This window comes from Elephas maximus, chromosome 18 (assembly GCF_024166365.1).
Source record: "Elephas maximus indicus isolate mEleMax1 chromosome 18, mEleMax1 primary haplotype, whole genome shotgun sequence".
NCBI classification, from domain to species: Eukaryota; Metazoa; Chordata; class Mammalia; order Proboscidea; family Elephantidae; genus Elephas; species Elephas maximus.
The window spans coordinates 71133783-71277961 of NC_064836.1; the positions used below are offsets into that span (position 1 = coordinate 71133783).

Sequence of the window (144179 nt, forward strand, 5' to 3'; positions counted from 1 at the left end):
CAGTAATCTTTAAAAAAAAAAAAAGTCTTTTATATTTACTAGTATATTTTCCATTTCCAGGGCTCTTCATTTTGTGTAGATCCATTTTCTTTGTGTTTGAAGAATTTCCTTTAGCGTTTCTATGCTCTGAAATATGTTTAGTAGTAGTGGTGTTAACTCTTCTCTGAAAGTTTGATAGAATTCTCCAGTGAAGCCGTCAGGGCCAGGGATTTTTCTTTATTGGGAGTTTTAATTTTTTCAATCTCTTCTTTTGTTATACATTTATTTGGCTGTTCTTTCTCTGTGTTAGTTTAGGTAGGTAATATGTTTCTAGAAATTTGTCCATTTCCTCCTCTAGGTTTTCAAATGTGTTAGAGTACAATTTTTCATAGTATTCTGTTATGACTCTTTTAATTTCAGTTGGGTCTGTTGTGATACCACCCATCTCATTTCTTATTTGGGTTATTTGCTTCGTCTCCTGTTTCTCTTTTGTCACTTTGGCCAGTGGTTTATTGATTTTGTTGATCTTTTCAAAGAACCAGCTTTTGGTCTTGTTAACTCTTTCAATTGTTTTGTTCTCCATTTCATTTAATTCTGCCCTAATTTTTATTATTTGCTTTCTTCTGGTGCCTGAGGGTTTCTTTTGTTGCTTTCTATTTGTTCAAGTTGTAGTGATAATTCTTTGATTTGGGCCCTTTCTTCTTTTTGAATGTGTGCGTTTATTGATATAAATTGACCTCTGGGCACTACTTTAGCTGTGTCCCAAAGGTTCTGATTGGAAGTGTTTTCATTCTCATTGTATTCTATGAATTTCTTTATCCCATCCATAATTTGTTCTGTAACCCAGTTGTTTTTGAGCAAACTGTTCATGCTTTTCTTTTCCCTGATTTTTCTGTTATTGACTTCTAGTTTTATGGCTTTATGGTCTGAGAAGATGCTTGGTAATATTTCAGTGTTTTGGATTCTGTTAAGGCTTGCTTTATGGCCTAATATGTGGTCTATTCTAGAGCCTGTTCCATGTGCCTTGGAAGAGAAAGTATACTTGGATGCTGTCAGGTGGAGTGTTCTGTATATGTCTATGAGGTCGAGTTGGTTGACTGTGGAATTTAGCTCTTCCATGTCTTTATGTCTTTATTGAACTTTCTGGATGTTCTGTTTTTCACCGAAAGTGGTGTGTTGAAGTCTCCTACTGTTACTGTGGAGCTGTCTATCTCACTTTTCAATGCTGTTAGAGTTTGTTTTACGTATCTTGAAGCACTGTCATTGGGTGCATAAATATTTAATATGGTAATATCCTCCTGGTATATTGTCCCTTTAATCATTTATATAGTGTCTTTCTTTATCCTTTGTGGTGGGTTTAAGTTTCAAGTCTGTTTTGTCAGAAATTAGTATAGCCATTCCTGCTGTTTTTTGATTGTTGTTTGCTTGATATATTTTTTTTCCATCCTGTGAGTTTGTCTGTGTCTTTAAGGCATGTCTCTTGTAGGCAGCATGTAGATGGACCATGTTTTTTTAATCCATTCTGCAACTCTGTCTCTTTATTGATGCATTTAGTCCATTTAAATTAAGTGTGATTATAGATAGGCATGTTCAGTGCTGTCATTTTGATGTCTTTTTTTGTGTGTTTTTGATGGTTTCATTTTTTCCACTTCTTTGTGCTGAGTAGTTTTTCTTTGTAAATTGTGTGTTTCCGCTTCTTCATTGTTGATTTTGTTGTTGCTGAATCTTTATATTTTTCTTGTATTTTATTTTGATGTGCAGGATTGTTAGTCTCCTTTATGGTTACCTTAATATTTACCCCTGTATTTCTAAATTTAAACCTAACTTGTATCTCTGTATATCGCCTGGATTTCCTCTCCATATGGAAGATCAATGACTACTTTATTTCGTCCCTCTTTATTGATTTAATGCCATCATCTTTTATATAATGACATCGCTAATTGCCTGTTTTGAGAGTTTTTATATCCTGATTTATTTTTGTGATTTCTGTATCTAGGTTGATATGTGGTTGCTCTGTCCTGAGTTCTAGTGTTGGGTTGATATCTGATACTACTGATTTTCTAACCAGGAAGTTCCCTTTAGTATTTCTTGTAGTTTTGTTTTGGTTTTTGCAAATTCCCTAAGCTTCTGTTTATCTGGAAATGTCCTAATTTCGCCTTCATATTTGAGAGACAGTTTTGCTGGATATGTGATTCTTGGCTAGCAATTTTTCTCCTTCAGTGCTTTATGTCTGTCATTCCATTGTCTTCTTGCCTGCATGGTTTCTGCTAAGTAGTCCAAGCTTATTCTTATTGATTCTTCTTTTTAGGTAACTTTTTGCTTATCCCTGGCCACTCCTAAAATTTTATCTTTATCTTTGGTTTTGGCACGTTTGATTATAATATGTCTTGGTGACTTTCTTTTGGGATCTACCTTGTATGGGGTTCAATAAGCATCTTGGATAGATATCCTTTCATTTTTCATGATGTCAGGGAGATTTTCTGCCAACAAATCTTCAACAATTCTCTCTGTATTTTCTGTTATCCCTCCCTGTTCTGGTACTCCAATCAATCATAGGTTATTCTTCTTGATAGAGTCCCACATGATTCATTTTTTTTTTAATTCTTTTATCTGATTTTTCTTCAAATATATTGTTGCCAAGTATTTTATCTTCCATCTCGCTAATTCTGACTTCCAGATCCTCAGTTCTGTTCCTCTGACTTTCTAGTGTGTTGTCTAATTCTGAAATTTTATTGTTAATCTTCTGAATTTTTGATTGCTGTCTCTCTTTGGATTCTTGCAACCTATTAAATTTTTCATTATGTTCTTGAATGATCGTCTTAATTTCCTCAACTGCTTTATCTGTGTGCTCCTTGGCTTGTTCTGCGTTTTGCCTGATCTCCTTCCTGATGTCTTGAAGAGTTCTGTATATTAATCTTTTGTATTCTGTATCTTGCAATTCCAGGAATACTTCTTCATCCAGAAGAGTCCTTGATTCATTGTTTTTAGAGTTTGTTGAAGCAATCATGGTCTGCTTTATGTGATTTGATATGGACTGTTGTCTCTGAGCCACCTATAAGTTATTGTATTAATTTATGTTTGCTCACTATGTTCTAGCTTCTTGCTTTGTTCTGATATATCCAAACAGGCTACTAGAGCGAGCTAACGATTGTTGGAGCTGTTGAAGCACTGATGTCCTCTTACCAGATGGCTAGGGAAGTTACCAGGTATATGAGCCTAGGCGTCCATTCACTATTCTTGTATAGATTCAGCTCAGGCATCCCAGTAGTCAGTAACCTAGTGTGTGGCATAGGCTCTCACCTGCAGTCCTAGAGGAGCAGTGGTGATTGGTGTATGCACAGGTTTCTTGTAGCAGCAGGGGGTCACACTCTGAGGAAGGTAGGAGGCTGATGACCTTCCCCAGAATGTCTGAGGAAGGCATGTCCCTGTTCTCTAGAGCGCTCTGGTGGGTGGGCTCTGCAGCCGTACCATAGGCATCCAATGCTTTTAACTATAAGGACTGGTAGGCACTACTTAGAGCCCTGTTGCAGGTGGCTAGGTGGTATGGGTGGAGCCTCCAGTCCTCAGGCCCCAGCTGTGGGTAGGTGAGGGCCCTGTTTAATAGGCAGAGCAGTATCAAATGTCAGAAACCTGCCTCTCCACCACACAGGTGAAACAGTTACAGTCAGACTTCAAACAGATTTGCCCTTGCAATATAACTGCCAGATCCTATCTGCTGTAACGGGGCTACCTGGATCTATGTAGGGGTGAAGACAAAGTCTGTGGACAGCTTGTGCCTGGACTGGAGCTGCTTCTGCTCTGAGTTTCCAGATTAGGGGAGTCAGCAGAGTATTTTTCCCCCGTTTGTTAATTTGTTCCTTCTCCAAGGCCAGGGGAATGGCTCAGGGAACGCAGTGGGACCTACCTGAGGCCCAGGGAAATCAACTGTGGGCAGAGGGAGGAGGGATCAGATAGGAAAGAGTTCTTTCAAAAGGATGAGCTATTACAGCCACATGGTAAATTAGACAAAATCACTTATCTTGTGCCGAGAGCGTTGTCTTATCTCAGATTCCGGAGGTGTGTGTTGCCTCTGCGGTTGCACCAGGGGGTGGGGCTGTGGCAACTCACTTGCCTTCTTTCGCTGAAGTAGGCGCATCCTAAATGCCACCGCCAGCCCCACAGCAGTCACACCAGGGAGTCGGGTTGCGCCACTTCGCTTTCCTTCTTTTGCTGAAGCAGTGGCATCCTGGAACACTACTGCCAGCCTCCCCGCAGGGGGATAGGGGTTGAGGTGCTGCTGCTGACTCAGCAGCTCCTTGCTGCTTCTGCACCGTCTCTCCCTCCCCGTCACTCAGTCCAATTTCTTAACTTTGCCTTTGATGCTCAGGGTTCACAGCTTGTCATATATAATTCTCTTGTTTTGGGGGGGTTTTTGTTGCACGAGGGACCACCGTCTTGGCCCCGCCCTCCTTACAGGGTTTTAAATAGCTAGATACTAATTAGATTATGACATCAAGTGGGTTTAGGGGGAAGGGCTTGTTGTTACCAAAAGTTTGGTCTGTGCATGGTACACCACCTGAAAAAATATTCAGACAAGAGTTTGTTTTTCAAGAGGAATGTTCCGCTCTATTGACACTAGTTTTAAGATTTTCTTTTACACTACTTTTTAAGCATTGCTGGGTAGGTTTTGGTAGTGAATGGGTACACTGAAGCCAGGCGATGGAAACAGATGTGTTCTGTGATGTCTACACTCACCAAACATATTGTCGGTGCAGCAGGGTTAATAAGGGCTTCTGCGTTATGTCTTGTAAGGGAGTTGCTATGTGTTGTAATTTTATATTTCTTATCAAATTAACATCTTCATTCATCTCTAGTTCTTCTTGAGTGAAGGTTGGAGGATAAGTAAAAATTGTCCAAATAGAATGCATTTCAGAATAAACGATCTTATTAAAATCAGGAATTAACAAGTTATGCCCTAAATCTGCAGTCAAATAACTAAAACACATACAAGGACACCACTTCTTATTCAATGATTACTTTGTAGTTGGTTTGCCAAGTGAACAAGAGTCTGCAAGAATACAGCATGGTGGGCAAAAAAACAAACCCATTGCCGTTGAGTCGACTGCAACTCCTAGTGACCCTATAGGACACAGCAGAACTGCCCCAACAAGTTTCCAAGGAGCAGCTGGTGGATTCAAACTGCTGACCTTTTGGTTAGCAGCAAAGCTCTTAACCACTGCACCACCAGAGTTCCATGGTGGGCAAAGTGCAGTAATATTCTAAGTGGTGTGGTCCTAGCCATTCTTGAAATATTTCAGTTCACCAAATGCATGTCTTTTTAACTTTGTGTTGATAGATTGATTCTCAAAGTTTCTCCCTAAAAAAAAAAGCACGTCATCTTGTAAACTACTTTAACTGCTTTCTCTCTTTTTATAAGCAAATTATTTAAAGAAGTCATTCTGCTCACTAGTTAATGCTTGTCTTTGGGTTACTTTTCAGGCCCTTGCAGCCAGATTCTACCCTCACCACTCCAGTGACCTTGCTCTGGCAGATTACTAATTATGTGTTTGCAAATATCTCCCTTTGACCTTTCTCAGTCATTAACACCCTGACCACTTTTTCATTGCCATCTTTATTGTTGTTGCCCAGAGTTTTATTTAGTTCCTTTTTATTTTACATTTTGAGTTTTCTAACCTAAATAACTTCTACACATTCTGGAATAATTTTCTTACCCATCTAAGATCTCAGGACATGGTGTGGCTTTAGAGCTGGATGGGCCCTTCATGTACCTAAGATCACACACCCAGTGGAAATCAGTGTGTAGTTAGAACTATGGTCACCTGATGCTCAGGCCAGTAATACTTTTCCCTGAACTACGGTGTTGTCCAAAAATAGTTGCTATAATCCTCTAAACTGGTGGAAGATTAAGCTCGAGGTGAATTTTTAAAAGGCAAGACCAGGTAGAGCATGGGGAGTCAATTCTCCAATGGTCTCCTGCATTTCTGCATGTCTCTGAGGAAATGATCTCTGTATAGTGAACAGCTTTCGAAGACAGAGCTAGTGTCTCCCACTGGGGCAAAAGACAGCTTTATCGTCCAGTATAATAAAAACGTCTCCCTCTGATGCAAATGTCAGGTAGGTTTGCTTGCTGCCTGTCATGGATTGAATTATGTCCCCCCAAAAATGTGCGTATCAACTTCATTAGGCCATGATTCCCTGTATTCTGTCGTTGTCCTCCATTTTGTGATTGTAATTTATGCTGAGGATGAGGGTGGGATTGTAACACCACCCATACTCAGGTCACCTCCCTGATCCAATGTAAAGGGAGTTCCCCTGGGGTGTGGCCTGCACCACCCTTTATCTCGTAAGAGATAAAATGGAAGCAAGCGGAAAGTTGGGGACCTCATACCACCAAGAAGGCAGCACCAGGAGCAGAGTGCATCCTTTGGACACAGGGTCTCTGCGCCTGAGAAGCTCCTCAGCCAGGGGAAGATTGAAGACAAGGACCTTCCTCCAGAGCTGACAGAGAGAAAGCCTTCCCCGGAGCTGACACCCTGAATTTGGACTTGTAACCTACTAAGCTGAGAGAAAATAAATTTCTCTTTGTTAAAGCCACCCATTTGTGGCATTTCTGTTACAGCAGCACTAGATAACTAAGACACTGCTCATTAAGATTTGTTTCCTAAGCTCCATGTCACCCCTGTGAGACCTGCGGGGGCAAGGGGAACTAAGGTGAACATGACTTCATGTGGCATGCTGTGCTCTAATTACGTCCACTGTCTCTGACCCAAGAGTCTCATGTCTTTACCAGCATGTTAAGTTGCAAGAAAGGTAAAATCTCAGACCTTTCACAGTTCTTGACACAGATCAGATATTCTGAGATATGAAATTGGGTAAAAGCAGCAATTCACAGATACTTAGGCCATGGGTCATCTCTGCTGAGAATCCCACCAGGCTCCACTCTAGTCCCCCTTGCTTTAAACTCCACCCTGCAAAATGATGACCAGAAGTCAGTTTTAGTCATGGTCTTCCTATCTTTGCTCTATAAGTTCTATCTAGCTGCTAAACCCTCCCATAGCCTCTAGTATACCTGCAGTTAGGTATCTTCAAATGCTAACAAATAAACTGGAGACAGTGGGCCATGTGTCCCAGAGCTCGGAAAGGCAGCAGTCATGTCAGCCCTTAGTCTATCCCCACCATCAACTCCCCTCCCTTCTTTAGTTGGGGCCAGGTATCACAGCTGCCACTATTCCAGTGATCAGCAGGGCGTTGAGTCCCCTTAGCATGAAGACTATCTAGAAGAGTCTAAGAGTACAAGTCATAAACCCCAATATGGGTTTTACTATCTTAAGTCAGGCTGTAGTTACTTTCATGCTGCCTAATTTTAAGTGTTTGAAAACATTTGAAAATAACTTGTTCTTTTGATGCCTCTTCTAGGGTACTGGCAGAAGGGATCTCAACTTGATCTCAAAGCTGAAGGGTAGCCTTTCAGTCTGGTGATTACACCATGATCACATGTATTTTATATCAGATACTGCAGAGCTATTGGTTAAATCTCCATTCACTATCTAAACTACCTTTCACCAAAATTTCAGTGAACATTTGAGACACTCAAAACAATTCCTTTAAACCGTAAGCCTGCTTGTACACAATAGCGAGTGGAGTATATATTACTTTGCTATGGCTGGTGTAACAAATTACAAGCTCAGTGGCTGTCTTGATTATCTAGTGCAGCTGTAAGAGAAATACCATTAAGTGCATGGCTTTAACAAAGAGAAATTTATTTTCTCACAGTCAAGTTGGCTGGAAGTACAAATTCAGGGTGTCAGCTCCAGGGGAAGACTTTCTCTTCTGTCGGCTCTGGTGGAAGGTCCTAGTCAGCAGTCTTTCCCCAGACTAGAACCTCTTCATGCAGGGACCCCAGGTCCAAAGGACAGGCTCTGCTCCCAGCACTGCTTTCTTGGTGGTATGAGGTCCATCTACTCTCTGTTGGCTTCCCTTTCATCTCTTGTAAGATAAAAGGTGGTGCAGGCCACACCCCAGGGAAGGTGCCTTTGTATTGGATCAGGAATGTGACCTGAGTGAGGGTGTTAAAATCCCACCCTAATCTCCTTTAACATAAAATTACAATCATCAAATGGAGAACCACCACATAATACTGGGAATTATGGCCTAACCGAGTCGACACATATTTTGGGAGACACAATTTAATCCTTGACAGTGGCTTAAAATAACAAATGTATTCTATCACAGTTGTGAAGCCAGAAGCCCAAAATCCATTTAACCAGGCCAAATTCAGGGTATCAGCAGGGACACGCTCCCTTCTTGAGGCTCAAGCACAGAATACACCCCTTGCCTCTTCCAGCTTCTGGAGACTCCTAGCATTTCTTAGCTTGCAGCTACATTACTCCAATTTCTGCCTTCAGTCACACTGTCTCTTCTGAAATGCTCCTCTGCCTCCCTTTTAAGGAAGGACACTTGTGATTGTATTTAGGGCCTACCCAGATAATCCAGGATGATCTCCCCATCTCAAGATATAATCACACCTGTACAGTCTGTTTATGCCATGTAAGGTTAACACTCAGATTCCAGAGATCAGGATGGGGATATATTTATTTTTATTGTGCTTTAAGTGAAAGTTTACAGTTCAAGTTAATTTCCCATACAAAAATTTATACACACAATTGTCGTTACCCTAGTTGCTCTCCCTATGTGACAGAACACTCCTCCTTTCCACTCTAGATTTCCCGTGTCCATTCAGCCAGCTCCTGTCCCTTTTTGCCTTCTCATCTCACTTCCGGACAGGAGCTGCCCATTTAGTCTCATATATCTACCTGAGCTAAGCATCACTCTCTTCACGAGTATCATTTTATGTCTTATAGTCCAGTCTTTGCCTGAAGAGTTGGCTTCGGGAATGGTTTCGATTTTGGGCTAACAGACCGGCAGCCATGTCTCCCAGGGTCCCTCCAGTCTCAGACCATTAAGTCTGGTCTTTTTACTAGAATTTGAGTTCTGCACCCTACTTTTTTCCTGCTCCATCAGGGACTCTCTGTTTTCCCTGTCAGGGCAGTCATTGGTGGTAGTCGGGTACCATCTAGTTCTGGTCTCAGGCTGATTGGAGTCTCTGGTTTATGTCGCCCTTTCTGTCGCCTGGGCTGATATTTTCCTTTTGTCTTTTGTGTTCTTCTCCTTTGCTTCAGGTGGATTGGGACCAATTGATGTATGTTAGATGGCTGTTACTAGCTTGTAAGACCCCAGACACCACTCACCAAAATGGAGAACATTTTCTTAACGAATTTTGTTATGCCAATTGACCACCAATTGACCTAGATGTCCCCTGAAACCATGGTCCCCAGACCAGGATGGGAGTATCTTGGCGGGGGGGGGGGGCATTATTTGTCCTATCACAGTGTTAAGGCCTGGCAAAAATAATTCAAGTTATCACTTTGTTCCCAAATCAATTTAACAGAGGACTGATGATAGGACTTAAATATATTATTACCCCTCCACCACCACCCTTAACCTATTTCCTTATGAATACAAAGGCCGTACAATGCAGTTTACCCAGCACTGCCTTGGGTAATTATGGTATTACTTTTACATGCAAAAGTTTTTTTTAAATTTTATATTCAAAAGTTAAAGTATATGGATCTCCTGTTTATAAAAACCCTTAAAAAATACAATACTTGGTTGAGTTCCACAGGGACAAAGTGCCTTTTAAGCAACAATTTGAGTCCCCAGAGGCCAGAAAGTTCCCTCTGAATTGTGTTTTAAAACCAAAACTTCTTACCATTGTTTTGGGACCTAACCCTATCATACCACAGTTACTCAAGGGTAAAGACCAAGCCCAGTTGTCCAGTTGATTCCAACTCATGTGTTTCAGCACAACTGTGCTCTGTAGGATTTTTAATGGCTGATCTTTAGAAGCAGATCACCAGCCCTTTCTTCTGAGGCCGCTCTGGGCAGACCTGAACCTCCTGTCTTTCAGCTAGCAGCCAAGCACGTTAACTGTGTGCGCCACCCAGGGACTCCCGCTCGAGCGCAGCAGTCCAGGCAACCCGGCCAGTCACGCCAGCACATTCTCTGCTTCATATGTGCCTGTTGCTGTGGAGTCGATACATAGAATATTTTCAGTGTTAGTTTGAGCCAAGAGAATAATTGTAAATTTATCCAATTCCACCTTTACCCAACACTACCTACCTCCATTAAAAAAAAAAATAGAAAACCTTGAATGTAATATTTATTTGATGAATTTACATATGATGTCATTTACAAAAGAAAAGATACAGACAGATGCGGCTTTCAGTGCAGTTTCAAAATTGTTCAGAATAAGCAGTAAAGTCCATGAGGATTTGGAATGATAGCATTGAATGGCACATGCTTCAGTTTCCTTTGGGTGTTTTTTTTCTACCCAACTCCAAGAAGTCAGAAGGGAGAAGAGTAGAAGAAAATGTCAGTGTTAATGTAAATACAGCCATGCAAATAAAAACTTTTTTTTTTTTTTAAGTCAGAGGTCATTTGGAGATGTAGAACATTTCTGTATTCAGGGCTTACCACAGTCGGTATGTAATTTACGAACTAAAATGCAAAGCTCTCCAACTTTCCATTACTCAGATCATCTTAAATTATGTTAACGTCCCCCACCAACTAGTCAGAGGCTCCCTTCCCAAAGACTCTGACTTTGGAAGGGAGTCATTTCTAATAGTTTCTAAAAAGATAGTCTATTTGTAGATAAAATCTTTTTGGTTTCGATAGGATAAAGCACTCTTTTAAAGAGAAGTAAAATGCTCCTTTACACCCAGCACTGTAACCTATAATTAGATTTCATTTCCAGAAAAATGTAACTGAAAGTTTGCTTTTTTAAAAAATTATACTCACACTCAAATACTCCCACCCTAATGTGGAATATCCTAAAACACCGGCCCCCCCCCCAGAACACAATTGCACCCGTCAAAAAAAAACCAGCATACAAGCAAAAGGATGGCCTATAAAAGTGACAACTGGAAATAAATCAGAAAGTGATTTCTAAGTAAGGGGGTGGGGTAAAGATAAAATGAAAGCAAAAAACAAACAAACAAAAAAACCCAAAAAACCTGCTGCCTGTATCCCTAGTGAAGACCTGGAGATGGCAATTAGGCCTTAGAGATCAAGCTTACCTCCAGACTGAAAAGCACTCCACACATCTTCAACAGCTTTGGAAGTACTGGCTCAAGTTCCTTAAGCACATGCAGCCACAGCTGAAGCACTAAGCTTGTAATTTCAGGAAATACTATGCTTTTGGCCCTAAGATTTACTTAGATCCTTTTTAGATGTGAACCTTTAACCAAATTTTCTTCATTAGAAATTTTAGGCTAATTAAATACTTCCATCTGTCACACACCATCTTTATTTAGGTTATACGCACAACCGACCTGCATTTTCTTTACAAAGTACACTATTACCACATGCAGTAGACACAGCGACAGACAGTTATAAACACACCCCCATTCACTCTCGCCTGGCCCACTCTCCCGTTGATCCTCAGGTTTCCGCCACACACGTCAATCGGAGTACTTTGCTTCTGCATAATTTACTGTATAAAAACTGGCTACTGTGGACTTTAAGAACAATGTACATTATCCATTAGGGCTGAAGGGGGATCAAAGGGTTAACAGTTGTCACTGAGTCTAAAGTCCTGCAGAGTCAGAGGAAGTGTGCATGCTGACAGTGTTTGAAAAGACCTCTCAATTTTGCTGTCTTTGAAACAAAATCCCCATTTAAACTTTGTTTCCTTCAAAAAACAAAATCTACTAAAAGGGATTAATTGAACATAAGAAATCTATTTTCCAGCACTTACTATGTTAATTTAAACACGAACATACTGTAAAATTCTCACATATTATTCACACATACATGTACACACAGACAAAATCATCTAGAACATAATCACCCCCCACCCCTTCCCTTGGGGGAGGGGAAAAAAAAACCCAGATCGACAAATCAAAGTTTTTATTTGCATGGCCAGTTGTCGCTGGTGCTCTGCAACTTTAATACCCTTTCCCAGGCTTTAAGCTTTAACTGCACAGGGACTCAAAGCTGCAGCACTGCAAACTCCCTTCGACAGCCACTCCCACAACACCTACACATGAAACGGATGTAACAAATGACAACACCACAATTGGAGTTACTAAGTTCCACCATTCAACACAGTTCAGGACAGTGTCTGTAGGGTTCAGTTGAAGAGGGGGTAAATGTCTTCTAAAAAGAGGGTCATTTTCCTCCCCACCGTTTTATAATGTTGGTGGCTTTAATCCATATTTCTTTGCAACTTCTGTCTGGGCGTGGGCGGCATCACAAAGGGAATACAGATGAGCCATCTCCATTTCCGATTTGGCCAGGTTGATAGCTTTGTTGAACATGTCAATGGCTTTCTCCATGTTTCCTCTAAAAGAACAACATTCCAGTCTCAGATTCAACAAACACTTCACAGTATCCAGTGATGTTGTCAGTGATGCTACATGGAGTCTGACCACTAAGTTTCCCCTATGATTCTAATGCTCCTTTATAATCAACAAAATAGGGCCTAGCACACACAAAGCACTCACTGAATGCTAGCTACTATTACTACTACTATGTGCGTACTAATACCTCCTTTTATATTCTTTGTTTATAGATACCAACAAGTTTAGAGAAATGATTTATTTAACATCATAATTCTATTTGGTTCCAAAGTTTTGCTTCTTTCTGCTGTATCAAGAGGCTTCTTAGAGAACAATGACGTAACATCAGAGAACCAAGGAGCACTCAAGGACCTTACCTGCACAGATCTGTGCCAGTTCACCTTCTTTTCAGTCTCATCTCTTACCACCATCTCCTCACCCCATGTCTGTCTATCTGTAGTTCCTTGACTGTGCTGTACGCCCACACCTGCACATACTTAGTACCCTTCTGCATGGCCTGGTCAAATCTTCACCATTCTAAAGCTCAGTTCAAATGTAATCTCATGAAATTATACTTTCCCCTTTGCTATACTGGGCAGAATTAGCTGCTCCCTGTCCAGTGTTCCCATAGTTCTACTGTCATTCTATGCATGGTCAGAGAGATACACATTTGTCTCCAGCACAGTCTTACTAGCTCCGTGGTGAACACCTCTCAATTCCCAGAACCTGGCGCAATGCCTGGTGATAAGCATCTGTTTTATTTTTCTATTTATTTATTTATATATATGTTTGGTCAGTAAGATACAATCTATCTCTTATGGTCTATATCTGGTTAGGCTTTATACATCTGCCAAGAACCAAAAGCTTTTTAAAGTAACCATATATGCATGTATTTATGTGACCATACAACAAATATTTAAGTGTCTACCTTATATTCCAGTTAGATTCTAAGACATAAGAGGTGCCTCAGGAGTGACTTTCTTTGATCTCCTACTGTAATGTATGGCTACATGCTAGACATTTAAAAAACTGTAACTTTTTAAAGAATATATGGGCAGACAGGTAGCAGATCTGCTAAATCCTAGGACAATCAGGAGTTCTGTCTTTCCATCCATTCATCCACCCACCCATTTGTAAAGTGAGATTTGGAATGGATTCCTTAAAGTACAATTAACACGTGAACAAACATCCATCTATTCATCCAACCATCTATCCAAACCACACCAACCCTCTGCCAGCGAGTCCATTCCCACTCTTAGCGAACCTATAGGACAGAGCAAAACTGCCCCATAGGTTTCAAGGCTGTAATCTTTATGCAAGCAGACTACCACGCCACATCTTTTATCTTTCTCCCATGAGGCAGCTGGTGGGTTCAAACTTAGGACATTTCAGTTGGCAGCCGAGCACTTAACCACTGCACCACCAGGGGTCCTTATCTATCTGGTATGGTTTAGAATGAATTCTTTAAAGTACAATTAACACATAAAATTCCATCCAATTCCCTAAATCTGGGTCCATAACCAAGGATATTTGAACACCTTGAATTAAATGTAGTGTTTTTATGTGCATTATTCTAAGAAAAGTCCACAGCTTTGCTTAAAAAAGATTAAGAACTACCCTATCTTAGTCTAGTATGAAAATATTTTTTTCAAATTAACAAATCAGCAACTAAGAAATAATTTACATGGAAATATCAGTAAAGAACCACAGTAATTTTCATAACCCTACATATATCCTGCCTACTCCATACCAGGGATAGGACACAGGAAAGACTGAAAGAGAGAATTAACTCATGCCAGTTCCTGAGAAGTGACAGTGGCAAGAACAGTTAATTTGACATCAGTGAGACAGGGGCTCAAATCCTATTTCCACTGCTGGCCTGCTGTGTAACCTTGTTAGCTTAGCCAATCTGGGTATCAGGGTCTGCACTCTTCGATTAAACTGGGAACCATATAACCTCTATCTTTATGAAGATGAGGGGTAAAGCCTAATTGAAATATTTGGAAAGCGCCTAAAAGGTTTAGTACCTGGCCTAGAGCAGGTACACAAATGAATGGCAACAATAATATTAAGTTGGTATATGATAATAAATTCCATGGTGTAAACAGTTTTCACCTGTTTAATGGTGATCTCAAGTGCAACTCTGAATCATATTTATACTAAACAAGAAATTATAGAACTCAGAGTTACAAAACAATCATCTTATTGAACCCCGATGTTAAGGAAAATGAACAGGTGTCAGAGAAGATGTTGCAACTTGCCCAAAGTAACCTGGCTGGATGCTTCTTTGGACCAGGAGACAGATCTTCCATCAGCCTGGCTAGCCTTCTACTCTAATTCATCTGCTTGGCTGAAACAATTTTTATGAGTGTGACTTCTCCACTGGAAAATAAAACTAGAAAAATCAATGTAATATAGCTTCTCGAAGCTTGCCTCAAAAGGCACACTGTATCAAGATCTTAAAATTTTAATGGCTATTGACACGAACATGTCTGTAATGAGAAGAAAGAAAAGTCTACGGAGCTGTCAAAAATTTCCCAGGGACAGACTCTAGAAGTTACCTTTGCACTTCAATAGTTCCCATGGTCTCATATGCAAAGTCACATTTGTTGTCAATTTCAATCGCCTTGCTGATAAGCTCCAAACCTTTATCCAGATCTTGCTTCCACTGAAGCTGAAGTAAACTGCAAATGCAAAAAGGCAGTTAGATGTGACTTTCCATGGCCCAGTATCAGTAGGAATACAAGTGTGTGATTCAATTTCTGCCCCTAATCAATTTATAATCTAACTTACAAGGGGGAAAAAAACAGCACACTCATTTGTTGCTGACTGTCCACACTACACTTTGTAAAACAGGACGTTCTATGATTTGGATGCTGCGTGAACACCATATCGTATACAAGCAGTCCCTAGGCTATGCAAATCCAACTGTTGTACAACTCTAGTTATGAATCAACACCAGTAAAGCCTATTATATGAAAAATTTGTAGTACATACAGTGGCTCATGGTAGCAAATGGGCGCTACTTTGCAATGCGCATCAAAACATTACTACTGTACTGTGATGTCCAAAATGTTTTAGTGTATCTGGAAGTGTTTTTCGTGCATAGAAAGGTACAATATATAACCTCATGGGGCCCTCGATGTGTTAAGTGGTCAGAAATCACCTGGATGGATGTCATGCAGCGCCTGAGTGTATATATAATTAGCATAAAATGGTGTTTTCTTCTCAATTTATAGTGGCTCTGCAGTATTAGATCCTTAATAGGAAAAAAAAAAAAAAAGTCCAGCAGTCTAGACATTATTACTAACTCACCTAGCAATCACTGAATACTTTACTTTGTATAAATTTCAGTGAATTTTCTCATAATTCCAGTCCATTGGACAGGGAAAAATTATACACGTTTCCTATTTTTGATACAAGTAACATCTGACAGGATGTTCAAAGTTGAAATTAAAACCCTTTACCTAAAGGGAAAATAGTACATTTACCAATATCTGTATAAGAATGAAACACAAGTAAAATTAAGAAAAAAAAAAAGAACAGTGAAACTTCCACAAGCATTAAGAAATCTATCAATTAATTTCAGTGATAGCTTCTCTGCCACAGTTCGCTTCCTCAATGGCCAAAGACAATCCATTTTATTACTATTTAATTTCTTATTGGATCAAACAGTCACAAAAATACATACCCTTTATGAACATATGTTGTGGCATTATCTGGCTCCAAATCAATACATTTATCATACATTTCATCAGCTTTACCAAACTGCTGTTGATCTGTTAATGCCTATGTGAGGAGATACTTCAGTTATATTAAGGTAATTGTCAACCTAAGCAGTTACAGTATACTGCTTATTAAAATTTACTTCGTTTATCCATTCATTACCAAATTACTATGTTTGGGAGATACAAACTGGTATAAAATGCTACATCTTAGTTATTTTATTGGGGTTTTAAGGTGGCATCGTTATAAATCTCTATATATGTGTATATATGTATAAAGTTACATTATATGTAACAATATATATACAATGTAGAAAAAATTAGAAGCGGGATCAAAGGAGAGAAATTGTAGTGCAAAGAGACTATACTAAGGCTAGTGCTGATTGGAAGACAGCTCAAGCGAGCCCAGACCAGGTTTAAGGAAGCACAGTGACAGGGACAGGTGCAATCAGGAAAGTTCCACAGAACAGCTGTTCCTGCTTGGCTTCTTCAAAAGCTATTAGGTGACGTTCACTCTTGGTTCCTCATAAAAATCTGCACCAAAAACGTCTTTCTGAATTCCATGACAATGATATGTGCCGTCACCTTCTGGTTTGTTACTAATTAGTGCAAGGCACAAAGCCAAGAGTATCCCCTATTTAATACAAATGTCATGACTATAATGTGCATGTGTCCTAACTTCCATACATTCTATAAAATTACTATACAGTACATGCTTTTAATAAATAATTCAATAGAGCATGTAGTCACCAACCAACACGTAGTTTTTTATTATCACCACCTTGTCTAGGAATTGTAAGAACAAAGACTGAATAGATAAGATTATTTCAAACTAAGGTTAAAGACCTTCTAGGTTATTTCATACCCCAGATTTCAAACCCTAATGCACTGATGTGTAAACCTAAAAATAACAGATTGAACACAAATCAGTCTTCTCATAGTAAACCTTCAAAGTCTTTGCAAAAGTTTTCTGATGTCTAAAGACAGCATAAAGGAAATTAAAATCCAAACAAACTTAACAGTGGTTTAGGGAGAGGTTTGTGAGGGGAAAAAAACCCATTTCTTTTGTAATAAAAAAATGAGATATAAGATATACTATAAAGTACTGACGTGGCTGATTTATGTAGACACCAAAAGCAACTTTCAACTTTAAAAGCTAAGGGAGAAAACAGAATCATTCAGACATAATTTATTTTAAGGGAAAAAAATGTAACTGTGGCTCTAAGAAGCTAATCAGTTTCATTTAAATGGATGATTTAAAATTAATAACTTTTCAAGGACTTCAGACTACAATTAAAAAGTTAAAATAATTCAAACTTAAATCCTATTTCCCACAGCTTCAATTCTAAACCAAGGAATACTTCCAGAATAATTTTAACTATTTTAAAAGACCAAAGAAAAAATAAAACAGGCTGTTACACAGCCTATTCACCACTTAAAAGAACAGTGATAAAGCAGGGGACAAAAACCCTTTCCATGGACATTTCCACTGCCAATTACATACAGGAAGTTTTCTTAAAGTAATGGTTTTTTTTTTTTTTTTTGCAAACCAATCCAAAAGCAGTCATGATGGAAATGCTTTGTTTAAGCTTTCTCAAATTATGAATTTAGGTCATAGTTTTCAAACTGTGTAACAGAAGACCCTCATGGGGTAATTCAGGACCACCCTAGAGCCAGGAGAATCAAAGCAGGAACAAAGCCATCTGCTTCCACTGTAGCTGCAAGTAGGGAAGCAGTGTTTTCACACCAGGATCTGGCATGTGAGTGCATTTCTTTAAAAAAGGACCTGCAACTGAAAAAATTTTGAAAAATCACAATTACCTGGGCATATAGTGCGTAGCCTTCAGCACACCTTGGAAATTTCTTTATGACTTCTTCAAAACCTTTCATAGCCGCTTGGATTTGTGAAGAATTGTTTCCTGTATATGCCTGGCGATACTATTTAAAAAATCAAAACAGGCCTTTCAAATCAAGAACTCAAAACTCGTGGAACGTTAACACGTTACGGGAATAATGATCAGAATTGCAGATCAATATACAATAAACCCACCATCTTTGCACTGCAATTCTGATCACTATGGGGCAGCTCTACTCCATCCTTAGGGTCGTTATGAGTTGGAATCAACTCAGTGGCAGTAGGTTTCATTTTATTTTAATCACACAATATTACATAAATATTTCCAGAAAATCAGGTGATTTGCTAATATAATTTGCTGCATCTCAAAGGGTTATGAAGAAATATCTCAAGAGGAGGGGGCAAAAGGTTATATACAATTAGGACTTCACTTCCACTGTACAGATTCAAGATGCTCTAGAGGGCATATTAACTTGTAAGAAGTTAAACCCTCAACTTTGAGTGAAAACAGCAAATAGGGGGATTTAAATCTGATATAATTTACTATCACTTTACGAATAGTGCTACAAACCACACTTATCTAACAACTTTTTTTCATTTCTAATATAATTCTTAACTGTTTGTGACCCAATTTCTTTCTTTAAAAGCAAAATTCTTACAGTACTCAAGGCTATGGGGCTAACTGGAAGTATCTCATTTCATTAGAAATGGACTTGTCTTTTCCTTTTCAGCTTTGTGTTTCTGAATATTGTTAAGAAGTGGCATTCTAAAGGAGAGATGGGAGGACAGGCATGTGGTGTCAGGACTGCAGAGTGTTTCCTCAACAAGCTTTTGTCTTTGTACTGGTTTATGGTGAGAAGCAGGAGAGCTGTGCTGGTGCTGGGTAGGGGGTGTAAAATCAGGGACAAACACCCATTCAGATTAACTCACAGAAAACATCCAGAGAACTAAAGGAGCTGTATCTCAATCAACATACACACTTTTCCCCTAAACTAACATGTACCTCCCGCTGTAGTCATCCTTTAGGGAAAAAAGGGAATGATTTCGTAGACAATGAATTCTCATTTTTGTTAACACGGAGACATAAAAATGATATTTAGAAAACAGAGAAGAAAGTATTACCTACCAATGCGAAACACTTCTGAGCTTGTGCCAGAGCAGACTCAGGTCTTAACCTGATACATTCATCAAAATCTGCCACTGCTTCTTCAACTTGATCAAGAAGTATTTTCAGCTAAGAATAAAAAAATATATATAAATTAATGTAATTCCAAATAATATGTGCACCAAGTAAGCACTCATTGTGCTCTTCTCTATTCCCATAGCTTAGCACAATGCTAGGCATGTAGTAATTATTCAGTATAGAGTTACTTTCTAGAAACAGTGAGCTTGAATATCCTGTAATTTGAAAGGAAAGATTCTAAAACTTAAAACTGGTATCCAATTTTTTAAAAAGTACAATAAACCCACCATCTTTTCACTGCAATTCTGATCACTATGGGGCAGCTCTACTCCATCCTTAGGGTCGTTATGAGTTGGAATCAACTCAGTGGCAGTAGGTTTCATTTTATTTTTTCTATAAGCAAGAAACTCCTTCTAGAAAACTAAACATTTCTGTACTTTTCTAGTTTCAAAGCCTATTAGACATGAGATAGTTATCTTACTTAAGACATTACCACTAAGGATCCAAATGTCAAGAATTTTAAGATATTATACCGATACTTCTTAATTATCCTTCAGACAAATATATTCAGTAAAATTTCCCATTAAAAAGAACCTCAGCTTTTCTGAGTAGACAGACCGCCCATGTATCCCACCATAATGCATTCCAAGAAGCCATGATAATCAGGCAGGTTATAAAGTCAGGCTTCCCCAGGTAAGGCTGTAATTGGGAACTGTTCTTCATGATATATTTTTACTAAAAAAAAAAACGAGTATGTTTGTTACAAAACTCCATTCCTAGGACTGAGAAGATTTTTTGGGAGTTCTGTTTGGACAGTCCAGGGTAATATTTCTTTAGCAAGACGCTCATACATATCCTGCTATTGATTCTAGCATTCACATAAAATGCTCAGTAGATGTTACTTATGTTTTACTCATTAAAAACCTGAGTTAAAAACACCTGAAAAAAAACTTGAATGGAAAGCCAACATTTTTAGCCTTCTTTTCTCTTTCTTTATAAGTAAATACCAAAATTGTAAGGTAAAATGTTCAAGATGGGACTAAATAAAGGCCAACCCAGACTGTAAACCACTGTGACACTTCATGTACAGATACCAGAAGTGATACAAGGCAACTGGAAGAAATTCTCAAAAATGGTATCAAATTCCTGGACCCAGAGGCCAGAGCTCCAGCTAAGAGAAGGGGTTCACCTGCCCTAAAATGGTATCAAATTCCCAGACCCAGAGCTCACAGCTCCAGCTAAGAGAAGGGGTTCACCTGTCCTAAAATGGTATCAAATTCCCGGACCCAGAGGCCAGAGCTCCAGCTAAGAGAACGGGTTCACCTGTCCTATAATGGTACCAAATTCCCAGACCCAGAGGCCAGAACTCCAGCTAAGAGAATGGGTTCACCTGTCCTATAATGGTACCAAATTCCCAAACCCAGAGGCCAGAGCTCCAGCTAAGAGAATGAGCTCACCTGTCCTAAAATGGTATCAAATTCCCGGACCCAGAGGCCAGAGCTCCAGCTAAGAGAATGGGTTCACCTGTCCTAAAATGGTATCAAATTCCTGTACCCAGAGGCCAGAGCTCTAGCTAAGAGAAGGGGTTCACCTGTCCTAAAATGGTATCAAATTCCTGGACCCAGAGGCCAGAGCTCCAGCTAAGAGAAGGGGTTCACCTGTCCTAAAGTGGTATCAAATTCCTGGACCCAGAGGCCAGAGCTGCAGCTAAGAGAAGGGGCTCACCTGCCCTAAAGTGGTATCAAATTCCTGGACCCAGAGGCCAGAGCTCCAGCTAAGAGAGCGGGCTCACCTGTCCTCGGTGATGGTAAACATCAGCGTTCTGAGGATCAATGTCGGCAGCCATGTTAAAATCCTGAGTGGACAGCAAAGGCTCCTGCTGCTGCATGTACATGCTGCCTCTTTTGATGAGAGCATTTGCTCGAAGCTACACACCCAGAATGAGAAAAGACCCCTCATTACTTCTTTTTTCCAATTTAGTTTTTTTAAATAACAGCTTTATTGAGATACATTTACATACCATAAAGCTCAAACTTTTAAAATAAACAAGTGGTTTTTAGTATACTCACAAAATTGTGCACTGATCACCACTAATTCCAGAACATTCTCCCCATTCCAAAAAGAAACCCCATAGACATTAGCAATTACCTTGCATGCCCTCTCTCGCCGACTCCTGGCCCTGGAAACCACATCCTACTTTCAGTCTATGAATTTGTCTATTTTGGACCTTTTATGCAAGCAGAATCGTATATGACCTTTTGTGTCTGCTTTCTTTAACTTAATATTTTCTACGTTCATTCATGATGTTACATATATCAGAGCTTCATTCTTTCTGGCCAAATAATATCCCACTGTATAGATATATCACATTTTATTTATCCATTTATCTATCATTTGATGTTGACATTTAGGATGCTTCCACTTTTTGGCTATTATGAGTAATGCTGCTGTGAACATTCATTATACATTTCTGTGCTGACACGTATATACTGAATTCTCTTGGGTATATACCTAGGTGCAATTCTTGGGTCATATGTTAACTCTATGTATAACTCTTCAAGGAGCTGCCAAATTGTTTTCCAAAAGGGCTTCACCATTTTACGTTCTCATCAGCAACGTATGAGCGTTCCAGTTTCCCCACATCCTCACCAACACCTAACGTTGAACATCTTTCCATGTTCTCGCCAACCATTTGTATACCTTCTTTGGAGAAATGTCTATTCAGGTTCTTTGTTCATTTTTTACTTGGGTCATTTGTCTTTTTATTATTGAGCCGTAAGAGCTCTTTATATATTCTGGGTGTATATGTGGTTTGCAAACAGTCTCTCCACTTCTGTGGGTTGTTTTTTCACTTTCTTGCTGGTGTCCTTTGAAGCACATTTTTAATTTTGAAGTCCAATTTATCTATTGTTTTTTGTTGTTGTTTCAACTTTTGGTGTCATACCTAAGGAACCCAACGCAAGCAAGGCCATAAAGATTTCCTCCTATGTTTTCTTCTCAGAGTTTTTAAGTTTCAGCTTTTACATTTAGGTCTCTGATACATTTTGAGTTAATTTTTGTACATGGTGTATGATAGGCACATTACTAACTTCCCGTTAAAAATAAAACTCCTTCTTGAGGCACATTTTTTTGTAGATGAATATTTATAAAAAGTGGTTAGGCTGGACCTAGTAATGATTGTGAAATATTTTAATACTGTTTCCCTCATTAATTTACTTTTTATGAACCACTTGGTAACGTGTAACCATTTGTATGGAATGATTTCATTAATGGGCGTGGTACATGCAACCATTTTTCATGTGTTTGAATGTCACTTGAGTAAAATGGTACCTCACATTATACTATATAATAAAGTACATTTCTTGAAACATGAAAAAAGTAAAATAAAACTCATGATCACACAACAAAAAATGTGCTTCGTCTCCAAAATTTTGTTCATAGCAATACTACATATAAATGTCTTCCTTAATAAAACAAACAAGAATGCTCCCCACAGTTAGAACAAAAACACACAAGAACAGAGTATGATGTTTGTAGTCATCTGGAAAATCAGCATAAAACATTAAATATATTACTAGAGTATCTTCAATCTGACAATATTATTTTGAAAGGAACTTTTAACAAATACCCAGTTCAAATTACATTTGTTTACAAGATGCTAAAATAATTTGTTAACAAATACTTAGGCTTTGAAGACAACCTTTACATTCACCAAAATATCTGAATGATTCATTTGGAGATGGAAGAGGCTACAGGGTTCACTTAATTCAATGAGGAAACAGGCCACAGAAATGCTAACAAACTAGTAAGGAATATAACTGAGTGGTTAAGCTCACATAATTCAACAGACTGCCTAAATCTTCATTACAAAAATAACTACATATACATTAAGAACACTTGGAAAACAGAAAGCTGTTCTAACCGCGACAACTGCAAAACCTTTTCGTATATACATTTCAGATATCTCTAGAACCTGGGCTTTTTTCCTTCGTGTAATATAAAATCTTTCAGAATATATTATAAACATTTCTATTCTTATTAAAGTTTTTATAAGCTGGTACTACATATTGCAGGCTACTTACAGCCTTACCTACGTTGTTGTTAGGTGCCATCCAGTTGGTTCCAACTTAGGGCGACCCTGTGCCCAAAGAACGAAACAGTGCCTGGTCCTGTGCCACCCTCACGATCGCTGTTATGCCTGAACCCACTGTTGCAGCCACTGTGTCAATCCATCTCCTTGAAGGTCTTCCTCTTTTTTGCTGACCCTCTACTTTACCACGCATGATGTCCTTCTCCAGGGACTGATCCCTCCTGATAACATGTCCGAAGTATGTGAGATGTGGTCTTGCCATCCTTGCTTCTATGGAGCATTTGGTTGTATTTCTTCCAAGACAGATTTGTTCGTTCCTTTGGCAGTCCGTGGTATATTCAATATTCTTCGCCGACACCACAATTCAAAGGCTTCAATTCTTCTTTAGTCTTCCTTATTCATGGTCCAGCTTTCGCATGCGTGTGACGTGATTGAAAATACCATGGCTTGGGTCAGGTGCACCTTAGTCTTCAAGATGACATCTTTGCTTTTTAACAACTGAAAGAGGTCTTTTGCAGCAGATTTGCCCGATGCAATGTGTCGTTTGATTTCTTGACTACTGCTTCCATGGGTGTTGTCCCAAATAAAATCAACGCCTTGACAACTTCCATCTCTTTGCATTACTTGTAGCACTGCTGTATCACATTTACCATTACCCAAATATAGCCCAATACCAAATACAGCAGGCAGTGGCTAGGAAAAGAAGCTGGTGCTATCAGGTGCCATAGAAAAAAAAATCTTTTTTCATTTCCTAGCGAAACACAAATATCAGTGATATTTATGTTTCAGTTTCACTGCACCCACAGCCTTTTGGAGAATGACAACTGAATGCTGAACATTTTTGCAAACCACATCCAAAAACGTTTTTATGTACTCATTTTCACAGCCACACTCACTCGTACACGTTCACGCACACACCCACACTCATACACGTTCACCCACACTCATACACGTTCACGCACACACCCACACTCACTCATACACGTTCACGCACACACCCACACTCACTCATACACGTTCACGCACACACCCACACTCACTCATACACGTTCACGCACACACCCACACTCACTCATACTCGTTGATGCCATCTTGAAAGGTACCTTGACGTCCGCCCCCTTCAGGCTGATGACCTGGTCCAGGTCCGGCTTGGCCGCGCTGGCGTTGCCGACGAGCAGGTAGAAGGTGGCCCGCAGCAGCAACGCTTCCGCCCTGTGTCTGCCGCCTTCGGCATCTATTTCTTTTGAACATTCACTTATGATTTTATCATAGTTTTCTTCCTCCATGTACTGTTTGGCCTTTAAATACCCAGAACTGGAAATAAAAACAAACACAGGGAGCTACTTCTAAGAGGACTGAACTCTAAATTCTCCAGTTTTAAACTCTAAAACCGGAGTGCGCCTGATATACGTAGCTGCCCACTCTCCCTCCCCGGTTACCGGCCTGGGTGGAGCAGAGTCTGGGGCAGGTGAAGACCTCTGCTGCAGACCGAGGTTTCCTCGATGCCTTGGGGAGAAAGTTTTAACAAGGGAACAGCAGAGTCAGTGATGGAAACTGGGGTTCACATCTAGGCTCAGGTGTTCAGCTGCATGAGAAGAGGAGCCCGTCAAACCAACAGACTGATCTGCTCCAGGAGTAAGAACCCTGCCTGATCCACCTTCGCGTCTGTGGCACACCAGCGGCCCTCGACAATTGTAGGATTGTTCAACGACTAACAGCAGAACAAAGAAGCAGGAAACAATCAGGCGGTAGGGTCACAGAAACAAGGGAGGAGGTGCGACCCAGCCGCGCCTTGTAAAGATCCCTCGGCTCTGTTGTGGAGCATGGCCTGTAAGGGACCACGAATGGAAGGGGGAAGTGTCTCCACGGCTCTTATAAGGAAGGTTTATCAGTTCTTGTTTCACCTAAAAGAACAGACCTAGGATGCACCAAACAAGCAAATTTAAAGGAAGACTCTTCCATCAAATAGGACTTTAAAAAACACTCTTCTCTATTTTTTACATAATTATGAGCACATTATCACATCTTATTCTTCCAGGATGATGACTTTTATTGGGATACTTGTAGAAGGGATATGTTTATGATGGATAGAAATTTAGACTAGATGACCTTTAAGTGGTCTTCTAAATATAAGGCATTATAATTTAAAGCACACTGTCTCACTTCAGTTGTTATACCATGAGTAGAAAAAACTGGCAAGTAACTTAAGGGAAAAGTTATGTTGGTCAAAATCTTATACCCTGCACCAGCCTTTCCTATAATTACATTCTGACGTTCCCTGCACCCTAGTTTTGTTCCTGAGGTCGCAGGATGAGAAAATAAAAGCAGTTATTAAATCAGACTGGAGGTAATCATAGTTCCTAGCTATCGAGAGCATAAAAAAGAAAAGCTAGTGCCGCTGAGTCGAATCGAGAGCATAAGTGCTGGGTATTTGCATACATATTCTCTAACCTCACAATACCCTGTAAGGTAAGTATTGTTACCCCTATTTTAAAGATGACGACACTAAGGCTCAGACAAAAATGGAATTAAAAAACTTTGGTCCAATCCAGTTAGTATTCTGGTGAGAGGTAGCTATGTCGTGCCACTTCTCAGTATGTTGTTGTTGTTCGTTGCCTTCAAATAGATTTTTAGACTCATGGTGATCCCTTTTAGAATAATGGTATTAACTATGTTACAGTTTTTCTGGGATGAGGACTATTTATTTCCTAACCAGAAGAGGAAATTACTGACATTACTGTCACAAAAGCTATGACATCTTAAATATTTACTTCCCAACTACAATGTTCTGAAAGATTATGTATCAACTGAGTATATTTTTAGCATCTTGGCACAATTACACATAGTATCCTTAACTAAAAGATGGCCAATGATGGAAGAAAGTTGGGAGATAGAGCAATCAAAAGCAATTCATTTCCCCAAATCCTCCAATAAGCTACGGATGCAAAACCAGTTACGCTTTGCTATAGGAACAATATTGTCCTATCTTCCAAATTCATGAAAAATAGTCATGTTGGTAATAATATTGTACCATCTTTTAAACAGAGCTAACTTTAACAGCCAAGCACAAGTATGGCTACATATAAATGGGTAAGCGGGCTGGATGGTTTATATTACATTACATCACTTGATCACTGCAGCTATAAACACAGCATCTGTACTTTGGTTTCAGCTCTCTACAGGACCAAACACAAGAAGCCCAAAGACTATCATTTTTCAAGGCAAACAGAAAAAACCTTGAAGAAATTCACTCTTTTGAGCATGCCTAAGCACATCTGACAGTTTATAAATTAAAACTTCCCTCCACTAAAACACTGGGACGTTAAGCTACACAATAATTTTCAACTCAATGCCACTTATTCAAATGCAGTTAACAACTTGACTCGCTAGGAAGGAGTCCTCTTGAAAACAGCAATGTAGGACTATTAAAGCAGGGCAGGCTTGGCTGTAAAGCTTAAAGCCAGCAAAGAAGTAACTCTGAAGTTCTAACAGACACATGCTAGAAAGTATTTTTATTAATATCATACATATAGGGTTGTTGTGAGTCCGAATCGACTCAGTAGCAATGGGTTTGGTTTTTGTTTTTTTCGTATACTCCGGGTTTGCTGTTGCTAGGTACCATCGCCTCGGACTCAGCAACCCCACGTGACAGAGCAGAGCTGCCCCATCACAAGGTTTTCTTTCTTTAGAGCAGCAGATCGCCTGGTCTTTCTCCTGTGGAGCCACTGGATGGGTTCAAACCGGCAGCCTTTCCGTTAGCAGCCCAGTGCGCAACCTTTCTTTTTCTTTTTTTTTTTTAGAGATGATTCAGAGGCCACTTGGGCTCTAGGGGAATTTCATGGTAGCAAAAAAACAGAACATTAAGCTGACATCATGCTTGACATACTTACTTTTCTTTCACTTCCAGAGCCTCCCCTTCTTTGTCTTTATCTTCATCAGACTTCTCTCCTTTAAGTGTGGGCTGAGAAATGATGTCATCCGTGAAAGAACTGAAGTAAGATTTGATAAACTGTGGAGATGGCATCAGAGGTTCACGATTCTGAAATTTAATCCCACGTAACAATGTGAAAATGAGAAAACACTAACCAAAGCAACAGGTACATTTGTACAACACTTAAAATAACTATTGCTATAAAACCTGAAATCTCATTTTGAAGTAAGTGAAGACTATTAAACTCCAAGCCATAAGACAAGAGACAGTGGAAATGGTGAAGCTGCCAGTCTTAGCTGTTCCAAGCAGGTTTTAAATGAGAATCTTTCTTCTCTCCGAAGATATAAAATACCAAGAACTCTTAGAATCACTATCAAAAGTAAAATAAGGCAAAATCTGCAATGCAGGAGGCAAATAACTACATCATTGAACTATCTCCTTCTCCTGGTCTATCCTAGAGGATTAGCATCTCGATTTACCACTCAAGATCACGTCTTAAAGAGATGCTGAAAGTGCTAAGGCCATTACCACAGACTTAAATCTGTCCTCCAGTCTTACTGAGAAGACTGCATTTGAAGATACCCATTACAGGTAAGCACCATTGAATATCAGACTGAAATTACATTTCCTGTTTTAATTATTTCTTTTTGGCATGGTGACCTGACTCATAGTATTTTGTTTCTCCTTAAGTAGCACAATTAGGATGATAAGAGTTTTAAAGGAAGAGGGAATAACAGCCATAGGGCTCTCATGATACATTTTGGATCCTTTACTACAAAGTTCAACCCAAAGAGTTAATAAAAATATGGCATATAAAATTGTATGTATACAGCATAACCCTGATACCAAAGCCAGGCAAAGACACCACAAAAAAAGAAAACTACAGGCCATTATTTCTCATGAATACAGATGCAAAAATTCTCAACAAAATTCTAGGCAACAGAATTCAGGATCACAAAAAAAAAAAACCACCACCAGAATCAAGTGAAATTCACACCAGATATGCAAGGACGGTTCAACATGAGAATATCAATGCAATCCACAAAATAATCACATGGTCATCTCAATTGACACAGAAAAGGCATTCGATAAAAACTCCAACATCCATTCCTGATAAAAAAAAATCTCCATGAAACAGGAATAGAAGGGAAATTCCTCAACACAATAAAGAACATCTCTATAAAAGCAAGGAGCCCTGCTGGTACACTGGTTAAGAGCTCAGCTGCTAACCAAAAAGTCGGCAGTTCGAATCCACCACAGCTACTTCTTGGAAACACTGTGGGGCAGTTCTACTCTGTCCTCTAGGATCACTAAGAGTTGGAACTGACATAACAACAATGAGAATGGAATAAAAAAGGATGCCCCTCATCACCACTCCTATTTAACATTGTGCTGGAAGACCTAGCTACAGCAATAACCCAAGAAAGAGAAAGGTTATTGTTGTTAGGTGCCATTGAGTGGCTTCCAACTCGTAGTGGCCCTACGTACCACAGAACGGAACACTGCCCGCTCCTGCACCACCCTTAGCCATCGACTGGCTTCCACCTCACAGTGACCCTATGTACCACAGAACGAAACACTGCCCGCTCCTGCATCACCCTTAGCCATCGACTGGCTTCCACCTCACAGTGACCCTATGTACCACAGAACGAAACACTGTCCGCTCCTGCACCACCCTTAGCCATCGAGTGGCTTCCACCTCGCAGTGACCCTACATACCACAGAAAGAAACACTGCCCGCTCCTGCACCACCCTTAGCCATCGAGTGGCTTCCACCTCACAGTGACCCTACGTACCACAGAACGAAACACTGCCCGCTCCTGCACCACCCTTAGCCATCGACTGGCTTCCACCTCACAGTGACCCTATGTACCACAGAACGAAACACTGCCCGCTCCTGCACCACCCTTAGCCATCGAGTGGCTTCCACCTCGCAGTGACCCTACATACCACAGAAAGAAACACTGCCCGCTCCTGCACCACCCTTAGCCATCGACTGGCTTCCACCTCACAGTGACCCTATGTACCACAGAATGAAACACTGCCCGCTCCTGCACCACCCTTAGCCATCGAGTGGCTTCCACCTCGCAGTGACCCTAGGTACCACAGAAAGAAACACTGCCCACTCCTGCACCACCCTTAGCCATCGAGTGGCTTCCACCTCACAGTGACCCTACGTACCACAGAACGAAACACTGCCCGCTCCTGCACCACCCTTAGCCATCGACTGGCTTCCACCTCACAGTGACCCTATGTACCACAGAATGAAACACTGCCCGCTCCTGCACCACCCTTAGCCATCGAGTGGCTTCCACCTCGCAGTGACCCTACGTACCACAGAAAGAAACACTGCCCGCTACTGCACCACCCTTAGCCATCGAGTGGCTTCCACCTCACAGTGACCCTACGTACCACAGAACGAAACACTGCCCGCTCCTGCACCACCCTTAGCCATCGACTGGCTTCCACCTCTTCCACCTCACAGTGACCCTATGTACCACAGAACGAAACACTGCCCGCTCCTGCACCACCCTTACGCTTGCTATGCTTGAGCCACTGTTGCAGCCACTGCATCAGTCCACCTCATTGAAGGTCTTCCTCTTTTCTGCTGATCCTGTACTTTACCAAGTATGATGTCCTTCTCCAGAGACTGATCCCTCCTGACAACATGTCCAAAGTATGTAAGACGCAGTCCCACAATCCTTGCTTTTAGGGAGCATTCTGGTTGTACTTCTTCCAAGACAGATTTTTCGTTCTTTTGGCAGTCCATGGTATATTCTTCACCAACACAACTCAAAGGCGTCAACTCTTCTTCAGTCTTCTTTATTCATTGTCCAGCTTTCACATGCATATGAAGCGAAAGAAAACACCATGGCTTGGGTCAGGTGCACCTTAGTCTTCAAGGCGACATCCTTGCTTTTCAACACTTTAAAGAGGTCTTTTGCAGCAGATTTGCCCAATGCAATGCATCTTTTGATTTTTTGGTTGCTGCCTCCATGGGTGTTGATTGTGGATCCAAGTAAAATGAAATCCTTGACAACTTCAATTTTTTCTCCCTTCATCATGATGTTGCTTATTGGTCCAGTTGTAAGGATTTTTGTTGTCTTTATGTTGAGGTGTAATCCATTCAAAAGGCTGCAGTCTTTGATCTTCATCAGTAAGTGCTTCAAGTCTTTACTTGCAGCAAGCAAGGTTGTGTCATCTGCATAACGTGGGTTGTTAATGACTCTTCCTCCAATCCTAATGCCCCGTTCCTCTTCATACGGTCCAGCTTCTCAGATTATTTGCTCAGCATACACAGTGAATACATATGGTGAAAGGATACAACTCTGACATACACCTTTCCTGACTTTAAGCCATACAGTATCCCCTTGTTCTGTCCGAAAAACTGCCTCTTGATCCATGTACAGATTCCTCATGAACACAATTAAGTGTTCCAGAATTCCCATTCTCCACAATGTTGTCCATAATTTGTTATGATCCACACAGTCAAATGTATTAGCAGAGTCAATAAAACACAGGGAAACATCGTTCTGGTATGTTCTTTCAGCCAGTATCCATCTGACATCAGCAATGATAGATCTCCCTGGTTCTGTACCCTCTGCCTAAATCCAGCTTGAATTTTTGGCAGTTCCCTATTGATACACTGCTGCGGCGGCTTTTGAATGATCTTCAGCAAAATTTTGCTTGCATGTGATATTGATATTGTTTGATAATTTCCACATTTGGTTGGATCGTCTTTCTTGGGAATAGGCATAAATATGGATCTCTTTCAGTCGGTTGGACAGATAGCTGTCTTCCAAATTTCTTGGCAAAGGTCAGCGAGCACTTCCAGCACTGCATCTGTTTGTTGAAACATCTCAGTTGGTATTCCGTCAATTTCCAGAGCCTTGTTTTTCACCAATACCTTCAGTGCAGCTTGGACTTCTTCCTTCAGCACCATCAATTCCTGATCATATGTGACCTCCTGAAATGGTTGTACATTGACCAATTCTTTTTGGTACAGTGACTATGTATGCCTTCCATCTTCTTTGGATGCTTCCTGGGTTGTTTAATATTTTTTCCTGTAGAATCCTTCAGTATTTGAACTAGAGGTTCGAAATTTTTTTCAGTTCTTTCAGCCTGAGAAATACTGAGCATGTTCTTCCCTTTTGGTTTTGCATATATCATCATAATACTTTGTCTTCTCAAGCCACCCTTTGAAATCTTCTGTTCAGCTCTTTTACTTCATCATTTTTACCTTTTGCTTTAGCTACTCAACGTTTAAGAGCAAGTTTCAGACATTCATTTAGGTCTTTTCTTTCTCTCTTGTCTTTTTAATGGCCTCTTGTTTTCTTCATGTATGATGTCCTTGATGCCATTCTACAATTCATCTGGTCTTCAGTCATTGTGTTCAACACGTCAAATCTATTCTTTATTGTTAATCTCCTGAATTTCTGATTGCTGTCTCTCTATGGATTCTTGCAGCTTATTAAATTTTTCATTATGTTCTTGAAGAACATTTTTAACTGTTTTATCTGTGTGTTCCTTGGCTTGTTCTACGTATTGCCTGATACGTCTTGAAGAGTTCTGTATATTAATTTTTTGAATTCTGCATCCAGTAATTCCAAGGTGGCACCTTCATCCAGAAGATCCTTTGATTCTCTGTTTTGAGAGCTTGTTGAAGTGATCATGGTCTGTGTCTTTATGTTATTTGATATTGACTGTTGTCTCCGACCCATCTGTAAGTTATTGTATAAGTTTATTTTATCTTTGCTTACCGTATCCTAGTTTCTTGCTTTGTTTTGTTTTGATATGCCCAAATGGATTGCTTGAGTGATCTAGCTTGATTATTTTCACCTTTGGGGTTCTGACGCCCTGTCACCAGATGGCTAGAGCTGTTATCAGGTATGTGAGCTTATGAGTCCATTCACTCTTTTTGTGGATTCAGCACAGGTGTCTAGGTAGCTGGTCAAGTGTGTGGTACAGGCTCTGTCCTACAGTCTTAGATGGACAGGGGTGTTTGGTGTAGGTACCGGTATCTGGTTGCAGCAGGGGGTCAAGCTATGAGCAAGGGCAAGGGGCTAAGAATCATCCCCCAAGTTATCTCTGAGGAAAGCGCGTCCCTGTTCCCTAGAGTGTACAGGCGGGTGGGTTCTGCAGATGGACTATGGGCATCCGATGCTTTTGGTTGTAAGGACTGGGAGGTACCAGTTACCCTTGGACCCCTGTCGCGGATGGCTGCGTGACCTGAGTGGAACCACCAGTCCTTAGGCCCCTGATGTGGGCAGGTGAGGACCCTAATTAATAGGCCAAGCCATGTCAAATATCAAACACCCACCTCTCCACAGCACAGCTTAAACGGTCGCAGTCTGCCAGCAAGTGCCTATTCTCCTGAAATAGACCTACACAGGTCCATGCAGGGGAGAAAGGTATTCAAAGTCCACGCACCATTTATGCCTGGACAGGGGCCACTTCTGTTCTGATCTCCCCAGGTTAGTGGAGCTGACAAATTATCTCTTCCCCCTGTTGTGAATTTATTCCTTCTCCAAGGCTGGGAGGATGGCTCCAGGTCCTCAACAGGGCCTATCTCAGGCCCAGGGAAATGAACAGCCACTGAAGCCGACTTGGAGGCGGGCAGCGTGGTAAAACATACGCCAAGTACTTAGCTTTTGCCGAGAGCGCCATTCTTCTCTGGCTCTGGAGGTATGAGTAGGCTGTGTGGCTGGCTGCTTCTCCCTGAGAAAACTATGGCTAAATGCTACCACCAGCCTGTCACAGCCGCTTCTGGGAATGGTGCCTGAGGGATCCCAGCGATTCAGGCCCAGCAACTCCTCTCCACTTCTGAACGGTCTCTCTCTCCCCCGGCCACTCAGTCCATTTTCTAACTTTGCCTTTGATGTTCAGGGCTCCTAGCTTGTCATAATCATTTCATTTGATTTTTCGGGTCTTTGTTGTAAGAGGGATCGCCAGAAGCATCTGTCTTTTCTGCCATCTTGGCCCCGCCTCAAATCTATTCTATAGATGGTCTCAAAATTCAGGTGGGATATACTCAAGGCCATACTTTGACTCTCGTGGACTTGTTCTAATTTTCTTCAGTTTCAACTTGAACTTGCATATGAGTAATTGATGGTCTGATCTGCAGTCAGCCCCTGGTCTTGTTCTAACTGATAATATTGAGCTTTTGCAACATCTCTTTCCACAGGGTAGTCGATTTGATTCCTGTGTATTCCTTCTGGCAAGGTCCATGTGTATAGTTGCCATTTATGTTGGTGAAAAAAGGTATATGCAATGAAGAAGTCATTGGTCTTGAAAAATTCAATCATGCGATCTCTGACATTGTTTCTGTTACCAAGGCCGTATTTTCCAACTAGTAATCCTTCTTTATTTCCAACTTTTGCATTCCAATTACCAGTAATTATCAGTGCATCCTGATTGCATGTATGATCAATTTCAGATGGGAGAAACTGGTAAAAATCTTTAGCCTTAGTGGTTGGTACGTAAGTTTGATTAAGTCGTATTAACCAGTATTCCTTATGGGCATATGGATATTATCCTATCACTGACAGTGCTGTACTTCAGGACAGATCTTGAAATAGTCTTTTTGATGATGAACGCAAGGCCATTCTTCTCAAGCTGTCGTTCCCAGCACAGTAGGCCATACGACTGTCCAATTCAAAATGACCAATACCAGCCCATTTCAGCTCACTAATGCCTAGGATATCGATGTTTATGCGTTCCATTTCATTTTTGTTGATTTCCAATTTCCCTAGATTCATGCTTCATACATTCCAGGTTCTGATTACTAATGGATGTTTGTAGGTGTTTCTTCTCATTTTGAGAAACATAAACATAGGACATCTAAATTGGAAAGGAAGAAGTAAAACTACCTGTACTCACAGATGGTATGATCCCATACCTAGAGGGCCCCAAAGATTCCACAACAAAACTGCTGGAACTAACAGATTCAGCAGAGTAGCAGGATGCAAGATCAACATACAAAAATCAGCTGGAGTCCTATACACCAACAAAGAGAACTTCGAAAAGAAAATCAGGAAAATAATACCATTTATAACCCAGTAGCCTTAAAAAGATAAAATAATTAGGAATAAATATAACCAGGGGCGTAAAAGACTTATACAATGAAAACTACAAAACATTATTGCAAGAAACCAAAGGTGACCTACATAAATGGAAAAACATACCATGCTTATGGATAGGAAGATCCAACATTGTGAAAATGTCAGTTCTACCCAAAGCAAACTACAGATGTAATGCAATCCTGATCCAAATACCAACAGCATTCTTCAATGAGATGGAAAAAGTACTTACCAGCTTTAAATGGAAAGGAAAGAGGCCCCAATTAAGTAAAACATTATTGAAGAAAAGGAACAAGTAGGAGGCCTCACACTATTTGATCTCAGAACTTACTGTACAGCCACAGTAGTCAAAACAGCCTAGTATTGGTACAACGACAGACACATTGACCAATGGAACAGAATCGAGAACCGAGATGTAAATCCATTTACCTATGATGAGCTGATTTTTGACAAAGTACCGAAGTCCATTAAATGGGGAAAAGACAGACTTTTTAACAAATGGTGCTGGAAAAACTGAATGTCCATCTATTAAAAAATGAACCAGGACCCATACTTCACACCATACACAAAAACTAACTCAAAATGCATCAAAGACCTAAACATAAAACCTAAAACTATAAAAATCATGGAAGAAAAGGTAGAGACAACACTAGAGGCTCTAATACATGGCATAAAGGGAATACAAACCATAACTAACAATGCACAAACACCAGAAGATAAACTAGATAACTGGGAGCTCCTAAAATTTAAACACTTGGGCTCATCAAAAGACTTCACCAAAAGAATAAAAAGAGAACCTACAGACTGGAAAAAATTTTTTTGCTGTGACATATCCAACAAGAGTCCAATCTCTATAATTTACAGAATACTTCAACACCTCAATAACAAAAGATAAATAATATCATCTCACCCCAACATTACTGGCACTAATCAAAAAAGCAGAAAATAAAAAATGCTGGAGAGGTTATGGGGAGACTGGAACTCTTATGCACTGTTGATGGGAATGTAAAATGGTAAAACCACTATGGAAAATGATATGGCGCTTCCTTTAAAAAGTAGAAATAGAAATACTACACGATCCGGGAATCCCACTCCTAGGAATATATTCTAGACAAATAACAGCTGTCACATAAATAGACATATGCACACCCATGTTCACTGCAGCATTATTCACAATAGCAAAAAAGATGGAAACAACCTAAGTGCCCATCAACAGATAAACAAATATGGACTACTACGCAAGGATAAAGAACAGTGATGAACCTGCAAAATACCTCACCACAAGGATGGATCTAGAGGGCATCATACTGACAGAAATAAGTCAATCACAAAAGGATAAATATTGTATGAGATCACTATTAAAAAAAATCAAGTAAAGGTTTACACGCAGGAAAAAAACACTCTTTGATGGTTAAGAGGGAGAGAAGGGGTGGGAAGGGGAAATTACTAACTAGATAATAGACAAGCATTAACTTTGGTGAAGGGAAAGACCACACACAATACAGGGGAAGTCTGTACAACTTGACCAAGGCAGTCATAGAAGCTTCCTAGACACATCCAAACACCTTGAAGAACTGAGTTACTGGGGCTGAGGGCTAGGGATCATGGTCTCAGGGGACATCTGGGTCAACTGGCCTAGTTCCTAGTTTATAAAGAAAACATTCTACCTCCTACTTGGGTGAGTAGTGTCTGGGGTCTTAAAAGCCTACGAGTGGCCATCTAAGATACATTTATTGGTCCCATTATGCTAGGAGCAAAGGAGAAGGAAGAAAACCAAAGACTCCAAGAAAATATTAGTCCAAAGGACTAATGGAGCACATGAGCCACAGCCTCCACCAGCCTGAGCCTGGAAGAACTAGATGGCACCCAGCTACCACCACCAACCACTCAACAGGGATCACAACACAGGGTTTCTGCCATAGCAGGAGGAAAATGTAGAACAAAATTCAAATTCACACAGAAAAAGGCCAGACTTACTGCTCTGACACAAACTTGAGGAGCCCTTGAAACTATGGCCCCCAACACCCTGCTAACTCAGAACTGAAGCCACTCCCTAAGTCCACCTTGCAGCCAAAGATTAGACAGGCCTATAAATGAGTAACATATGTGAGGAATGTGCTTCTTAGTTCAATCAAGTATACGAGACTAAATGAGCAACACCTACCCAAAAGCAAAGACAAGAGGTCAAGAAGGGAGAGGAAAATTGGATGAATGGACAGGAAGAACCCAGGGTGTAAAGGGACTAGGGGAGATTGCTGACACATTGCAGGTATTGCAACCAACATCACAAAATAATTTGTGTGTAAATTTTTGAATAAGAAACTGATTTGTGCTGTGACCTTTCACCTAAACACAATAAAACTGAAAAAATAAAATTGCATATATAACAAATGTCCTTACCGTGACTTTGGTAGATTTAATGTTTCCATATTTGACGGAGGAAAAAAAGGAATCTAGCTTGGTAAGTAAATGATTTAATGTTTTATTGTATTTTTGGTGAAAGTGTAGAGAGCAAAACAAGTTCCCATTCAATACTTTCTAGACATATTGTTCAGTGACATTGACAGCATTCTTCACATTGTGTCAACATTCTCATTATTTTCATTCTAGTTGTTCCATTCCCGCTGCCCCCGACATTCTCGTTTATGCTTTACAGTAATTGTTAACCATTTGGTCTCATATAGATGATTTCTTAAAGGTGAGCAGTATACAAATGTGATATTTATTATTTTATAAGCTAACTTGCTTTTCAGTTAAAAGGTGGTTTCAGGGGATAGATTCGGTTCCCAGTTTAAAGACTATCTCAGGGCAGTTGTCTTGGAGATTCCTCCAGTCTCAATGGGTTCAGTAAGTGTAAATTTTTAAGAATTTGAGGTTCTGTTCCACGTTTTTATCCCTTTCTATCAGGACCCACCCATTGTGACTGTGATCAGAACGTTTGGTACTGGTAGCAGGGTACCATCCAGTTCTTCTGGTCTCAAGGTAGATGAGGCTGGTTCATGGAGACAGTGAAGCCTACATTTTGGTTCCTTCTCTGAGTAAGTAAATGATTTAATCTAAGAGTGGGACAGAAAACTGAAGAAATCTAAGGGAAAACCCCATACTTATCTTTGTGCTCTCTCTGGAGAGAGACTTAGTTACTCCTAATTTTAAGATTATACAAATAAATATTTTAAATCAAATGGCCACCCCCTATACAAGCTACGTGGGCAAGGGCCTGGCTTCCTCTTTGGGGTACTTTCGACAGTATGGATGGCTGTTCTCAGGTATCATCTGGACAGTTTCTAATGCAACTCGTATACAGTGTGAGGGCTTCTGATACACCATGCTTCTGCTCTCTCTCTGGCTCCTGGAAAGAGATGGGACAGCCTACACACAATTGGGTGCTTACTCCAAAGAGCAGAACCAGACAGGGCAGGACAAGAACTGACAGCTGAGAGTTAAGCACCAAGCTTCATGAGCAGACAACTACATGAAGTCTAAGCTTCCATAATCAAATAAATCAGTCACACATTTTAGCACCACATGACTATTGTTATGCTATGTGGTAATTAGGCGTAAAAAGCAAGCAGTCAGAATCTGTATTTATCAAACCAAATCAAGTATTTCTTTTTCTCACTTTGCTAGTTTTCTGATCTCTGTAAGGAGTATCACAATAAATTTTCCCCACCTCCATATACAATTTAATCCCTTCGTAACCTTTGTTTTGTTTAAAAAGTTACATCTGGGGTGCAGGGCACTAAGTTAATCCTATTCCTCACTTCCTGGCACACTGACCACTGAATCCTTAGGCTGTGCAAGGTTCCTCTCATTTTATTCTGTTTTATATTTTTCCCCTTCTTCCCCTCTCACTGCCTTCCCTCTCCACAGGTTCCTTCTCTAATGTATTTGATGTATGTTAGTAAATATGTGGGAAACCTCGTAAAACATAAAGTATGATTTTCTGTGTTTTTAATTTTCATGACTGGCACTGTATTAAAAATCATTTTCTGTTTCCAAAAAAAAAAAAAAAAAGGCCACCCATAAGTGACAAATATGCTCAACTTTAGTATTTCACTAAAGATAATAAATAGGAATGTATGTTGGTGATTATTTACCACTTTAGGAAAAAGCATAAACTAGAAATTTAAACAGCACTCACTTGAAGCTGGGTAAATCATTAATGTCTTTTCGTTTCCCATTTCAGCTTAGAAATGAAGCCATCGCCTCCCTGCCTTCCACACAGGGATACAAATTTAAAATGAAAACAAAATGTTACAAGTAGCAGACTTAACTACCTGAGGAGTCGGATACAAATTCTAGCTCTGCCACTCATTAGCTATGTAACTTTATGCATAACATCATTACCCCTCTACTCTCAGTTTCTCCATTTCTAAATGGTAGTAAAAATGTTAACCATACTTACCTTACAGGGTTGATGTAAATAACAAAATGATAACGTGAAAAGTATTCTGTGATATACAAAGGCATGTAGAAAAAATTATAAAATACATGGTGACTATGATTTGGGACCTACGTAAACATATATGGTCTTATATTTTCTTACCACTTTGCAAACTCGTCAGTCTAATGACTCAACAATAAATCAGCTACCATCAAGTTCATTCTAACGCAGGGCAACCCGGTGTGTGTCAAAAGAGAACTGTGCTCCATAGCCGATTTTCTGAAAGTAGACCACTAGACCTTTCTTCTAAGGTGCCTCTGTGTGGATGTGAATCTCCAGTCTTTCAACTAGCGGCTGGTATGTTAACTGTCTGCACCACCCATAACATTACATAAATACACAAGAAAACTAGGCCCTTCTGAAGTTCAATTTTTGAGTCTAGCACTATGTTTAACAAAGTGTTTTTAGGGATCACCAATCATATGAGATGCTCATGGGAATTTAAAAAAAAAGGGCTCCAAAAAAGGAACCGCTATAGCTGTATACCTCCTGGAGGTTCGGTCAACAACACATCTTAGTCCATTGAAGTCCTGCAGTAAAGAAACCTGTTTAACTCAGCTAACACTCACAGATGTAAAATAAAAACTACAGCCCACTCATTAAAATGAATTTAAAAGTTAAAGAAAAAAACAATTGCCTTGATATTACTGAAACTTAGCAGAGAATCTCCAGCGACATCTGTTGTTGTTGTGTGCCACTGAGTCCATCCTGACTCACAGCAACCCCATGTGACAGAGCAGACTTGCTCCATAGGGTTTTCTAGGCTGTTATCTTTATAGAAGCAGATTGCCAGGCCTTTCTCCTGTGGAGCCACTGGGGGGGTTTGAACCTCCAAACTTTTGGTTAGCAGCTGAGAACTTAACTGTTATATCATCAGGGTTCCTTCCAGTGATGCCTAGCCTACTCCCATGACATGCTACTTATATCTCTCCTTGGACACTTAATTGTATCACACTTTTTACAGTTATTAACTAAGTTATTTGTAGTTATTAACTATCTCTCTCACTAAATTCTAACTCTCTAAGGGCAAGGACCATGTCTGTGTACCTGCTCCCCTAAAATGCATACCACGGAACCTTGTTCAATAAATGTTGAATTAAACCATCTATTGGAACTAACTCCTTAAACCTCAATATAAAAAAAAAACAAAAATCTTCACAACTGGACCAATAAGCAACATTGTGATAAACGAAGAAAAGACAAAAGTTGCCAAGGATTTCATTTTACTTGGATCCACAATCAACGCCCACGGAAAGAGCAGTCAAGAAATCAAATGACGCATTGCATTGGGCAAATCTGCTGCAAAAGAACTCTTTAAAAGTGTTCAAAAGCAAGATGTCACTAGGTGTGCCTGACACAAGTCAAGGTGTTTTCAGTCATCTCAAATGCATGTGAAAGCTGGACAATGAATACAGAAGACCAAAGAAGAATTGACGCCTTTGAATTAGGGTATTGGCGAAGAATGCTGAATATACTATAGGCTGCCAGAAGAAAGTGCAAATCTGTCTTGGAAGAAGTACAGCCAGAGTGCTCCTTAGAAGCAAGTGTTTTGTTCTGTTGTACACAGGGTCGCTGTTGAGTCTGAATTGACTCGACAGCACCTAACAACAGAACTAATTCCTATTTATATAGTGTATCTTTAAAAACCTTATGATATAGAACAGGGGCCAACAAATTTTTTCTCTTAAGGGCCAGGTGGTAAATATTTCAGGCTTTGAGGACCATATGAAGACCGTGTGGCTGACTTCCCCTAAAACTTTATTCATAAAAACAGGTAGCAGGTGCATTTGGCCCATGGACCATACTTTGGTGACACCTAATGTCAATAAATTCTTCCAATATTCTCCAGATACAGCACTGGACACAGCCTACACTCTTATGGAAAAAAGGCAAGTCACAAAAGCCCATTATTAGAGGACAAAGAAATATAATCCAGTTCTAATTTCAGTTCTTACTGTCACCACTATGGCCAGGTTTATGCGGTATAATTTAGAAATGAAATGACCCTTTAAAATGTACATTCCATTATCCAACTCAGATTAATTTACCTTGTATTTCTCTTTGGCTTTCTCTTTGCCGAGAAGTTTAAGAACTTTATCAGCTAACAGCATGCTTTGTTGGTTTTGGAACCCTTCTAATATACAGACAGCAGTCACATCTAGAAATGATGGAAAAAAACAGGAGTAAGTAGGAAATTATTGTAAAGATTATTCGTAGCATCAAATGGGCACGATGTGACCACAGAAAGCCCCTGGTATTAAATTCATGGCCTAATGTGGCAAACAACTTCACTGCCAATAAACTGACTCCTTAGTACCTTGATTTCATATACTCTGCAACCAAGCTCAAAGCTTAGACAGTTACTCCACTTCTCTGGAATTCACTTTCCTCGTCTGTGCAATGAAGGGCTATACTTGATGACTTCTGATGCTCCTCACTGCTCTAATAGTCTCCAAATGGCAAACAAATAAGGAATCCAGGAATATGCAGTGAGTGCAGGCTGATGAACACAGTGTGGCTCTCTCATGTCTGGTCTTTTCTACAGGCCCCAGAGCTACTCCTTGCCTCCAAAGCCATCTAACCATCGTGCTACAGCCCTCTCAAATAAATCTGCCTTAAAATGCCATTTTCATCTGGTTACGCCACAGCTCAAAATATAGTGGTTTGAAATTTCAAAGATTAGCGGTCCCTTAACCTCTCCACCTTTCATTCAAAGCACTCAAACAACATCAATGTCTTTTCCCATCCCATTTCTCCTATCAAAAATTCCATTCAACTTCCTTTCTACAAATTATTATCTGTCAGTAACTTCAAAACCTGGCTCAAAATTCAGGATTTCCTTTTCCAAATCACCCCTTCTACCCACTACCAAGTAGGTGACACCACAAAACCTCAATTTTTCTGAAGTGGTCTTTAAGTCATACTCATTTTGCAACACAGATCTTTTTTTAAAGGAGCTTTTTCCTTTAAAAAAATGTTATTTTTGAAAGCAGTAATTATGGTTACATCTTACGTTTATTGATGCTCAAATTTAAATTTGTAGTGGAAGCACTTTTAGACTGTAGAAATTACATTCTGGTTTAGCTTCACATCGTTAAGTACATTAACCTACAGTAAGGTACTTAAAAGTCAGTGGCTTATATACTAATTACAGTTTTCGCAGCAGATATGGCCAATCAGAAGCTGCAGAATATTTATAGCACTTACCGAGAATGACAAATTCACTTTGATGCTTGTACCATATAAAACAATGTTTGAGAATACCCAGGGTAAAAAAACAAATGTTTTCCTTAATGATACATCTTAAAGTTACTTTGTATTTATACAGGATATTAACTGATAATAATGTAGAATCTAAGAAACATCACTGGCTAAAAGTTCTTTTTGGATTTTCTTATTCATGGAATTACACTAATGCTCATTAAATTCCAAGTTTAAAATGTGTGGTATATAAATTCCAAATATTAATTGGAATATTAATTCCACAGAGGGAACAAAGACAATACTTAAATATCAGCAATCTCAATTTAAACCGGAAAACAAAGTCTCCATTGGAGAAGAGTCTAACACTTAAATATAATCGATTACTCACAAGGCAGAGATTCATATAAATTTACCAATCACTACAAAGCCTTTGGTAATTTTTATATGTAAACATAAAAATACCCTCACCTTCTAAACATTCCTTCTTATTGTCTAGCTTCTCGTGGGCTTTTGCACGTCTGAAGAGTGCCTTCACATATTTGGGATTAAGTTCAACAGCTTTTGTACAATCTTGTGCCACTTCTTTCCATTTTTGCTGTAATTGAAAGTATTAAAAAAAAAAAAGTCATACTAAAGGAAGAGCTGTTTGACAGAAACCATGTTTCCAAGCTTGACAGGCTGAGAATTGAGTCCTGCAGTAGAAAAAAAATATTCGCAACACATACAGAGTCAATATCTAATATCTAAAATTATGAAAGCTCATATAAATATCCATAACAAGACAATCAACCTGAGTTTTACGATCAGGCAAAGGACGTACACAGGCCACCTGCCCACCATGAACCTACATGGATCTATGTGCTCACGTCACCACTTTCTTCCCTCCTGCTATGACTGAGGAAGTGCCCTCTTCATCAAAGGCCAGCCCTCCACTGTGATGTGGACTCTCTTCAAGGGCTTCGTGCTTTCCTGTATCCCTTCTCTGCACTAATAGTCTTCTCTACTGAATCATTCCCAGAAGCATAAAAACACTTGCTTTAGTAGTTTTCATCTTTTAAAAACCCTCCCTTGATTCTATTCCCTACGGTTATTGTCCCATTTCTCAGCTCCTCTTTATTGCCAAACTTCAAAGAGTTGCCACTCTACTTGTTTTCCATCTACCTCAATGCCTACTCCTCAATTTCCTTTGCTAAATTCTCCCTTCTACCTGATCTCTACATGCTGGATTCCTCAAGGCTTCATCTCTCTCCCTAGGTGATCACATCTACTGTCTTGGTTTTATAAACATCTAAAATTAGACAACTCTGTGACCCTAATACCTCGCACCGTTTTCTCCCTTTCAAAAAGGGTGATAGAGAGCTTGACATCACTAACGGGATAATGATACTCTAAGTAACCTATGAGTTTTTTTTTTCTTGGCATTTTGTACACTCTCACTTTCAATGTCCTTTTTCTATTACACCAACTGCACTGGTCTCTTTCCAAAGGGGTGCGGGGCCTTCTCGGCTCTTGCGGCCTTGGTCTCCCTCCTCTTTGTTCTCTTGGGAGATGGCCTTCAACCTGCAAGGCAGCAGCTAGGAAGGCTGCCTGGTGCTTTTGATCTGTAACTTTCTTCTTGCTCCTTATCTCTGTTAGAATAAACTTGGCAGGCCAGTCCCGCTAGCTGTGTTCAGAAGTCCAGCATGCATACTTTTAGCCTAATAAAGTTTCTTCTAGTTGTTGTGTGATGTTTACTCATCCGACCACCTGTGGGCTATGTGCTTGAAGACACTATACCTTGCAAAAATGATATATAAGCTCTGATGCAGAAATTACTTTTCAGGACTCCATAAAGACAGCCTGCGTTGCTGCCGGACTGCCTGTTGGTGTCACCTCCTAGTAAACTTTCTGAGTTGGAGTACGCTTCATTGGCTTGACTGCTCTGGGGCACAGAACCTAATCAGGCACCAACTCCCAAATTTATCTCTTTAGACCAGGCCATTCCCTTAAAATATAGATGTTCATCAGTTCAATTGCCTACCAGACAGCTGTACTTAGCTATCTCCTTTACCGCTTGTCACCTTGACTCCCACTGTTATTAAAATTACTTCTTCTCTTTCACTCTTCACATCCGAAGTTATTGGTCTTCAGCTTTCCTGCACGCCTCACCAGGCTACTGCAACATCATTACTTGGGTCCCCCTGTTTGCCCTCGTGCACCCTTCCAATATGTTCTTAACAGAGCAGTGAGAGCAACCTTAGATGATGCTCCTGCCCCACTTAAAATCTTTAAGTATTTCCCATCATATTCAGAATCAAGTCCAAACTCCTTAGCACTGCTTACAAGGCCTTGCCAGATCTGGCCCCCAGCTACCTCCAATTTCACCTGTCTACACTCCAGGAACTTTTACACTTCTTTAAATATACCAAACTCTGTAATGTCTTGGTGGAATTACACACGCTGTCCCCTCTATTTGTAACACTCTCTTCTCTGCTCTCCCTGGTGTATCAGTCCCACCCCCCAGCACTGCAGAACCTGTGTTTCTTCAAAGCATTTATCAAAATTTGTCATTTAATAGTTCATTGCTTAGCTAACCTTGAGTTTTATGCTCATAGTGACCAGTTTTATACACTCAGCTCCTATCATGGTAACCTCCTGTATATGAGACAGGCAACAGAGACTGTCAATAAAATTTGATTGAACAAGTAAATGCAGCAAATACAAAAGCCCAATAAACATAGAAAAGAATGCTCAACTTCAACACTGCAAAAAGTAAAAATTAAAATGATGAGATAGTATTTTTCTCCTACGAGAGTGGCAAAAATTATTAAGACTGATCACAAAGTCAGTAAGAATATAGGAACAGAGGCGTGCTCATATATTACTGTTGGACGTAGGTGTTGGTGTGCTCTCTTTATATTTCTATTTCTAGAATTTTACCCTATAGTTATAATCCCAAAAGTATGCTCCCTCCCTTACCCCTACTCCAAAAAAAAAACCCTACAAAAATATTTACTGCAACACTGAATGCAACAGAGAAAACTGGAAGCAATTCAAATGTCTATCAATAGGGTGGTGTTTTCTACTACACAACCATAAAATGGTTACTACATACAGCTTATAAAAAGAATTAAACAGATCTCCATGTGCTGATAGGGAAATTTTATAAGACATACTAGCAAATGGAAAATACACCACAAATAATATGTATAGTAAGATTTCATCGTTGCTGTTTTTTTTTTTCCCGGCATATGCAACTATCATATAGGGAAACAAAAAGTAAGAAACAGCCTCAAACTGTTGAGAGGATGTAGTCACCAGAAATTTTCATTTTCTGTGTATTTTTAATTCTGTAGAATCTGAAAACTATATAACTTTGAATTAAATTTGTAACCAGCAAAATGAAAATTTGTTCTTAAAAAAGTTATGTAAGGAAACAAAAACAAAAATCCTGTAATTTCCAAACAACTTCAAAAAACAGAAACAAAAGGAACAGAATAAAACAATCTAGGCTGCATACCAGCTGTTCAAAGGCCGCAGCTCTGTTCTGATAAAACGTGGAAAGGTCGACATTCTTCTCTGTAGGACACAAACTGATCGCCTCAGTATAGCACTGAATAGCTTGTTCATATTTTCCCGCTTTAAAATACTTGTTGCCTTTGTTCTTGGCTGCTTGTGCTCTATCAAGGGAGTTCTAAAAAGAGATGAAACAGTTATTAGTTACCGATACTCAGGAACAGGCTCAAATCAGCAATTAAATGGTCAGCTGCTAGAAAGAAAAGGGAGGTTCTGTACAATGGCTGTTTACAGTACAAGCTGTTTCATGTAAGTATCTTCATAAGATAGATTCTCAAAAGCAGGATTGCTGAGTCAAAAGGTTCATGTATTTCTAACAATACTCAGACTTTTCCAAAAGGCTGGAATGCTTAAAAGTACCATTTTCCCCATTCCTGCCAACATTAGGAGTTGTGCTTAGCTGTTAAAGATTGGCATTTCCAACCCACCCAGTGGCCCCACAGTATAAAGACCTGGTGATCTGCTCCCATAAAAGATTACCACCTAGAAAACCCCGTTAACAAGGGGCTGCTGAGTTAAAATCAACTGGAGGGCACCTAACAACAATGGGTATAAAGCAGTGATTCTCAACAAGGGGTGATTTTACCCCCCAGGGCACATTCAACAACGTCTGGAGACATTTTTGATGGTCACACTGGAAGGGAGGTGCTACTGTCATCTACTGGGTAGAGGCCAGGGATGCTGCTAAACATCCTACAAAGCGTAGGGTGGCCCAGCATGATAAAGAATTACTAGATCCAAAATATCAAAAGCCAAGGTTGAGAAACCCTGGAATAGATACAGAAACACCTTGCCATCTTCACTACAATTTTTATCCCAAATCTACCGTTGCCCATTAACTTCATTTATGATATTTTTCGCCATGTAAGTTTTAATTTTTTAGAAACTAGTCTTAAGTTATCCTTATCCCTAAATTATACACGTGACTGCCTAGATTTTCTGAAATGTTGTAATTAAAAAAAAAAAAAAACTAATTCAGTATATGAGATAAGGCAGAAGTATATTTTTTTCCTTACAGTCAGTTGCAATTCCTTTAAAAATCTATTCTTTGCCTACTTTTTGTCATGTATTACAAGCCCTGGATATGCTGGTAAGGATCCCTGGTGGCACAGTGGTTAAATGCCTAGATGCTAACTGAAAGGTAAGTGGTTTGAACCCACCAGTAGCTGTATGGGAGAAAAGACCTGGTGATCTGCTCCTGTAAAGATTACAGCCTTGGAAGCCCTGTGGAGCAGTTCTACTCTGTCATACAGGGTCACTATGAGTTGGAATTGATTTGACAGCACACAACATATATGCTGGTATATATTCCTGAAAGATCCATTGTCTTATTTATCTGTTCCTACAACAAGAAGCTATAAATCTGATTAGTAGTGACATAATATGCCTTAGGATCTGAAAAAGCAAGCTCCCCGATGTTGTTTTCTGTGCTTCCACATAAACTTCAAGTTCAGTTTATTCAACCAAAATGCAAAATAAAATCTGTTTGGGAGTCTAACAGGAAATGAACTAAATGTATGTACTCATTATAAGGAGAACTAATATTTTCATACTAAGTCAACCAAGAATAGGCAATATCCATTTTATATATAAAATTATCTTGTTTTATGACTCTTTAAATAACTTCTAGAAAACTTCTAGGATTTCCATAGAACACAAAACCAGAAGTTTTATAGTTATAGAAGCCAGTATAAAACTAAACTCTCAAAACTAATGAAAACTTGGGGAAAATAGAAATGGATATGCTTTCCTGAACATTAAATCAGTAGTCCATGAAAAAAGGAAATTACTGTGAAATACCTTTCATTATGTTTGAGGTCTTTTATAACAATGCCCCAGAATAGTACCTATTACAAAAAGATCGTTATGTAAGTGTGCCACCTCAAGCTGTTCAGAACAGAGCAGCTCATCTCTGCCAGGGTAAAAGACCATTAGAAAATATTCTTGATCTCTTACTCCTGTTGGAGCTTAGTTAACTTCTCTTGTTTGGCACCTTCTTCTCATTCTAAGGCATCAATTAGGTATCACCTTTCACAAACCATTCTGTCTTCAAGGATCAAGATGAATATACATCTACAGGTAGTCCTCAAATGACAACATCTTCTAGTTACGACCAACCGCACTTAACGACTATCTTTTTTTAAAAACAATCTTATCGTTAGTAATATACACTACATATAATGCTTCAGTGTGTAATTTGCTGATGTCATCATATCTGTAAGTTTACATGTAATGTTTCCAGCCCCTAAAGACAAATAAAGGTTGGATTTATAAAGATACTGATAAAAGAAGGCAGTAATAATGAAAACTTAAAAAAAAAAAAAAAGAGGCATTCGACTTATGCCAGAACCAACCTACAATGGAGTGGTCACAACAGAACCCTGCTGTAAGTCAGGGACTACATGGAATCTGGAATATTCAGAAATATATTCATCAGCAATACCAGCAATAAAAGAAAAAGACGGGATTATTTTAAAAATTACTACTAAAAAGACCAGACTTAATGGTCTGACAGAGACTGGAGGAACCCCTGAAACTATGGCCCCCGAACACTATTATCCTAGAACTAAAACCATTCTGAAGGCAACTCCTCAGACAAAGATTAAACAGGCCTATAAAACAAAAAACAGTACATGTGAGGAGGACGCTTCTTAGTTCAGTCAGATACATGGGACCAAATGGGTGGCTCCTGCCCTGAGGCAGGATGAAAAGGCAGGAAGGGACAGGAACTGGTTGAATAGACACAGGGAACCTGGGCTAGGAAGGGGGAATATGCTGTCACACTGTAGGGACTGCAACTAATGTCACAAAACAATATGTGTATAAACTTTTGTATGAGAAATTGAGCTATAAGCCTTCACTTAAAACACAGTAAAAAATACAAAAATAAAATATTACTAGTATCCTACAAGAGAGACAAAAGGATATTATATCCATAATAAAAGAACAGGGAATGACAGAAGAGAAGCAAACAAGGAAAAGTTCTTAAAGATTAAAAATAACTGCCAAGATAAAATTTTTAAAAATTCTTAAAGTCTGAATCACAAAATGGAGAAAGCCATGTTGCAGATTAGAAGGCTGATTTTTTATCCCTTTGTAGGTGAACTGAGCATGATTACTCTCCAGGTGCTTTTAGGGTTCTTTCTTTGTCCTCAGAGTTCAGGATTTACATAACTATGTGGTTAGACTTATAAAAATGTTGCTCAGCACTCATTAGGCATTCTTAAGCATGAATTTTGCTGAAAAATGGCGACCAGCAAGAGTGCTGGTGATGCTCATTACTTGGCTTTAAAAGTTGTGAAAATATTTGAAGGAAAGCAGCATCATTTCTTTTTCTCCTTTTCCTATATAAAATAACTTACCACGTGATCCCATGTTTGCTGCCAACTATTGATGTGAAAATTATTCCAATAAGATACTTAAGGATTCCAATTAAGAGGTTAAATTGGTGAACTGACTCAATATGCAAGCCATATAATATAGTTCTTTCACAGTGTATGTTCTACCTCCCAGTATGGTGAATAGCATCTGGGATCTTTAAACACCTGTAGTTGGTCATCTAAGATACAACTATTGGTCTCTATTCATCTGGAACAAAAGAGAAAGAAGAAAATATAATAATCAGAGAAGGAACCAGACGACCGGACTAACTGTCTCCATGAGCCACTGCCTCCTCTACCCTGAGACTGGAAGAACTAGATGGTGCCCGGCTACCACAGCAAACATTGTGATCAGGGACACAATACATGGATCTTTGAAGCACTTACTGATGAAGGTCAAAGACTATACCATTCAGTATGGATTACCCCTCAAAATAAAGAAAACAAAAATCTTCACAACTAGACCAATAAACAACATCATCATAAATGGTAAAAATATCGAAGTTGTCAGGGATTTCATTTTACTTGGATCCACGATCAATGCCCATGGAAAAGAGTCAAGAAATCAAAAGGCACATTCACTGGGCAAATCTGCTGCAAAAGACCTCTTTAAAGAATCTAAAAGCAAAGATGTCACTTTGAGGACTTAGGTACACCTGACCTAAGCCATGGTATCTTCAATTGCCTCATGTGCATGTGAAAGCTGAAAATGAATAAGGAAGACTGAAGAATTGATGCCTGTCAATTATGGTGTTGGTGAAAAATATTGAATATATCATAGACTGCAAGAACAACAAATCTGTCTTAGAAGAAGTACAGACAGAATGCTCCTTAAATCAAGGATGGCAAGACTTTGTCTCATGTACTCTGGACATGCTATCAGGAAGGACTAGTCCTTAGAGAAAGACATCACGCTTGGTAAAGTAGGTCAGCAAAAGAGGAAAACTCTCAACAAGACGGACTGACAGCGGCTGCAACAATGGGCTCAAGCATAGCAACAATTGTGGGGATGGCAAAGAACCAGGCGATGTTTAATTCTATTGTACACAGGGTCACTGTGAATTGGAACCAACCCAATTGCACCAAACAACAACAAATAGAAAGGGAGAAAAATGTGGAACAGAGCTTCAGATTCTTGAAGGTGGAAGAGTCCCTGAGACTATTGCCCTGAGTTGCTCTTTAATCCCTGAACTGAAACTATCCCGTAATGTCGCTTTTAAATGAAGTAGTTCAGTGCACTCTTTTAAACAATTATCTATATAAGACCAAGTGAAAAATAGCTATTCTAAAAGCATGGACGAGAAGGTTAGGGGACAGGGAGTTAAAGTCAATGGGAGTGAAACTAGAACAAAAATAATGAGAATGTTAATACAATGTGAAGAATGTAAACCAATATCACTTTCACAGATCATTACATCTAGAAGCTATTGAATCAAAACAGGTTTTGCTGTATATATTTTCACCAAAAACAAAACATTTTTAAAAACATGCAAGCCATGTGCATTGGGGAAAAAAAGTTTAAGGAACCATACACTTCACAGCTTTCAGCACATTTCACAAATCAGCCTATAAATTACTGTTTTACAGATAAGTTTCAATTAGTTATGCCTTAATGTTGATATTCATTAAGAACACGAAATTATTCTCTTATATACACAAGCATCTAGAATTAGGTCAAGTAATGACCATGAGAGGGGGAAAAAAAAAAAGTTAATACTTTAAACACTACTTAAAAGAACTAGTAGTAAAAACTGAAGATGTGAGGATGGCAACCTCCCATCAATCAGTCAGCCAATCCCTTGAGGACAAGAACTACTCCCTTTTAATAAGACACGTTTTTCACATTTTAATATCTTTAAAATTGTGATGGGCCTTATAATTGGTCTTAAAATTGTAACCAATGGCATTTTTCTTTCTTACAGGTACATAAACTACTGTTTCTTATAATCGAGGAGTGCAATATGGTATATTATCCAACATTATTGGCCAAGAGAGTATGTTCAATAAATGCTGCATTCAGATAAAGTTTTATCGAAGCGAAAAATTTCACTGCCAAGAAGCCAAGATATGCAGATAAAATTTATTATAATGTAACATATGGATAAATTCTAAGACTTGGCAAAATGTACAAACGGTACAATAAAGTTCTATTTTAAATTCTTAGTGACAAATTCCCAAAGGAACAGGTGAAAAAGACTATGTCAAGTCTCAAGAACCGGACCCAAAACACCGAATTTAGTGACTTAATCCCTCAATTCCCCTTCAAGAAAAAATCCTCCATTCAGCTGTATGGAGCGCAATAACTGACAACCATCAGCTATTGGCACCCTTAGGTTCTACCTCAGCTTTCAGGCTGAGGCCGTATTTCTCCCAGGCAGCCCCCAAGGCTCCTCTAACGGGTAATCTTTGCTCTAGAGCTGCCTCGTTGGGGAGAGCCTACTGGGGAGGGCACCAGAGTAAAGGCCTTCCTCCCCAATCCTGTAGCCATCCCTCTTAGGGCCACGGCTGTTACTTTCCAAACAAGCCTCTTAGCCTCTTATACTCCTACCTCCCTCTCAGGGTCTGGTTCCTGGAAGACCCAGCTTACACACTAGATGTGAATCCCATTGAAGACAGTAATGAATGCTTCAATCAACATTTGGGAAGCATTTTTGCAGAAAAATCCAGTTACTCAGGCTCTAGCCACTAGGTCCAAAAGTTCTGTGGCATGTCTGCCCAAACTTGATTATTGCTTGTCAACATCATCCAACTTTAACAAACATATGAATAAGGAAGAATTTACGTATCTCCAGCAGGTAAGTATTAACAAGGCAAAAGAAGTAGCTGCCCCTACAAATAATTCAAAGGGGCTGTGTGCTAAGCCCAAGTGGCTCAGGGCACAGGGTATCTCTTAGGCACAAAGAGAAAGATACCAACCCTTTCTTGCATCTGCTCTTTTCTTCCCTACTCCTGCTTCATTTTTCTTTCCTGCTTTTTTTTCTCCATTTACTTTTTGCTTACTTCCTCTTCTAATCTGACTACAGCTACAGTTAATTTTTAAATGTATAGTGTACAAAAGAGAGATTTGTAGGACACTCTCTATGATCAAGTTCAGAACATTACAGTTAGCCTGGGATGGCCAGTGTCAACAAGGGACATGTACATTTTAAAACTGGGATGTGGGAGGATGAAAGGAATCGAGAAAAGAATAAGTCCTGGAGGAATGTAAAATCTTCCACTTGTCAACAGCTTTAATCTTCCTCCAAAATTCTGAAATATAAACTAAATTGCAACTTTGAAACATATTTTAAGGATAAAGTCAGTCAGGACTAAATTGACAAAAACCTTGGAAGAAAACCCCTATAAGACAACTGGAAGCCCTTATACAGCTGTGGGCTCTGGGGAGCAACACGTAACTACTAGAAAACTGCATTTGAAACAATGGTCTTCCCATTCCACTAGAGAGAGAGAAGCCAGAGTCTGCAGGCATGTCTGCTCTCAAACTCCTGTGATTTCAAACAGGCAGTGTCATCCAGAAGTGAGGTTCCTCTACACCCAAGAGAACAGTGACAGACATACCTTGCCTCTATCTTCCAAGAGTGCAAACATTAAGAACTGTTAACACTAAATGAAAATCAATACCGTAAGAGAGGCACCCAAAATAAACAGAAAATTAATATCTAAGAAAGCAGGGTAAACAAAGCAACCAAGATTTAATATCAGAGGGATAAGAGGTTATCACAGTCATGAAAAAGAGAATAGGCTATGCTTAAAGAGCATCAATTAGAGATCTTGAAAAAAAGATTATTAAAATTAACCAATGGATGTATATTAGAATGGGCTCAGGTGAGGAGCAAATTAACAAGTATAAAGTGGAGCCAAGGAATTCTCCCAGAATGCAATGAAAATGGAGGAAAGAGAGGTGGGAAGTTTGAGGAAAAAGTTAAATGGTATGGAGCACAAATTCAGAAGTTCCAACACTATCTAACTGGAGTTCTAGAAGGAAAAGCATAGAAAAGATGCCATAAGGAACTATTCCTGAAGTTGAAGAAAAGTAACACACTTTTTTATGTACATTATGATAAAATTTCACAAAAAAATCCTGGAGGTTTTGAAGTAAAAAAACAGATTAATTACAAAGGAAAAAAGGAACCAAACAGAGTAACAACTTGAAAGTTCTGAAGAAAAATCATCTTAAAAATTTATACCTACCCAAACCAGCATTTAAAGCTGAACAAAATAATAAACTGAAGGCTTCGAAGGCTGGTGTAGCAGGGGCAGGGGTTTGGGGACCATAGTTTCAGGGGACATCTAAGTCAACTGGCGTAACAAAATCTATTAAGAAAACATTCTGCATCCCATTTTGGAGAGTGGCGTCTGGGGTCTTAAACGCTAGCAAGCAGCCATCTAAAACCAAAAAAACCAAACCCTGTGCCATCGAGTCGATTCTGACTCACAGCAACCCTATAGGACAGAGTAGAACTGCCCCATAGAGTTTCCAAGGAGCGCCTGGCGGATCTGAACTGCCGACCCTTTGGTTAGCAGCTGTAGCACTTAACCACTATGCCACCAGCATTTCCAAGCAGCCATCTAAGATCCATCAATTGGTCTCAACCCACCTGGAGCAAAGGCGAATGAAGAACACCAAAGACAAGGTAATTATGAGCCCAAGAGACAGAAGGGACCACAAAAACCAGAGACTGCATCAGCCTGAAACCAGAAGAACTAGATGGTGCCCGGCTACTATCAATGACTGCCCTGACAGGGAACACAACAGAGAACCCCTGCGGGAGGAGGAGAGCAGTGGGATGCAGACTTCAAATTCTCGTAAAAAGACCAGACTTAATGGTCTGACTGAGACTAGAAGGACCCCAGAGGTCATGGTCTGCAGACCTTCTGTTAGCCCAAGACAGGAACCATTCCCAAAGCCAACTCTTCAGATAGGGATTGGACTGGACTATGGGATAGAAAATGATACTGGTGAAGAGTGAGCTTCTTGGATCAAGTAGACACATGAGACTATGTGGGTGGCTCCTGTCTAGAGGGGAGATAAGAGGATAGAGGGGGTTAGAAGCTGGAAAAATGGACACGAAAAGAGAGAATGGAGGGAGGGAGCGGGCTGTCTCATTAGGGGGAGAGCAATTGGGAGTATGTAGCAAGGTGTACATAAGTTTTTGTGTGAGAGACTGACTTGATTTGTAAACTTTCATTTAAAGCACAATAAAAAATTTTTAAAAAGTTACAGAAGGCAAATACAACAACAACAAAGGCAGTATCAAACAAAATTTTGTTCAAAAGCATTAGATGGAGCAAAGAAGGATAGCTTATTCTTTGATAAAAAGTACAATCTGCCAAGATGACATACAAATCATACCTGTCTTAGGCATCTAGTGCTGCTATAACAGAAGTACCACAAGTAGATGGCTTTAACAAAGAGAAATTTATTCTCTCACAGCCTAGGGGACTAAAAGTTCAAATTCAGGGTGCCAGCTACAGGGGAAGGCTCTCGGGGAAGGTCCTTGGCATCAATCTTCCCCTGGTCTAGGAGCTTCTCAGTGCAGGGACCCCAGGTCCAAAAGACGCACTCTTCTCCTGGTTCTTCATCCTTGGTGGTAGGAGACTTCCCCCAGAGCTGGCACCCTGAATTCAGGCTTTTAGCCTCCTAGACTGTTAAAGAATATATTTTCCTTTTCAAAGCCATCCACTTGTGGTAGTTCTGTTATAGCAGCACTAGATAACCAAGACAAACCTTTATGTATAAAACAAAGTTTAAAAACAACTCAACTGTGACATTAAAGAAAATGAAAATATGGTTTCAGTTTTTTCCAATAAATTTATAATGTTATTAAACCATTAAGAACCACCTGAAAGATTTATAAAACATTAGAAACTATTTTTTTATGTAGACAATAAGGTAGCATATAAAATGTCTGTGAGAAGTGTCTGCCTATAAATATACTGAAGATTTAGTATATTTACTAAAGATTAACAAATTAAATAAAAACAGCATTCTCTGGGCAGAATAAATAACCTTGCTTAATTAGCACAAACAGGCAGTACAGAACACAAGGAGAGGCAGTCAACTTATATCGATTGCCAAGTTAAAAAAAAAAAAAAAAAAAGAAATCCAGAAAGACAGGTACACCAAGGCTCTCCTTAGAAAGACAGATATTCCCTATCTGTATTCAGCAAAGTCTAAATCAACCTAAAGTCGACCAACTGGATCACTCAATTAGCTATTCCTCTCCATTTGGTAGGTTTTATGATAACAGCTTCCTTTCAAGAAATGTGCCTTTATCACAAATTCATTAACCTTAAAGCCAAATGCAGAGCTTGCTTAATTTCCTTCCCTTATACTGTAGAAAAATGGTGCTCTAAAGGATCCTGAGTCAGAAAAAGGTCAAATTACGTAGACAAAGCACCAAATTGCAAGTTTTCTTCCTCCTCACTGCCACTACAGAAAGTAAGCAAACTACATTTGGCAGGTAGCACAACCTGGGACAGGGAACTAAGATTACCTATCACTTTCTGCTCACACTTCTCCCCATTACTTTCTGTCCAGCTGTTCCCCTTCATTAATAAAAATGCAGAGAAAGAACAGCAACACAACAGCGACAGAAACAACAACACAAAAACGTAATTAATTCAGCCCATAGATGGAACTTAGGACAAAAAGCTGGTTAGTACAATGCCAGTTTATCAATCAACATCAGTCTTCTGCTGTTCAGGAACTAGACACTGTTTTTACAAGTACTGGGGCCCAAACCTGCAGAAGTAAACGTACTGGAGGCAAAGGTCTGAATTAGATAACACACAACTACCAATTCTTTATAACAGAAGAGATTTTCATTGCATCCTACAGAAATCCTTCATACTACCTTCAAGTCGCCTTCCCCCCTCAGTTTACCTTGTCAAGCTATTCTACAAATTTTCAGAATTAAAGGGTGAGGGTGGAAAATAAACTCAGTGACAATTTTGAAAACGTATTTTTATAAATGAGAAACGAAGACGTATAGATCTAAAACGTAACACAAACAACCTGAAATACTGGTATCTTTTCATGTGATCGTTCTGCACCTCCAAAAGCTACTAAGAAGATTTAGAAGACTACAGATCACTTTTGGTTTTGGTAGTCTTTCCAACATTCCAAACATTTTTTAACACTTCACACTAAAATTCTAATAGTGAAAATGGATTTTCCCCTGCATCTCTTACCAATAAATTAGTTTCTAATTGGTATTAATTGATATGGCAGATCTTTTTAAAAGGCTGTGTACAATGTCATTCCCCTGCTCAAAATCCTCCAATAAAAATTTTCTAAATTTTATTGTTTTTGTTTACAGTTCACACAGCAGTTTAGGTTCCCATCCAGCAATTTCTACCCAAGTTGTTCAGTGACATTGGTTACATTCTTCACAACGCCTAGCCATTCTCACTATTTCCATTCAGGTTCTTCTGTTCCCATTAGTCTGCCCCTTACATTCTCAACTTTGTTTTAAGGTAGCTGTTGACCGTTCAGTCTCATATAGGTGATCTGTAAAACAGCACAGAACTTATGGGTGATATTCATTATTTTTGAGCCAATTTGTTATTTAGCTTTAAGAAGACCTCAGAGGTTAGTACTGCTCCAAGGTTTCAAGAGTCTATATCAAGGGCAGTAGTCTTAGGGAGTCTTACAGCCTCGACCAGTCCAGTAGATCTGGTTTTTTTTTTTTTTAAGGAATGTGAGGTTCTGTTTCATATTTTTCTCCCATTCTATCAGAATCCATCTATTGTGGCTCAGATTAGAACGGTTGGAAGTGGTAGCCGGGCACCATTTAATTATTCTGGTCTCAGGTAGATGAGGCCGTGGTTCATGGAGACTATTTGTCCTACAGACTAGCTTCTTCTTTGAACCTTTGGTTTCCATCTTTCTCTTTTGCTCCTGACGAATACAGACCAATAGCTGTATCTTTGACGGCCACTTGTAAGCTTTTAAGACCCCAGACAGTACTCATCAAACTAGGATGTAGAGCTTTGACTAAGACGTCCCACAGCTCCAGTAACTTTTCATTATGATAGCTTAGATATAAGACTATACTCCCGATACTCCAATTCCACCTCCCAGATACAACTTTAGCAAGTTTAAAAAATATTATCTTCCTAAAAGCACTTTGACCATTTCTATAATCATCACATGTACAGTTCAGTAATTATGTTCATCATTTTATTCAACCATCACCGTTAACTGTTCCTCAATTTTTCCATCACCCTTAACAGAAGCTCAGTGTCCCCTAAGCACTGTTTCTTCCTTTCCCCCTCCCTTCCACCCACTCCTGGTAACCACTAATAAAGTTTGATCTCAAAAAAAGAAAGAAAACAGTTTAAAAAGATTAGGTACAATGCATTCAATTTCCATGAGCAAGGTAATACATGGGCATAAATTTAAACTTTGTTAACACTGGTGAGGATATAGATGAATTATGAAAAAGATGTCTATGATACCACACAAAGAGTTATTTAAAATAACCTTCTACAAAACTCAGCTTTTTCCATTCAAGATTTGAATAGGTTCCATCTCTTCATAAAGAATGATTGTCTAGCAAAGTCAACTCCATGGCTCTGTTAAGTGTGATTCCGCTAAATGAAATCAACAAATATTTGAAGTCAAATCTTACGGGTCCTGAAATTAATGCATAAGGCAGAAATCATTACCAGTCCAAATTACTTCTGAAAATTGTTTAGAAAAACACCATACTGACAATATGAGGTAGGTGCTATTATCTCCATAAAGTAACTGAAGCCCAGAGAGATTGAGAAACTTCCCCAAGGCAGGATTCAAACCCAAGTATTCTGATTATAAACTGCCTAAGGCTTTACTTCTATCCTGCATGGATGACATAGTTGGCTTATATTTAAGAACCATGTTTTATGAACAATGTGAATCTTTATCACTAGACTCACACAGATTCACACTCTAGGACTGAAACAAAGGAAAAAGAGTCAGGGTTCGCATTGTATTTTGGAAATTACTGACTCCAGGTTATAAAACCCTTAAGTGAAAAGACAGAATCATCAGCATAATTAGATATTTGTCTTTCTTTTTGCCAAAACCAAACCCACTGCCATCGAGTCAATTCTAACTCAGAGCGACTCTATAGGACAGAGCAGAACTGCCCTATAGGGTTTCCAAGGAGCGGCTGGTAGATTCAAACTGCCAATCTTTTCGTTAGCAGCCTGAGCTCTTAACCACTGCACCACAGGGCTTCAAGCATGTATAATTTAATTCATTTTAGTTAAAAGCACATTTGATGTGGCTCCACGTACAACAACCAATGTGACAGTATTTACCCTGAAGGAACATACTAGAGGCCAATGCAGGAAACAAACAAGTACACTGGCAGCCTCTCAAAAGAATTACCACTGATCAAAACACTGAAACTCTAATCCATATGAAGAAAATACATATTAGATGATTAGTAAACTGTACAGTCAGCAATCAGAAAATTATAAGTCTGAGGAGTAGCAACTACATACACACACACATATCCAAAGCTATATGGCTAAAATACAAGGATTAAAAGCAAATAACTCAGGTAATAAATCTAAAAAGAAAATGAGAAACACATTAGATGCTTCACATCCCTCTTCAACAAACACGAAGTGTACTAAAATTTGTCAAACACGAGGCAAAACCAAAGAACCTGACTCCATCTCTTGAAGAGGCAAATCTATTCTGAACATTAAAAATCAAAGCTACAGATATTAAGATATACCAGTAATCCAGATAAACTTAGTCAAACAAAAGAAAACAATCAGGGTTTGCTTAAGACACGGGTTACAAGAATTTGCACTGAAAAGAAAATGACTGAAAAAGGACAGTAAGGAAGGTGCTCCAGGGAGGAAAAATAACTCTAAAAATATTAGGACACACATAAAAATTCAGCAGTCAAGAAAGGGACCAGCCTCTAAAAACAAGCCATGCAATGGTAACAAGATTCCATTACAAAAAGCTTGCAGTGTTACACATTTGGTAATAAGGAACCACTATAAATTCTTAGCAAGTGATTATAAAATGTTATACTGATTATCACATACAATCGCTGTAAAAGAAAATAAGCTAGAATTTGGAGACATTAATCTAAGTGTGAGAAAATAAAATGGGTATTAACTTGTCACCATAATTACACATTTACATACAGTTAAAATATAAGAGGTGGTTCTGCAATTTTTCTCTTAAATGGTTTTATTCCCTTAATTTACCAAATTCCAAGAGCATATTTATTAAATATGAATCTGGCTTTACAGAAGTAGCAGTAAAGTAGCAATCAACTCTGGAACATTTACTGTATGAAAAACAATCTTTCAATAACTTATTGATGAATTGTTACTTTTATAAGAATCAAACCTAATAAGAAAATACCCAATAAGAAAGGCCCTTTCCATCTTTGTCCTGAAATTTTAAAAATCTACAACGAACTCCACTTCCTAAGCCAGAATAGAGAACATCCTTTACCTAAGAAGAACCAGTTTTTAAGAATGCTGCTTCTGTGGGATCATGGTTGTAGGTTAAACAAAGTCAAGTGATTTGTAAGAACGCCTAAATGCTGTTTAATACTTTTAAATTTCCAGGATTGATTGGCAGAATAATAATGAGGAGCTGGAAAATTTGAAAAATATGCAATTTGTGAAATTAAATATATACACATGTGGAGCCCTGGTGGTGCAGTGGTTAAGAGCTCAGGCTGCTAACCAAAAGTTGGCAGTTTGAATCCACCAGCTGCTCCTGGGAAACCCTGTGGGACAGTCCTACTCTGTCCTATAGAGTCATTATGAGTTGGTATCGACTTGATGGCAACAGGTTTGGGTTTTTTTTTTTTAATATACGTATATAAACTTACAGATGTCAAAGGAGCCATTAATTATTACTCAAAGAACAATGCTTCATTCATGCATTCATTCAACACCTGCTATGTGCCAGGCACTGTATTAAGTTCTGAGAATACAACTGTAAGATAGAGCCTTCCCAGATAACACATATAGTAGGAAAGACATCTAAGTAAGCAACTCCAGTACCATGTGATACATGTTATGGAAAGGAAAATCCAAGGTGTTATGGAATCACAGAGTGGTGTGCTTACGTGAAGAGGAGTTTCAGCAAAGATGAGACGGTAGGAGGAACGGCAGTGTTCACAGAACATCCAAAGGCCAGAATCAAGAGCAAGTGGCAAGAGATGAAGAGGTAGGCAGGATCAAGATCATGAAGGGTCTTAAATCTTGATAAGAAGTTTGAACTTTTCCTTGGAGGCAATGAAATGGAAAACCACTTAACGGTTTTAAGCATGATACCGATGAGATTTTCTCTGGCAGCGCACAAAGTGGATTGGAGGCAGGCAATACTTAGAAGACAGCAGCAGTTATTCAGTCAAGAAATAACAGTATCCTGCACTGGGAAACCCTGGTGGTGCAGCGGTTATGTGCTACGGCTGCTAACCAAAAGGTCAGCGGTTCGAACTCACCAGGTGCTCCTTGGAAACTCTATGAAGCAGTTCTACTCCGTCCTATAGGGTCACTACGAGTCGGATCGACTAGACGGCAACGGCTTTGGTTTTGGTTTCGGCACTGGGGTAGTGGCAGTGGGAATGGAGTTGTTCTTGGTAGCTGCTGTGGGGTCAGCCCCCAGCTCACAGCAACCCCATGCACAATGGAACTAAATGCTGCCCAGTCCTGAACCATCCCCAGGATCAACTGCTGATCAACTGGTTGTGATCCACTGAACCATGCCCAGGATCAACTGCTGATCGACTGGTTGTGATCCACTGAACCATGCCCAGGATCAACTGCTGATCGACTGGTTGTGATCCACTGAACCATGCCCAGGATCAACTGCTGATCGACTGGTTGTGATCCACAGGGTTTTCACTGGCTGATTTTTTGGAAGTAGATTGCCAGGCCTTTCTTCCTAGCCCACCTTGGTCTGGAAGCTCTGCTGAAACCTGATCAGCATCATAACGACACACAAGCCCCCCGTGACAGATGGGTGGTGGCTGCTCACTGGTGAAGAACTGAATCCAGGTCTCCTGCATGGAAGCGAAGAATTCTCTGCCCCCAGGAATGCAGTAACAGTCGTGTATTTAAAATATATTTACAATGTAGAATTTTCTGGATGTGTTTATAGATTACGTGTGGAAAATATGGGAAGAGTAAGAAGCTTCTGGCAAGGGAAAATAGTTGTTTCCCACTAGTTAATGTTGATCAACATTAACCAACGAGGGGTATTCTCAGGAAAAAACAGAGTCTGAGTGTGAAATACTTATGAGGTAATGAAGATTCCCCTTAAGTTTGGGACACATCTGAGGTCTGGGTTGGAGACAAGAAATTACTGCTGGAGGGCAGGCAAGCACCCAGGGAGTATATGTGGCATAAGAGAACAGTGCCTATGACAGAGAAGTGAGGGTTACCAAAATTTATGGAAGAGGCAGAGGAAAAGCCTAGAAATGAGACTGAGAAGAATCAGAGAGAGAGGTAATCAGGAAGTTAAAAAAAAAAAGAAACAAAAAACGAGAATGTGGTATCCCAGAAACCACTGTATTAAGAGAGGACAATGTGAAATATTGGCAAGAATCAAGTAAGATAAAGATTGAAAGGTGTTTGCCGTGTTCCTGTTATACAGAAATGTCATTGGTAACCCTGACTGATTTTTAAAATGATTAGATACAGATCACTTGGAGAAAAGAATGATTGCGCTTCAAATAAAATGACTAAGAACAGCAAGTTACTCAGTCTTTGGTCCCTCTGTAAAATCTTGAGGTATTTTCCCCTTCCCATTGTAGAGGGCTAGCTTAGATTAGTGGCTTCTAACCATTTCATGTAGGATGAACCCTGTGGAACATTAGAAAACTTTAACACTAGAAAAACTACTTTTTTTATCATCAGATTTTAAAAAATTAAAGAATTACTATGAAGTCAATAATACTTTCAAATAAATACACATATTTTTCAAAAAGCACCTGGAACGCACTGCCAGAGTCAATTCCAACTCATACTGACCCTATAAGACAGAGTAGAACTGCCCCATAGAGTTTCCAAGGAGCACCTGGGGGATTCAAACTGCTGACCTTTTGGTTAACAGCAATAGCTCTTAACCATTGTGCCACCAGCATTTCCTTTAAAAAGCACAGGTGGTCTAAAAAACAGAAATATCTAAGACGTTTGTACAGCCTGGAGTTCAGGCTTGGTGTGTATACGGGTGTAGCTGTCCCTTGGGATAACTCAGGCTCAGAGATGAAAAAGCCCTGTGGATAAGATTATCTTCGAAGAATCCTTCCAACTTTAAAAACGTATAATTCTTTAAGTTTAAAAAAAAAATTACTGAAGCAAAATGGCATATCATGGTAGACTTTACAATGACTCAAAATGGAATATGGTTTAATACTCTAAGCACCTCAATCTCAGAAGCTATCAACTGTGATTAGATGCTTTTCTTTACTAATATCCTAAAATCTCCATTAATTAAAAACAAAACTGAATATCCTTGCTTTTGCTTTAAGAGTTTCTGCTATCCCAGAAGGTATCTGGATATAATTTACACTGCACATGACAATCTCAAACCAGACAAAAGTCCAGTACTACTAATTTATTTGACATTAAGGCAAACATGAACCAACAGAAAAAAGCGACCGAATTTTCATTGTATTCTGATATTAAACCCTGAACAGAAAACATCTCTCCATTCCTCATTGCCTTAAAACTTATAACTACTGTTCAAATGAAGAAAGAACAGTTATAGCATCAGGACTCTCTGCCAATTTTGCCATCAGGTGAAACAGATGCTTCCCTACCTACTAAACCCACTGGGATTGCCAATTTATAGGAGCCCTGGTGGTACAGTGGTTATGCACTCGGCTACTCACTGAAAGGTCACTGTTCGAATCCACCAGATGCTCTGTGAGAAAAATGTGGCAGTCTGCTTCCGTAAAATTAAACAGCCTTAAAAACCATACGGGGCAGTTCTACTCTGTCCTATACTGTTGCTATGAGTCAGAGATGACTCAGCAAAGGGTTATTCAATACAAAGGAGTTTCTCCGACCACAGATACCATATTACAATTAGTGATCAGTTGTATTTACATATTTAGTCTTTTAATAACTCTAGACTATTAAAAAAGAGACAGTCTTTAAGTAATTATTGGCCACCAACAATTAAGATGTAAATTTTCATTTAAAAAAAAGCATTCTTATTCTTGCTTTACTGAAGAATCACCTAGTAATTCAAAGCCAGGTTTCAGCCCTTTTAGGGCTGAAGAAATATGAGAGATCCAGTATTTTAATCCTCTTATTCTACAGGGATGATATTAAGATCAGGAAGATAAACTGACTTTCCCAAAGTAAGGACGCTGGAGAGTCCAACCTAAATTACACATCTTCTAGTCTGCACAGTCTATAGGTCTTTGTGCCAGACTGTAACGCATCTTTTCTGCTGCACTTAAAAAAAAGGCAATGTTTTACTCTTCCATACGAAAGGTTACCAGGATCTCACGGGCCAGCATGATGCCTGACACACTGTAGGTGCTAAACTATGTTAGTTCCCTACCACATCAAAACTTCCTTTAAAGCTAATGTGATAACTTAGTAATGACATGTCTTCAACCTGAATGGTGTAAAGTGGAAATGACTTGTGTATGTATATAAACGAGTGACTCTGAAACTGGCACTTATTTGATCGAAGGTTCCTCTGAACTTTGATTTACTCTGGAACACTGTACTCTGCACAATCCCAGGCACAGATAAAATCCCCCATCCAACACCAGGATTGTTAAATGCAACCAGGCCATACCCCGCACAGCTGCGGGATACCCCCACACAGCTGCGAGATACTCCCCCACAGCTGTCAGATATCCCCCACAGCTGTCAGATACCCCCCACAGCTGTCAGATACCCCCCACAGCTGTCAGATACCCCCACAGCTGTCAGATGCCCCCACGCAGCTGTCAGATGCCCCCACGCAGCTGTCAGATGCCCCCACACAGCTGTCAGATGGCCCCCGCACAGCTGTCAGATGGCCCCTGCACAGCTGTCAGATGCTCCCCGCACAGCTGACAGATGCCCCCCACAGCTGTCAGATGCCCCCCTGCACAGCTGTCAGATACCCCCCCGGCACAGCTGTCAGATACCCCCCCCGGCACAGCTGTCAGATACTCCCCCACACAGCTGTCAAATACCAAAAGGGTTTAATAGCATCATTTCAAAGGCAGTTCAACAAAAGCATACAAAGCAACTCACCACATACTGCAAGAAACCCTGCAAAAAAGTCACGTGTAGATAGCTGGCCTAACATCAGACATTCCAAATAACGCATATCAGGCCTGGTCATGTATATTTCCAGGTAAAATAAAAATAAATTTAAGCAAGATGGCGGACTAGGCAGACGCTACCTCGGATCCCTCTTACAACAAAGACACGGAAAAACAAGTGAATCGATCACATACATAACAATCTACGAACCCTGAACAACAAACACAGATTTAGAGACGGAGAACGAACTAATACGGGGAAGCAGCGATTGTTTCCAGAGCCTGGAGCCAGCATACCAGTCAGGTACGGCACAAGCACAGAGACCTGCTCCACCCCCCTGAACTAACCCCGGGAGGGGGACTAGCCGGTTCCACGGGCGGCGTGGGATGCAGCCATTAGGAGAAGTCCCCGGGAGGCAGTGACTGATCTTGGAGCAGAAAGAGCAGCATCCGAGCCGGGGAACCGTCCCACAGGGATTTGGACTGCACGCAGGTACGCCATAAACACGGAGAGTTACTCCACCCCCTGAACTAACCCCGGGAAGGTGACCATCCGGGTCGCGCGGGCGGCGTGGGACGCAGCCGGTAGGAGAAGTCCCCGGGAGGCAGCGACTGGTATTGGAGCGGGGAGAACAGCGTTCCAGCCGGGACACTCGGTCGCGGCACAAGCACGGGGAGCTACTCCACCAATCTGAACTAACCCCGGGAGGGGGCCCACCTGGTTCACGGGGGCGGCACGGCCACGCGGCTGGAGGGACGAGAAGTCCCCGGGAGGCAGCGACTGATTTTGGAGTCGAGAGTGCACCGTCCCAGTAGGGGAGCCTTGACGCTGGGCGTGGGGCTGGAAGCGGAGGATCTGACCGTGACTCCAGCGGGCCAGACCCCCCGGGGGCAATCTCCACACAGACAGCACACATAGGCGACGCGCCCGCGGGAATCTCAGATATAATAGTCATTCCAAGCAAGACAAGCAACTCTGGCTATATTCTGAGGTGCTACTCTCCTATCTCTCTGTTCCCTCCCCCACCCTCCCCAGGCGGCTTCATTAACATCTGAATAGCCTGAGCCAGAGGGAGAACTCTGATAGGGATCTGACTGCAGTTTTTTTTTTAGCGGATTTTCTGGAAAAACTAGTTTCCCAGTGATGGCTCGGAGACAACAATCCATATCAAACCACTTAAAGAAGCAGACCGTGACAGCTTCTCCAACTCCCCAAACAAAAGAATCAAAATCTTTCCCAAATGAAGATACAATTTTGGAATTATCAGATACAGAATATAAAAAACTAATTTACAGAATGCTTAATGATATCACAAATGAAATTAGGATATCTGCAGAAAAAGCCAAGGAACACACTGATAAAACTGTTGAAGAACTCAAAAAGATTATTCAAGAACATACTGGAAAAATTAATAAGTTGCAAGAATCCATAGAGAGACAACATGTAGAAATCCAAAAGATTAACAATAAAATAACAGAATTAGACAACACACTAGGAAGTCAGAGGAGCAGACTCGAGCAATTAGAATGCAGACTGGGACATCTGGAGGACCAGGGAATCAACACCAACATAGCTGAAAAAAAATCAGATAAAAGAATTAAAAAAAATGAAGAAACCCTAAGAATTATGTGGGACTCTATCAAGAAGGATAACCTGCGGGTGATTGGAGTCCCAGAACAGGGAGGGGGGACAGAAAACACAGAGAAAATAGTTGAAGAACTTCTGACAGAAAACTTCCCTGACATCATGAAAGACGAAAGGATATCTATCCAAGATGCTCATCGAACCCCATTTAAGATTGATCCAAAAAGAAAAACACCAAGACATATTATCATCAAACTCACCAAAACCAAAGATAAACAGAAAATTTTAAAAGCAGCCAGGGAGAAAAGAAAGGTTTCCTTCAAGGGAGAATCAATAAGAATATGTTCTGACTACTCAGCAGAAACCATGCAGGCAAGAAGGGAATGGGACGACATATACAGAACACTGAAGGAGAAAAACTGCCAACCAAGGATCATATATCCAGCAAAACTCTCTCTGAAATATGAAGGCGAAATTAAGATATTTACAGACAAACACAAGTTTAGAGAATTTGCAAAAACCAAACCAAAGCTACAAGAAATACTAAAGGATATTGTTTGGTCAGAGAACCAATAATATCAGATATCAGCACAACACAAGGTCACAAAACAGAACGTCCTGATATCAACTCAAATAGGGAAATCACAAAAACAAACAAATTAAGATTAATTAAAAAAAAAATACACATAACAGGGAATCATGGAAGTCAATAGGTAAAAGATCACAATAATCAAAAAGAGGGACTAAATACAGGAGGCATGAACTTCCATATGGAGAGTGATACAAGGCGATATAGAACAATACAAGTTAGGTTTTTACTTAGAAAAATAGGGGTATATAATGAGGTAACCACAAAAAGGTATAACAACTCTATAACTCAAGACAAAAACCAAGAAAAACGTAACGACTCAACTAACATAAAGTCAAACACTATGAAAGTGAGGATCTCACAATTTACTAAGAAAAACGCCTCAGCACAAAAAAGTATGTGGAAAAATGAAATTGTCAACAACACACATAAAAAGGCATCAAAATGACAGCACTAAAAACTTATTTATCTATAATTACCCTGAATGTAAATGGACTAAATGCACCAATAAAGAGACAGAGAGTCACAGACTGGATAAAGAAACACGATCCATCTATATGCTGTCTACAAGAGACACACCTTAGACTTAGAGACACAAACAAACTAAAACTCAAAGGATGGAAAAAAGTATATCAAGCAAACAATAAGCAAAAAAGAAGAGGAGTAGCAATATTAATTTCTGACAAAATAGACTTTAGACTTAAATCCACCACAAAGGATAAAGAAGGACACTATATAATGATAAAAGGGACAATTGATCAGGAAGACATAACCATATTAAATATTTACGCACCCAATGACAGGGCTGCAAGATATATAAATCAAATTTTAACAGAACTGAAAAGCGAGATAGACACCTCCACAATTATAGTAGGAGACTTCAACACACCACTTTCGGAGAAGGACAGGACATCCAGTAAGAAGCTCAACAGAGACACGGAAGATCTAATTACAACAATCAACCAACTTGACCTCATTGACTTATACAGAACTCTCCACCCAACTGCTGCAAAATATACTTTTTTTTCTAGCGCACATGGAACATTCTCTAGAATAGACCACATATTAGGTCATAAAACAAACCTTTGCAGAGTCCAAAACATCGAAATATTACAAAGCATCTTCTCAGACCACAAGGCAATAAAACTAGAGATCAATAACAGAAGAACAAGGGAAAAGAAATCAAATACTTGGAAAATGAACAATACCCTCCTGAAAAAAGACTGGGTTATAGAAGACATCAAGGAGGGAATAAGGAAATTCATAGAAAGCAACGAGAATGAAAATACTTCCTATCAAAACCTCTGGGACACAGCAAAAGCAGTGCTCAGAGGTCAATTTATATCAATAAATGCACACACACAAAAAGAAGAAAGAGCCAAAATCAGAGAACTGTCCCTACAACTTGAACAAATAGAAAGTGAGCAACAAAAGAATCCATCAGGCACCAGAAGAAAACAAATAATAAAAATTAGAGCTGAACTAAATGAATTAGAGAACAGAAAAACAATTGAAAGAATTAACAAAGCCAAAAGCTGGTTCTTTGAAAAAATTAACAAAATTGATAAACCATTGGCTAGACTGACTAAAGAAATACAGGAAAGGAAACAAATAACCCGAATAAGAAATGAGAAGGACCACATCACAACAGAACCAAATGAAATTAAAAGAATCATTTCAGATTATTATGAAAAATTGTACTCTAACAAATTTGAAAACCTAGAAGAAATGGATGAATTCCTTGAAAAACACTACCTACCTAAACTAACACATTCAGAAGCAGAACAACTAAATAGACCCATAACAAAAAAAGAGATTGAAACAGTAATCAAAAAACTCCCAACAAAAAAAAGTCCTGGCCCGGACGGCTTCACTGCAGAGTTCTACCAAATTTTCAGAGAAGAGTTAACACCACTACTACTAAAGGTATTCCAAAGCATAGAAAATGACGGAATACTACCCAACTCATTCTATGAAGCCACCATCTCCCTGATACCAAAACCAGGTAAAGACATTACAAAAAAAGAAAATTATAGACCTATATCCCTCATGAACATTGATGCAAAAATCCTCAACAAAATTCTAGCCAATAGAATCCAACAACACATCAAAAAAATAATTCACCCTGATCAAGTGGGATTTATACCAGGTATGCAAGGCTGGTTTAATATCAGAAAAACCATTAATGTAATCCATCACATAAATAAAACAAAAGACAAAAACCACATGATCTTATCAATTGATGCAGAAAAGGCATTTGACAAAGTCCAACACCCATTTATGATAAAAACTCTTACCAAAATAGGAATTGAAGGAAAATTCCTCAACATAATAAAGGGCATCTATGCAAAGCCAACAGCCAATATCACTCTAAATGGAGAGAACCTGAAAGCATTTCCCTTGAGAACGGGAACCAGACAAGGATGCCCTTTATCACCGCTCTTATTCAACATCGTGTTGGAAGTCTTAGCCAGGGCAATCAGGCTAGACAAAGAAATAAAAGGTATCCGGATTGGCAAGGAAGAAGTAAAGTTATCACTATTTGCAGATGACATGATTATATACACAGAAAACCCTAAGGAATCCTCCAGAAAACTACTGAAACTAATAGAAGAGTTTGGCAGAGTCTCAGGTTATAAAATAAACATACAAAAATCACTTGGATTCCTCTACATCAACAAAAAGAACACCGAAGAGGAAATAACCAAATCAATACCATTCACAGTAGCCCCCAAGAAGATAAGATACTTAGGAATAAATCTTACCAAGGATGTAAAAGACCTATACAAAGAAAACTACAAAGCTCTACTACAAGAAATTCAAAAGGACATACTTAAGTGGAAAAACATACCTTGCTCATGGATAGGAAGACTTAACATAGTAAAAATGTCTATTCTACCAAAAGCCATCTATACATTTAACGCACTTCCGATCCAAATTCCAATGTCATATTTTAAGGGGATAGAGAAACAAATCACCAATTTCATATGGAAGGGAAAGAAGCCCCGGATAAGCAAAGCACTACTGAAAAAGAAGAAGAAAGTGGGAGGCCTCACCTTACCTGACTTCAGAACCTATTATACAGCCACAGTAGTCAAAACAGCCTGGTATTGGTACAACAACAGACACATAGACCAATGGAACAGAATTGAGAACCCAGACATAGATCCATCCACGTATGAGCAGCTGATATTTGACAAAGGACCAGTGTCAATTAACTGGGGAAAAGACAGCCTTTTTAACAAATGGTGCTGGCATAACTGGATATCCATTTGCAAAAAAATGAAACAGGACCCATACCTCACACCATGCACAAAAACTAACTCCAAGTGGATCAAAGACCTAAACATAAAGACTAAAACGATAAAGATCATGGAAGAAAAAATTGGGACAACCCTAGGAGCCCTAATACAAGGTATAAACAGAATACAAAACATTACCAAAAATGATGAAGAGAAACCCGATAACTGGGAGCTCCTAAAAATCAAACACCTATGCTCATCTAAAGACTTCACCAAAAGAGTAAAAAGACCACCTACAGATTGGGAAAGAATTTTCAGCTATGACATCTCCGACCAGCGCCTGATCTCTAAAATCTACATGATTCTGCCAAAACTCAACCACAAAAAGACAAACAACCCAATCAAGAAGTGGGCAAAGGATATGAACACACATTTCTCTAAAGAAGATATTCAGGCAGCCAACAGATACATGAGAAAATGCTCTCGATCATTAGCCATTAGAGAAATGCAAATTAAAACTACGATGAGATTCCATCTCACACCAGCAAGGCTGGCATTAATCCAAAAAACACAAAATAATAAATGTTGGAGAGGCTGCGGAGAGATTGGAACTCTCATACACTGCTGGTGGGAATGTAAAATGGTACAACCACTTTGGAAATCTATCTGGCGTTATCTTAAACAGTTAGAAATAGAACTACCATACAACCCAGAAATCCCACTCCTCGGAATATACCCTAGAGATACAAGAGCCTTCATACAAACAGATATATGCACACCCATGTTTATTGCAGCTCTGTTTACAATAGCAAAAAGTTGGAAGCAACCAAGGTGTCCATCAACGGATGAATGGGTAAATAAATTGTGGTATATTCACACAATGGAATACTACGCATCGATAAAGAACAGTGACGAATCTCTGAAACATTTCATAACATGGAGGAACCTGGAAGGCATTATGCTGAGCGAAATGAGTCAGAGGCAAAAGGACAAATACTGTATAAGACCACTATTATAAGATCTTGAGAAATAGTAAACCTGAGAAGAACACATACTTTTGTGGTTACGAGGGGGGGAGGGAGGGAGGGTGGGAGAGGGTTTTTTTATTGATTAATCAGTAGATAAGAACTGCTTTAGGTGAAGGGAAAGACAACACTCAATACATGGAAGGTCAGCTCAATTGGACTGGACCAAAAGCAAAGAAGTTTCCGGGATAAAATGAATGCTTCAAAGCTCAGCGGAGCAAGCGCGGGGGTCTGGGGAACATGGTTTGCGGGGACTTCTAAGTCAATTGGCAAAATAATTCTATTATGAAATCATTCTGCATCCCACTTTGAAATGTGGCGTCTGGGGTCTTAAATGCTAACAAGCAGCCATCTAAGATGCAACAATTGGTCTCAACCCACCTGGAGCAAAGGAAAATGAAGAACACCAAGCCCACATGACAACTAAGAGCCCAAGAGACAGAAAGGGCCACATGAACCAGAGACCTACATCATCCTGAGACCAGAAGAACTAGTTGGTGCCCGGCCACAATCGATGACTGCCCTGACAGGGAGCTCAGCAGAGGACCCCTGAGGGAGCAGGAGAGCAGTGGGATGCAGACCCCAAATTCTCATAAGAAGACCAAACTTAATGGTCTGACTGAGACTGGAGGAATCCCGGCGGTCATGCTCTCCAGACCTTCTGTTGACACAGGACAGGAACCATCCCTGAAGACAACTCATCAGACATGAAAGGGACTGGTCAGCGGGTGGGAGAGAGACGCTGATGAAGAGTGAGCTAATTATATCAGGTGTACACTTGAGATTGTGTTGGCAACTCTTGTCTGGAGGGGGGATGGGAGGATAGAGAGAGAGGGAAGCCGGCAAAATTGTCAAGAAAGGAGAGACTGAAAGGGCTGACTCAAGACGGGGAGAGTAAGTGGGAGTAGGGAGTGAGATGTATGTAAACTTATATGTGACAGACTGATTGGATTTGTAAACGTTCACTTGAAGCTTAATAAAAGTTATTATAAAAAAAAAAAAAAAAATCAAAGTCATCAGTAGATACTTTACTTCCCAATTGGAGGAACTAGTATGTTTAAGGGTCTCTATGAGTCAGAGTCTACTTGAGGGCAACAGTTTTGTTTTGTTTTAACAAAGGCAACGTTTAAGAGGTTTATTAAAAAGAAATTTATTTGATATTGTCAAAAGTTTTATCCGTCTGACTAAAGTTTAATGGTTTAATTTATGAGATTTTTAAGAGCTTTAAGGTTGAATAAAATATAAAACAAAAAAATTGGGTTTCTTGCTGTTAAAATAAAATTTTCTTTGATTTCAGAAAAAAAAAAAAAAAATAAAATAAAAAAAAAATAAATTTAAGATGCTTTCAGCTAAAAAAAGGTTTAAGGACTCACTTCCATAAGTGATAAATGTCGTTTTCCCCTTTAGAACCTTTTTTTTTTGTATACAGAAAGCCATCCAATCAGTACTTTGGCTTCTGTCAACCAACGGTCACTGTATCTGTCTATATCCCCCCCCCCACGCACACACAAAAAAACTCTTTAAAATGTGGAATGCTTCATTATTACAAGGTTCTTACCGATTAAGTTTTAAGCCTTGGAAATTACCAAAGTAATTCATATCACAACGTACCAATCGTTAAGGCTTCCTTCACTAGTTAACACAATTATCTCATGTCAATGTCCCCGTACCTACAACATTGGGGATAAATGCTGTGTCACGGAGAAGCAAAGATTTTTCTGAAACCAAAACAAGGCTGTCAAAGAACGCCGCTAACCTATGTCCTCGGTCTATCCCACTCTCCATAAAGGCAGCCAGACGTGAGTACCCCCAAACCCATGTGCTGCTGCCCGACGGCTTCCGACTGTGCGAAGCCCCGTCACCAGCATAAGCCGTCACCGAAAGGCTGCACCCGCCAGGTTTCACCTCCACGGCCCAAGACTGCTTCTCACCATTTCCAGGTGAGCACCGGGGCCTTCCGGGTGTCCGCTGCCCGGGGCCGGACTGGCCCTGCCCTCTGGGGTCTTCCGTTCACTGTTGCGCTTCAGGCCACTGGCATCACCCCGGCCCCCGGTGTCCCGGCGCCGCCGCTGCCGGCTCCACAGGTACATGGCACCGGCACCCAGCAACAGGGGCGCCCCGACCGCCAGCGCCAGCTGCCATCGCGGTAGGCCCCCGGTGCCCGGGCCTGCGGTTCCACCGCCGCCGCCCACCCCGCTCCCGGACCCCGGCGCAGCTGCTGCGGCCACCGCCGCCTCCACAGGCTTAGAGGCGGCCATGACGAGTGTCCTCCGCCACCGCCTCCCTGCTACTCGCGGGCGCCAGAGTCACCAGGCAGGGTGCGAAGATGACGGGGTGGAAGACAGTGTGCGAACGAGCACGCTAGGCTGCGAAAGCGGACGACAGAAAAGGGCCAGAGGTCACCGGAAGCCCAGGGCATGCCGGGCCGGACCTGGCCCTCCTTCTCCCTGCCCAGCGGCAAAGGCGGAGGGGGAGGCGAGAATTACTTCCGGGTTAATGGAAACCACCGGCTTTGAGGAGGTCGTTGTGAGGACCCCTTCTTCTTTCCTTTCGCCTCGCTGCCGCTTGGGAGGATCAGAATTACTTCTGGGGTTTTGGACCTCCAGTGGTAGCCGCCGTCTACTTCTCCGCCTTCAGGAGAGGGCAGAAAGCCCTCCTGCCTACCCGAGCAGAGAAGGAGAGCAGATACGGAATGCTTGACGCGCGCAGGCGATTCGGGCAGAGGAAGCCTGGCAGCAGCCCGGTGAACGGCCGGAGCGCCGTTAGACTTTGGAGCTTATTGGCTGGCAGGCATCGTGGGCGGGGCGTAGGCCGAGCCGCGCAGCTTATTGGTGGGTTTCCCACGCTGCGCTTACTGTTCCCGACACGCTGGCGCCGCTTTGATCCCGGCGGCAGTTGGTTCTGTTCGTGCGCGCGTCGGGGAAACTAACGGAAAGGAAGAACGTTGAAACGTGCGAGGCAGGAGCCCAGAGCGGAAGACAGCCTGCTGTATCGCCGATCCTATCTCCACCATAGTCAGTGTTTATGTGGGATGACTCCGAAGTTATTTGAGGTTAAAGGAGAGGCCAGAAAACCGACTGGGTGGAGACGGGCAAATCTAGGTTGACCCCAGTCCAAACGGCTTCAATCAACGGTGTCTGCGTTCACTGTCTGCGCCAGTTACGAAAGCAGTGACGTGTGTGTGCTGTCAGGGTCTGGAGCTGAGTGGGTGCAGATGCAGAGCTGTGCAGCGCCTAGCTGCCTTAGGTCCCCGCTGACACTTCGTAGCCTTCGGGTGCGCCTTTGTCTTCAGCTGGGTCCCGCCAGACACACCAGCCCGGAGCACCGCGCCCTCCCTAGTGCTCTCCGGCTTGCGTGTTTTGCGTTAGTCCTCTCTGACCTCTTCTCGCTCTCTAATCGTAATTTCAATTCATAGCTTTCAGATATCTAATCGCTTTGTCAAGTATAGGGTTACACATCTTTTAAATCCCACTTTTAGATTTATTTAAGAATTAAAATCGCCACTTTGGTTACATTGTTCTCATGCCTAACTACTAATTCACAGCTGTGAACTTAAATTTTTGTCTCCTGGATGATGTAAATAGTTAATGCGCTGGGCTGCTAACCGAAAGGTTGGGGGTGCCAGTCCCCTACCGAAAGGTTGGGGGTGCCAGTCCACCCAGAGGGGCCTCAGAAGAAAGGCCTAGGGATCTATATCCAAAAAAGTCAGCCATTGAAAACCCTGTGGAACATAGTTCTCTGACCCACATGGGGTTGCCATGAGTTATATTAACTACATAGCAATTGGTGGTAGTGGAAACTTGGATTAAAGGTGGTGATGTTAAATCCAGGGGTTTGAGGATAAGCCAGGGGAAGAGTCTCAGATGGTTACTGCCAATTAAAGTTGAACGTAGGATTCTGTTAAGGGTGATGGAAAATTTTGGAAGTGGATAATGGTGATAGTTGTAGATCATGAAAAAGAGAATGTCGCTGAATTGTACAGGTAGAGAATGTTGAAATGGCAAACGCTTTGTTACATACCTATTTACAACAATAAAAAAATGCACCCCACCCCCCAAAAAAAAACCCACACAGATAGTTTTAAAGGCAACTAAGTAGAAACATCCCTCTTGTTCTGTACTTCTTAATTTAAAAAGTTTGCCTTACAAGGCATTGTTTAGAATTCACAGTATTTTCAAGAAAACCAGTATTAATAAGGGAGTCAGAATGCAGAACTTATGGTTCATTTCAGGTATCTTGGATTGCATACCATTACGTTAAAATGTTTTATCGGGCTACTTTTGTGTACAACACGATTTTCAGTATCACAGTAGCACTTCATAAAGATTGAGAGGAAATACTTAACTAAGGCATCAAAATTGATTAAGTTAGAATGGCCCAATTTGAAAGAGTTTCAGCATCATTGCATGTAAACCCATTGCTGTAGGGTTGATTTCCGACTCATAGTGACTATAGGATAGAATAGAACTGCCCCATAGAGTTTCCAAGGAGCAACTGGTGAATTCGAACTGCCAGCCTTTTTGGTTAGCAGCCAAAGCTTAACCACTGTGCCACCAGGGCTGTAGGTTTCTTTTAATACATTGCTTTCAGGAGATAGGATCCTTTAGCAACCACGCTAAAAATAATAGCAATGGAATTGAGTTCATCAAATATTGATTTTGCAGGCAGTGGGCCTGATACCCCAATCCCAAAAGCCACATCTTATGCCCCCTAACGTGTCTGCCTAATCTTTTCAGGAGAAAAAGAATTTTCCTTTCCTGAAATTACAGTTTTTCTTGAGACTCTTGAAGGATGGTAAAATGTTAGTAATTCCAAACTATTGTTAGGAGCTACAATATACATATTTTTCAAGTTTTTATATTTTTTTAAATTGTACTTCAGTTGAAATTTCACAGAGCAAATTAGTTTCTCATTAAACAATTACTACACATATTGTTTTGTGACATTGACTTCCAATCCCACAACATTTCAACACTCTCCCCTTCTCGACCTTGGGTTCCCCATCACCAGCTTTCCTGCCCCTTCCTGCCTTCTAGTCCTTGCCCCTAGGCTGCTGTGCCCGTTTAGACCCGTTTTATGGGCCTGTCTAATCTTTGCCTGAAGAATGAACCTCAGGAGAGACTTCATTACTGAGTTAAAACGGTATCCTGAGGCTCTACTCTCCAGGTTTCTCCAGTCGCTGTCAGACTGGTGAACCTGGTCTGTTTTTGTGAGTTAGAATTTTGTTCTCCATTTATCTCCAGCTCTGTCCTGGACCCTCTGTTGTAATCCCTGTGGTACCAGTCAGTGGTGGTAGCTGGGTACCATCTAGTTGTGCTGGTCTTAGTGTGGTGGAGGCTGTGGTAGTTGTAGTCCATTAGTCCTTTGGACTAATCTTTCCCTTGTGTTTTTGGTTTTCTTTGTTCTCGCTTGCTCCAGATGGGGTGGGACCAGTGGAGTATCTTAGATGGCTGCTCACAAGCTTTTAAGACCCCAGATGCTACTCACCAAAGTAAGATCTAGAACATTTTATTTATAAACTATGTTATGCCAACTGAGCTTGATCACCCCCTGAAACCCTCGTCCCTGGCCCTCAGCCCAGTAATTTGGTACCTCAGAGAGTTTGGATGTGTCTATGAAGCTTCCATGTATTTTTAAAGTCTTTTAACTTTTATGAAATTGTTGGAATAGGTAATAGATTGTTATGGTTAAAATCCAAAGGCTACACAAGGTTTACTTTGGAGAGTCTCCCTCCAACCCCTGTCCCCAGCTACCCAGGCCCCCACTCTAAAGGCAATCATTCTTAGAATTTTGTGAAACATTTTTTTAAATTAATACTTCTTTATTTAAAGTCCTTTTATCGTGATGTTTGTTACAAAATAGACAATGCTTTGTTTCCTGTTTTTTTCTAAATTTTCAAGGAGAGAAAGACTTTTCTTTCAAAAAAAAGTTTTGTTATGTGAATACAGACTTTTTTTTCTTAGTAGATGGATGGAACTCAATAGAAGAAGCTTTCTCTACCTCATCTTCATATTTTAGGAGGTAGTTGAATCAGATAGAAAGCCTAATGGACTTAGCTGTGGAAGACCTAAGCTCTTATTCTAGATTTTAATACCACTGAGCTGTGTGTGTGACTGTGGGCACTTGTGCTTTCTATATGATGTGAGGGGTGGATTAGATGATTTCTAAGGTTCCTTTTAGCTTTAAAATTGTATGATTTTATTCCCTCAATTGTCATTGCTACATGGAAGGCTTTGTCAAAAAGTAAGAAAGCATGCTCTTTTAAAGTAAAAGTGAAGGTTCAAAACAATTTGAACCAGGGTACCTGTGATCTCATAAAGTGAAACCAAATGCCCAGTGGTGGGGAGGTTTTGGAGGCGTATTTATAGGGCAAAAGCAGGAACTAAAGGTACAGTATTTTGATTGGAAGTTACGATGTCAGGGAAGCAGGAGGTGTGACAAGTTGAAGTGGGTGGAACTTTAAAATGATTGGTTTAAAGTGTATATGTGGGCTTCTTAGATTAGTTAATCTTCTAAATTACAGAAGTTGTGAGGAAAGAGGGTTTACAGAGTGGTCACAACAGAATCACAAGACATTCTTTCCAAGACCATCCTGTTAAGATAACATCTTTAGCAAACATTCCCTGAGAATTGTTTACAAAGGAGGTTTCTGATAAGGGGCTCACTTTGAGACCCTCCCCCTCAGGGACATTCTTCTTAGTTACAGGATTAAGTCTGCACAAAAGTTCAATGGTTGCTGAGGAAGCAGGCACAGTCTTAAGAAGAAGTGGGGCTCAGACTCAGGCCAGTCCCTTGATAGAGTCAAGTGACTCAATTTTGGGGCTCTCAGACGAAAGTTAGGGTTGGCAGATAGCTGGCATTCTCTGACACATTTCCACCTTACACAGGTTCTGGCTTTTGCAGATTTTACTATGTAATGTACAGTACCTAACATACAATGTCTCATCTAACCCTGTATGTCAGAGAAGAGTAATGTTTGCTGTTTTTGCATTGCACCATAAGCAATTTATACTTCCTCCTCACAGTTACCATGTTGCCACAATTATTTGTTCTCCTGTGTGCTACCATGCTCAATTCTGAGTTCCTGAAAAGTGGTGTCCAAAGCTTCCATGAGTCCACACACATGCTTCTATTAAACACAAACACACTCTTTAAACTCCATTCTCTTTAAATTGCCCCTTAGGTTTACATCCTCTTTGGTTTTCTTCATTGAGAAATTACTGGAAAGAAAGAGTCTACTCCAGTTGCTTCTGTTTCTCACCTATTTCATCCAAAATCTCTTGTAGTCTACTTTCTATTTTTTGTTAGTCTGAAACTGCTTCAGAAGTCATTAAATTCATGGTTTGTTTTGACTGTAATACTCTTTTATGAAAGTTCTTGATACCGTTGGTCATTCCCTCTTTGAAATGTTGTTTTCCCTGACTTTCAGGAGACTAGGTTCTCTGATTCCTCTACGCTCTGAACAATCAATGCTGTTCAATAGAACTTTCTGTGATGTTGGATATGTTCTATATCTGCGCTACCTAATATGGTAGCCAGTAGCCACATGTGGCTCCTGGGCACTTGAAATGTAACTAGAGCAGTTGATAACTAAATCATGTGGCTTAGGCTACCATATTGGGCAGTACAGCTCTAGATCTTTCTCAAGTACAAGAATTCATAGGAACCTGTCTTCTTTGTCTGCATTCTCTCCATTAGCAACCAAAGTAAATCTCATTGCTTTAAGTACGGTTCTCTGCAGATAATCTCTATTTACGTATCTCTTGGCATGACCTCTCTCTTGGCCTCCAGCCCTATATCTCCATCTACCTGCCGAGCAACTTTGCTTCGATGCCTCATTTTGTCAAAAATATAGTTCATCATCTTCCCTATTTTCATCTCTTTATGTAATCCTTTTTTCCCCGCCTCATAATACCACCGTCACCTTACTGGTTACTAATATTTGAAACCTTAGTCCCTTCAGACCTTTCTTCCACTCCTGCCTACCCACGCACCAATGACTGTCCTGAGAGATACGTACATAAACACTCACAAAATCAGGTGTTCAGTCTTATTATTTATAATATCTTTTGTATATTTTTTTCCTTTTCATGTCCTTGCCAACTTCCCTGGTTTAGACATGTGACAACATCCAAAAGTATGTCTGACACTCAAAAAGTGATCAATAAATAGTCGTTTCTTCCCTTCTTTTCTCTGTTTCTCCTTTCCCTTCATCTTTCTGGAAACCTGTATTAGCCCCTCAGATAACGCTCTGTCGCTAGCACCTCTCTTCAATGTGTCATCCTGTACCTCGATACTAGGTTACCCTTTCTAATGCGTAACTCCAATTTTAATCTTGAGCTCAAAGACTGTAGACCTCTCTCCACTTCTTATAAGATTAAGCGTCACTGCCCACCCTCACCTCCCCACACACCTTTCCTCTATCTCCCTGCTCCACATTCTTAGCGCTTAGAGTGATTAAATGATTTATGTGGCCCTTAAATAGGGCATAAGTCTGTGAAGACAGAAACTTTGTTCATCTTGTACCCTAGAGCCCAGAAGATGGCTGGCATACAGGAGGCACTCAATAAATATATTTTTAAGTAATTAAATATTCTACTGAAGGTATCAAAGGAAAAACTGGCATTGAAGATGGCATAGGTAGAATATTGATTTACATAAAAATATTTATTGTGTGCTCTCCATATAGGAAAAAAAATGCCATTCAAGATGGGTTAGGTACAAAATTCGTTTACTTAAAAATATTTATTGAGTGCCCACTATATAGGAAAAATAGCATTCAAGATGGACTGGGTACAATATTGACAAAAAATATTTATTTAATGCCTAGTGTATACTGGCCTTCTTGTGAACTCCCAAAATACCTTTTCTGTAACTTCCTAAAAATATATCACTTTCCTATCTGGTTTTATAGAATTACACTTTTTCTAACTCATGTAGTAGAACGTAAGCTCCTCAGGATCAGGAGCTATCTCTGATTTATCTTTACAGTGAAACCTGTGAAAGCCGGAGCTCTACAAGGCTGCCTTGTTTTTCCGAGTCTTCCAAGTTTTTGGCCTCTGACAGGGGACAGTCTTACCACTTTTCTATTATTTGTTTTAGTGGAAAATATTCGAGCTTTCAGTTTCTAAGAGATTTCCACCTTACACAGGTTCTGGCTTTCACAGGTTTTACTGTGTATTGTTACAGTACCTAACATACAATGTCTCCTCTAACCCTGTATGTCAGAGAAAAGTAATGTTTGCTCTTTTTGCATTGCACCATACAGCAGTTTATACTTCCTCCTCGCAGTTACCATGTCTCATAATTATTTGTTCTCATGTCCCAAAGAGTGGGACTAGTCATCTTTGTATTCCTGCATCTATTATGGTGCTGGGCATAGGATGGTTCTTGTTAAATGTCTTATTTATTCACCCAACGTAATACCTGAAACAGTGCTCAATAAAGAGTTGATGAAGTGTTTGTTGAATAAGTTCCTGACTGCTGCTTCATTTCCATTACTGTTGCCAACATTCATAGTTTGGTACCATGTACCACTATGGCTGTCCCTGGTGGCATAGTGGCTAAGTGCTCTATGGCTGCTAACCAAAGGGTCAGCAGTTCGAATCCTCCAGGTGCTCCTTGGAAACTCTATGGGACAGTTCTGCTTTGCCCTGTGGGGTCACTATGGGTCAGAATCGACTCAATGGCAACAGGTAAGGTATGGGTATGACTGTCCAACACCACCAGTATCAGCTGGAAAACCAATCCAAATGTTATTGGTGCTGCCGCTGCCACCAGAAACAGTCTGCTTCGGTAACCACCACCATCATAGCTGCTGGTTCCCAGTCTCAAGCAAGCTGTGGTCACTGCTACCACCTCCACCACTGTGGCTGCTTCCAGTGGGCGCTACTTGGTTTGTGCTTTGTACCTCACTTATAATATACAGAAGCCGGTTTCCTCTGAGCCTTCATGCTGTTAACTTCTCCAACCTTTCTCCTGATTTTTTTTTTTTTCCATATTCAACTGCCATCAAAGCATCAATTGAGTGGGTGGTACTTGTTTGCTTCTTTGATTCAATCAATTCGCTACTTTTTCTGTCAGAGGGGCCTCTGCATTTGTCTTCAGGGAACAATCTACAGCAATCCTAGCTCCCTCTTAGCTGTGACTGATAGCTCATAGGTATACTTTATGCACTTACCATTTTTCTGCCCACTCATACAGGTTTATAAGATCTTTCTATCCTCATCAACTTAGTGCATTGCCACCCACAGGAGGCTGTGTCATTTGCAAATTGTGGGGCAAAGATTTAAGTCTGGCTTTTTGTAACTGGTTCTTGAAAATAGCCTGAACAATTAAGGTAAATTTTTGTCTTTCTGAAATAGCCAGGCCACACTTCTTGTTGTTATTAGATGCCCTCCAGTCATTTTTGATTCAAAGTGACCCCATATGACAGAGTGGAACGGTCCTATAGAGTGTCCAAGGCTGTAATCTTTACGGAAGTGGATTGGCACATCTTTCTCCAGAACAGCGGCTGGTGGATTCCAACCATCAACCTTTTGGTTAGCAGCTAAGTGTTTAACCATGTGAAATTTAAATATATAAATAAGTTGGGAGTCACCCAGTCATCTTGGCAACAAGCCTCAGAAGGGGAGGGGCATGAGGAAAGCCTCCACTGCCCCATCGTCTGAGGCCTGAGTCTTGGCCATGCAGCACCGTGGACTTTGGAGTACAAAAATGGCCAACTGGGGGACCTCCTGGTCTCCTCAGCTATGGTGCTAATGGGCAGCACTCATAGCATTATGCTTATAGCCCACCTAAGTGCACCTACCTGGCCAGCGGAAGACCAGCAGAAGGTAGACTCCCATTGTGTCAGCCGTGATGCCAGGTAGAGGACGGTGGACGAATCTATATCAACTGGGACAGTCTGTAGAAGCCAAGGGGAATTGGTGAGTCCCGTGACTGTCCCATTTGAGTTACTCACCCACAACACAAAATGGGGCCTATAGAAGAGTCGTCATCTCTGCTTGGACAGCCCTTGAGTGGGCGAGGGGGCTGCTTGCCTGTTGTATACTGTCTACTTATTTTAAGTAATACACGTTGCTTTCCATGGGCAAACTTGTGTTCATCAGCATTAAAAACTTGTGCATCAAAGGACTTTATCAATAAAATGAAGAGACAACCTAAAAAATTGGAGAAAATATTTACCAACTGTCTTAGTCATCTAGTGGTGCTATAACAGTGTCATGGATTCAACTGTGTCCCCCCAAAATACCTGTCAACTTGGCTAGGTCATGATTCCCTTGCATGATTGTATGATTGTCTACCATTTTATCTTCTGATGTGATTTCCCTATGTGTTGTAAATCCTATCACTATGATGTCATAAGATGGGTTAATAAAAAAAAAAACAACTATAGGATTAGGTAATCTGTAGGTAATTTAGCCAATCTCTTTTGAGATATAAAAGACATGGGGACCTCATACCACCAAAAAAGTAGTGCCAGAAGCAGAGCGTATCCTTCGGACCTGAGGTTCCTGCTCTGAGTTGCTCCGGGACCAAGGGAACACTGATGACAAGGACCTTCCTTCAGAGCCAACAGAGAGAGAGAGCCTTCCCCTGGAGCCAGCACTCTGAATTCAGACTTCTAGCCTACTGGACTATGAGAGAATAAACTTCTCTTTGTTAAAGCCATCCATTTGTGGTATTTCTAGTATAGCAGCACACGGTGGCTAAGACAAACAGAAACATAAACGGGTGGGATGAGCGGCAGTTATGTCAATGAAACTAGACTGCAGTTGAGGAGCCCTGGTGGTGGAGTGGTAAAGAGCTCAGACTGCTAACCAAAAGGTCGGCAGTTCAAATCTACCAGCTGCTCCATGGAAACCCTATGGAGCAGTTCAACTCGGTCGCTAGGAGTTGTAATCAACTCGACGGCATACAGCAACAACAGGCTATGAGATAACAAACTTCTGTTCGTTAAAGCCATCCACTTGGGGTATTTCTGTTATAGCAGCACTAGATGACTAAGACAACACCACCTAGTGGTGAAATGTTAATAATTTTCTCTTTCAAGTCAGAAATAAGTCATGGATGCCAGATAACACCACTTCTATTTATATAGTATTGAATATATTAGCAAAAATGATGAGACAAAAACAAAGTTAAAGAAGACTGGAAAGAAAAATAGCTTTTCATTATTTATGGAAAATATGGTTGCCCTACAGAAAATCCACAATCTATTTTATATTATATATATATATAATCTATTAGAACCTCTAAAATAGTTCAGCCATGTATCTGGATAATAGATTAACATAAAATAAGTAGTGTTCCTATATACCATCAAACACTAAAGTAAAACCGTAATGAGTTTTCATTCACAAAGAGCTATACTTAGTAAAAGTTAAAGACTTATATTGAGAAAATGAAGGATAGGAAAGAACAACTCATTGTATTCATGGATGGGTTCAATATTCTAAATACATCAATTCCTTAAATTAATCTCTAAATTCAATAGAATTTCAGTCAAACCCCAACATGGTTTTCCAAAAAATTTGACAAGCTATAGGGTCGCTGTGAGTCAGAATCGACTCGACGGCACTGGGTTCACTGGGTTAATCCTAAATTTCATCTTTAAAAGTGAAGGACCAAAGAACAAAACTCGACGGCACTGGGTTCACTGGGTTAATCCTAAATTTCATCTTTAAAAGTGAAGGACCAAAGAACAAAACTCGACGGCACTGGGTTCACTGGGTTAATCCTAAATTTCATCTTTAAAAGTGAAGGACCAAAGAACAAAACGGGGGAATGCTTTGGGACCTAGGTTTTGACAATGGATTCTTAGATACGGAACTAAAAGCACAAGCAACAAAAGACAAAATCAATAAATTAGACTTCACCAAAATTTAAAACTTGTGTATCCAAAGATTTTATCAACAAAGTAAAGAGACTACAGAATGGGACAAATATTTGGGGGCCATATATCTGAAAAAGGTTTAATACTCAGAATATATAAGGAACTCCTACAACTCAACAACCAAAAACCAAACAACCTAATTTAAAAAAAAAAAATGGACAAAAGGCCTGAATGGACATTCTATCAAAGAAGATATACAAATGTCCAATAAGCACATGAAAAGATGCGCTCGACATCATTAATCATCAGGGAAATGCAAATCAAGACCACAATAAGGTACTACTTCACCCCCACTAGGATGACTATTATTAGAAAAACAACTATTATTATTAGGAAAAAAAACCAAGTCCTTTCTTGAAGGGGATATCTGAGTCACGTGTCTCCATGTCTGCCACAGTCAGATTTGCTGAATACAAAATTCTTTTCTCACACTTTCTTTCCTTTCCTATCTGAAATAAGTTAGTCCATTTTCTTCTGACATAAAGCATTGCTGCTGAAAAGTCTGATGATAATCTAATTCTCTTTCTTTTGTGATTTATGATCCCTCCCCTCCCCCCCCCCCCGCCAGATTCTTCGAAGGAAGTTTTCTTTTTCTTTAAAATCCAGTAAATATACTAGAAATACATTCTGGTTTTGATTGTTTTGGGTTGAATTCTCTAGTACATGGTATGCTTTTTCGATACTAGTTTTAAATATTTTTTTTAGGAAAGTTTTCTTATAGTTTTAAGTATTTGGTCTGTTCCCTTGCTTTTATTTTATTTATTTATTTTTCAATCAGGGAGTCAGTTATCTGAATCCTCTTTGCCTACCTTCAGTGTTTGTCAGTTTGTGTTGAATTCTTTTTATCTCTTTCCTCATTTCTTTTTTATAAAAACAAAATTCTTCTTTTTTGTTACCTATTTTTTATTTTCCATAAGGCATTTTCAGTTGGGCTTACTTACTCTTGTGTTCCTTTAAGTTTAATCTTCATTCCTGAAGAGAATCTTTTTTCTTTATTCCTAATTCTTTCCTCAGTTTTGTCACATCATTTCTGAGTTTTTTTAAATAATTTTTTTATGTTCTTTCATATCTTGTATCACTGTTAAGATTGTTTAGTTTTAAAACTGTAGGTAACAACACTGGTCTGTTGTGTGGGCACATCATTCTGGCACGCTTTCATTGTCAGAAGGAATCTTATTAATTCCATATTCTCATTTTTCTTATAAAAGCTTTGTTTTGCATTGAATTGTGTTTCCTCAAAATTATGTGTTGTAAATCCTAACCCCTGTATCTGTGGTTATAACCCCATTTGAGAGCCCTCGTAGCAAAGCGGTTAAGAGCTCAGGCTGCTAACCAAAAAGGTCAGCAGTTCGAATCCATCAGGTGCTCCTCGGAAACCCTATGGGGTAGTGCTACTCTGTCCTATAGTGTCACTGTGAGTCAGAATCGACTCAATAGCACGCAACAAAGACAATTTCATTTCGGAATGGATTTTATTCACTATATTAATGAGACAGGATCAGGGTAGGGGTGTCTTAAGTCAATCTCTTTTGAGACATAAAAGAGATTGAATAAGCAAGGGAGAGAAACACGATGGGGGATTATAGATGGCAAGACACATGGAGATATCCAAGGAACCAGGAAACTGAAGTTGAAGAGCCAAGGACCTTGCCCCCAGAGCTGAGAGAGAAAGCCTTCCCCTAGAGCCAGCGCCCTGAATTCAAACTTCTAGCCTCCTAAACTGTGAGAAAATACATTTCTCTTCGTTAAAGCCGTCCACTTGTGGTATTTCTCTTCCAGCAGCGGTAGGTAACTAAAGCAAACATTGTGCAAAATTTTACCTTAACATTTTCATGCAAAAAATTTGAACTTATAGAATGAGGCTAAGTTCAGGAATTTTTTTTTTTTTTTTTTAATTTCACAAAGCTCCCTCTTTTGTTACCAGTGTAGTGTTTAAAAATATGGCAGCTTGCTTTTTAAGACTTGTTGGCCCTGTTCCTCTGCTGTGCTGTTGTCTAGTCCTCCCCTTGTCTTACCTCTGTCGTGCCTGTTCACTTCAGTTTTGATCTCACTCCCAGCAGTTTCTCTTCCGTGTGGGGTCTTCTCCTAGAGGAGCTCCTGCAGGTCAGTTCTGAGAGTTTGTGCTGGGCAGTTGCAGCCTTTTAGTCCTTACCACAGGCCCAGTGTTCGAGAGAATTAACCCTTCCCCGTTTCCCTGTGCTTCCCAGCCTATTAGCTGTCCTGTGGTTGCCCTGCTCTCAGGTCTGTGAGATGCCGTGTTGCTTCCTTCTTCTTTCTCCTGCGTGGACTATACCAGGTCTTCAGCCGTTGTTGGCTGAGCCTCATACTCTCCACTTACATGCTGGGTTTTATGGAGACAGCTTGTCACTTAGTTTTATTGTAAGAGTTGTCCATAATTTTTCCTCCCATTTTTTATTGTGATAAAATATGTATATATAAAAAACATTTGCCAGTTCAGCATTTTTTATATATACAGTTGAGTGGTGTTAATTACCTTCATTATGTTGTGCAACCATTACCACTATTCGTTTCCAAATTTTTCCATGCCCTTAAAAGAAACTTAGTGCCCTCCAAGGAATGACTCCCCCTTCTCTCTCCTACCACTAATAACCATATGTTTTTATTTTTCTCTACAATTGCTCTGTTGGTTTTTATGTGGGGATTCAGAGAGATTGAAACCCTATATGTTGTCATTGCTATCTTCCCAGACTACCTCTATGTAGCACAATACTATTTTGATCCTGCAGTTGCCTATTTAGGGAATTTTCGTTTTCTTGGCACCAGTCATGTTTCTTTTTACAGAATCTTTATAGATGCACAGAAAGTTGCAAATAAATGTATAGGGAGATCCCATGCACCCTTCACCCCACCTCTCCCAATGTTGACAACTTACATAACTATAGTACAGTATCAAAATTAAGAAATTGATGTTAGTGCAATCCACAGAACTTAATCAGATTTCATCAGTTATACATTTACTCATTTGTGTATGGTATATAGTTTTGTGCACTTTTATCATATGTGTAGCTTTAACTACCACCAAATCAAAATACAAAGCTATTCCATCATTGCAAAACTCTGTTATGCTAACATTTTATAATCACACACACACACCTTCGCAGTCTATAACCCCTGCCGAGCACTAATCTGTTCTTCAGTTCTATGACTGTGCTATTTTAAGAATGTTATATAAATGAAATCATGCGGTATGTGGCCTTTTGAGACTGGATTTTTTCACTCAGCATAATTCTCTTGAGGTCCATCCAAACGGTTGTGTGTTTCAAACCCGTATATTCCTGTACAGCTTTCTGCATGAACGTAGGTTTTCATTTCTCTGGAATAAATGCCCAGGAGTGCAATTGCTGGGTCATATAGTAGTTACATTTTTAGTTTTAGAAATCACCAAACTAATTCCCAAAGTGATTCTCCCATTTTTCATTCCCACCATCAATGTATGAGTGATCCAGCTTGTCTGCTTCCTCTCCGGCATTTGGTGGTAGCATTATTTTTTTTTTAATTGAGCCATTCTGACAGGTGTATAGTGATATCTCATTGTGGTTTTAATTTGCATTAAAAAAAATTTTTTTTTTAATGGCTAATGAAGGAGCCCTGGTGGTATAGTGGTCAATGTGCTCAGCTACTAACCAAAAGATTGGTGGTTCGACCCCACCAGCCTCTCCATGGGAGGAAGATGTGGCAGTTTGCTTCTGTGATGATTTACAGCCTTGGCCACCTATGAGCAGCTGATATTTGACAAAGGCCCAAAGTCCATTAAATGGGGAAAAGACCATCTCTTTAACAAATGGTGCTGGCATAACAGGATATCCATCTGTAAAAAAATGAAACAGGACCCATATCTCACATCATACGAAAAACTAACTCAAAATGGACCCAAATATAAAATCTAAAATGATAAAGATCATGGAAGAAAAAATAGTGACAGCACTCCTAGGTATATACTCCAAACAAATACTTGTACACCAATGTTCATTGTAGCACTTTTCACAACAGCCAAAATGTGAAAACAACTTAAATGTCCATCAACAGAGAATGGATACAAAATGCAGTATATACATACAATGGACTATTACTCAGCCATAAGAGAAATGAAGTTCAGATACATGGTACAACATGCATGAGCCTTGAAAATATGCTGAGAGAAATAAAAACCAAACCAAACCAAACCCATTGCCATTGAGCCAATTCGGATTCATAGTGCCCCTACAGGACAGAGTAGAACTGCCCTATAGGGCTTCCAGGGAGAGGCTGGTGGATTTGAACTGCTGACCTTTTGGTTAGCAGTCCTAGCTCTTAATCACTGTGCCGCCAGCACTCCAAGTGAGATAAGTCAGTCCCAAAAAGACAAATATTTTATGACTCCATTTACATGTAGTATCTAGAATAAGGAAATGTATAGAGACCAAAGTTTACTAGTGGTTACCAGGGGCAGGAGGAAAGGGAAAAGGGTGAGTTATTACCTAAGGGGCACTGACTTTCTGTTAATAGGGATGGAAAAATTTGAAAACAGATATTGGTGGTGGTTGCACAACACGATGAACATAAATGTGACTAATTGTACATGTAAAAAATGTTGACATAGCAAATGCTTTGTTATAAATTGTTTTAATTCAGTTAAAAAGAATAGATGTCATGGATTGAATTGTGTCCCCTAAAAATACGTGCATCAATTTGGCTATGCCACGATTCCCATTGTTGTGTCATTGTCCACCATTTTGTCATTCAGTGTGATTTTCCTGTGTTGTAAATCCTATGGCTATGATGTTAATGAGATGGATTAGTGGCAGTTACTATGTTGATGAGATCTACAAGATTAGATTGTGTCTTGAAGCAATCTCTTTTGAGATAGAAAAGAGTGAAGCAAGCAGAGAGACAGGGGGACCTCATACCACTAAGAAAACAGCTCTGGCAGTAGAGCACATCCTTTGGATCTGGGGTTGCTGTGTGGAGAAGTTCCTAGTCCAAGAGAAGACTGATGACGAGGACTTTCTCCAGAGTCAACAGAGAAAGCCTTCCTCTGGAGGTAACACCCTGAATTTGGACTTCTAGTCTAATAAAAAAAAAATAGACTGTGGAAAAACAAATTTTTCTTTGTTAAAGCCATCCACTTGTAGTATTTCTGTTACAGAGATAGTAAATAAAGACATAGTTTGTTACTAAGTATAGATAGCTTTGAAGACCTTGATCAATTAGGAAAGAAAGTTTTTAAGCAGCTTATAATAGAGTCTAAAAATATACCTTTGCTATATATACAAAATAATAATATAGTCTAGTTGGTAAACAGACATATGGGAGGTGTTTCTTTTTCTTATCAAAGACTTATAATTAAAATAAAATGAAGTTAGTCTACAAAGCTAATAGCCTACATCCACCCTCCATGGCTCCGGAAAGTCTAGGATCCATAAGAATTTTAAATTCTGTTGTGCATTTTTCCCCTTTTGATCAGGATTCTTCTATGGAATCTTTGATCAAAATGTTTAGTAATGGTAGCCAGGCACCATCCAGTTCTTCTGGTCTCATGGCAAAAAAAGCAATTGTTCATGGAGGCAATTAGGCACACATTCCATCCATAAATTTTGGAATAAATTTGTTTATGTCTACAAAAAACCTTGCTGAGCTATTACATTAATTGTCCTAAGCCTATAGATCAATACGGGGAGAACTGACATCTTTATTCTGCTGGGTCTTCTGATTCACGAACATGATAAGCCTTTCCATATTGAGTGTTTTCTAAACAAATTTCTTTCATCAGCACTTTGTCATTTTCAGCATTCAAATCCTGCATACGTTCTACTGGTTTCATACCTAAGTATTTATTTTCTTTGGAGGAATTGCAAATGGTATTGTGCTTTTAATTCTATTTTCTAGGTGTTCACTGTTAGTATATAGAAATGCAATTAATATTTTTTTTGTCTCGATCTTGTATCCTGTAATCTTGCTGAACTCTCTGACAGGTTCTAGGTGTGTTTGTCTGGGGTTCCCTTGGGGTTTTATACATAGATTATCATGCCATCTGCAAATAGAGACAGTTTTATTTATTTCCAATCTGTAGGTTTTTTCTTTCTTTCTTTCTTCCCTGATTGCACAGGATAGAACTTTGAGGAGTACATTGAATAAGAGTGCTGAGAACAGACATTCTTGTCTTGTTTCTGATCTCAGAGGCAAAGCTTTCAGTCTTTCACCATTAAGTAAGGCATACACTGTTGTTGTTAGGTGCCACTGGGTCAGTTCCAACTCATAGTGACCCTTTGTACAACAGAAAAAAAAATACCTCATGGTCCTCCACCATCTTCACAATCATTGTTATGCTTGAGCCCATTGTTGCAGACACTATGTCAATCTGTCTCATTGAGAGTCTTGCTCTTCTTTGTGTACCCTCCACTTTACCAAGCATGATGTTCTTCTCCGGAAACTGATCCCTCCTGGTAACATGTCCAAAGTATGTGAGATGTAGCCTCACCATTATTGCTTCTAAGGAACATTCTGGTTGTACTTCTTCAAAGACAGATTTGTTCATTCTTTTGGCAGTCCAGTATTCTTCACCAACACACAATTCGAAGGCATCGATTCTTCTTCAGTCTTCCTTATTCATTGTCCAGCTTTTGCATGCGTATGAGACAACTGAAAACACCTTTGCTTGGGCCAGGCCCACCTTAGTCTTCAAGGTGACATCTTTGCTTTTTAACACTTTAAGGTGGTCTTTTGCACGGGATTTGTCCAATGCATGCGTCTTTTGATTTCTTGGCTGCTGCTTGCATGGGTGTTGATCATGGATCCAAGTAAAATGAAATCCTTGACAACATCAATCTTTTTTTCATTTATCACAATGTTGCTTATTGGTCCAGTTGTGAGGATTTTTGTTTTCTTTATGTTGAGGTATAATCCATACCGAAGGCTGTGGTCTTTGATCTTCATCAGTAAGTGCTTCAAGTCCTCTTCACTTTCAGCAAGCAAGGTTGTGTCATCTGCATGTTGCAGGTTGTTAATGAGTCTTTCTTCAACCCAGATGCCTCTTTCTTCTTCATATAGTCCAGCTTCTCGGATTAGCATACAGATTGAATAGGTATGGTGAAAGGATACAGCCCTGATGCACACCTTTCCTGACTTTAAACCATGCAATATCCCCTTGTTCTGTTGGAAGGACTGCCTCTTGATCTATGTACAGGTTCCTCATGAACACAATTAAGAGTTCTAGAATTTCCATTCTTCACAATGTTATCCATAATTTATTATGATCCGCACAGTTGAATGACTTTAGATTGTCAATAAAACACAGGTAAACATCTTTCTGGTATTCTCCACTTTTGGCCAGGATCCATCTGACCCTGGTTCCACGTCCTCTTCTCAGTCTGGCTTGAATTTCTGGCAAGTCCCTGTCGATGTACTGCTGCAGCTGTTTTTGTATGATCTTTAGCAAAATTTTACTGGCGTATGATATTAATGCTATTGTTTGATAATTCGTGTATTCTGTTGGATCACCTTTCTTGGGAATAGTCATAAATACGGATCTCCTTCAGTCATTTGGCCAGGTAGCAGTATTCCAAATTTCTTGCCGTAGATGAGTGAGCACTCCCAGTGCTGCATCCGATTGTTGAAACGTCTAAATTGGTATTCCGTCAATTCCTGGAGCCTTGTTTTTCACCAGTGCTTTCAGTGCAGCTGGTACTTCTTTCTTCAGTACCGTTGGCTCCTGATCATATGCTGCCTTTTGAGGTGGTTGAACGTCCACCAATTCTTTTTGGTATAATAACTCTGTGCATTCCCTCCATCTGCTTCTGACGCTTCCTGCGTCATTCAATATTTTGTCTGTAAATTTCTCAGTATTACAGCTCGAGGCTTGAACTTTTTTCTTCAGTTCTTTCAGCTTGAGAAATTCAGAGCGTGTTCTTCTCTTCTGGTTTTCTATCTCCAGGTCTTTGCACATGTCATTGTAATACTTTAGTTTGTCTTCTCGAGCCACCCTTTGAAATCTTCGTTCAGCTCTTTTACTTTATCATTTCTTCCATTCACCTTAGCTACTACTCAACGTTCAAGAGCAAGTTTCAGAGTCTCTTCTGACATCCGTTTTGGTCTTTTCTTTCTTTCCTATCTTTTTAATGACCTCTTGCTTTCTTCATGTATGATGTCCTTGATGTCATTTCACAACTTGTCTGGTCTTCGGCCACTAGTGTTCAACGTGTCAAATCTATTCTTGAGATGGTCTCTAAATTCAGGTGGGATATACCCAAGGTCATACTTTGGCTTTCATAGACTTGCTCTAATTTTCTTCGTTTCAACTTGAACTTGCATAGGAGCAATTGATGGTCTGTTCCACAGTTGGCCCCTAGCCTTGTTCTGATTGATGATATTGAGCTTTTCCATCGTCTTGTTTCCACACATGTAGTCGATTTGATTCCTGTGTATTCCATCTGGTGAGGTCCACACGTATAGTCACCATTTATGTACGTGAAAAAAAGTGTTTGCAATGAAGAAATCTTTGGTTTTGCAAAATTCTATCATTCGATCTCCCTCATCGTTTCTACCACCAAGGCTGTATTTTCCAAATACCGATCCTTATCCTTTGTTTCCAACTTTCAAATTCCAATCACCAGTAATTATCAATGCATCCTGATTGCATGTTTGATCAATTTCAGACTGCAGAAGTTGGTAAAAGTCTTCAATTTCTTCACCTTTGGCCTTAGTGGTTGGTGCATAAATTTGAATAATAGTCGTATTAACTGATCTTCCTCATAGGTGTATGGATATTATCTTATCACTGACAGCATTGTACTTCAGGATAGGTCTTGAAGTGTTCTTTTTGATGATGAATGCAACACCATTCCTCTTCAAGTTGTCATTTCCGGCATAGTTGATCATATGATTGTCTGATTCAAAATGGCCAGTACCAGTCTGTTTCAGCTCACTAATGCCTAGGATGTTGATGCTTACGCATTCCATTTCATTTTTGATGATTTCCAATTTTCCTAGATTCATACTTTGTACCTTCCATGTTCCAATTATTAATGGATGTTTGCAGCTGTTTCTTTTGAGTCATGCCACATCATTTTGAGTCGTGCCGTATCAGCAAATAAAGGCCCTGAAAGCTTGACTCCAACCATGTCATTGAGGCCAACTCTACTTTGAGAAGGCAGCTCTTCCCCAGTCATATTTTGAGTGCCTTCCAACTCATCTTCTGGCACTATATCAGACAACATTCCTCTGCTATTCATAAGGTTTTCACTTTCTTATTCTATTCAGAACTTGACTGCTGTGTTCTTTTCTCTAGCCTGTCTTAGTCTGGAAGCTCAGCTGAAACCTGTCCACCATGGGTGGCCCTGCTGGTATTTGCATACTGGTGACATAGCTTCCAGCATCACAGCAACACACAAGCCCCCACAATACGACTAACTAACAGATGCGTGGGGGAGACATACGCTAGTCATTTTTAAAAAACATTTTCATGATTACAGATGTGATACATGATCATTTATAGAATTTAGGGAAAAATATAAAGAAGAAAATAAAATTGTCTGAAATTCCACCATTCGTGATTGACATTTGGAATCATACTGTATAAACTATTTTATAGTTTCGTTTTTGTCACCTAGTATTTTATTTTCAGAAGTTCCCTGTGTCATTAAATTCCATGATTTTTTGATGACTGCATAGAATTCCATTGCATGAATGTCTCATAATATGTTAGCTTGATCTCCAATTTTTGAACTTTTAAGATTTCTTCACATTTTTGCTATTTTAAATAATACTATAGTGAACAAGTATTCTTTGTGTGTACCTCTGATTATCTACTTTGAAAAATATTCAGAAGAGGAGCTTCTGGGTCAAAAAGACTATAGATATATATTTTTTAATTTTCATAATATTGCCACATATCTCTCCAGAAAAAGTATATTTCCACTAATAGTATATGACATTTGATACTTTAAAAAGATTATTCCGGAACTTCATTTAAATATTTTAAAAATAGTCCGAAGACTTTCCATTGCTTATTGACTCAAATTTTGATCTTTTTAATTCTTTTCCTAAATATCATAAATATTTTTGTCATAGTTTCCTTTAAATTCTTAGCGATCCACTCCTTTATTGTAAATTGCGACCTTTTGCTCCAATACTAGGTAAGACTCACAGGACCCTGATTCCTTCAGTTTTTCTCTGGAGTATACAGAAAATTATAGAGAGTCATATGGACTCAAAGAAAAAGAAAGTGCTAGGACATTACCTCTAGAGTCTGTGAATTTGCTGATTGTTAATAACTGGGAGAAATCCTGAAGTATAATAACACAGTAATGAACTGGACTGATAATGTTTTCATTTTTTTGCATAGTAGTAGATTTTAACAAAGAGTACTTCAATCTGTTATAGAATCAGAGGCTATAAGGATGGAAGAGACCTTGAGAGGTCATCCAATTCATAACATTCCCGGAGGCAAAGTTGAACAGATTCCATCTCTGGCAGATGAAAATCAATGCTATTTGAAGGTCTCCTGTGAATGAGATTATACATTGTCTCACAATAACCTATTTTAACATCTAACAACTATGACTATCATGAAGCCCACCATTAGCCAAAATCCTGCAGAATTTAAAGATGCTTAGTACCAAGGTAACTGGATACTTACATAACCAACATTTCTGTAGGCAGATATCTCCAAAAACACATCTTCTCCTCATATTTTTTGAGGTAGTAGAAATGAGTTTAAGCAGAAAGTTGAGAGTTTAATTTTCTAAAATGTAGAACAAATTGTTTTTCTTTTTGGAATAAATTTGTAACTTGTTGCTTGGGAAGAATGTTTGGCCAAAGGTTTGAAGAGTTCTCTTTTCCTGATGTATTATTGGGAGTCTCTAAATCCATCCCCAGGTTGGGTGATTCACTAGAAGGACTCATCAGGCTCAGCATGTAGTTGTACTTGAGGTTAAGATTTATTATGGTGAAAGGATACAAAGTAAAATTAGTGAAGAGAAAAGGCACATGGAGTGCTTCCCAGGCTCCTCTCCCTGTGGAATTGCACAGTCTATGCTGAATTCCCCCAGCAGCAAGTTGTCACAACACACGTGAAGCGTCATGTCCAGGGAAGCTCACTGGACACTCGGTACTCAAGGCTCTTGCTGGGTGATGGTCATGTATGCACCCCCTGCCTCGCACTTACCAAAATTCCAGACTCTCAGAAGGAAAGCAGCTGCTCAGCATAAACTACATCATGTGTACAAACAGTTTAGACCACTTTTACCATTTAGGAAAGTTTTATGTTAGTGTAGGGAACTGTTTATCAGCCAAGTGCCCAGTGCCAGCCAACAGCCAACCTTGCAAGCAGGACTTTCTAAGGACAGGCAGTCTCAGGCCTACTACGTTGACTCTTTTCTGCACAGCCCACCCCCTTAGCCCCTGGCCAAGACATATTTATAGCAAAATTATTATCATGAGTGCTCCTTGCGACAGGTTGAAACCAACCTGCAGTACTGACTTCAGTTATGCCTTCTGGGGTTCCTGGAGTTAGCAAATCACAACAAAATTTACTTTTAGAAAGCCCAAGTGGCTTTCTCTTTAAGTTTTTATATTAACTTTTTTTACCCAGCCCAAGCAATTCAGGGACAGTAACAACTCTGTCCAGTAATGTGAAGCTGAGCTGAATGTCTTCCAGGGCTGAGGCAGTCCACGATAATCGGGTGTATACACACACTGGAAGTTCAATCCCAGAGGGTACCCCTGGAAACAAAGAGTTTCTAATTGCTAAGTCACCCCAATTAGAAACTACATTACTCAGGGAGTACAGGTTACCAGGGTCCCCAGTGACTTCCTACCGTGAGACCTTCTGCCCTAAGGTTCCCAGTCCAGTCCAAATAACTCAGTTTAGTCCTTGGTTTTAGAGGCTGAGCACAGTCAGTCAGTTTCAATCTGTTTTGCTTGTCTATGACATCAGTTCATTTGCGTCACAAGGACCGACATCCGGAGGTGTTCTGCGTGGAAAGTGCAGGAGCTGGGCCACCTCCTGCTGTCTCATTGTCAAAGCTGTCAGTATGAGCAGGGACTCAGCAGCCTGAACTCAGATTGCTCACAGCACCTAGGAAAGACAGCGCTGAGGTTTTTCTTAGGGAGGAGGGGAGAGCTTTCAGGAGCAGTTCTGAAAGCAAAGATGTTAATGCCCTTCTCCTTCTGCATTTCCCCAGGGCTAGAGTTTTGGTTTTTCTCAGTTGTTACAATTTCAGTGTGTCTTATTCGGCAATCATGAATTTACAGTTGTTTCCTCCAGTCATTTTTTATTCTCACGTCATCAACATTTCACCTGGAAGAATTTGGTGCAAAAGGCTTAAAAAAAAAAAAAAAATTAACTCCAAGGTCTATTTTATCGGCAACTTAAAATGCAAAGCATTTTATTTTTAAACTTGAAAACAAGATAGCCTAGCTTAAGTAATATAGTTTTCCAAAGCTGAATGTACTCATTTGGAGCTCAAGTTTGCTGCTCGAAATACAAAAATAACTTCGTAAAACTCCTAGGTGGGAACACTGCTGTTGTGATGAACTGTGATTAGATGAAGTGGTCAGTCTTAGTTGGTAACATCCCTTTTCTTTCCCCCTTGGTAAGGGTTAAAAAAATTCTAGATTAGATGCATTTTGCTAGTGTTACATGGGTTATTTCATTCCCAACGTCTCCTGAGAGGCATAGACCATATACGGGAATCCATGTTCGTCCTTCTCACTTTCATGAACGTCAGAAATTGGCATGGAGATGCTCATTATGCTGCGTTGGTTCCCCAATAGGAAGGAGGCTTGGTTAGCATTCACTTGTAAGTGCCTTCCAATTATTTTGACCAGTGCATGATCTAGCACATGGAACTTGGTTTTATCCAGTACAGGGAGCTGTTTCTCAGCCTTGCATCTCTCTATTATCACTGTAATTTTGGTAGAGGGAGTTCTTGGAGAAGTGAGACCTCTTCCACTCTTTGTTTCAATGTGCGTCGCTGCTTGAAGGTTTTCTCCCACTGCATGGAGCCAGACGGAGCTCCTGATGGAAGCATTTTTACACATAAGTGTTCTTTATATAACTTAACCAGAAACACACATTATGTTCAGTAATTTGTTAGAATAAAATCTTAAGTTTTAAAAAAATTTCAGAACGAGTTTACATAACTCCTCAGTTCTTTCATTCTTATCATTTTTTTTTCCAGTGAGCAGACTAGAAAAGATAAATTCCTGTATGACAGCTTCATTTAATTATCAAATTGCCTTACTAAGGCATGTATGTACCAGGAGAAGGGCAAGGGAAGTAGACTCAGGCTGTATCAGTCCATTGTTAAAAATTTCAACTAATCTGGAAAGCCGAATACAAATCAGTAGCAATGAGACGTCCCTGAGAGGAGGTCAAGAGACCCATCTGTCCTGAGTGGGTAGAAAGGTCCCACTCCCTGTGACGTGCCCTCCTTGGAGTCCACTTGCAAGCTTTTAAGACCCCAGGCACTACACAACAAACTAGGATGTAGGACAGAATCACTAAACAGGTTATTAGGCCAATTAACTGGAATGTCCCGTGAAACCATGACACTAAACCTTCAAGAGGACTTGCTGATGAAGCATTTACTGAGGAAGATTAAAAGACACAGCCTTCATTATGGGTTACACCTCAACATAAAGAAAACAAAAATCCTCACAACTAGACCAATAAGCAGTGTCATGATAAACAGAGAAAAGATTGAAGTTGTCAAGGATTTCATTTTACTTGGATCCACAATCAGCACTCATGGAAGCAGCAGTCAAGAAATCAAAAGACACATTGCACTGTACAAATCTGCTGCAAAAGACCTCTTTAAAGTGTTGAAAAGCAAAGATGTCACCTTGAAGACTACAGTGCACCTGACCCAAGCCACGGTGTTTTCAATCGCCTCCTATGCATGTGAAAGGTGGACAATGAATAAGGAAGACCAAAGAAGAATAGACATCTTTGAATTGTGGTGTTGGTGAAGAATATTGAATATGCCATGGACTGCCAAAAGAATGAACAAATCTGTCTTGGAAGAAGTACAACCAGGATGCTCCTTGGAAGCAAGGATGGTGAGATTGCGTTTCACATATTTTGGACATGTTGTCAGGAGGGATCAGTTCCTGGAGAAGGACATCATGCTTGGTGAAGTACAGGGTCAGTGAGAAAGAGGAAGACCCTCAATGAGATGGATTGACGCAGTGGCTGTAACAATGGGCTCAAGCATAGCAACAGTTGTGAGGATGGCGCAGGACCAGGCAGTGTTTCATTCGGTAGTATTCCATTGCATGTGCCGCATTTTGTTTATTCATTCATCTGTTGCTGGGCATTTAGGCAGTTTCCACCTTTTGGCTATTGTGACTAGTGCTGTAGTGAACATTGTTGTACAAGTATCTGTCTGAGTCTCTGCTTCCAAGTCTTTTGGATATATTCCTAGGAGTGGAATTTCTGGCTCATATGGTGGTTCTGGAACTCTGGTGGCGCAGTGGTTAAGAGTTTAGGCTGCTAACCAAAAGGTCAGCAGCTCAAATGTACCAGTTGCTCCTTCGAAGCCCTATGGGGGCAGTTCTACTATGTCGTGTGGGGCTGCTTTGAGTTGGAATTGACTCAATAGCAATGGGCTTGGTTTTTGTTCTGTGGTTTTTAGTGTTTTTGAGAACTGCCACATTGTTTTCCGTAATGGCTTTACCATTTTGCTTTCATACCAGCAGTGGATAAGGGTTCCAGTTCCCCAATATCCTTATCAACATGTGTTATTTCCTGGGTTTTGTTTGTTTGTTTGTTTGTTTTAAACCTTAGCCATTGTACCTACCTGTTGCTGTCGAGCTGATTCAGACTCATAGCAACCCTATAGGACGGAGTAGAACTGCCTCATGGGGTTTCCAGGGAGAGCCTGGTGGATTCGAACTGCCGACCTTTTGTTTAGCACCTGTAGCTCTTAACCACTATGCCACGAGGGTTTCCTAGCTATTGTTGTGGGAGTGAAATGGTAGCTCATTAAGGTTTTGATTTGCATCTCTAATGACATTGAGCATCTTTTCATGTATTTGATGGCCTTTTGAATGCTCTTTTTGGTGAAATGTCATTTAAGTCCTTTGCCTATTTTATGTTTGGGTTGTCTTTTTGTCGTTGAGTTGTCGAAGTTTTATATATATTTTGGTTATTAGATTTTTATCAGATATGTGGTTTCTGAAGATATTCTCCCAGTTGGTAGCTTGTCTTTTCACTTTTTTGGTAAAGTCTTTTGATGAACAAAAGTTTTTAATTTTTATGCAGTCCCACTTGTTTAGTTTGTCTTTTGCTGTTTGTGCTTTTGTTATTATATTAGGTAATCCAAAGCTAGGCCTGACAGCATTGCCCCAGTATTTTCTTCTAAGAATTTTATTGTTTTAGTTTGCACATTTAGGTCTTTATTCCATTTCGAATTTGTTTTTGTGTATGGTGTGAGGCATGGAGAGAACAAGACTTACACATGGGCATCTGCAAGTGTTCCATAGAATCCAAGTAACATTCATGATGTTTTCATAGTTTATGGCCCCACAGAAAACCAAACAGCAAACAAACAAAACCAAGCCGTAGCTGTTGAGTTTCATGTGACTCTATGTGTTACAAAGTAGAATGGCTCCCTAGGGTTTTCTTGGCTGTAATCTTTTTTTTTTTTTTTGAAGGGCACCGACTTTATTGATTTAAAAAACTTTGCAAGGACGGTGACTGTTCAGCAAAAAAGGAGCAAAATGGCGTAAAAGCAGACCAGAGGTGAGGTGAGGCTGAGAGTAAAGGAAGGGGCCAGGAGCCTACTCGGGAAAGCTGGTAACTATCACCACAGAACTGGCAGGGGAAGGAGGAGTAAGGGGTATTCATGCAGGAGTGAGAATTCCAAAAAAGTTGAAATGGTGAGGGGAGAGAACTCCTAAGAAACCCTGGAGTATGTTGGAGGTGAGCATGACAATAGCAATTTTTTGTTGTAGGGGAGAGGTGAGGTGGTTGGACTTTCTAAGGATAGGCAACCTCAGGCCTTCTATGTTACCTTGTTTTTGTACATTTGCCAGTACTTAAATTGATTAATTGGTCTGTCTATTAGGCATTAAGGGAAGAGTTCAGAATTCTAGAAGACAGATATCACTCGAATAGTTTATAAAGTTTCTTTTATTTTCCTCAAATTTTTTAGCAGTAATATTAGATATTATCTGCTATTTTCTCCACCCTGCCCATAAAATTGCTTTCTTTTTTTTTCTGTTTGGTTGTCTGTTTTGTTTTGTTTCAGATGTTGGAAGAAAGGATGCTCCTGTTTGGGGGAATAGAAAAGAAATTCATCCATAATCAAGTTTAATGGGCAGGACCTGGTCCTACTCCATCAAGAGAAGTTATCTGATTTCTTTCTTTAATAACAGAGGAAACTGACAGTGATGACATCCAGTTATAACTTCTCCTTTCTCATCTGGGTCATTGACAAGCAAGCTTCCTCCATTCTCTCAACAGAAATATTACAAAGTAGCAAGCATGCATTTTTTCATGATGTAAAGCAAGAAATAAAAATGTTGCAAGTTAGTTTATGTTTGGTTACATTTTTTTAGTAACATGTGAGTTATGGTATCATGCTTGAGGAACAATGGTCACAGGCACCAAGCCCATCTTTTTGCAGCTGAAGGAGGAATTTTCATATGGCAAATGGCCAGGAATCCCTCTGTTTAAAAATGCAGAATTTGTCAAAAGCCTTTTGGACTACTGGTAGAAAGATGGAAAGAGACTGGACTTTGTTATTCTGCTCTTTGCTTCAAACTCGGTTGTGCTGTTTAGTAGTCATTTCACCTTGGGCAGGGGACAGTCTATTTGAATCCGAATTTTCTCATGTCTAAAATGTTGGTAGAATCCCTGGTGGCACAAATTGTTAAGCGCTCAGCAGCAAATCAAAACATTGGCAAACTGAAGCCACCCAGCAGCTCTGCAGGAGAAAGACCTGACAATCTGCTTCTGTAAAGATTACAGCTAAGAAAACCCTATAACCAAAAAAAAAAAAAAAACCCAAAAAACCCAACAACAAAAACCCATTATCATTGAGTCCATTCCTACTCATAGTGACCCTATAGGAGAGAGTAGAACTGGCCCATAGGGTTTCCAAGGAGTGCCTGGTGGATTTGAACTGCTGACCTTTTGGTTAGCAGCTATAGCACTTAACCAGTATGCCACCAGGGTTTCCAAGAAAACCCTATAGGGAAGATCTACTCTGTCACATGGGTTCACCATCGGTCAAAATCAACTTGACATCATCCAACAACAACAATTACTGATATAAATCTGTTAGTCACAGGGTTGCTATAAGGATTAAATGAAAAAAGTCATGTATAAAATTCACAAAGTAGGCACTGAATAAAGGTAATATTCTCCTTTTCCTTGAGAAACATGCTCACTAAAAGACAGGGACTGTAATAGTTATGGAAGCTTTATTTACAATAGCCCCTACTGGAAGCAACAAAAGACAGGCCAAAATGACCATCAGTAGTAGACTGAATTAAAAAAGAAATCATGGTATGTTCACATAGCATGAACAACTGCAGCTACAAAGACAAGGATAAATTTCAACGGCATAATGTTGAGTAACAGAAAATAATATGTATTATAGAGTTCTATTAACAGGAAACTTTAAAACAGGGAAAACTAATCTGTGGTGATGGAAGTCAGAAAGGGCTATCTTTTGGAGGGAATGTGGACTGGAAGGGGAAAGAGGGTTTCTCCTGGGATGCTGAAATGTTCTATATCTTCATCTGGGTGGTGGTTACACAGGGATATACCCTTTGCCGTTGACTCTATTCCAACTCATAATGACCCTATAAGACAGAATACAACTGCCCCATAGAGTTTCCGAGGAGTGCTTGGTGGATTCAAACTGCCGACCTTTTGGTTAGCAGCCATAACTTTTAACCACCATGCCACCACAGTTTCCCACCCAGGGATATACACAGATAAAAATTCATCAACGTATACGTTTTGCTTGGATTTGGGAAATAATATTGGAATCATTATCCTGTGTCCATGAGGATAGTGGACGTGACCCAGCTGGAGCTGGGCTCACAAGGACTCACAAGGACACATCAACTGGGCCCTGAGGTGTAAAGACAGTAGCTAAGACAATCCTGGAAAATATCTTTTAGGGAAGCTTTCACATAAGCAGATTATCAAAGAGAACACAAAAGACTTCCCACTTTTATCTTTTTCTATTAACATTTAGTGAATAAAAAATAAAAATAAAAAATTTGTTGGGCCAGTGAAGACCTCCTGTCTATGTTACTGAAACCTGTACCAATGATTTTTAAGAAAGGTAATTCAAAATGCAGGATTACAGTTTCTAGCCAATCTGTGAAAAGGTAAAGCTTTCAATGGTTTTGTACATTCGTAATGGTAATATATACTGATGACTCTGTAATGTTCCTTGGACTCAGGCAGACAAGGCAGTGGCAGCGTGCTTGTCCGCTTCCCACTTTTACCTTTTTGAATATATGCTGAACAAAACTTTCTTTTTGCTTTGCTAAACTTTATGATGTTTGTGACCCTACAACAGTTTTATGTAACTAATACTTCAATAAAAAAAGAAAAACTGCTTTCTTTGCTCTAGGAGCTGGATTTTACATAGCCATCAATTTAATTAGGAGGCCTGGTGGCAGGATGGTTAAGTGCTTGGCTGCTAACCAAATGGTGAGCAGTTGCACCTCCAAGAGAGAAAAGACCTGGTGATCTGCTCCCGTAAAGCTTATAGCCTAGGAAACCCTATGAGGCGGTTCTACTCTGTCCTATAGGGTCACTATGAATAGGAATCAACTCGACACACAGCAGCAACAATGTCAATTTTATATGTTAGGGAGGTTTCTAATTTGTATACCCTTTCCTGTGCATAGAATGTGCCAATAGCTGTCCACCTTACAGGCCACACAGTCAGTCTGACCCTGGTATGCCACCCCGCTTCAGAGTTGGCCTCGAGCTGACAGGCAGATTGTGAGGGTCATGCTCCATCCTCATTGACATTGACAGCTGGAGATGGCACAGCAGCAAAGCACTGAGAAAACGAGGCAGTGGACTGTGCTTCCCACCCTTAGGCTGCGAGGCACAAGCCCCGGCAACGGAGAGATTAAAAAGCCTCTCAATTTAAAGAGACAAGAGGGAGGGGAATGTGGGCTGCACAATTTATAAATAGACATTGCCCGAGGCTGCCTGATGGAGAAGTGATTGTTTAGTAAATCTTTCTCCTTTAGGGATCCCATTATCAGAGACCGTTTGAAAATACCACTTTTATTTTGTCTTCTGGAGGAGATCCTGGGTTTTATCAAGTCAGCCCTGTTGGATGCTATCTCTCCCTGACAGGTTTAGGGACAGGCCTTCAGCATTTTGAATCACCTTGACATGGAGCACAAAGATGATGATGATGATGATGATGAATCTTTTGCCAAATGGATGAGCAGCTTCTGGGGTCACAGCTGGACGGAGGAGGATGAGAGAAGACTCCGACTCCGGGAACGCCACCGATCACAAGCTGCTGGTTACAGGAAAACCTCCCTGCCCTGCCCTGTGAGTTCCTACCCCAAGGCCAGGGGAGAGGTGGGGGAGGGGAGGGGGTTTCTCAGAGATCGTTTTTTTTGGAAGAGTCCTTGGATACAAAGTTTTCTTTGGCTTAAAATCAGTGCTTCCAAACCTTTTTTTTTTTTTTTTTAATACCCTCAAAAGTCCCTTTTATCATTTTCTCTTATCCTTAAAGGGGCTTGATTTTCATCTATTAGGTAATGGTTTCTTTATTTTTAGTAACCTAAGATATCTTTGCAGCCCTGGTGGCCTAGTAATTAAGAGCTCAGGCTGCTAACCAAAAGGTCGGCAGGTCGAATCCATCAGCCACTCCTTGGAAACCCTATGGGTCGCTATGAGTTGGTATTGACTTGAAGGCAACGAGTTTTTTTTTCTTGTTGTTTTTTTTTGGGGGTTTAAGATACCTTTAACTGCCCCTCATAAGCCTGAGGTATGCTGTTAGCTGCTGTTAAGTCGGCCCGACTCATGGCGACCCCCTGTGTTACAGGGTGAAGCTGCTCTGTAGGGTTTTCTTGGCTGTGACCTTTACGGAGGGTGTTTGTCGGGCCTTTCTTCTGTGGACCCACTGGGTAGGTTTGAACTGCCAACCTTTGGGTTAGCCACTGATGGCAAACTGCTTGCACCACCTGGGTGATATAATTCAAACCAAAAGAAAAAAACTTGATATTATCATTAGTCTGTGAAAATGATTGCTGTGAATAAATGTGTGATTTCCATTAGACTTTTTGAAACACTGAAATTAGCACAACTATTTGGTGGACCTCTAGGGAAGCAGGGATCCTACCTAACAAATTACTACCTTTGATAAATTTAATATACTTTTTCTTCTCTGTTGCTATTTGGTTTCCTGAGTGGGGAGGGATGCAAAATTCTTTTGCCTTCAGCACTATTTTCCTATGGCTAGGCAGAGGACCCAGTGTCTAGGGAGCAAGGTGCTAGCAGGAAAGCTCTTGAGAGGGGAATGCGTGGGCCTGACCAGGTGTGGACTCGGCCGCAGGAACAGACAGCAGTTCTCGCTGCTCAACTGCAGCAGCTAGAAGGCTCCACAGTACATACTTAGGTCCTCTGCTTCAGAGTTACGCAGTGATAAGACAGCCTTTCTTTTTCTCAAGTCACCACTTAGAATTCCAGGCACTGGAAAGCAGTTCCCTAGCCCCCTGTATCTGCCGGCCTTGGAACGCTTACGTAAGTTTTGCTGTTGCTGTTAGGTTCCATACGGTCGGCTCAGACTCATGGTGACCTTGGATATAACAGAACAAAATGATGCCAGCCCAGTGCAATCTTCTTGATCGGTGAAATGTTTGAGTCCATTGTCGCAACTATTGTGTCAGTCCATCTCATTGAGGGTTTCCCTCATTTTCCCTGACCTACTTTACAAATAAGTTTTAGGGAAGTGTTAATTTCTTTCTTTCTCTCTGTCTCTCTTTTTTTTTTTTTTTTAGCTCCCGGGTCCCATAGTACAAAACATCTGTTAGACACATTTAAGTATGTAACCAAAACCAAACTCATTGCTGTTGAGTCAATTTGGACTCATAGAGACCCTACAGGACAGAGTAGAACTGCCCCATAAGGTTTTCAAGGAGCGGCTGCTGGATTTGAACTGCCAACCTCTTGGTTAGCAGCCAAACGCTTAACCACTGTGCCACCAGGGCCCCAAAGTATGTAAGGCAACCTCTTTTACTCCCAGAGATCAGCAAGTTTGAGGAATGAGACCTCTTTGAGACACAAATATTTGAAAATAGACCTCTTCCCAAATACACATTCAAGGACAAAGGGCAAGTTTCACCATCTCTTTAAGCTTTTATTTCCTGAAATGAAACATGAAGGGATTGGCCTGGATGCTCTCAGAGGGCCCTTCTAGCTCTAGCTTTCCATGGTTCTGTACAAAATAGACCAGTTCCGCTCTGTAACACCTGGGGTTGCCATGAGTTGGAATCAACTCAACAGCAATGGGCTTTTTTTATTAGTATAAAATAAAGACCAGATTATTGCAGTCTCATTTTAATCTTTTATGTTCCATCGAGTGAGGTGTCCATAGTGTGTGAACCAGTGTGACTAGTTTTATCACCCCAGTTTTCATATAATGAGAACCAGGCAGAAACAAAGAGAAAAACCATGATATTCTTCTATCTCCACAGCTCTTTGGAGTCACAGAAAATATGAAAACAAAAAAAGAAACATCATTTGCAATATACTGTTTCTTGAATAAATTTTAGCATCAACCAGATTTTTAAAAGTGAGATAATTCACCCAATTTAGAGACATCCACTTTTAGGTTGTAATGTTCTTCTTAAAATACTGAGAAATAGCAGACTTTGCTTTGGATAGCATTCCTAAGTGATGTCCACGTGACATCTCTTCTGCTCCTCCTTGCTGTAGAGCCTGTTCAGATTTCTCTGAGTCAACAATGAATTCCATAAGTATCAGAAAAAAATGCAGAAAGCATTTGTTTATTTAGGGAGACAAAACATGAGATAAAAATTACAACCTGACTGAATAGTGCAGAAAAAGAACCAGCACAGAACACCGATCAGAAGGCCCAGAGGAGGCATTAAGCAGAGTCCTGGAGGGTAGTTAGGGCGTCTGATTCTTCATTCTCTACTTACACAATGCTACATAATTATAAAGTAAATCTATACTCAATACTTAATTTTTCCTATTTCTAAAACATGCTCAAATTTTTCTCACTATAGAGATATGAGAACAATTAGGTTTCAGTTTTTCTGTGTTTTGGTTTAAGCTCAATGAAAAGAACTTCAAAAGAAAAGCATGTGCTTGTCTTTTTTTCTTCTCTCTCCCCTGCTCCAGTCCAAGGCTCTTTCCTCTCAACTCTTAGTAACCTACATCCATCACTACTACATGCCCCAGGACAGACCACTTCCTCCTTCTTGCCTATTTTGAATGCAGTTTCCAATACGGCTTTCTCAGCCTCATGATTCATGTGAAATCGTAGTAATGGAGCATTGACTCATTTAACATATTTGTTGAACACCTACTGTGTGCCAGTCACTGTTCAAGGTACTAGGAAACAGGGGAAAGGAGGACATACATGGCCCCCGCACTCACAGAACTTTCAGTATTAGTGGAAAAGACAAATTGGGCAGGAAAGAGCAAGTTATGACAAGAGGTACAACCTAGTCTTTCACAGAGAACCCTACTATTTGGCCAGACTCATTGTAATCTGAGGTTGCTGGTTTTAAGTGAATGAAGAAATCAGATTTTACTGTCCTGATGTCCTTGATGGAAAAATAATAAAGTAATATGAGTCTCTCTCATTATTGAGCTGGTGTGCCTTCTCTCCGCCATCACATGACTAGTGAATTTAAAGGTACAAAACCAAAGTAAAACGGCTTCCATTTCACTCATTTATTCTCCTTAGTGGAAGTTAATTTTTAATTCTGTTCAGCTTTCTAGTCATCTTCTCCTTCAGCATAACATGGCTGTCTTAGTGTTCTATGTAGAGCAGGCCTGGCAAACTTTCTGAGGAAGAATTTGAGTTCACTGACTAGGACTTTCCAGCTCTAAGGGGTCTTCTTCCATGCTCCGTGGTAACACAGTATGTCCTGCCTACATGGTATGATTTCAGAGGATAAAAAGTAAGCCTCTACACTTAAGGCTATTAAAAAAAAAAAAAAAAATTACCTTTTTCTCTTTATATTCTTCCTCTGTATTCTCAATATAAAGCAGTGCAAGACATTTTTGATTTTTATTCTTATCCTTGATTGACCTGAGGGTGGCTGCACACTCTCATTATTATAGTGCTCACTACAAGGGTGGGTGGGTGGGGCATAGCCCCCCAGGGGAGATCTCACAAACCTGGAGAGAGAGGGGATGTCCCTGCTTTGGGACTTGTTGCCCTAAAGTTTCATGAATCGCAGTAGCTTCTCGTATTTCAGATTATATTTGTGTTTAATTTCAGTAAGGGACAATGCCTTAATCCAAAAGAATAAAAGTAATGATAGAATTTAAGTCATCAGTAACAACTCTATAGGGAAACTTTTAGCATAACAGAGGCGTTGCTAGTAAAGGCAGCAAAGTGAAGAGGGTACGAGTGAGGGCTCTGGAGGTAGACTCCAGTGTCCTTCATTTACTAGTTGCAGAACTCTTGAGCTAGTTACTTCACCTCTCTGCCTCAGTGCTCCATGAGTACACGGGACTGAGGGTAATAGTGCCTCAGATGGGTATTGTGAAGATTCAATGAGTAGAGTGTATGAAGTGCTTAGGACAGCACCTGGTACCTAGTAAGTGCTCTCAATATCATTATTATTATTTTAGAAACACTGAAACTTGATTTTTTTTTTTCTGAATGCTTTCAGTTAATTCCTGCAAAGCTTCCAGAGTCTCTCATTTTCCCTTTTTTTCATTGTTTCTAGTTTCCCCTTCTCTTTTATGTTACAATGAGAAGATAGTTGGTTATTGTAATTTATATTGAAGATTGGCAAAAGGCATATCTTCATACCAAGAATAACCATCACTGGCAGTGGAGAACTAGTGGAGAAAATATTACTATAGAAGATGGAATTTAATGTCATTTGGGGTTATGATCTCTGAGGCATGTGGTTTAGATGGGCTTGGGTTGGCTACCTCAGCTTCTGTATGCATGAAACAAGCCCTTGAATTGCCCCCTAGGAGAAGGATCCTAGTGCCCTAGGCATGGAGTGTTGTAGGCTCCAAGGAGTTTCTTCTTATCGCTCTCCTCTGTTTATCTAGTTTATGATTCTGGTCTTGACAGTTCACAGTTCTGGAGGCTAGAATTCTGAAATGAAGGTTTCAGCAAGGCCATACTCTCTCTGACGGCTCTAGGGGAAGATTCTTCCTTTCCTCTTCCTAGTTCCTGATGGCTCCTGAAAATCCCTGGTGTTCTTTGCCTTGTAGATTTATCACTCCAGTTTCTACCTCTGTCTTCACATGGACTTCTTCCATCTATATCTGTCTCTGTCTCTTCTCCTCTTTGTGTAAGAACACCGCTCATATCAGGACACATTCTACTCCAGGATGACCTAATGGTAAACTGATAACATCTTTAAAGACCCTATTTCCAAACAAAGTCTCATTCACACATACCACCTGGGGGATAGGACTTCAGCATATCTTTTTTAAGAGACATAGTTCAATCTATAACACTACTGAATAAGCAAGATAAAAACCAAAAAGCATCCACAGAATTTGGTAAGATGGACACCAATATCTTAATCGTAAGTATTTGTGGGTACAAAAGCTAGAACGGAGTAGGTTGGGGTGTGGCGGAAATTGAGAGAGCAAGTGTCACAATTCTTTCAGGAAGTTTGGCTCCTCTGAACTCTTTGCCCTTTGATCATTTTCCAATTGAGATTTTAGCATTGGTGTCATTGCATTCCATGACTTCTATGTCTGTCTGTATGTGTGTAACATACACTTGTTTATTTTCAGAATATTTATTAAATATTAGTAATATGTAGCACACATATTTTTAGGTTTTTTGCCTACCTTTTAATTTTGTGTTGCTTTTGGTGACATCAGCTTTATTTTTATATAGTCAAATTAATTTTTTTCCACATGACTTATTCCATTTGCTTAGAAATTCCATCTCTTTACAAGAACCACATAAGTATTTACTTTGTATTATTTCTTAAATATTTATGGTTTCTTTTTTATTCAGAAATTTTAAAATTACTTTGGAATTTATTTTCAGATATCAATTTGAGGTTTAGAAAGCTTCATATATTGCTGTAATGATGGAGTAACACACTTTAGGAGAAAGGCCTTACTGATTACAAAGATAAACTTTCAGTTCAATATAAGATTTGTTTAGTCAGTAGCTTATGGACATTCTGTTTCTGTGCTAGTATTATACAATCTCTTTATATTGAATTTTTTTTCACTCTTTATTACCAGTTTCCTGAGCTTCCCAAAATTACATCATCTGACCACCATCCTAGGAGGCATTCTCATGAGGACCAGGAATTCTGGTGCCGTGCCCACATGAGGAATTCCAGGAAATGCTCGGGAGATGGGTCATTCAAGGAGCCACTGGAATCAAAAGGAAGATCTTATTCAAAAATTCAGGGAGTTTCGGAGTCCTTTGAACAGCAACTATGCTTTAGAACCAAACGCTCTGTCTCTTTGGTATGTAATAGAACTATTAAACATTTAAACCATTTGAGAAAAGAAAATCCAAAGATTCACGCTGCCCAAGTTTGAGGAGAACAAATCTAAATTCTCCTCATTTACCACTTCCTGGTGATGAGATCTTTGAAAAATGATACCCTGTTTAGGATAGCCCAGATACACATGGATTCTTTTTTTTTTTTTTAAATTGAAGACATCTGGTGCAGGAAGAATTCCTGGAGGACTTTACGAGTAATGTTTTTGTTACTGAGGTCTTCTAGTTCTTTGACCTAATTTCTTCACTCTCACTGTAATAATTGTGTCTAATTCTTTTTTGACCACTTGAAGAAGAGAAAAATTGCCGCTACTGCTCCTGTCCTTTGATATTTAGTTAATGATTGGGTTTTGTTTCCCTGCACCTTTAAAAAGCGTACAGAAGGAACTCTCTGGACATTATCTAATGAGTGTCCAGGAGTAGGTGTGGTCCATTTGTTCACGGTGACCTTGTGGAAGTCTAAGTAAAGCATGAAGTGAGATAGCATGAATGGAGAAGGAAGACTAGAAACTCCCTGATAATAAACTTGATACATAAAGTAATAAATTAGAGATAAAATAATCTGTGGGTGGCTTTTCAACTCCGCAAAGTGCTCACTGTGTGCCCTTGAGCAAGATACTTTTTTTTTTTGGTAAGTCTCTGGGTTTTTTGTTTTGTTTTGTTTTGCAAAATAGGAATAATAATATCCTGCTGCCTTGTAGTAGGAAGAGCAAATAATTAAACCTGGGTGTATTGACTGCTGGTCCTTGAGCTTTACTCTGTGACTGCACAGATAAAGACACTCAGGTGTTACCTGCATACCTGTCCATCTGGGCACAATGCCTTACCTAGAAACGGTGGCTGTTGGCACTACCACTATGCATCTTTGCCTCACAGGTGGTATCTCATTTTTCCTCAGAGTGACCCTGTGTGCATATGATTTCTCTTCAGTAGGATGCTGCTCTCTCCACCTGATCATAGGAGGAATAGGGAAGGAAGAGTTAGCGAACAGTTGTCACTGCTATCCCGAGTTCTTGTTTTGTCTTTTCTTTTTGCTGCTTGTTTTGACACGGTTCAGATTTAGAGAATTGTTGTAAGAATAGTGCAAAGAATTCCCATACACCATTCACCTGGATTCCCCCAAATGTTAACACATGTCTTAGCTACCTAGTGCTACTGTAACACAAATGCCTCAAATAAGTGGTTTTAAAGAACAGAAATTTGTTTTCTCACAGCTCTGGAAGCTAGAAGTCCAAATCAGGGTTTTGGCTGTGTCAACTCTTCCCTGCCTATAGCTCAGGCCATCCTGGTTCCTTGGTTTGTAGATGATCTTCACGTGTCATCTCTCTTCTGCAGTCTGTACTTGCTTCTGCGTCCAATCTGCTTGTTTTCTAACTCAGAAGTGATTAGGTTTAGGATACGCTCTGCACTTACATGGCCCCATTAATATAACAAAGAAAACCCTATTCCCAAATGGGATTACATCCACAGGTATAAGGATTAGGATTCTTACCTATATTTTGGGGGACAAAATTCAGTCCATTCAACGTGCTATCACATCTGCATGTGTTCTCTCTCCTCCTTTCCCTCTGTCTCTCTCTCCCATCTCCAAACAAGGACACAAGACATTCTCTTACATAACCACAGTACGATCATTAAACTCAGGAAATTAACATTGATACAACACTATTATCTAACCCATAGACCTTATTCATATTTGGTCACTTGTCCCAATAATATTCTTTTATAGAGAAATTCCAGATCAGGTATCATATCCAGTTTTCATGTCCCTTTAATCTATTTTAACCTGGAGCAATTCCTCGGACTTGCCTTATCTTTCACTGACTTTGTTTTTGAAGAGATTATTTGAGTTTGTCTGATATTTCCTCATGATTCAAATTATGAACATTTGGCAGGATTAAAACAGAAGAGAAAGAATTGCTGTTTTAAAACTGACATGTTGAAGTAAGTATATACCAATTTAGGAGACTAAACCCTGGTGGTGTAGTGGTTAAGAGCTACTGCTGCTAACCAAAAGGTCAGCAGTTCAAATCCACCAACTGCTTCTTGGAAACCCTATGGGGCAGTTCTACTCTGTCCTTTAGGGTCGCTATGAGTCGGAATCAACTCGACGGCAATGGGCTTGGCTTGGCTTGGGCTAAATCCTTCTAGAGTATAAATACATTAAAAAAAATTTTATTCTGAAAAATTTGCTAATGATTCTGGTGGCTTCACAATTCATAATCATATGTAACTTGCTTATATGACTTTAACCAATGGACCATTATGGATAGAAAAGAAACATTCTAGTTGTGAAAACACCTTAATACTCTGGAGTACCTAAATTTATCCCGGTAGCCAGAATCTTTCATAACTCCACTTGTAGGGCTGAGTTATGACCTTGATCCCCACTCACTGTTGTATATGCCCACTTGATAGACACACAGGTTCTCTCATGTTTAAGTGGGGAAAACATAATGATTTTACTTATTTGTCAGAGGCAAAGAGTCATGTGCAGGTTGGGTTTCCTCACACCGACTGTCTGCTGATACTCAATGTTTGAGTGGTGAAAAAATAGTGATTTTACTTATTTATTTTAAAAATATAGAAGCATAAATGGATACCATCACCACATTTATCAAGGCCATTCTTTTGTTGGCACTTAAATGATTCCTGAGAAAGACACTCCTTGACTATTGAAACTAAAGCAGCACCTGTTGCTCCCCAAATTATTCCCTATTATATCACCCTGTTTGTAGTTATCATGGATACTGTGGGTGATGCAAACACTGCCCAAAATTTGGCAGTTGAACACACACAGGGGAGCATTGGGAGGCAGGCTTGGTGATCTTTCTAAAGGTCACAGTCTTCACAACCCTCTGGAGCAGTTCTATTCTGCACACGTGAGGTCCCCATGAATTGGAACTGACTCAACAGCAAATAACAACAATAGTTATCATAGCACCTATCACTCTGTTATTTCCGTGTTTCTTTTTAGGTTTATTTATTGATTGTTTCCCTCCAGCAAGGTGTCAGATCTCAAAAGTAGAGTTTCTGTTCTTTAGCGCTGTGTCGTCCGGCCCTGGAATAGTACGTGCTCCATAAATAAATGAAAAATGTGACTGTCTCGGCAACCCATTGAGGAATGTAAATTTGGTTAGTGGCACAGTGGTTAAGCCACTCAGCTGCTGACAGGTTGGTGATTTGAACTCACCAGCCATTCTTAGGGAGAAAGATGTGGCAGCCTGCTTCTGCAAAAGACTACAGCTTTGGGAACCCTATGGGGCAGTTCTGCTCTGTCCTATAGGATCGCTATGAGTCGGAATCAACTCAATGGCAATGGGTTTGGTTTTGTTGGTTTTGGTCATTCCTCAAAGTCATTCTTTACACAGTCCAAACCCAAAAAACCAAACCCAGTGCCGTCGAGTCAATTCCAACTCATAGCAACACTATAGGACAGAGTAGAACTGCCCCATAGAGTTTCCACGGAGCACCCGGTGGACTCGAACAGCCACAGCTCTTAAACACTGTGCCACCAGGGTTTCCACAGTCCTTGTACTAAAATTTAGTGTACACCCTATTATGAATGCAATTTCAGGGAGTGGATATCAGCGAGGTTAGGTTCATTCCATATGTGATCTCACTTGCCGCTTTTCGAAAAGCACCAGGAGGCTATGAATGTTACCATGCTGTGAAATCACGTTCGTCAGCGAGTTTCCTTACATAGGCTGCTGATGCTTAAGCACCTTCCTTCCTCGTCTTTATGACTAAAACCTTTAGCAACACCCTTCGATTTAATGCTAATTTATTACCAGAAACTAAGAAGTGGGATCTACTGAGCAACCAGAGCTTTCTTCTTCTATGAATATTCAGAGAAATGTGGAGCTTTGTTAGCTGTCGGTGTGTTTCTGCATATGGGGTAAAGAATTTAGCTTTACCCGAAGTAAGATGGTGGTAAAGTGGTTAAGAGCTTGGCTGCTAACCAAAAGGTCAGCAGCTCGAATCCACCAGCTGCTCCTTGGAAACCCTATGGGGCAGTTCTACCCTGCCCTATAGGGTCACTACGAGTTGGAATTGACTTGATGCGAAGGGTAAAGTAAGATGAACTTTGCCCTTGGTTCCTAGGAAAAAACCCTGGGAGTAACTGGGTGCCTTGGTCTGAGGCTTCCAGGCCACACCTGAGGATTTGTGCTGGCAAGTAGGGGCTGGCCAGACCAGAAAAGACTTATTTGTGAGGCCGATATCAGCTAGCCTCAGGAACATGATATAGGCTCTCATGTAGCACTGGCTGATAGAAGTTCGGAACACAAAGGCTCATGGAGCTTCCTGGTTGGTGAAAGATATTCATGTATCTGAGAGGACAGCGCATTCTTTGAGACACGGAAGCTTCATGTTGGAAGCCCTCCTAGACCTTGCCTGTGTGTCTCTTCCTTATCATGACCCTGAATTCTGTCCTTTTGCTATATTAACCTATAATAGTAAGTATAGTACTGTCCGTGAATCTGTGAGTCATTCCAGTGGGTTATCAAATCCAAAGTAGAAGGACAAGCCAGCCAATGAAAGTGAAGGTGTCATGTGGACTCCCAAACTTGTGGCTAGTGGCAGTCTGAAGGATGGTGTCCTTTTAACCTGCCTTAGCTCTGGGTGGCTAGGGTCAGAGAGAGAGAGTACTGTAGGGGTGGCTGGTGTCAGAAATGACTGAGATGCGGGAAAGTGGGGACTAGATCAACCTCCACATTTTGGGGATTGGATACATGCTGATTCTTATCCATGAAGTTACTCACGAACTATCCTTTTTTGATCCTTCTCTTTCAGGGACCTGAAAGTAGAAAGGAGAGAGATGAAAGAGAGTGCCTGAGGATGGAGATAAGAGCCTGTAAGAAAGTGGAGGAAAGAAGAGGCTCTAAGAAGGAAGATCACGGAGAGGCATACATGCCCCCGCTGGTTGAAAAAGGGCCTGAATAGTACTTTGTTTCCACATCATGACTACAGATGCCATCTTGTGTTTTGAGCCCTACCACACAATGCTGGGAGCTAGGGATGGTAGCTGTACAAGGGTGTCTGCAGGTGCTGACTGACAGAAGTGGGTGGTTGGTATGATTACTGCTCATGATGACTTACGTCATACTCCAACTGCTCTGACATCTTAGTCAAGAGTCTAATCTGCTTTGTTGCCCTTTTATGGGAATACAAAGAATCAGAAGTATTTTAATAGAATAAAATTATTCTTGAGAACGTAAAGAAAAATATTTAAAGAGCCAACCCACACATCTTCGCCAACCTTTCTTCCACGTCAACCTCCCAGATAATCTTAAATAAACGTCATTGGTATGACTCTAAGTTTACTTCCTTATTAGAAATAATTATGTGAGTATATGTAATGGCCAGTATTTAATGAGAACTAGCAATTAACATGCCAAGTACTATGCTGAGTGTTTGAATGCATTATCTGAAATAATCCTCACCACTTTGAGGTGGGCCCTATTATTCTCTTCGCTTTCTAGATGAGGAAACTGAAGTTTAGAAAGGTTTAGTAATTCACACGCGTGTAGTGGCAGAGTTTAGGGACCAAGCCCAGTTTGTTCTGACTCCAGGGCTCATGCTCCTAACCTGAGGCAGGACCCTAGTTTCCTTTTAGAAATGGGTCCTAAGTATGTGTGTGATGTGCATGTGAGTGAGAAGTGCAGAGTTGAGGTAGGTTATGATTTTGATTCCATGTGTGAAAACTAATTTTCTGAGGTCAGCTTTAAGCTCTGGGGCTTTGATTTATGAGGCCATACTGTATCTGTTTTTTTCTCCCTGGAAGAAAAGGCACTAGCACTCTGTAATACTCTCCCTATTTATTATGTTTCTCTTTTTCGGGTCTTCAAATGCCCAATGGCAGCTAGATTCTCCATTTTGTGATGAAGACTATTCCCCCCAAACTACTACTCATAACTAATACTGAAATTTACTGCTTATACAAGACACAAACTCATTTTCATATAATAATAGAAAGAAGAAGGAAAGGGGAAAGAAAAAAGGAAGAGGAAAACAATGAAAGAAAAGTAAAATTTTGATGATCATTGATTGACTTGCATTCTTTCAATTTTTGTACAACTTTGCCTTCATCTGCTACACATTGACACTTTCTTGTAGCCTTTTTTTTTTTTTATTGTGCTTTAGGTGAAAGTTTACAGTGAAAATTAGTTTCTTATTCAAACATTTATACACGAATTGTTCTGTGACATTGTTCGCAATCCGCACAATGTGTCAGCACTCTCCTTCTTTCCACCCTGGGTTCCCGTTTTCATTCGTCCAGCTTACCTGTCCCTTCCTGACTTCTCACCTTTGTTTGCGGGCAGGTGTTACCCATTTGGTGTCGTATGCTTGATTGAGCTGAGATGCATGTTCCTCACATGTATTATTGTTTGCTTTATAGGCCTGTCTAACCTTTGGCTGAAAGGTGGACTATGGGGTTGGTTTCAGTTCTGAGTTAGCAGGGTGTCAGGTGGCCATGGATTTGGGGGTTCCTCTAGTCTCTGACCAGTAAGCCTGGTCTTTTTTTGGGAATTTGAATTTTGTTCTACACTTTTCTTTCCAGACCCACTATTGTGATCCCTATCAGTGATTGGTGGTGGTAGCCTGGCACCATCTAGTTCTTCTGGGCTCAGGCTGGTGGAGGCTGTGGTTCATGTGGGCTATTAGTCTTTTGAACTAATATTTTCCTTATGTCTTTGGTTTTCTTCATTCCCCTTTGCTCTGGATGTAACGGGACCAATAGATGTATCTTAGATGGCCTCTTGCAAGCTTTTAAGACCCCATACGATACTCACCAAAGTAGGATATAGAATATTTTCTTTATGAACTAGGTTATACCAATTGACCTAGATGTTTCCCCAGACACACAGCATTTTTTATGCAGCATGATGTTTTTTCGTACATGTCAAGGAAGGTGACATTTGCTTGTTAGTTGCCATCATTGTAGGGGAGGGCTGGGCCTAACCTGCATTCTAGGTTTCCATCTGGCTGCAGTAGTGGGGAAAACAGTCATTTCCCCACCCCTGCTTTGAATACTTTACAGTTCTGGCAACAAAGTCTCAGATTTGGGGCAGTTCGCTCACTCGTGCTGGTCCCTACAGAAAGGTGAGAAGTAGAGGTAGGAGGTTAGTGGCCCACCCATAGGAAGGGGAGAAATCTAGACTGATTTCGCTCAGCCCAGTGATAGCTTGGTGGTTAAGAGTTCAGGCTGTTAACCAAAAATGTCAGCCGTTTAAATCCACCAGCCACTTCTTGGAAACCCTATAGGGCAGTTCTACTCTGTCCTATAGGGCCGCTATGAGTTGGAATTGACTGGAAGGCAATGGGTTTGGTTTGGTTTTTTGTTTAGTGGATGGATGGCTGAGCCAGTAGCCATCTCCTACTCCTGCAAAGGTTCTTCCCCTCCCTAAACCCCAGAATGGGAGCACCTGGAAAAACACTGATTAGGAATTTTGTAATATATTTATCAAACTGGAAGTAAGTCTATTTTCAACACACTTTCAGGGCCACAGTACATAGGAGGGTGGGAGTCTAAGCTGCATGAAAATGAAGCCACAAAACAGAGTTGCTCCTGTACTTTAGAATCAGGGATTAATATGGACATAATGCCACTGTTATGAAACTATCCTTCGTTAACACTTCAACTTCAAAAACAATGATTTGAACTTTCTTTAGCTAAACCTGGACTAGTTTCTCTACCTTTTATTATTTTTATCATATATTTCTTTTTCACTGTTTAAAGGGCTATTTATTGTCTTTTTTCATATCACAAAACAATGCTTGCTCGTAGTAAAAAACACAGACAAAGAGTAAAAGTTAAAAGCCTATTATTTTACCTATTCAGAGGTAAATATGGTTAGTACTTTGGTGTTTGTCCTCCTAAAATATTATCTGTGTGCATGCACACATACTTAACACATAAAACACTTTATTTTTAGATGTGAGCTCATTTCACTTAACAACATATCATTAACATCTTTCCAAGTCAATAAAATAGTCTATTGCATAATTTTAATGCCTCCTTTCCAACAGCCTTTAAACATGGTTGAGTCCCTTCCACCTTAAAAACTTTCCTCCCTCAGAATATACCGGTAGGTGCCATGCTCGATACCCAATAGCTGTAATTGCCTAGCTTTCCTTTCACAGAAAACTTCTTGAAGAGTTTCCTACAGTTCCTCCTCAATTTTCAGTCTACTGCAATTTGACTTCTATCCCTAATCTCTATGGGAATTGTTCTCACCAACGTAACTGTTGTGGGTTCAATTTTGTCCCCTGCCCCCTCACACTCCCCCCCCCAAAATTATGTCAAAGTCCCAACTCCTGTACCTGTAAATATGACCCTGCTTGAAAAATGTGGATTTTCTTGTTATGTTAATGAGGTCATGCCCTAGTAGGAAGGGTTGTAAACTTAATTCCTCCTGAGTGGTGTCTTATAGAAAGAGCAGAAGAGACACACACACGAAAGGGAAGACATCATGTGAAGACAAAGGCAATGAATCTACAAGCCCTGGAACACCAACAATCGCTAGCAACTACTAGGAGCTGAAAGAAATAAAGAAGGATATTTCCCTAGAGCCCAATGCCCTGAATGTGGACTTCAGGACTGTAAAGAAAAATAAATTTCTGTTCTTTAAAGCCACCCACTTGGATTTTTTGATACAGCAGCATTAGCAAACTAAGGCAGTCACCCATGACCTTCTTATGGTCAAACTCTATAAAAATATCTACTTACTTGACTTAAGGCTCATACACGAGACTGTCCCTGGATGTATAACCACTTGCAGTTTCACAGACACCTTAAACTCATAAAAGTAAACTATTATATTCTGCCCTGCCCGCTCCTAACCTAGATATCCTTCATCCTGTGTTCCCACCTTCAGTGAGTGGTAGCATCACTTACCAGTTGCTCAAGCAAGAGCCTGGTTGGGCGTCATGTCATCTTGAACTTGTCTCATTCTCCTCAACCAAGCACCATATTTATAAGCTTCACTATGCCAATTTCTTTTACATATTGTGAAAAATAAAAAAAATAGCATAGCATGCTTGCAGAAAATACTTCATGCAAGGAGGGAGTGGTTGGTAACCAAAAGAAGAAGGGACCTGTTGTTTGCCTAAAAATATGGTAACTATCAACTTCTGCCCCTATGTGTCTGTCAGTTTGTCATACTGTGGGGGCTAGCGCATTGGTGTGATGCTGGAAGCTATGCCACCAGTATTCAGATACCAGCAGGGTCACCCATGGAGGACAGGTTTCAGCTGAGCTTCCAGACTAAGACAGACTAAGAAGAAGGACCTGGCAGTCTACTTCTGAAAAGCATTAGCCAGTGAAAACCTTATGAGTAGCAGTGGACCATTGTCTGATATAATGCTGGAAGACGAGTCCCCTGGGTTGGAAGGCACTCGAAAGATGACTGGGGAAGAGCTGCCTCCTCAAAGTAGAGTCGACCTTAATGACATGGATGGACTAAAGCTTTTGGGAACTTCACTGGCCGATATGGCACAACTCAAAATGAGAAGAAATGGTTGCAAACATCCATTAATAATTGGAACCTGGAATGTATGAAGTACGAATCTAGAAAAATTGGAAATTGTCAAAAATGAAATGGAATGCATAGGCATCAATATCCTAGGCATTAGTGTGCAGAAATGGACTGGTATTGGCCATTTTGAATCGGACAATCATATAGTCTACTATATTGGGAATGACTACTTGAAGAGGAATGGTGTTGCATTCATCGTCAAAAAGAACGTTTCAAGATCTATCTTGAAGTATAGCACTGTCAGTGATAGGATAATATCCATACGCCTACAAGGAAGACCAGTTAATATGACTATTATTCAAATTTACGCACCAACCACTAGGGCCAAAGATTAAGAAATAGAAGATTTTTATCAGCTGCTGCAGTCTGAAATTGATCAAACATGCAATCAAGATGCATTGATAATTACTGCTGATTGGAATGTGAAAATTGGAAACGAAGAAGGATCTGTAGTTGGAAAATATGGCCTTGGTGATAGAAACAATGCTGGAGATAGAATGATAGAATTTTGCAAGAACAATGACTTCTTCATTGCAAATACCTTTTTTTACCCAGCATAAACAGCGACTATACACATGGACCTCGCCAGATGGAACACACAGAAATCAAATTGACTACATCTGTGGAAAGAGACGATGGAAAAGCTCAATATCATCAGTTAGAACAAGGCCAGGGGCTGACTGGGAACAGACCATCAATTGCTCATATGCAAGTTCAAGCTGAAACGGAAGAAAATCAGAGCAAGTCCACAAGAGCCAAAATATGACCTTGAGTACATCCCACTTGAATTTAGAGACCATCTGAAGAACAGATTTGACACCTAGAACACTGATGACCGAAGACAAGACAAGTTGTGGAATGACATCAAGAACATTATACATGAAGAAAGCAAGAGGTCATTAAAAAGATAGGAAAGAAAGAAAAGACCAAGATGGATGTCAGAGGAGGCTCTGAAACTTGCTCTCAAACGTCGAACAGCTACAGTAAAAGGAAGAATTGATGAAGTAAAAGAACTGAACAGAAGTTTTCAAAGGGCGTCTTGAAAAGACAAAGTAAAGTATTATAATGACATGTGCAAAGAGCTGGAGATGGAAAACCAAAAGGCAAGAACACGCTTGGTGTTTCTCAAGCTGAAAGAACTGAAGAAAAAATTCAAGCCTTGAGTTACAATAGTGAAGGATTCTATGGGGAAAATATTAAACGACTCAGGAAGCATCAAAAGAAGATGGAAGGAATACATGGAGTCATTATACCAAAAAGAATTAGTCAGTGTTCAACCATTTCAAGAGGTGGCATATGATCAGGAACCAATGGTACAGAGGGAAGAAGCCCAAGCTGCTCTGAAGGCGTTGGTGAAAAACAAGGCTCCAGGAATTGATGGAATATCATTTGAGATGTTTCAACAAATAGACGCAGCACTGCAGGTGCTCACTCGTCTATGCCAAGAAATATGGAAGACAGCTCCCTTGCCAACTGAGTGGAAGAGATCCATATTTATGCCTATTCCCAAGAAAGGTGATCCAACAGAATGTGGAAATTATAGAACAATATCATTAATATCTCACACAAGCAAAATTTTGCTGAGGATCACTCAAAAACGGCTTCAGCAGTATATTGACAGGGAACTGCCAGAAATTCAGGCCAGTTTCAGAAGAGGACGTGGAACTAGAGATATCATTGCTGATGTCAGATGGATCCTGGCTGAAAGCAGAGAATACCAGAAGGATGTTTATCTGTGTTTTATTGACTATGCAAAGGCATTCGACTGTGTGGATCATAACAAATTATGGATAACATTGTGAAGAAAGGGAATTCCAGAACACTTAATTGTGCTCATGAGGAACCTTTACATCAATCAAGAGGCAGTTGTTCGGACAGAGCAAGGGGATACTGATTGGTTTAAAGTCAGGAAAGGTGTGCGTCAGGGTTGTATTCTTTCACCATACCTATTCAAGCTGTATTCTGAGCAAATAATATAAGAAGCTGGACTAGATGAAGAAGAGCAGGGCATCAGGATGGGAGGAAGACTCATTAACAACCTGTGTTATGCAAATGACACAACCTTGCTTGCTGAAAGTGAAGTGGACTTGAAGCACTTACTAATGAAAATCAAAGACCACAGCCTTCAGTATGGACTGCACCTGAACATAAAGAAAACAAAAATCCTCACAACTGGACCAATGAGCAACATCATGATAAAGGGAGAAAAGATTGAAGTTGTGAAAGATTTCATTTTACTTGGTTCCACAATCAACAGCCATGGAAGCAGCAGTCAAGAAATCAAAAGACACATTGCATTGGGTAAATCTGCTGTAAAGAATCTCTTTAAAGTGTTGAAAAGCAAAGATGTCACCTTGAAGACTAAGGTGCACCTGACCCAAGCCATGTTATTTTCAATTGCATCATATGCATGTGAAAGCTGGACAATGAATAAGGAAGACCAAAGAAAAATTGCGATGTTGGCGAAGAATATTGAATATACCATGGACTGCCAAAAGAACGAACAAATCTCTCTTAGAAGAGGTACAACCAAAATGCTCCTTAGAAGCAAGAATGGTGAGACGGCGTCTTACATACTTTGGACATGTTGTCAGGAGGGATTGGTCCCTGAAGAAGTACATCATACTTGGCAGAGTACAAGGTCAGCGGAAAAGAGGAAGACCCTCAACGAGGTGGATTGACACAGTGGCTGCAACAATGAGCTCAAGCATAACAACGATTGTAAGGGTGGCTCAGGACCGGGCAGTATTTTGTTCTGTTGTGCATAGGGTAGCTATGAGTTGGAGCTGACTTGAAGGCACCTAACAATAACAACAATCAACTTCTGCCTGTTTTGGCGTGGAGCCTTGATGGCCCAGTGGTTTAAGAGCTTAGCTGCTAACAAAGAGGTTGTCAGTTCAAATCCACCAGCCACTCCTTGGAAACCCTGTAAGGCAGTTCTACCCTGACCTATAGGGTTGCTATGAGTCGCAGTGGACTCCTTGACAATGGGTTTGGTTTGGGCCTATTCTGGCATCTAACAAATTCTCTCATTCTCAGTACTGCTACCCAGTTTCATACCACCTTTATGTCTCAATTTGATTCCATCAACGACAATAAAAAACCATTGCCATTCAATTGATTCTGACTCACAGTGACCCTGTAGGACAGAGTAGGACTGCACCATATAGTTTCCAAGGCTGTAATATTTATGGAAGCAGACCGCCACATCTTTCTCCCTTAGTGTGGCTGTTGGGTTCAAGCCACCAACCTTTTCTTTGGCAGCTGATTGATTGCTTAACCGGGGCTATTAGTTTAACCACATTGCTGCTAGAAGGATTATGGTAAAACGCAAATCTCATGATTTTATTCCTTGCTTAAAGCCTTCAGTGATTCCTTGTTGATTTGAGGAAAATTTTCTTGGTCCTTATGGTGGCTTTTAAGACCTTACATGATCTGGAGCTGTGCTGTCCAATATGGTAGCCATGTGGCCACTGAACACTTGAAATATAGCCACTTCAAATTGAGATGTGCTTCAGATGTAAAATGCATGCTAGGTTTCAAAGACTTAGTACAAAAAAATTATAAAATATTTAGTTAACAATTTTTTATGTTGACTACATGTTGAAACGATAACATTTTGGATATACTACATTAAATAAAATATTATTAAAATTTATTTCAACTATTTCTTTTTCCTTTTTTTTTTTAATTAATTTTTATTAAGCTTCAAGTGAACATTTACCATTCCAATCAGTCTGTCACATGTAGGTTTACATACATCTTACTCCCTTCTCCCATTTGCTCTCCCCCTATTGAGTCAGCCCTTACAGTCTCTCGTTTCGTGCCAATTTTGCCATCTTCCCTCTCTCTCTATCTTCCCATCCCCCCTCCAGTCAAGAGTTGCCAACACACTCTCCAGTGTCCACCTGATTTAATTAGCTCTCTCTTCATCGGCATCTCTCTCCCCCCCACTGACCAGTCCTTTTCAGGCCTGATGATTTGTCTTCGGGGATGGTTCCTGTCCTGTGTCATCAGACGTTCTGGGGAGCATTGTCTCTGGGATTCCTCTAGTCTCAATCATACCATTAGGTATGTTCTTTTCATGAGAATTTGGGGTCTGTATCCCATTGGTCTCCTGCTCCCTCAGGAGTTGTCTGTTGTGTTCCCTGACAGGGCGGACATCGATTGTGGCCGGGCACCAACTAGTTCTTCTGGTCTCAGGATAATGTAGGTCTCTGGTTCATGTGGCCCTTTCTGTCTCTTGGGTTCTTAGTTGTCGTGTGACCTTGGTGTTCTTCCTTTGCCTTTGCTCCAGGTGGGTTGAGACCAATTGATGTATCTTAGATGGCCGCTTGTTGGCATTTAGGACCCCAGGCGCCACAATTCAAAGTGGGATGCAGAATGTTTTCATAATAGAATTATTTTGCCCGTTGACTTAGAAGTCCCCTCAAACCAAGTTCCCCAGACCCCAGCCCCTGCTCCGCTGACCTTTGAAGCTTTCATTTTATCCCGGAAACCTCTTTGCTTTTAGTCCAGTCCAATTAGGCTGACCTTCCTTGTATTGAGTGTTGTCTTTCCCTTCACCCAAAGCAGTTCTTATCTACAGATTGATCAATAAAAAGCCCTCTCCCTCCCTCCCTCCCTCCCTCCCCCCTTTGTAACCACAAAAGTACGTATTCTTCTCTGTTTTTTCTATTTCTCAAGATCTTATAATAGTGGTCTTATACAATATTTGTCCTTTTGCAACTGACTCATTTCCCTCAGCATAATGCCTTCCAGATTCCTCCATGTTATGAAATGTTTCAGAGATTCGTCACTGTTCTTTATCGATGCGTAGTATTCCATTGTGTGAATATACCACAATTTTTTACCCATTCATCCGTTGACGGACATCTTGGTTGCTTCCAGCTTTTTGCTATTGTAAACAGAGCTGCAATGAACATGGGTGTGCATATATCTGTTTGTGTGAAGGCTCTTGTATTTCTAGGGTATATTCCGAGGAGTGGGATTTCTGGGTTGTATGGTAGTTCTGTTTCTAACTGTTTAAGATAACGCCAGATGGATTTCCAAAGTGGTTGTAGCATTTTACAATCCCACCAGCAGTGTATGAGAGTTCCAATCTCTCCGCAGCCTCTCCAAAATTTATTATTTTGTGTTTTTTGGATTAATGCCAGTCTAGTTGGTGTGAGATGGAATCTCATCGTAGTTTTAATTTGCATTTCTCTAATGGCTAATGATCGGGAGCATTTTCTCATGTATCTGTTGGCTGCCTGAATATCTTCTTTAGTGAAATGTGTGTTCATCTCCTTTGCCCACTTCTTGATTGGGTTGTTTGTCTTTTTGTGGTTGAGTTTTGACAGAATCATGTAGATTTTAGAGATCAGACGCTGGTCTGAGATGTTATAGCTGAATATTCTTTCCCAGTCTGTAGGTGGTCTTTTTACTCTTTTGGTGAAGTCTTTAGATGAGCATAGGTGTTTGATTTTTAGGAGCTCCCAGTTATCTGGTTTCTCGTCATCATTTTTGGTAATGTTTTGTATTCTGTTTATGCCCTGTATTAGGGCTCCTAGGGTTGATCCTATTTTTTTTTCCATGATCTTTATCGTTTTAGCCTTTATGTTTAGGTCTTTAATCCACTTGGAGTTAGTTTTTGTGCATGGTGTGAGGTATGGGTCCTGTTTCATTCTTTTGCAAATGGATATCCAGGTATGCCAGCACCATTTGTTAAAAAGGCTATCATTTCCCCAATTGACTGACACTGGTCCTTTGTCAAAGATCAGCTGCTCATACGTGGATGGATTTATATCTGGGTTCTCAATTCTGTTCCATTGGTCTATGTGCCTGTTGTTGTACCAGTACCAGGCTGTTTTGACTACTGTAGCTGTATAATAGGTTCTGAAATCAGGTAGAGTGAGGCCTCCCACTTTCTTCTTCTTTTTCAGTAATATTTTGCTTATCTGGGGGTTCTTTCCCTTCCATATGAAATTAGTAATTTGTTTCTCTATCCCCTTAAAGTATGACATTGGTATTTGGATTGGAAGTGCGTTATATGTATAGATGGCTTTTGGTAGAATAGACATTTTTACTATGTTAAGTCTTCCTATCCATGAGCAGGGTATGTTCTTCCACTTAAGTATGTCCTTTTGAATTTCTTGTAGCAGAGTTTTATAGTTTTCTTTGTACAGGTCTTTTACATCCTTGGTAGGATTTATTCCTAAGTATTTTATCTTCTTGGGGGCTACTGTGAATGGTATTGCTTTGGTTATTTCCTCTTCAGTGTTCTTTTTGTTGATGTAGAGGAATCCAAGTGATTTTTGTATGTTTATTTTATATCCTGAGACACTTCCAAACTCTTCTATTAGTTTCAGTAGTTTTCTGGAGGATTCCTTAGGGTTTTCCGTGTATACGATCATGTCATCTGCAAATAGTGATAGCTTTACTTCCTCCTTACCAATCTGGATACCCTTTATTTCTTTGTCTAGCCTAATTGCCCTGGCTAGGACTTCAAGTACGATGTTGAATAAGAGCGGTGATAAAGGGCATCCTTGTCTGGTTCCCGTTCTCAAGGGAAATGCTTTCAGGTTCTCTCCATTTAGAGTGATACTGGCTGTTGGCTTTGCATAGATGTCCTTTATTATGTTGAGGAATTTTCCTTCAATTCCTATTTTGGTAAGAGTTTTTATCATAAATGGGTGTTGAACTTTGTCAAATGCCTTTTCTGCATCTCTTGATAAGATCATGTGGTTTTTATCTTTTGTTTTATTTATGTGATGGATTACATTAATGGTTTTTCTGATATTAAACCAGCCTTGCATACCTGGTATAAATCCCACTTGATCAGGGTGAATTATTTTTTTGATGTGTTGTTGGATTCTATTGGCTAGAATTTTGTTGAGGATTTTTGCATCTATGTTCATGAGGGATATAGGTCTAAAATTTTCTTTTTTTGTAATGTCTTTACCTGGTTTTGGTATCAGGGAGATGGTAGCTTCATAAAATGAGTTGGGTAGTATTCCATCTTTTTCTATGCTTTGAAATACCTTCAATAGTAATGGTGTTAAGTCTTCTCTGAAGGTTTGGTAGAACTCTGCAGTGTAGCCGTCTGGGCCAGGACTTTTTTTTGTTGGAAGTTTTTTGATTACTGTTTCAATCTCTTTTTTTGTTATGGGTCTATTTAGTTGTTCTACTTCTGAATGTGTTAGTTTAGGTAGGTAGTATCGTTCCAAGAATTTATCCATTTCTTCTAGGTTTTCAAATTTGTTAGAGTACAATTTTACGTAGTAATCTGAAATGATTCTTTTAATTTCATTTGGTTCTGTTGTGATGTGGTCCTTCTCGTTTCTTATTCGGGTTATTTGTTTCCTTTCCTGTTTTTCTTTAGTCAGTCCAGCCAACGGTTTATCAATTTTGTTAATTTTTTCAAAGAACCAGCTTTTGGCTTTGTTAATTCTTTCAATTGTTTTTCTGTTCTCTAATTCATTTAGTTCAGCTCTAATTTTTATTATTTGTTTTCTTCTGGTGCCTGATGGGTTCTTTTGTTGCTCACTTTCTATTTGTTCAAGTTGTTGGGACAGTTCTCTGATTTTGGTTCTTTCTTCTTTTTGTATGTGTGCATTTATCGATACAAACTGGCCTCTGAGCACTGCTTTTGCTGTGTCCCAGAGGTTTTGATAGGAAGTATTTTCATTCTCGTTGCTTTCTAAGAATTTCCTTATTCCCTCCTTGATGTCTTCTATAACCCAGTCTTTTTTCAGCAGGGTATTGTTCATTTTCCAAGTATTTGATTTCTTTTTCCTAGTTTTTCTGTTATTGATTTCTAGCTTCATTGCCTTGTGGTCTGAGAAGATGCTTTGTAATATTTCAATGTTTTGGATTCTGCAAAAATTTGTTTTATGACCTAATATGTGGTCTATTCTAGAGAATGTTCCATGTGCACTAGAAAAAAAAGTATATTTTGCAGCAGTTGGGTGGAGAGTTCTGTATAAGTCAATGAGGTCAAGTTGGTTGATTGTTGTAAGTAGGTCTTCTGTGTCTCTATTGAGCTTCTTACTGGATGTCCTGTCCTTCTCTGAAAGTGGTGTGTTGAAATCTCCTACTATAAATGTGGAGGTGTCTATCTCACTTTTCAATTCTGTTAAAATTTGATTTATGTATCTTGCAGCCCTGTCATTGGGTGCTTAAATATTTAATATGGTTATGTCTTCCTGATCAATTGTCCCTTTTATCATTATATAGTGTCCTTCTTTATCTTTTGTGGCGGATTTAAGTCTAAAGTCTATTTTGTCAGAAATTAATATTGCTACTCCTCTTCTTTTTTGCTTATTGTTTGCTTGATATATTTTTTTCCATCCTTTGAGTTTTAGTTTGTTTGTGTCTCTAAGTCTAAGGTGTGTCTCTTGTAGGCAGCATATAGATGGATCGTTTTTCTTTATCCAGTCTGTGACTCTCTGTCTCTATATTGGTGCATTTAGTCCATTTACATTCAGCGTAATTATAGATAAATAAGTTTTTAGTGCTGTCATTTTGATGCCTTTTCATGTGTGTTGTTGGCCATTTCATTTTTCCACATGCTTTTTTGTGCAGAGACGTTTTTCTTAGTAGCTTGTGAGATCCTCATTTTCATAATGTTTAACTTTGTGTTTGTTGAGTCGTTACGTTTTTCTTGGTTTTTCTTGAGTTATGGAATTGATATTCCTTTTTGTGGTTACCTTGTTATTTACCCCTATTTTTCTAATTAAAAACCTAACTTTTATCCTTCTATATCGCCTTGTATCCCTCTCCATCTGGCAGTTCAATGCCTCCTATATTTAGTCCCTCTTTTTGATTATTGTGATCGTTTATCTATTGATTTCCAGTTATGTGTATTAATTTGTTTATTTATTTATTTATTAGAATTAGTCTTAATTTGTTTGTTTTTGTGCTTTCCCTATTTGAGTTGCGTTGATATCAGGACGTTCTGTTTTGTGACCTTGTATTGTGCTGGTACCTGATATTATTGGTCATCAGGCCAAACAATCTCCTTTAGCACTTCTTGCAGTCTTGGTTTAGTTTTTGCAAATTCTCTAAACTTGTGTTTATCTGTAAATATCTTAATTTCTCCTTCATATTTCATAGAGAGTTTTGCTGGATATATAATCCTTGGTTGGCAGTTTTTCTCGTTCAGTGCTCTGTATACGTCGTCCCATTCCCTTCTTGCCTGCATGGTTTCTGCTGAGTAGTCTGAACTTATTCTTATTGATTCTCCCTTGAAGGATACCTTTCTTTTCTCCCTGGCTGCTTTTAAAATTTTCTGTTTATCTTTGGTTTTGGCGAGTTTGATGATAATATGTCTTGGTGTTTTTCTTTTTGGATCAATCTTAAATGGGGTTCGATGAGCATCTTGGATAGATATCCTTTCGTCTTTCATGATATCGGGGAAGTTTTGTGTCAGGAGTTCTTCAACTATTTTCTCTGTGTTTTCTGTCCCCCCTCCCTGTTCTGGGACTCCAATCACTCGCAAGTTATCCTTCTTGATAGAGTCCCACATGATTCTTAGGGTTTCTTCATTTTTTCTAATTCTTTTATCTGATTTTTTTTTCAGCTATGTTGGTGTTGATTCCCTGGTCCTCCAGTAGTCCCAGTCTACATTCTAATTGCTCGAGTCTGCTCCTCTGACTTTCTATTGCGTTGTCAAATTCTGTAATTTTATTGTTAATCTTTTGGATTTCTACATGCTGTCTCTCTATGGATTCTTGCAACTTATTAATTTTTCCACTATGTTCTTGAATAATCTTTTTGAGTTCTTCAACAGTTTTATCAGTGTGTTCCTTGGCTTTTTCTGCATTTATCCTAATTTCATTTGTGATATCTTTAAACATTCTGTAAATTAGTTTTTTATATTCTGTATCTGATAATTCCAGGATTGTATCTTCATTTGGGAAGGATTTTGATTCTTTTGTTTGGGGGGTTGGAGAAGCTGTCATGGTCTGTTTCTTTATGTGGTTTGATATGGACTGCTGTCTCCGAGCCATCACTGGGAAACTAGATTTTCCAGGTAATCAGCTAAAAAAAAATGCAGTCAGATCCCTATCTGAATTCTCCCTCTGGCTCCGGGTATTCGGATGTTAATGGAGCCGCCTGGGGAGGGTGGGGGAGGGATCAGAGAGCTGGGAGTGTAGCACCACAGAATATAGAGCTGAACACCGCGTTCACAGTCCGCCCCCGTCCGCCAAAATCCGGGCGGGACGGCTTCCCGGCTAGGACACTGCTTTCCCTGCTCGGAGACCAGTCACTTCCTCCCGGGGACTACTCCCTCCGGTGCGCGGCACCGCTTGCATGCACTGGGTGGGCGTCTCCCGCATGAACGGGTGGGCCCGCCCCCAGAGTCTATTCAGGAGAATATAATTGGACCCCGCGCTCGCGCCCCGCCCGTGCGCACGTGCGCGTGCGCAAATCCCAGCGGGGTGGCTCGCCGGGTGGGACACTGCTTTCCCGGTCGGAGACCAGTCACTTCCGGGGGTTTCTCCCTCCCATGCGCCGAGCCACACGCGCGATCTGGGTGGGCGTCACACGCACGACCAGGTGGGCCCGCCCCCTGGGTCAATTCAGGGGAATATAATTGGACCCTGCACTCACGCCCCGCCGGCGCGTGCGCCCAAATCCCAGCGAATGGCTCTCCGTCTGGGACGCTGTTTTCCCCGCTCTGAGACCAGTCACTTCCGGGGATTTCTCCCTCCGGTTCGCGGCGCCGCACGCGCAGACTGGGTGGGCGTCCTCCCGCAGGAATGTGTGGGCCCCGCCCCGGGGTCGCTTTGGGGAAATATAGCTGACCTCCCCACCCGCTCGCGCCCCGCCCGCTTCCTGCCAAACTCCCGGCGGGATGGGTCCCTAGCTGGGACGCTGTTCTCCCTGCTCCAATATCAGTCACTACCTCCCAGGTGCTTCTCCCTCCGGCTGCTCCACTACGCTGCCCGCGCCAACCAGCTAGACTTCCTCCCGGGATGGGTTCGGGGGGAAGGGCTGGGCCCCCCGTCTGTGCCATCTGCCCCCCTGGGCTCTGCCCCAGATCGGGCTCCGAAGGTCACCTGCCTGGTACGCTGGCTCCTAGTTCTGAAAACGGTCGCTGTCTGCCCGTATTTGCTCGTTTTCTGTCTCTAAGTCTGTGCTTGTTGTTCAGAGTTCATAGATTGTTATGTATGTGATCGATTCCCTTGTTTTTCCGAGTCTTTGTTGCAAGAGAGATCTGCGGCAGTGTCCACCTAGTCTGCCATCTTGGCCCCGCCTCCTCTTTTTCCTTTTTTAAATATTAAAAAAATATAATTTTAAAATTACCTATGTGGCTTATGTGGCTTATATTTCTACTGGACATCAGTTATCTATATACATTGTCTAAGCCTCTAGTCTCATTTTGTATTACTTGAAATTTTTTTTTTTAAGATCTGTGTTTAAAAAGTATTAGAATTTAATTCACCTTTGGTGTTATTTTGGCTTAACTGGCCTAATACGAGTTACCACATTTTAAGAAGCTTATTGTAGGTCAATCTTCCTACCTTCCCTCGTTTCCAAATAAAAATGTCCCTATTCATTCATATTCTCTTCTGTGTTATAGTATACTTCATGTAGGTTTGAGCAGGTGACATAGTTATTTCCCTACACAGCTACATCTTCCCATCTAGATTGTGACCTCTTGGTGGCAAGAACCATGTCTTAATCATCTTTGCATTCCCCAAAACTAACAGAAGCCCATCACATAGTAGTGGCTCAATATATATAGTTTGAAGTTGCGACTCTAAAATAATGGGGCCAGTAAAATTTGAATTAATTTTGTCTATTTTATGCAAAAGGAGCCCCAATGGCAGTGGTTAAGCACTCTGCTACTAACCAAAACTTCAGTGATTCGAACCCACTAGCTCTGCTCCTCAGATGTGGCAGTCAGCTTCCGTAAAGATTATAGCTTTGGAAACCCTATGGGGTGATTCTACTCTGTCCTATAGGTTTGCTTATGAGTTGGAATTAATTCGCTGGCAACAGGTTTGGTTTGATTTCTTATTTTAGGCAAGACACTGTTGTATATTATTCACTCAGATGAAAAATTGAATTTGTATTTAATCTTTTTTTCCAACCAAATAGGAATTTTTAACTTAAAGAGTAATATATGACACACTTTTAAACAATACAGAAACATATAAAATAGAAAGTGACAGTCCCCCAGAAAAGTCCAAGGTCAGAATTATGAGCGTAGCACAGTTCATTACTGTCAAGGCATTCTGGTGACTCTACTCTAGAGGGCAGACTTCAAGCGACATTTGGACAGGCAGTACTTGGCTCAGAGAAGTCTCAGTGTTTGCCAAAGACAAAACCACCACCACTGCTTCTAAGAGAAGGAGGTGAATTGTGGCATTTCGCATCAAAGTCCTCAGGGTTTGGATTAAACACATTAAATGAATAATTTCTATGACTTATTAATGTATTAAATGTACACACGAAGGAGGATGACAGCTCTCATCTCCGTGGGCACAAAAGAAGAAAGAGGGCTTAAAATACTGTGTGGGTGATTTACGTCTGGTACAACGGGGAGTTTTGGACTCACCGGTGAGAGATTATAAATTCTACTTTTCTCTGTCTTTGGAATTTTTTAACATTCTATTCTAAACTTGTATTATGTAATTCTCTTTTGGCTGAATTCCTGCTGAAATTCAAACATTAAAAAAAATGTTTTATTGTGGTAAAAATATATATAACAAGACATATGCTAATTTGACATCCCTTACATGTACAAGTCAATGACATTGATTATGTTCATCATGCTGGGCAATCATCAGCTCTATCCATTTTCCATACTATTCCATTGCCCTTAACACAAACGTGTGTTCCCTTTCTCCCGCGCCTGTTAACCACTAATAAATTTTGGTCTTTATACTTTTGTCTATTTCAGATATTTCATATGAGTGGGATCATACAATATTTGTATTTTTGTGACTGACATTTCACTCATCATAATGTTTTCAAGGTTCATCCACGTTGTAGCATGTACTAGGACTTCATGTCTCCTACTGGCTGAGTAGTATCCCACTGTATGTATATACCACATGTTGTTTATCCATTCATCTGTTGATGGACATTTAGGCTGTTTCCATCTTTTGGCTATTGTGAATAGTGCTGCAATGAACATTAAAAAAAAAAAAAAAGTCGTTAGTATACAAATAATCTGTTGTCATCCCAGTCTCTGAGTCTTGCGTATATACCTAGGGGTGGAATTGCTGGTTCATGTGGTAATTTTGGAGCCCTGGTGGTGTAGTGGTTAACAAAAAGGTAGGCAGCTCGAATCCACCAGTCACTCCTTGGAAACCCCATGGGGCAGTTCTACTCTGTCCTGTAGGGTTGCTATGGGTCAGGATCAACTTGACCACAATGGGTGTTTTTTTTTTTTCCTTCTTTTTTAAAAAATTTTGCTTAGGTGAAAGTTTACAGCTCAAGTTAATTTCTCATTCAAAAATTTATACACATATTGTTTTGTGACATGAGTTGCAATCACCACAATGTGACAGCCTGCTCCTCCTTTCCACCCAGGGTTCCCTGTGTCCATTTGACCAGTTCCTGTCCCTTTCTGCCTTCTACTCCTGCTTTTGGACAGGAGCTGCTGATTTGCTCTCATATATCTGATTGAAATAAGAAGCACATTCCTCATAAGTATTATTTTTGTTTTATAGTCCTGCATAATCTTTGTCTAAAGAGCGGTCTTCGAGAATGCTTTCTGTTCTGGTTTTTTTTTTTTAATGGTAATTTTGTTTAACTTTTTAAGGAACCACCAAACTGTTTTCCATAGTGATCGCACCATTTTGCAATCCCACCAGCAATGGATGAGGATTCCAAGTTCTGCACATCCTAAAACCAACACTTGTTTATTTCCCCTACCGGTACTTTTGAAGCTAGTTATCACACTAATTGAGCATGACTCTGTCCTTTCTGCATGTAGGGAGACGTGAGAAAAATAAACCAACAGTGATCTATGGAAAGTTTCCATTTTACGCAGGCTTCTTTCTGCTAATTTGTGTGCACATGTACATACTGGGGACCCAGCAGCTCTTGAGTGGCTTAGATGCCAAACAGCCTGGCCACACCTTGACGGAACAGAACCTGCCTTGGCTCCTTATCTCTGAGCCTCTCCACTGCTTTCTAATTACCAGTATTCATTTGTTCACTTGACAAAGAATTTTTGACTTGTCGTCATGCGCTGGAGATACAGCAGTGTATGAAACAGACAGAAACCCTTGTCTTCAAGGAGCTACCATTCCGTTGAGGAAGATAGATAGTAAAGAAAAATCACGGAAACATAGCACAGTGTCATGAAGAATGAAAAGCAGGTTAGGAGAATAGAGATGCTGGAAACTGCTCTTTTAGAAAGAATGTCAAAGAAGTCCTCTCTGATAAGGAGATATTTGAACTGAGATTTGAAATGAGGGAAAAAGGTCCTAGGCCAAGGTGCAGCAGCGCAAAGGCATTGAGGTGAGAGCTTGCTTGGCTTTCTTTACAAACAATAAGCAAATGAGTGTGGCTGGAATGGAGTGAACGGAAGGGGAGTGGTGAGAATTGAGGTTGGAGAGGGCCAAGGCCAGATGATGTCTGACCTAGTTGCATTTGACTACTAACCTAAAGGTTGGCAGTTCAATCCCCCCAGTGGTACCATGGAAGAAAGCCCTGAAGATCTGCTTTCATAAAGATTACAGCCAAGAAAACCCTGTGGAGCACAGTTCTACTCCGTAACACGTGGGGTTGCCATGAGTTGAAATCAACTCAATGACAACGGGTTTGGTTTGGTTTAGTTGACTACTACCCTAAGTGTTATGGGAAGCTATAGGAAGGTTTTGAGCAGCTGACTCACATGGTCTGACTTAATTTCGTAGGAGAATATGTCACAGGAGATAAGATTACTATTATGCCACTTCAGATATATCATCATGCTGCGTTTCCGAGTTCCTTCATCGGTCGCTCTGTAGCTGGGAGTTAAAGGAGAGTTTCTTAAAGTGGGACTGAATGAAGGCACTCTCCTTCTAAGATGAAAAGATTCTCTTGGCAAACAGCATGGTGCATGAGTAGGCTTGCTGAATGAAAGAAAGAAAGAAGGGACAGATGGATCACTAAGTAGGAAATGAAAAAGCAGACTCAGTGAGTTTATGTGAAGCCAATACACGTCCTCATCAGTGGGCACTGAAGCCCTTTCCTTAGTATTATAAGCACCTTGAACCACCCTTGTGTTTGATGGAACCATAGGTGGTTATATAAGCTCTCTGTGCTTCAGTTTTCCTCTCTGTTTCACAAGTCCATGATATTTACCAAAAGCCACAGTGACTGCTGCATTATAACAGGTGCTGTGGGGGACACCAAGGTGTGTGATACTTGGTCCTTGGTCTCAAGGAGCTTCAATTTTAATGGGGAAAACAGACACATACACATAATAAGATGTTTAGCTTGAAGTTTTGAGTGAGGCAGCAAGATACAATTGATGCTACATACCAAAATTAGTGTCTAAAAAAATGCAGAATTTACTGAAAAAAAAAAAAAGTGAGAACCAGAGCCATGAGTCTTGGGCCCCTTTGTCAGTGAAAGAAGAGAAAAGTGGATGGGGTGGGTAGAGGCTCATAGAAGGAGTCTGTGTGAGGAGAATTTCTTTGAAGAAAGGTGTGCTGACCCCCCACCCCTGCACCCAAGGTCAGATGTCACTGACTATTCTGCCAACAGGGCCACCATCCATGTGTGGAGTGTCTTGCTTAACTCAGTACTAACCTTAGTGCAGAATCCAGCATCAATTCTATTTCACTAATGCACCAAAGCATTGGTGAAAAATGAACTTTTACTTAAGAATTTGTGGAGAAGTGAGACAAGGGAATTTAAACCACACCCTTTAAAGCAAACTACATTAAAAAAAATTCTCACTTGATATGCCTTTCCTCCCAAGTTCTTTTTCCAGGCATGTGGTTACTAGGTTCCAACCTCACCTGCATACTTTTTTTAGCCTTTCTCTATATAGTAACCTACTACCTTGTTTCTCCTTTCTTATAATATTTAGAGCACTTCTCTCTGTCCTCATACTTTAATACTCTTAATTTTGTTTCTCAGCAAAATAAAGAGCCCTGAGAGAGGCAGAGTCAAGATGGTGGAATAGACAGACGCTTCCATTGAGCCCTCTTTACAACAAAGACCTGAAAAAATAAGTGAAATGAGTATATTTGTGACAAGCTGGGAGCCCTGAGCATCAAAGGCAAGCTTAGACAACGAACTGAGGGGCAGGGGAAGGAAGAGGCCATTCAGAAGCGGAGAGGAGTTGCCAGACCTGAATCGCGGGGAGCCCTCAGGCACCATTCCCAGAGTGGCAGCGGAAGCGGGCTGGTCCTAGTGTTCAGCCGCAGTTTCCTTAGGGAGAAGCAGCAGCCACACAGCCCACTCACACCTCCGGAGCCTGAGCAGAAGGGCGCTCTCGGCAAAAGCTAAGTAGTTGCGTATATTTTACCGCAGTGCCCCCCCCCCCAAGCCAGATTCAGTGGATGAATCCCTAGGCCTGAGATAGACCCTGGTGAGCACCTAGAGCTGTTCTCCTGGCCTTGGGGAAGGAAAAAATTTGCAACTGGGGGGAAAAGATAATTTGCTAGCTCCATTTACTGTGGGAGCTCAGGACAGAGGTGGCTCCTGTCCAGGCATAAGCCGTCTGTGGACCTTGAGCACCTTTCCCTTCTGCATGGGCCTGTGTGGGCCTATTTTGGGAGAATAGGCCCTTGTTGGCAAACTCCAACCATTTCAGTGGTGTGGTGGAGAGGTGGGTGTTTGATGTTTGACATTGCTTTGCCTATTAAACAAGGTCCTCACCTACCCACGACAGGGACCTAAGGACTGGTGGCTCCACTTGGGTCACCCAACCACCTGAGACAAGGGTTCAGGGATAACTGGTCCCTCCCAGTCCTTACAACAAAAACTTTGGGTGCCCATGGTCCCTCTGCAGAGCCCACCCACCAGCACGCTTTATGGAACAGACACACGTTTTCCTCAGAGACACGTGGGGGTCGGTTCTCAGCCCCCTGCCTTGTTCAGAGTGTGACCCTCTGCTGCAATCAGATACGGGTATATACGCCAATCACCCCAGCCCCCCTAAGACTGTAGGACAGAGCCTGTACCACACACTTGATATCAGCTGCCTGGAAACCTGAGCTGAATTCATACAAGAAAACTAAATGGACTCCTAGACTGATATACCTGATAACAGCTCTAGCCAGCTGGGGACAGGACACCAGAGCTCCAAAGGTGAAAATAATCAAGCTAGCTCACTCAAGCAACCCATAGGGGTATATCAAAACAAAACAAAGTAAACAGCTATGACACAGTAAGCAAGCATAAACTAATACAATAACTTACGTAGATGGCTCGGAGACAACAGTCAATATCAAGTCACATAAAGAAACAGGCCATGATTACCTCAACAGTCTCTCAAAACAAAGAATCCAGGGATCTTTTAGATGAAAGTGCATTCCTGGAATTACCAGATACAGAATACAAAAGTTTAATATACAGAACCCTTCAAGACATCAGGAAGGAAATGAGGCAATATGCAGAACAAGCCAAGGAACACACAGACAAAGCAACTGAAGAAATCAGAAAGATTATTCAGGAACATAATGAAAAGTTTAATAAGCTGGAAAAATCCATAGACAGACAGCGATCAGAAATTCAGAAGTTTAACAATAAAATTACAGAATTAGATAACTCAATACAAAGTCAGAGGAGCAGAATTGAGCAAGTAGAAACTAGTATTTCTGAACTCAAAGATAAATCACTTGGCATTAATACATTTGAAGAAAAATCAGATAAAAGAATTGAAAAAAATGAAGAAAACTTAAGAATCATGTGGGACTCTATCAAAAGAAATAACCTACGAGTGATTGGAGTACCAGAACAGGGAGGGATAACAGACAATACAGAGAAAATTGTTGAAGATTTGTTGGCAGAAAACTTCCCTGATATTGTGAAAGATGAGTAGATATCTATCCAAGATGCTCATCGAACTCCACATAAGGTAGATCTTAAAAGAAAGTCACCAAGACACGTTACGTTCAAGCTTGCCAAAACCAAAGATAAAGAGACAATTATAAGAGCAGCGAGGGATAAAAGAAAAGTCACCTACAAGGGAGAGCCAATAAGAACAAGCTTGGACTACTCGGCAGAAACCATGCAGGCAAGAAGGCAATGGGATGAAATATTTTAAAAATTGAAGGAAAAAATTGCCTGCCGAGAATCATATATGCATCAAAACTGCATCTTAAATATGCAGGTGAAATTAAGACATTTCCAGATAAACACAAGTTCAGGGAATTCGTGAAAACCAAACCAAAACTACAAGAAATACTAAAGGGAGTTCTTTGGTTACAAAATCAATAATATCAGGTATCGACCCAAGACTATAACACTGGGCAGAGCAACCAGAAGTCAACCCAGATGGGGAAATCCAAAAAAAAAAAAAAAAAACAAAGCAAGATTAAAAAAAAGCCCAACACAGGGTAACAGCGATGTCATTATATAAAAGAAGACAACATTAAAATAATAAAGAGGGACTAGGAAATGTAATGATACACCTTCCATATGGAGAGGAAGATATGGCGATACAAAGAAATAAATGTTAGTTATAAATTTAGAAAAATAGGGGTAAATAATAAGGTAACCACAAAGGAGACAAACTATCCTAATCATCAAAATAAAATACAAGGGAAAAATACAGACTCAGCAGAAGCAAAATCAACAACAACAAATACGAGGAAAGGACAATATACAAAGAAAATCTACTCAGCACATAAAATCAAGTGGGAAAAAGAAGCTGTCAATGCAGAAAAAAAGACATCAAAATGACTGCACTAAATTCATACCTATCCATAATTACCCTGAATGTAAATGGACTAAATGCACCAATAAAGAGACAGAGAGTGGCAGAATGGATTAAAAAACAAGATCCATCTATATGCTACCTACAAGAAACACACCTTAGACTTAGAGATAGAAACAAACTAAAACTCAAAGGATGGAAAAATATATATCAAGCAAACAACAATCAAAAAAGAGCAGGAGTGGCAATATTAATTTCTGACAAGATAGACTTTAAAGTTAAATCCATCAGAAAGGATAAGGAAGGACACTATATAATGATTAAAGGGACAATACACCAAGAAGATATAACCATATTAAATACTTATGCACCCAATGACAGGGCTGCAAGATACATAAAACAAACTCTATCAGCATTGAAAAGTGAGATAGACAGCTCCACAATAATAGTAGGAGATTTCAACACACTACTTTCGGTGAAGGACAGGACATCCAGAAAGAAGCTCAATAAAGACATGGAAGATCTAAATGCCACAATCAACCAACTTGACCTCATAGACATATACAGAACACTCCACCCAACAGCAAACAACTATACTTTCTTTTCCAGTGCACATGGAACATTCTCTAGAATAGACCACATGTTAGGTCATAAAGCAAGCCTTAGCAGAATCCAAGACATCGAAATATTACAAAGCATCTTCTCTGACCACAAGGCCATAAAAGTGGAAATCAATAACAGGAAAAACAGGGAAAAGAAATCAAACACTTGGAAACTGAATAATACCCTGCTCAAAAAAGACTGGATTATAGAAGACATTAAGGAGGGAATAAAGAAATTCATAGAATCCAATGAGAATGAAAACACTTCCTATCAAAACCTTTGGGACACAGCAAAAGCGGTGCTCAGAGGCCAATTTATATCAATAAATGCACACATCCAAAAAGAAGAAAGGGCCAAAATCAAAGAACTATCCCTACTACTTGAACAAATAGAAAGAGAGTAACAAAAGAAACCCACGGGCACCAGAAGAAAACAAATAATAAAAATTAGAGCTGAACTAAATGAAATAGAAAACAGAAAAACAATTGAAAGAATTAACAAGACCAAAAGCTGGGTTTTTGAAAAACTCAACAAAATTGATAAACCATTGGCCAAACTGACAAAAGAAAAACAGGAGAGGAAGCAAATAACCCGAATAAGAAATGAGATAGATGATATTACAACAGACCCAACTGAAATTAAAAGAATCATATCAGATTACTATGAAAAACTATACTCGAACAAGTTTGAAAACCTAGAAGAAATGGATGAATTCCTAGAAACACACTACCTACCTAAACTAACACAAACGAAGGCAGAACAACAAAACAGACCCATAACAAAAGAAGAGATTGAAAAGGTAATCAAAAAACTTCCAACAAAAAAAAAAGCCCTGGTCCAGACAGCTTCACTGCAGAGTTCTACCAAACTTTCAGAGAAGAGTTAACACCACTACTACTAAAGGTATTTCAGAGCATAAAAAAGGATGGAATACTACCAAACTCATTCTATGAAGCCACCATATCCCTGATACCAAAACCAGGTAAAGACGGCACAAGAAAAGAAAATTATAGACCTATACTCCTCATGAATGTAGATACAAAAATCCTCAACAAAATTCTAGCCAATAGAATTCAACAACATATCAAAAAAATAATTCACCATGGCCAAGTGGGATTCATACCAGGTATGCAGGGATGGTTCAACATTAGAAAAACAATTTTTTCCACCACATAAATAAAACAAAAGACAAGAATCACATGATTTTATTAATTGACGCAGAAAAGGCATTTGACAAAGTTCAACACTCATTCATGATAAAAACTCTCAGCAAAATAGGAATAGAAGGAAAATTTCTCAACATAATAAAGGGTATTTACACAAAGCCAACAGCCAACATCATCCTAAATGGAAAGAGCCTGAAAACATTCCCATTGAGATCGGGAGCCAGACAAGGATGCCCTTTATCACCATTCTTATTCAACATTGTGCTGGAAGTCCTAGCCAGAGAATTAGGCTAGATAAAGAAATAAAGGGCATCCAGATGGGCAAGAAGAAGTAAAAGTATCTCTATTTGCAGATGACATGATCTTATATACAGAAAACCCTAAGGGATCCTCCAGAAAACTATTGAAACTAATAGAAGAGTTCAGCAGAGTATCGGGATACAAGATAAACATACAAAAATCAGTTGGATTCCTCTGCACCAACAAAAAGAACATCGAAGAGGAAATCACCAAATCAATGCCATTTACAGTAGCCCCCAAGAAGATAAAATACTTAGGAATAAATCTTACCGGATATGTAAAAGACTTATACAAAGAAAACTACAGTACACTTCTGCAAGAAACCAAAAGAGACTTACATAAGTGGAAGAACATACCTTGCTCATGGATCGGAAGACTTAACATTATAAAAATGTCTATTCTACCAAACGTGATCTATACATTTAATGCAATTCTGATCCAAATCCCAAGGACATTCTTTAATGAGATGGAGAAAGAAATCACCAATTTCATATGGAGGGGGAAGAGGCCCCGGATAAATAAGGCATTATTGAAAAAGAAGAACAAAGTGGGAGGCCTTACTTTTCCTGATTTTAGAACCTATTATACCGCCACAGTAGTCAAAACAGCCTGGTACTGGTACAACAACAGATACATGGACCAATGGAACAGAATTGAGAATCCAAACATAAATCCATCCACATATGAGCAGTTGATATTTGACAAAGGCCCCAAAACAGTTAAATGGGGAAAAGACAGTCTTTTAACAAATGGTGCTGGCATAACTGGATATCCATCTGCAAAAAAATGAAACAAGACCCATACCCCACTCCATGCAGAAAAACTAACTCAAAATGGATCAAAGACCTAAATATAAAATCTAAAACGATAAAGATCATGGAAGAAAAAATAGGGACAATGTTAGGAGCCCTAATACATGGGATAAACAGTATAGAAAACATTATAAAGAATGTAGAAGAAAAACTAGATAACTGGGAGCTCCTAAAAATCAAACACTTATGTTCATCCAAAGACTTCACCAAAAGAGTAAAAAGACTACTTACAGAATGGGAAAAAGTTTTTAGCTATGACATTTCTGGTCAGTGCCTGATCTCTAAAATCTACATGATACTGCAAAAACTCAACTGCAAAAAAACAAATAACCCAATTGAAAAATAGGCAAAAGATATGAATAGACACTTCACTAAAGAAGACATTCAGGTAGCTAACAGATATATGAGGAAGTGTTCACAATCATTAGCCATTAGAGAAATGCAGATCAAAACTACAATGAGATTTCATCTCACTCCAACAAGGCTGGCATTAATCCAAAAAACACAAAATAATAAATGTTGGAGAGGTTGTGGAGAGATTGGAACATTTCTACACTGCTGGTGGGAATGTCAAATGGTACAACCACTTTGGAAATCAATTTGGCGCTCCCGTAAAAAGCTAGAAATAGAACTACCATACGATCCAGCAATCCCACTCCTTGGGATATATCCTAGAGAAATAAGAGCCTTTACACGAACAGACATATGCACACCCACGTTCATTGGAGCACTGTTTACAATAGGAAAAAGATGGAAGCAATCAAGGTGCCATCAATGGATGAATGGATAAATAAATTATGTTATATTCACACAATGGAATACTACGCATTGATAAAGAACAGTGAGGAATCTGTGAAACATTTCATAACACTGAGGAACCTGGAAGGCATTATTCTGAGTAAAGTTAGTCAGTTGCAAAAGGACAAATATTGTAGAAGACCACTATTATAAGAACTTGAGAAATAGTTTAAACTGAGAGGAAAACATTTTTTTGTGGTTATGAGAGGGGGGAGGGAGGGAGGGTGGGAGAGGTGTACTCACTAATTAGATAGTAGATAAGAACTACTTTAGGTGAAGGGAAAGACAGCACACAATACAGGGGAGGTCAGCACAATTGGACTAAACCAAAAGCAAAGAAGTTTCCTGAATAAACTGAATACTTTGAAGGCCAGTGTAGCAGGGGCAGGGGTCTGGGGACCATGGTTTCAGGGGACATCTAATTGGCATAATAAAATCTATTAACAAAACATTCTGCATCCTACTTTGAAGAGTGGCATCTGGGGTCTTAAACACTAGCAAACCGCCGTCTAAGATGCATCAATTGGTCTCAGCCCACCTGGATCAAAGGAGAATGAAGAACACCAAGGACGCAAGGTGACTACGAGCCCAAGAGACAGAAAGGGCCACATGAACCAGCGACTACATCATCCTGAGACCAGAAGAACTAGATGGTGCCCGGCTATAACTGATGATGGCCCTGACAGGGAACACAACAGAGAACCCCTGAGAGAGCAGGAGAGCAGTGGGATGCAGACCCCAAATTCACATAAGACCAGGCTTAATGGTCTGACTGAGACTGGAAGGACCCTGGTGGTCATGGCCCCCAGACCTTCTGTTGGCCCAGGACAAGAACCATTCCCGAAGCCAACTCTTCAGATGTGGATTGGACTGGACAATGGGTTAGGGAGGGATGCTGGTGAGGAGTGAGCTTCTTGGATCAGGTGGACACTTGAGGCTATGTTGGCATCTCCTGCCTGGAGGGGAGATGAGAGGGTGGAGGGGGTTAGAAGCTGGCGAAAAGGGCATGAAAAGAGAGAGTGGAGGGAGAGAGCAGGCTGTTCCATTAGGGGGAGAGTAATTGGGAGTGTGTAGCAAGGTGTATATGGGTTTTTGTGTGAGAGACTGGTTTGATTTGTAAACTTTCACTTAAAGCACAATAAAAATTATTTAAAAAAAAAAAAGTCCTATAACTAACAACCATCATTTGTCTGTCAGTTTGTTGTACTGCGGTGACTTGCATATTGCTGGGATGGTAGAAGCTATGCCACCAGTATTTCAAATATCAGCAGGGTCACCCAGGGCGGACAGGCTTCAGTGGAGCTTCCAGACTAAGATAGGCTAGGAAGAAGGACCTGGCAGTCTACTTCTGGAAAAATCAGCTAGTGAAAACCTTATGAATAGCAGCAGAACATTGTCTGATATAGTGCCAGAAGATGAGCCCTTCAGGTTGGGAGGCACTCAAAATATGACTGGGGAAGGGCTGCTTCCTCTATGTAGAGTCAACCTTAATGACCTGGATGGAGTAAAACTTTCTGGACCTTCCTTTGCTGATGTGGCACCACTCAAAATGAGAAGAAACAGCTGCACACATCCGTTAATAATTGGAATGTGGAATGTATGAAGTATGAATCTAGGAAAACTGGAAGTTGTCAAAAATGAAATGGAGTGTATTAAGTTCAATATCCTAGGCATCAGTGAACAAAAATGGACTAGTACTGGCCATTTTGAATCAAACAGTCATATGGTCTACTATGCTGGGAATGGCAAAATGAAGAGGAATGGCATTTCATTCTTTGTTAAAAAGAATATTTCAAGGTCGATCCTGAACTACAATGCTATCAGTGATAGGATAATAGCCATAAGTGTTGTCTTAATTATCTAGTGCTTCTATAACAGAAATACCACAAGTGGATAGCTTTAGCAAACAGAAATTTATTCTCTCACAGTGTAGGAGGTTAGAAGTCCGAATTCAAGGTGCCAGCTCCAGGGGAAGGCCTTCTCTCTCTGTTAGCTTTAGGGGAAGGTCCTTGTCATCAATCTCCCCCAGGTGAGGAGCTTCTCAGTGCAGGAATCCTGGGTGCTGAGAACGCACTATTCTCCTGGCTCTTGTTTCTTGGTGGTATGAGGTCCCTTTGTATCTCTGTTTGCTTCTCTCTTTTATATCTCAAAAGAGATTGGGTTAAGACACAACCTAATCTTGTGGATTGAGTCTTGCCTTATTAACATAACTGCCACTAATACCACCTCATTAACATCACAGGGGTAGGATTTTCAACACCTAGGAAAATCACATCAGATGACAAAATGGTGGACAATCAAAAAATACTGGGAATCATGACCTAGCCAAGTTGATGCACATTTTGGGGGGACACAATTCAATCCATGATACGCCTACAAGGAAGACCAATTAATGCTACTATTATTCAAATTTATGCACCAACCACCAAGGCCAAAGATGAAAAAATTGAAGATTTTGACCACCTTCTGCAGTCTGCAATTGATAAAACATGCAATCAAGATGTATTGATAATTACTGGTGATAGGAATGTGAAAGGTGGAAGCAAAGAAGGATCGGTAATTGGAAGTTATGGCTTTGGTGATAGAAGCGATGCTGGATATGGCATGATAGAATTTTGTAAGACCAATAACTTATTCATTGCAAATATCTTTTTTCAACAACATACACAGTGACTATACACATGAACCTTGCTAGAGGGAATACACAGGAATCAAATTGACTACATCTGTGGAAAGAGACAATGGAGAAGCTCAACATCATCAGAACAGGTCAGGGGCCGACTGCGAAACAGATCATCAGTTGCTTATATGCAAGTTCAAGTTGAAGCTGAAGAAAATTAGAACAAGTCCATGAGAGCCAAAATAGGACCTTAAGTATATATCACCTGAATTTAGAGACCATCTGAAGAATAGATTTTACTCACTGAATTTTAACAACCAAAGATTGGACGAATTGTGGGATGACATCAAGGACATCATACACGAAGAAAGCAAAAGGTCATTAAAAAGACAAGAAAGAAAGAAAAGA

The 144179-nt window shown here is 40.1% G+C and overlaps 2 protein-coding genes, 1 long non-coding RNA gene and 1 pseudogene across 3 annotated transcripts; 1 reads left to right on the top strand and 3 right to left on the bottom strand.

The window, feature by feature from the left end:
- Positions 1-8553: 8553 nt before the first annotated feature.
- On the bottom strand, positions 8554-72936 carry TOMM70 (translocase of outer mitochondrial membrane 70). Its single transcript, XM_049858655.1, has 12 exons — positions 72447-72936; positions 45388-45561; positions 42357-42483; positions 40733-40842; positions 27121-27269; positions 24334-24544; positions 20933-21067; positions 19084-19191; positions 17924-18040; positions 16069-16166; positions 14939-15061; positions 8554-12381 (listed from the first exon to the last, which is right to left on the bottom strand). The coding sequence occupies exons 1-12, from the start codon at positions 72771-72773 to the stop codon at positions 12228-12230; spliced, it is 1833 nt and encodes a 610-aa protein (XP_049714612.1). The 5' UTR covers positions 72774-72936; the 3' UTR covers positions 8554-12227.
- LOC126061838 (uncharacterized) lies at positions 27276-40726 on the bottom strand. The gene is made up of 3 exons (XR_007513895.1): positions 29640-40726; positions 29169-29399; positions 27276-29091 (listed from the first exon to the last, which is right to left on the bottom strand). It is a non-coding gene; the product is annotated as an uncharacterized LOC126061838 (long non-coding RNA).
- Positions 72937-73329: 393 nt separating the features above from the next.
- LNP1 (leukemia NUP98 fusion partner 1) lies at positions 73330-114404 on the top strand. The gene is made up of 4 exons (XM_049858657.1): positions 73330-73529; positions 102753-102956; positions 108843-109073; positions 113905-114404. The coding sequence occupies exons 2-4, from the start codon at positions 102792-102794 to the stop codon at positions 114052-114054; spliced, it is 546 nt and encodes a 181-aa protein (XP_049714614.1). The 5' UTR covers positions 73330-73529; positions 102753-102791; the 3' UTR covers positions 114055-114404.
- On the bottom strand, positions 96056-96411 carry LOC126061837 (microtubule-associated proteins 1A/1B light chain 3B-like; annotated as a pseudogene).
- Positions 114405-144179: the final 29775 nt, after the last annotated feature.

Excerpts from the sequence above, each read along its gene's own strand:
- LNP1 (XM_049858657.1), top strand. The coding sequence starts at position 102,792 with ATGGAGCACAAAGATGATGATGATGATGATGATGAATCTTTTGCCAAA. Across the intron at positions 102,957-108,842 it reads AAACCTCCCTGCCCTGCCCT|TTTCCTGAGCTTCCCAAAAT; the intron begins GTGAGTTCCTAC and ends CTTTATTACCAG. Across the intron at positions 109,074-113,904 it reads CCAAACGCTCTGTCTCTTTG|GGACCTGAAAGTAGAAAGGA; the intron begins GTATGTAATAGA and ends CTTCTCTTTCAG.
- TOMM70 (XM_049858655.1), bottom strand. The coding sequence starts at position 72,773 with ATGGCCGCCTCTAAGCCTGTGGAGGCGGCGGTGGCCGCAGCAGCTGCG. Across the intron at positions 45,562-72,446 it reads CCGGTGCTCACCTGGAAATG|AACTCCCTTGATAGAGCACA; the intron begins GTGAGAAGCAGT and ends ATCTCTTTTTAG. Across the intron at positions 19,192-20,932 it reads TTTACCATCACCGAGGACAG|CTGAAAATACTTCTTGATCA; the intron begins GTGAGCCCGCTC and ends TTTTATTCTTAG.